The sequence below is a fragment of the Argiope bruennichi genome, chromosome X2, assembly GCF_947563725.1.
Source record: "Argiope bruennichi chromosome X2, qqArgBrue1.1, whole genome shotgun sequence".
In the NCBI taxonomy this organism is placed as follows: domain Eukaryota; kingdom Metazoa; phylum Arthropoda; class Arachnida; order Araneae; family Araneidae; genus Argiope; species Argiope bruennichi.
This window is the reverse complement of record NC_079163.1, coordinates 99,195,095-99,316,990: the sequence shown is the minus strand read 5'-3', so window position 1 is coordinate 99,316,990 and position 121,896 is coordinate 99,195,095. Positions and strand designations below refer to the sequence as shown.

Genomic DNA, 121,896 nt, shown 5'->3' with positions numbered 1-121,896 from the left:
ATGTCGGACGCGTATTCCATTACCTGTCTAACATTTCCAAACGACAGCTACAATTTATAAGTTTATTTAGAACTTTCGCTGCGTTAAGGATCACGGTGATACCAAACATTATTTCATTTGGCGCTTTCTAAAAGTTTTGGCGACTTATTTGGCAGCTTTTCATCACGCTCTCCTCTTAACGGCTATTTCCACTCGAATGCCTAAACCATAGCGCACCCTCAAATATTAGCTCCTTCCCTTCTGAAAATCACCAGCTGGGTAATGAAAAAGTTACGAAATACGCGCGTTTCTCGCAAAACATTTTAAGTATTTAAATCTGAAAATTCTGCTGCATATTTCGTGGGTGAGTTAAGAATTTTTTCTTAACATTTTTGCACGATATTATTTAATGCGAGATATTTGTTTTATATAAATAATTTACTTGCATGTGTATCATATTTAAGTAGTACACGGAAATTGATTTATTTAGTATAAACTCATACTCGGAGCGCAACGAAAAATAGGTTAGTTACCTGATTTAGTCCTTGATTTCTAGCTTGCCATCATTTTAGAAAAGATAATACGAATCTCATGATTTTTTTCTACTAATTTTAACTCATCTTTTAAGTTCTTTAGTTCAAATATCTGTTGAATTTTGAAACTTCTATTATAAATATATTCAGTAATATCCTAACTACTTATTTACGATTTGTATAAAAAAAACTTTCAGAAAAACTTTTTCCTTTTTATTATAGAAGTAATGAATGTAGATAGGATTTACAGCTTACAATAATTTTAGTAAATGAATACGAATCTCTTGACTTTTTCTACTCTCATCTTTGAAGTTTTTTAATTCAAATATGTATTGAATTTTAAAATCTCTATTAGAAATTTATTCAATAATATTCTAACTACTTATTTCCGATTTGGGTAAAAAATTCAGGAAACTTCTGCATTTTTAATCGAAATTATTAATATAGCTGAAATTTTTAAAATTGCAAGCAATAAAGATAAAATCTAACAAACAAAGCACACCATTAGATTATTTCAAAGAGATTGTAATTATGTTGAAAGAGAATACTAATATAAAGAATGAGATGAGAAGAAAAATTCGAAACAAAACCTTTTAAAAAATTAAGAAACATATAATTGAGTAATTAAACTGAATTGAAAATTGCACAACAAATAATTGAATAAACAAAAACTTTGAATACACTTCAAAATTGAAATTGTTAATAGATTAGAAGAAATTGTTAGTATATTGTATGAGATTCAATTTAACAAAGCTGTTATTTGATAGATTCGGAACGAGATTTGAAATATTTCATTAACTAAAAATTTTATCATATGAGCTTACTTTAACAATATGGTATAACGTCTTTTTAAAGATAATGAACTTAAGTCATTTTAAAGAAAAAAGAGCTTTTTTTTTATTGTTCATAGAAATAAATACCTTATTCCTAAAAGTAATTTTCTATAGGTATTTCAGTTAGAATACGGAGTCTTCTTTATATAAATTATTTTAAAAGTTTGCAAGCTTTATAATCAACCATACAATTCTAAAAAAAAATGGTACCGAAATAATTAAATTATGCTAACATTTAAAAAAAGTTCAGCTTGGAAGTTATTTATCGAGTGCAAAATTAAGAATTTTATTATATATTAATAAAACAGAAAAAACTGCGATGGATTTATTGTAGTTTCCGAAAGAGTAAATATACGATAAACAAAAATATGTATGCATTAAAAATTATAGTTAATCTTGCTTGTGTGGCAATTTGAGTTTCTGTTCATCTGACGTAATCGTTAACAATATTGATACATAAGAAGGTATTCCTTAATTTATTAGAATTTGTGTTGCACGACAACTATTTTGTATGGTAATTTCCTTTATACTTAGCAGTATTACAACTTATAGTAATGATAATGGCGTGAAACATTGCTCGTTTTTAATAAAAAGCAGAGAATCATTCTATTCATATAAATAAATAACCTTTTGCACCTATAATACACTGCTAGAATGTTTTTGCTCCTCCTCTCCAGTCTTTATTAAAGAATATCCGAATTTTGTTTATTGTTTATTAAAAAGTTACTTTATTTAATATATTTTTAAAAAATTAGGAACTTAAAATGAATTAATTCCCGAATTTTGATTCGGAAACAGTTATTAAGAAAACAGTTTAAGCATTTTCAACCATTTGAATAAGGAAATCATCAATAGAAAATTGTCAGCCATTTATGGAACATGCATTTTCATTCCAGAATCAACTACCAAATACAAAAATTTAGCACCAGAATTAAAATTCTTAGTATTTTCCATTCAGAGTTATTCGGATCTAGATAACGGAATGAAAGGATAACTTATTTTAGTTTCCTTTAATTGCTTCGCTTTTCTTTAATGAGTTCAAATGCTGCTTTCCTTATATAATTCTTTCTTGAAAATTAAAATGGCTAAATTTTAAGGACATTATGAAAAAAAACAGTAATGGTCATTAAAATGTTTGATCAGAATATTAATGTATAGTATTTTCCATTGAGATCTATTCTGGTCGAAAAATACGAAATGAAAGAACAGTCTAATTATAATTTTCTTCTTTAATTAATTTTTTATTGAGTTCTTTAAATCCTCCCATATTTATATAATTCTTTCTTAAAAATTAATATTGCTAAATTTAAAGCATATTATTGAAGAAATCAGTGATAGCCAATCAAATAATTTTGCATCAAGAAAGTAGTTTTATACTGTACAATAAGTGTTTCTACGTATTAATTGTTAGCGAGAAACTGGATCAATTTTAAGGCATTTTTTTAAATTTATAATTAAAATAATTTACTTATCATAATATTATGAAAATAACCTCATCTGTTTTATAATTACTAATTACTACAATGCAAAATATAAGCCACAGATTTGACGGACGATTAAATCAGCAGAATTCGGTTTTAACGAGCCATATTTTGTTTGTATCACAAATTAAGTTAAGAGAAAGGCATTGCTGAAGCAAAATCTTAGTCTAAAATTTTAAAAAACGTGATTGAGAATCCGTAATATGCCATGTAATGTATGAGCAAATGTATGAATCTAATATGCCATAACAGTACTATCATCATTGTTTATTCGAGTAGAAACTATGAAATAGAAACATTCATTCACAGTGAAATATCTCGTCATATCTAGTTAAAAGATTAAATTCAGCTCATAACGCAATTCACTATGTAACAGTCTTCCGATTATATAGACAAAATTTCGCTTCAATTATTTCTTTAAATTTATAGATTAATGTATTAGTATATCCTTTTATTCATATGATTTAATTCTTATCTATTGTTGTCCTTATATCATTAAGAATGGCTTTTTACTTTCAGTTCTTGTTACCAAAAAAAATTTCAACTTTTCTATAATGAAAATAAAACGACAGAAAATACAAAAAATATAGAAAAATATAAAAAATAAAAATATAAAGCATCAGAGAAAATAGACCAAATAAAAATATAAAAATTTAGAAAATGTTCAAAGCATTCATCTAAATAAATGTTCAACGTTTTAATAGGTTATTAAAAGCTACAAATTTTAAAGCAATTTAATTAGTTTAACTGTCCATTGCAAAAATTAGTCTATATTAATTTTATTTACTACAAATTGATATATCCAGTATTGCTCTGGATTAAATTCCCTTCATTTATAACATTTTTTAATGTAAAAACTATTTTTGCATAAAATATAATATACAAAATACTTTTATCATCTAAAATATTTATTATCTGGTTTTAATGAAAATTAATATATCAATTGAACTTGACGATTTTTAAAAACCACCAATAATTAATCTTCTCCATTAAGTTACTAATATTTGTAATATTAGTATTGCAAGTTTTGTTCACGAATGCTGAAGTAGGAGAGAAGTTATGTTTGCTCGAGCGTTTTATTTAAGCTTAGTTCTTTTAGCATGGTTAAATCTCTACATTAACACCAATTTATGCATTGTCATAAAATATATTAAAATAAAATATAAATTTAAAGAATAGAGACAGAATAGTTCAACATATGAAAAAGACAAACCTTGTTAATTTTTAATTAACAGAACGTTTAATTTTTGTACTTCGAAAAGTTGAACCGTATCCTTTCTCTGTTTTTATGTATTAAATGTGCAAAATTTGGTTGAATTAGATCCAGCTGTTTAGGAGATGATATGGAAAATTATATATATATATATAGCCACAATGATTTTTGTTAAGTAATTAAGCCTGTCTTAAATATTAAAACTAATTTCTGATCATAATGTCAGTTATCCTTTATTAAGTAACATGAAAAGCGTAGATCTAAAAGCAGAAGTGCATTACTGCAAGATATCCGAAGTTTTAATAAGTTCGGGATCTTTTTTTTTTTTTTTCCTTCCTTCGGTAAAAGATGGGAACTTGAATGCAGGATCGTAGAACTGGAGCATCAAATTTTCAAGAAAGGATATTAAACGCATCTCTTAGCCCACAGTAATAAAGGCCTATTTCATCCAATACTCAGTATTCTGCGAAATAAATTTCAAAACGCCATTGGTTAAGCTTTCTAATTTCAAGAATATGATCTAAAATTAGGACTTAAAAATGAAACACGGTTTACTTTCTTGTAAATTCAATTCGCCATAATAATCTGTTCTTGAGTTTGTAAATAGTTACGTTAGTTGAAAATCCCATCTTGGGTATTCTTTTATGTTTATGTGATTTGTTCATTTTCCAATCGGGAGTAATTTTAACTGTGATTGTTTTTTACGAACCGCTGATTCATTAACTCATATGAGCACGGAAATACTGAATATCTGTACACACGGTCACCAATAATAATATTCGTTTTCGTTATTTTCACTCGATTCTAGTAATATGGAATGAATTTCAAAACCACTACGCAAGACCTTTCTTTCATGGTGTATAACTTAATAAATTTATGATATACTACTCAGACAAGTAATTTATTTTTTTCAAAAAGTGATTGCGATGTAATTATTCCTTCTTGAACTCTTATTGACATACTATAGATTGTATTTCATTCCCGAATGACAAATGCTACAACAAACATCGTGTGATGTGCATCAGATTCGGAATGTATCTGGTGAACATTGCCGATTTCTTAAAATGAGAAACATGACCATTTTTGATTATAAATTTATCAAATAGTCAGGGAAAGTAGTTTGTCTTTATGGCAGTTCATATCCACACTCGCTTCAAGCAAATATATTGCACCTTATCGATTTAGTTTACATATAATAAAATCTATCTTATCTCAGGACTTCTCTTTATACATCAACAAATTTTGGTTTAAAATGCAAAGCTAGAAATATAGGCTTTTGGCTCAAATAAGATATTGATAGGTTATTTTATTCAAAATGCATACATTTTCGTTTTTTGTAGAAATTTGCGTAGGAATCTCGACTCGTGCATTTAAATTTCATTGCTTTGTTCCCCTTTAGTCATATAGAACGAGCAAACTTTTTACACGAAATATATATGTACTGAATTTTACTGTCATGAAATCGCGTTTTAGAGTTACATTGTATTGTAACGGTTGTAAATTTTTTAAAATCCATTTATCTATCTTTTTGATCACAAGGTGGTCTTTATGAAAATTTAATACTCACAATATAAGATTTCATGTTAAATTCTGGTTGTCCACTGCTAGCTATAATGTCTTGTTTTTATTCCATTTGTAATGCTCGGAAAGAATCATCCTTATTCATCTACAAATGCATGAAGCAACTTTGTTTGCCATTTTATATTTTCTTAAAATTGTGATATACTCATGCCGTAGTATAGACTACGATGGTACGATTAGTACTTGATTGTACTAATTCTGATAAACATTCGGTGGATAACGAAAAGTCATACTGGAATCATTTGTAACGTATGGTATGCTTAAAATCTAACTGATCTGGATATTTTCTTGTCCCATTCTCTAATTTGGGATTTTAATTTAGTCATTCTTACAACAATCCAACATTAAAAGAATCTAATATTAGGTGAAATTTCAAATTTACTATCGCATCATTTGTGATCAATGCATCGATAAATATTTCCTTAAATTATCCTGGTTTGAAATGTATCCAATATATTATTTTTGTTTGAATTCCTTGAATTTCACTGATTATGTTTTATTTAACAGCAATGCTTTCTCTTAAAAAACCTTAAAATGATTTTAAGTAGATGAATTTTTGAAATGAGTTGCATATTGAATGCTAATCTTAAATGCAACATTGCTTTTCAAGATTACAATTAAAAATTTCAATCATATACTAGATATATATATAAATAATAAAATAATTAAAATAAAATCAATAATCAATTCTAGTTAGTGTTAATATGCATCGTATTTATGCGTAGGTTGCAAAAGTTTCGTTCGACAATTGTTAACTCATTCCACCGTAGAAAAGTTATGGGAAACTTGGCAGTTGCTTTCATTTTAATTTCAGCTAGCCTAGAAAATGTGACACTAAAGTTGCAGTAGTTGCAAAGAATATCCTCTCAATAGAAAAGAAAACCTTAAAATTATTTTAAGTAACTGAATTTTTGAAATAAGTTGCTTATTGAATGCTAAGTTTAAATATAGCATTACTTTAAAAAATTTAAATTAATGAGTTTAAGCATATACTAGATACAGATATTAATAATAAAATTATTAAAATCAATAATAAATTCTAGTTAGTGTTAATATTTATCTCATCTGTGCGCAACTTGCAAAAGTTTTGCTCGTCAATTGTTAGCTCATTCCACCCCAGAAGAGTAATGGGAAAGTTGGCAGTTGCTTTCATTTCAATTTCAGCTAGTCTAGAAAATGTGACACTAAAGCTGCAGGAGTTGCAAAGAATATCCGCTAAGTAGCAAACTCTTTCTTGAACGAGATGATTTAATCCTTAGAGAAAGGGGAAACGATGTATTTGCAATTCAGAGCAAGACAGTTTTGACAGGAGGAGCAGAATAACGAAGAAAACTATGGCTGCTTTGTAACGCTAGTTGTTCCTGAATTCAACAAGAAAGACATGGGTAGATTGAAAAGACTTCAAAGACAATTTATTGAGTTTTACCCGATTATTTTAAACAAATTTGGTTCTTTTCCTATTTTAATGAGCATTAGTTAAGAGCTGAATTCTTTTGCTAATGGAACGTAATGGAAAAGTAATTACTTTTGAAAGATAAATATCTATATTTGTATTTTATTTTTATTAAATTATTAGTGTCAAGCGCCTATTTCTTTTTGTATCACCTTTCTTACTTATTTTCACTAAAATTCGGATTTTTTAAGATTTCATTTAAAATATAAGAATTGCTCTTACTTTAAAAAATTAAAAAAAAATAATATTTATGATGTATCGAATGGTAAGGTTTATAAGAAATTAACTATTAAAAGAATACTATTTTTTAAATTGATTAAATAATTTCAAACAATTAACTAGTTCTTCGGAGAGTTTGAATTTTCTATAAAGCGGTTTAATATTGTACGATTGACTCAAACAATTATGTTTGAATTAAAACTTACTTCTGATTTTGACTCTTGACCCTAAATTGAAAAAAACGTTGCAATTTTTTCTACCATATTAAATAAATTATTTTGGATTGTCTTTTTATTATTTGTGGTTAAATGACTGTAAAATGATAATCAGGGAAGTAAAAATCCTTAATCTAGATTTCTTTTTAAAAAGTAAAAAATATATATACGTCTGAACTTTTACTCTACATCGAAATATCATCCATGCTGTAACAGATGTAAAAATTACTTAGAATGCTCTTAATTTCAGTTACGTGTAGGTTCTTTCTAGCTTCATAGATCCTCTTTTTGGTCCTTCGGTATAACTATAATTTCATACCTTTACTAGGAAAAAAAAATAAAGTATTGATTTCCAGATACTAAATACAATGTTTTCTTATTCGAAATTCTGGACTCAATCCTGCATTTCTCTTGTACTTCTTTTTAATGCATTCAAATAAATTTCAAACTATAACTTATAATTTTCTATGGAAATAAATAAAATTTTTGCTAAAGTTTTAGTAGTACTTCATAAAAAAAGCTGCGCTCCTGTATATTTTTGCTTTAAATCTTTAAAGTATGTTAGCCGAACAATTTTTTTCTAAAAAGAATTTTAGGGTTACAGGATTAAATCGGCTAGGTGTTATCTCTGAAGAATCGTAAGATTCAATTCTTGATTCCTAGTGATTATAGGAGTATAAGGAGGTGTTTTTTTTTTTGTAAAGTTCTCATTCTTTACATAGTTAGTGCTATCGTTGAATCGAAAGAAAGAGGAATATTGCTTCTATATAAAACGTATCTAATTTATGAAAATTGCAGATTTTTTTAAAGTTTGAGTAACATCTTCAATGACTGAAAACTCAAAAAGATTTCAAAAGGACAATTAAATTTGTAAATAAATGATGTTTGTTCGAAAATCTAGCAATTCTCAAATTCTACTAAGATTTCTTTTATAATATTGTATCATTTCTTTTATTCAGCTAAATGGCTGCTAATTTTATACTGGCTAGTGCAAACAATTTTGTCTAGTGTCATAGGATTGGCGTCCAATTACGCCTTTGAGTTGTAGTTACTTTAAGGTAATAAAACACACTAGACCATTGTTAATCCATTAGTGCACATCGTTGGTTTCAAGGAATGAGCGAAAATGATTTCCTTGGAGATAAACGGTTACAAAAATATTAGCAGTACATAATATGATGACTTCAGCTGCTTAGTTGCGATCTATTAACACACATGGATATAGACGAGAAGCTTTCATGAAGCCTTACTTTAACAAATTGAACACATAATTGCAAGAATAGGAAAATATCCTACACATAAAATCAATAAGTTGCATGGAAAAAATTTACATTTTAGTTAAAAAAATAATTCTTAATATTAAGACATTGTTTATTTTGTGGTCCACTAATCAAAATGTGAAACTTTATTTTACCGTGTATATTTCAAATTTAGATGTTATGAAAATATTAAACATGACAGTTATGAAATTTTGAGACTAGTTTCTGCAAATATGCCGTAAGATGCTCAAGCTTCTGCCCGTGAAGTTCTCATTTCAAATGTATTTTAATTTCCTCTGCTTCACTTAGTACTGTGATGCTTGCATATAAACTAACTTTTCATGGCATCCTCTAAATTTATCCGCATTTATTGTAATTTTAATACAAATATTAAATTGAGGTATTAATATATTAAAATACAAGGTAAACAAGATAAATTCTGACATCCTTAAGACAATATTTATGGTATTGTTATGTATTGTAGGAAAAAATATTGAGAATAATTGTTTCAAATTTGATTCATTGTAATTTTTTCTGATTACTTTACATTAAGCTGATTAAAGAGTTCCATAAAAAATTATAAGGATGAATCATTGACCCCATGGTTATTGGTATTTTTTCATGCTTATATAGTTCACATTTGTATTATAAATTGACATATATAGAATTATGTTGATTGAAAATATGCTGACTGATCTGTCTCACAAAGCATGCTAAACAGGATTATTAGTTCCAGAAAAGCCGTAATTTATCAGTAATTCTCAATTCTACTTGATTGTATCAAATATTGATAGATTATTAATCATTAAATATCAAATAATAAATAATTATTCTACATATCAAAGAATAATTTTGATCTTTAAAAGAAATGGAGTTATTTAAGGAAAAAAAAAATCAAAATTTTGTTATTTATGTATGATGTCAATGAGACATCAACAACATATTTTGTGACCAGTAATTGTCATTTTCATAAAAAGTGTTGGACCCCGTTATTTCCATTTCAAATAATCAAAAATATGTTTATTAATAAATGATGTTATAAAAATGATTTACCTTTAATTATTTTGATTAATAAGAAAAAAGAAATAATAAAATATTGAACACTTTTCTTAGCAAAAAATTTTAAACCGTCTCTCGGCAGTCTTATTTGAATATTTCTTGATTACGGTTATATTATCTTTCTTGGAGTTTACACTTTGGGAAATTTTTAACACAATTGATTCTTATGAATCACAGGAATTTTTCACACTTCCATTTGAAACCGAGCATTCACGTGAAAGCTTATTTTTTAAAATTAAAGATAGTTGTAAATAGCTGTTTGAGATATCATTAATAATCATATTTATCCTAGAAAAAACGCTCCGTTGGAACCATACTAATAAATATTTGCATAACACACAAAACAAGAAAAACAAATATGATGATATATTTTGCTGAAAAGCAGCAAATGATCAGTGAACCATTTAAATGACTTTACTTAGTTTCAAAAGCTAATTCAAGAAACTGTGCTTCGCGAGGCCCATTTAACACGCCATAAGCAACCATGATAATGTTTCTGCAGGATTTTATATTTATTTCTAAAAGTTAAGCGTGTTGCAATGAAAAAACTTCAAATAAACATTTTTCAAAACATTTTTTTTTTCTAAAGTTACTTTTTAAAATAAGAGTTGCAGCTTATTCGCTTTATTGTTGATATTTTATATAAAATCTTTCTTAATTCTAATTCTTTTACCCGTATTGCACCAAATTACAGCCGGTTTTAACAATTAGATTTCTTATTATTTTCATTTTAGAAATATCTGCGATTTAAAAATAGTAATATAATTGAATCTCTCTTAACTGGCAGCAACGGAACTTGTCTCTTTGCTGCCAGTTAAGAGAGATTCAATAGCTGTCTCTTAAAAATCTCTTGTCAAAAAAATCTCTTATCCAACTTTGTCGACGAAGTCGGATAAGAGATTTTTTTTTTTTTTTTGGAATAATTAGACATATATTTCCAAAAATATCTGTTCTTTTTGTTCGCAAAAATATCTGTTTCATGTCATTTGTAGAAAATTTAGCATGCATAGACCGTTGGTCATCTTTTGCCTTTTATTAACGGCAATTAAATAGTATCAAAAATCGTAGAAATAATTTAAATTAAGACATATACACGTGTTTCAGAAAAAAATGTAAACAATAGTTTAAAATTACCATACATATAATTATATGAAAGTTTTGCATATCTTAGTGTAGCTTAGTGTAAATTCGAATGTCTGCCTGCTTACATTATTCAGCCGGAGATTTAAAAATTCAATGAAGTTTCGTAGAATCATGTAAAATTTTATATGACAACGAAATTTCGTAGCATCATGTGTTGACATAGCTGAATATTGTTCGGTAAACATTAAAAAAGTTTTCAATTCTTCGTCTGTTTCCGTCCATATAACTTTCTATAACTGCGTGTCGTCTTCATCCTTTCCCTCATCAACATATTTCTATTTTCCAAATACGAGCTCGATTATTTTGGTTGTCATCAAGAGAGATTAAGAGGGGAACAATAGTTTTCATCTACCAATGCCTTCAGCTTGTCTTTACTAACACGCGATAATTTTTTGACCTCACATGGCTAAATTTCAATTCGTAACTTTAAAAATACTGTTATTTTGATATTGTCGTTCATAAGAGTCCTAGTTACGAGCTAATTTACTGATAATTAATAGAAAATGTTATTATCTTCTATTTAGGAGTTGCAACTCCTAATTCCGAAATTATTCAATGTTCTATAGCATTTTTTTAATAATTCCAATAAAATTTTTCAGGAAATAAATTAAGTAAAATGAATTTTATCTTCTTCCTTAGTCTAATTCAAGGAAGAAGTAAGTAGAAATTGCTTAATTAACTCATAACTACTCATAAAGCTGAACTCTTTATATGCAGATTTCTATTTACACCAGAATAAAAAGGAGTGAATAAATTTCTATTTTCTATTATTATTCAAATTTAGCTTTAGCATTTAAGAAATTCAGAATTTAAATATTCATCTTTATAGAATTTTGTTACTTCAAATGATGTTTGTTTCGCTTGAAGTTTGAGAGTTAGATACAATAATCCCTCATAATAAGTCCCTCTCAGAAGGAACAACAAGCTACAGCAAAAAAAAAAACAAAAAAACTTTTTAATAAAAAACAATATCGATGAATAAAATTCATAATAATATTTAGAAACAATGAAAATTTAGGGTATGTGAGTGCTGTCAAACTCAAAGCAAACTTATATATGGATGTAAACACAAATTTGCATAAACAATTTCATAAAATATTTCTTCCTCCTAAGTAAAATTCCTTTTATAGGTGGCTGCGCTGAATGGTGGACAATAGACGCCACACGCTTATATATGAAAAATTAAAGCAAAGCTATTTCCGAGAGATTTTAAGGAGCAAATTCACGTGTTTGTGCTTTAAAAATGCAGAATGAAATAAAAATTTATAAGTGGGTTAACTTGTTCAGTAAAAGTTGAAATCTGATAATATTCAAACTTTATTTCAAATATTGTCATTTAAATAGATTATTACATAGAGATTTTATGTCCAAAATTATCTTTAAAAAAGTTTTAACTTAGCTAATTCTATTAAAAAATACCGTTAACTTATTGGAAAATATAATTATAGCATTTAATCCAGCGTCCATTTTTAGAAAAAATGTATGTAACTGCTGTACCGAAACGTCAAATTTTTCTATGTTTCAATTAACCTGTTAGGAGCCACGATACTCATTTGGCATTGTATATGTTAGACGAATAATTGACATACCAACATCTAGATCGAAGCATCCATATGAGGAAAGAATGTTTAAACTGTTTTCGAGAAATGGCACTATTATAGTGTCGTGCAAATTTCTGAGCATTTGAAATTGCTTAATCAGATGAAATGTATTCCAAAATGTAAGGCAAATTTCATGTTAGATGCATAAAATGTAACATAATGTGCTCTAAATATTAATTGTTTTAGAAACTTCATCACAAATAACATTTATTTTAATAAATATCATTTATTTTAATGTTCTATTTGAAAATGTATGGCAAATTTATTCGCATGTTATATCAATTTAGTTAACTCAATTAAAGATTTTGAAAGGAATTTTTTCTGTCATTTCTCTTTGAAGGATGATATTTAATTTTAAAAAAAATGCTAAAATTATTAAGAAATATCTATTAGTTTTTACTGGAATCTTAAAAAGATAAACAAAGAAAAATAGCAATTTTAATCATCTTATGAATAATAGAATAGTTTTTAATAGCATGCGCATTTTGTGAAGGATGTGACTCAAAAATTTACTATATGATCGGTAATTATTTATCAAGTCATTGAAAATTATTTATTTATTAATTTACACATTGCTAGAGATATAAAAATTTCTGTTAGCTCTATTGGACTTAAAATTAATACTGTACAGATATATAAGCATATTATTGGTAAATAATTTGGAAAAATAACTTATAAGGCTATTTCTCATATTGGACGTATTTCATGGGAAGAACAATTAAAAAGACGATTTTTCATATTGGACGTATTTCGTAAAATGAGTAGGAAACATGTTTCTAATCTAACAAAGCTACTTGTGACAAACATAACCAACGCCCTTTTCTTGTGATGGTAACATGCAAAATGCGCAATTACCGGCTGAAAATATGTAATCAAGTTAAGTAACTATGAAATGTCTCTAAAATGTCTTCTACCTTTTAAATATGCATCCGTGTTGGACAAATAATTGATTATGCGTTCTCGCTATAGAACGAATCCAAAGGAGACACTTGTTTAAATAAAAATAGATTTAGTTGAGAGCATTTTAGCTCAAAATTTATGTTAGTTCAATAATTAACATTAAATTATTTATTCGCTTCTGAAATACTGTAAATGCTTAGTATGAATTATGCTTTTTTTATTTTTTTTTTTTTCAAAATCTGGGGTTTTTTAAGGAGCAATTCCTTTTTATTTATAATTTTAGCGTAATAAAAAATTGTGTTTTTTTTTATGTGTTTTATCTTTTGTGGCGTTTAGAAAACTGCATTTTTAAATTTATTTTTTTCTTGCCATAATACGCTTACTCCCTTACATCCAAAAGCTGAGCAACAAATTAAAGAAGAGTATTAGAATGTTTTCGATTTCTTTCAAGTGTAATGAACAACAATGAAATAAAGGAACTTTGAGAAATTGAAAATTAGAAATGTACAATAAAATATAATTTTAGGAAGCAAGAAAGTTTATTGGGGCAAACTTATCAATGATCTGTATTGAAAGGCATACTCAAGTGTTTCGATTCTTCTGAAGAAAATCATACATTTTCTTTCTACAAATCTATAGCTCATGTAATTTTATGTAAGCGTCCGCAAGAAAATCTAAACGTGTATCCCAAACTTAATCCAATATAAGCATAATTTTATACATAAGTTATCTTAAGATGTGTTCAAAGAATCAGCATGTAATAAGTGTATTCTTGCAGTATGGAGTTGCAAGAATCCAATTACTACGAAGAATACTCAGATTCCAGTTAATCCAGAAAGCCAAATTCGAACAGTCCCATTTCGCATACACTTAGTAGAGTAATATTCTATGAATTTTGGCACCTCAATACATAAATCAGCTTCATCAACATACATAAAAAAAGGTCTAAGTAAAATAAAAAGGAAAAAGAAAAATATAATTATGTAGAAAATATATAATTGAATTTAACAAAATCGCGTCAGTATAACCGACAACATGTAGCATGAATGGTCCAGAACATACTGAAAAATAATTGATTTGATATTAGTTTTATGTAAATTTCGTTTTATACTATAAATTGAAGAAAAAAAATTAGCCATCACTCTATTATACCATATTTCGATTTTTAAAAAACTAAATATTTTATTTATGCAAATTTTGTCTCAAAATCTAACAAATTTCAATTGAAATTTTTTGGTAATCATTTTTGTGAATTTTAAATGCATAATGCATTCAGGGCAGAAATTGAAATTATAATGTGAATAACGATTTTATATTTCATCAGTTTTAAATTAACACTAAAGTTAACGCTCATTTAATGTATTTTATGCATTTTTTATGTTTCACAACTTAATATGTAATGTAAATTGTAATGTTTCTTTTTCTATTCTTTTTCTGTACCAGTATGCTTATTTTCTAGAGGGTTCTTTATTGTTTGCAAGGGTCCAATGTCATCAAGTGTAGTTTGTTCCTTCGTGCTAGGTAGGGTTGCTCTTCGGCGGCCCCATCAAGTTTCCCGCATGGCCTCTGGCTGGGTCGGGGTATCGCACAGTGTATATTTCAGCAGTTGTTTATCAATGATATTTACTCTCACATGGTTTTTCAGAAAAATTTTAATGTTAGAAAGATTTATATTTATACTTTTGAGTTTAAGTTTTCTCAGTTGATGGAATGAGAATACGGGGCGGAGATGTTTTATTTATGTAACACTTTTCTGTCTGGAGTTCTGAAAAAGAATATGTATGATTGATGGTTCAAAAATATAAAACTAAGCAAGATGAATAAGTTATTTCACTGAATGTCCTATTTTTTCAATTAAATTTCCGTCTTCAATTGTTATGGATTTTAAAACACAACAATAAAAACTCCAGGACAACGAGCGCGGAGATCGAATTATAATTTCTTAAGAAAAACTGGAAGGAATGAAATGAGTTCTGCTTAAAGATCAAAAAGCAATGGCTAACAAATTTTTAAAAACAGTTTCCTCTTATTATAAAGTTATTGAATCGAATATTCGTACTTTTACTTTCCGAAAGACAAACATCTAAAATTCAATCTTTCGAAAATGAAATCTGATTCCGTTGACATGATTGAATTTCATTCTCTAGGTGAAACTCATGGAGCTTGAAGCTGGAAACAGTTGTTCCTGTTAACAAACCATTCGGTTAGAGAAGAATTGATGAAGATCAGTCTTTTAATGCTCGTGATGGTATTGCTAACACAGACAATGTCAAGGTCCATTGGTCGATATCGTGCTTTTTTTTTTTTTTGAATGGGAAGTATAAACGTGATTCTTTCCTGCGTGATTCGGCTGTTTCATGGCAGGTGGAATGAAATGTTTTGTTAGTCGTGAGGTTGCCATTAGCAACCGTGGCAGGCGCTAGAAATTACTTCTTGGCGTATTAGGACAGATGAGAGTGTAATCGAAAAAAGAAACTTCTTTTCAAACCTTTATTGAGCTTTAAACGAAAGCCCATTGAAACCGAAATGGAATATTTTCGTTCAAAGGCTGCAAAAGGAAAAAAACGAATTCCATTGAAACAAATTAAGCATGACGATAGAAACCGATCAAAGGAATCTAAGCTAACTTGTTGCGTCTTTTTTTTTTTTTTTTTTTTTTTTTCGATTGCGGAAGAAATACTCTTTCTTTTGTTTTTAAAAATGTTTAAACATTTACATTTCCATCAAAGAATTTAAACATTTTCAAAGACTCAACATAATGCAATAATAACATTTACTTTGTTCTTAAAAGCAAAAAGCAAATGTTTAAAAGTAAATGGACAAGGAAATTTGAAAAAAAAAAACTATTTATTCTCCTCTCTTAAAATGATTGTTCTTAACGTTTTGATTTCTATGAGTCAATGGATTATAAGATATCCAAGAATGCATTGGCCCACCTAAGACCTCTTTTCGAATCTGCTCTTCAGATTTAAAGAAAGGATTGTTAGATGGACAGTGAGAAATTAATTTGATAATAATAAAGTAATAAGGTGTTAAAAATTATAGTTATATTAGGGCGTTGAAAATTTAAAGAAGTGTTAATTTTTTTTCCAGTATCTTTGTTTACTACGTTCAGATTTTTAATAAATTGTCAAAAATAAATTTGAATACTTTTTACAGCCTTATTGATCTTTCCCTAAAAAACACAAGCAAATTATTAAAAATGATTACTTAAAAATATTTTTAAATCAAAGAAATAATTTTCTTCAATAAAATGTTTTCTTCAATAAGTGAGATGATAGTTAAAAGAATCACATTTTCTGAAACCCATCCAGATCATCTTTGGACTTAAAAGATTTCAACTCATTTTGTATTATTTATCTTAGAGTTTCCTTTCTTTAAGGAATTTAAGCCCTAATAAAAAAATAAAAATTTTCAAACATAAGATTAACATATTAAAATCCAAATAAACATACGGATGAATCGATATCAATTCATGACTATGAAAATTCAAACAAACGAAATTAAGTTAGTAAAAATGGTTACCGCCAATGAAAAAATAAATGACCAATTTTGTTCTTTAATGAAAAATATAATAATCGGAATTTAAAGACAAGTACTTACGCTCCATTAGAATTTGGTGAAAATTTTTAAAAAAGTTTTCTTTTTATAAATAATCAAGATCTAATAACTAATAAAATAATAAATTTAGTATATCAAATTTAAAAACAATTACGGGTGTTTCTAAAGAAAGACAATTATATTTCAAACATATTTTCTTATGAATTTCGAAAGTATTTGATGATGAGGTTAATTCTGATTATTCGTAAATACTTGATTTTCATATTTTCGCGAGATTGCAGTCAAAAATTTCCTTTTTAATAATAATATTTCATTTTAGATACTAACCGGAATGTAAAATGCCAAATTACACAGAAGTTTAAAGATTAATTCTTAATTAGCAATAAAATATTAAAACTGGTGAGCTCTTATTCGTTTTGAAAGAAATACAGCTACTACTTACAGGAGTTCAAAGGATTATTTCTATTTTCCTAACAAAAAGCGTTAATTTTTTTTTCTCCGAGACTAGGGTTTGACGGTTTTCCAAACCCAGTTTTAAAAAACCGGTTTTAAGTAAATTTGTCACATTCGAAAACCGGTTTATGAAGTAAGAAAACCGGTTTTCCGGAACGACTGGATATTCCAATTTTTCAAATATATTATATATATATATATATTGGTTGGAACTAATTTGTCTAGCAGCTGGGGGCTTAAAGCGATGAGATGCGAATTTATTATCAAGTGTAGGTATATTTGAATTTCTGTTAAATGAACTAAAAAAATTGAACACTGAAATAAGTTTCAAATTATTATATGCTTTAGAAGAACGAATTCAAGAAAGTAGAATTAGCGACTCTTTTGCTGTATTCGCACACTTCTAGTTCAGCGGAGAAATCTATTGTACTTTCTTTAGTTTCAAAAACCGAAATTATTAAGTTATCTGGAAAGATATTCTCTAGATTATTTCCAAATTCTTATGTGGAAACCGATTCTGATGAAGAGCAAATCTTAGAAATTATTCGTCAGAGTAATACTTTTTTAAAAGAAGCCATGGAAAAATCAATTCATAAGTTTCTTGAAGACCCTGAAGAAAAACTTGCAAGTCCAAAGACACTGAAAGCTGAATTTTCATTATTTGAGGCAACGAATAAAAGAACAAAAATCTTAAATTTTTTATTTGATGCCATGAAAACTATAAAACCGAGCTCAGTAGTTAATGAACGAGTATTTTCAATTTCAGGCAATATTGTGTCCAAAATTAGACTCGGCTTTAAAATTTAGTCACCATCAGTCGACATTTTATGTTTTTTAAAATCCTATTTTCTTAGGAGAAATTAAAAATAGTGAAAACAATACAAATATTATTCAAAATTTTTGTTTAAGTTTGTTATTTTGTGTAAATAATATGTATATGTAATCTTTAATTTCATTGAATTTGATATTGATTTCGTTTTTTATTATTTTATATAACTTAGAGAAAATATTTTTCCATATTCTATTTTTTTGACAAAAATTCGAAAACCGGCTAAAACCGGTTTTTTTTTGGAAATATGGAATTTGAAAACCGGTTTTTCAAAAAGTCGGTTTTTGTATAAACCCTATCCGAGACATAACAGGAAAGGAATCTTATCCAGCTTGCTTTTATATTTTCAGCTAAAATAGTTTCCTTTTCTTAAAATTTTGCATTCTCCAAACTATGATTATTTTTTTTTTCGCATTTGAGATCGCAAAATGAAGCAGTAGCTTATAAATTTGATTTGTCTTTTAGAATGTTTCCAAAAAGAAATTCTTAGCTTTCAAAGAAAATCGGCTGTTCGCTCTTTCTTTCAAAAACTTACCCCTGAAGGAAAAATAAATTTAATTACGAAAGTAAAATTTAGGATGGATTGCTGCCTAATCCTCACATTGTAATAAAAGAAATTATTTGATGTAATTTAAAAAAAATCTTTTTAATTTAGCTCGGTAATGGCATTTTTAAACTACAAATTATTTTTTAAATCGAACATGTCCCATGAGCCGATTGACAAATTGTACTGATGAGACTTAATCTCAGATTTTATTTAAAATGTTAAAGTATCGTAATTCTCAATTTATTAAAGTTTTGCTTCGTAATTCCTTTTTATAAAAGACCATAGAACTTCCATTAAAAATATTATGTTTTTTTATTAATAAACAACTATTATGATGGGTTACAGTGATGCTCAAAATTAAGAGAATTTTCTGAAATACTAAATAAATTCTTAGATTCTTCTTTCTTTAATAAATTCGGGATGCACACAGGAAACTAAAGGAAATATCAAACAATATTTATGGTCCACCCATATGATCGCGTGCACAGTTATAAACGCAGAAAAGTGCAAAACGGGCTTTACAAATAAAATAATAAACATTTTAGATAATAAGGCGTAGTGTACCTTCTAGAAGTTATACACCTTTCACAATATGAATTCATGTTGGAAATTCGGGGTCCATGTAGCAGTTGCCCCCACTCCTTCAGCATCGCTGTTTTCAGGTTCAGGGTGGTTCCAGGAAGGGGAAGGCGAGTCACTTCTGCTTTCCTGGGAGTACCTTAGATATCTTTTTTGGGTTAAGATTTGAAGATCTAGTTGGCCAACTCATACGTCCAATATCCCCACTTCGTCAAAATATCGCCCAGACGAGCTTAATATGGGATAGAGTTACAGTTCATAAAAATGAATGTAGGATCGACAGCAAGCGCGAACAAAAATCTCCAAGATCTCCACCCTATATCTGACAACAGTTAAAGAGCGTTCCACTGTCACCTATTCACAAGAGAATTTATTTAGCATGATGTAAAAAACATCAACATTGACATCAATGAAAGACTATTTGATTCATTGATGTGCCCAAAATCCACCCTACTGATTCTCGACATCCATATATCTAGAGAGAAAACTAAGGATCCGCCAAGTGTTCTCTAAGATCCTAGAAAGTGACGGTGTGATAGCGAAATTTGATAATTTGATCAGACACCATGTTAAAAGAAGACATAGACCTCCATGTCTTTGACAGAAGTTGGGTGGCTGTTTTCATATATACGGATGAAATCCTGGAACATCTTTTCACCTCTGCGGTGTTGCAATTGGTCTTGATTTCATTTTTACTGGCGACACCGTTTGTCCAAATTAGGTTCATTTGTTTTGACGAATATTCTGTAAGAGAGGACTTTCGAAGTCAGATCTCTGAATACTAACCCTATAGAACATGTATGGGACGCTCTTGGGTAAGTGCTTAAACTCATCAGCAGTCCATGACCCTAAAATAACCTTGCTAATAGAGTGGGAACAAATTCCATGGAGATGCGTAAGTTGTCCGATTTGCAATATGAATAGGATGTACTATAACTGCAAAAGAGTATACATCTGTCAACTCACCTTAATAGTTCCACTTAATAAAGTCTGTTTTGTAATTTTCTGAACTGATGCCCCATAGACACAATCATATAAGTGAGCTATAATTATTTAATGATATTTCTATTTTTATTATATTAACCTAGTTATGAACCAAATTTTGCTATCTGGAACTTCAGAAAATATTCAACTAAATGCAAAAATTCCCTAAATTTTGAGCACCAGAGTATATTTATTATTTTTCAGAGCGTATTTCTGCTAAAAATCAGTTGAGCGCGAAATGTATTTTTATCAATGAAATTTAATAGCGACGTATTTTAGGGACATCATGTAAATGAGAGCTAAATAATTGGTGCCGTAGCGTAACCAATGCAAGTTTAATCTTAACCAGTATGAATCTTCCGAAATGAAACGTATAAATTTTTTATAAACTTTTCAAGAAACTCGAAAATGCCATCTGTTTATTTTAGTAGGAATAATCCACAGTCCTCAAATCTGGTTTATATTGATCTTAAAATGAGAGTCGCCGTAGTAAGTGAATATTTAATGAAAATACCCTGTCTTGTCGTATCTGTTTGAATCTTTGGAGAGAAGAAACTGCGCAAATAAAGGAATTTATTTGGGTTTAAGTATATTGTGCCATATGATTGTTTAAATCGGTTTTAAAGTAAGTTGCGCTCTAAGATGAAAAATTCTTTTAAAATTCTATAACGAAAGCTGAGGTATTTGTGCAAGACGCAATGTACATGGTAGCCAAATTTTTCACTAGCTAAATTTAATATTGTTTTCAACAAAATGAAACAGATTTAATATAAGTAAATGCATCTTTTTATAGTTTAGAATAGTATTTTTCAACTACATAATCTGCCTTGTGCTTCGTTCTTTTTAGTTCGAATCATATGAATATTAACTAATATTCCTTTATTCAATGTTATACCCTTTTTTTATATAATATTATAACTTTTAAGAGCAGTAGCGTAGAGAGGGCGACAGGCTACCGGGTCATTATATAGTAATTTTGCCAATCATTTTCAGTGCTATAAAGAGAACTACCTGGGCACGACATTATCTTTTCACCCCTTTATGATATTCCAAGAAAGAATATTAATGCACTAATATTTTGTCCTCATAAAACTGGAATTGGGGATATCTATATCATCTCTGACCCCCTCCCCCAATCGCGACACCACAGTTTAAGGGTTCAGATGGCAGGAAATTAATAAAATATACCTTTCTTTCAAGGCACTTTCCATCTTTCTTTTAAAAACATTGTAATTTATTGGTATATAGCAGAGAAGACTGCCGTGTGATTGAGACAGGGGACAGCAAAGTCTTCAGAAGAATCAAGTAACTATGCTACTATTTGACTAAATTCATAAGAGCCATTCTTCAGCCCAAATAACATGAGCAACTCTATGTATGTGGCAAAGTTTGTGATAAATGTGGACAACCATTGGACGTTTTTTGACTTGGGAATTTACCAAAATCCCTATGACAAGTCCAAACTGTGATATATTTAACAGAAGAGGCTGTTTCAATTCTTTTCTCGATATAAGTAGTATATATATGCCTGTTCTGGCGCACCTTAAAAACCATCAATAATTTAAAATAACATCAAAATTTAGAGCAAAAATAGTGTAAAAAGGGCATAATTAGCACACCTTAAAAATCCATCAAATAACCTCAAAATTTAGAGCAAAAATAGTGTAAAAAGGTCATAATTAGCACACCAAATAACATCAATAATTTAAAGTATCAAGTCAAAATTTAGAGCAAAAATAGTGCAAAAAGGTCATAATTAGCACACCAAAATAACATCAATAATTTAAAATATCAAGCCAAAACTTGGAAAAAGTTAACAAATTAACCGAAAGGCTATCGTCTTAAAATCAATATAAATTCATGCGTTGTTCACATTATTATACACATTAAAAGAAATAAAAATATAAGAATAAAAGCTTTTTCAGCTAAAAAAGAAAAAATTATTCATAAATACTGCACGCACCCCATTGAAAAAAATCTTTATGTTCTGTTAAAGGTTCGCCGTTTAATTTTATACATTGAAATCTAAAACCATATCGATCTACTTCTGTTATTTTAACAATAAAAGGTTCACCATATTTACAAATAGGTGTTACAGTTATTACAGGATGAATTCTAAAAGTTTCTGTAAAACTAACGTTTATTCGATCACTAGTACAACTACCTGTTAATATCTTTGTTTGCTTACCACCCATTTATAAAGATTAAAAAAAGAATTATTATTTATTCAAACACGTTCTTGCTATATACCATAATTTCATCCTTCTATAAAGTTTATTAAATTCTTCATCTGAAAGTTTCAGATTTCTCATAACTCTACAATCTGTTATTTTTTCAACATGTTTCATTATAAATTCAGAGGTTAAATTTTTCTGATATGAATAAATTTTATTCCAATTAACAGTTGTTTCTAGTTTTTCGATTATATTCATACTCATTTCATCTTGATACTGAGAAACTAAATCCATATCTAGTTTTCCAACATTTTCAAAAATAAATTTATCACTTAAAGTTTGATATTGTGAAATTGCAGGCCAGTGTACTTTATGATCATGCATTAAAATAAATTTTTCTGTTAATTTTTGAAATTTCGATATGATATCCCATTCAACTAAATGTTCATTTTCACTTATAAATTTTTCTGATAATTTTTGATAAGCTGATATATTTTTCCAATCAACTTTATCTTTGAACTCTAAAATGAAATTTTCTGATAATGTTTGATATCTAGAAATTAAATCCCATTTCACTTCATCTTTTAATTTTCTAATCAAACTTTCAGGCATACCACGTTCTTTTGAAACTTCATCCCAATTGACTTTTTCACTCATTTATTATAGGATGAAATTCTCTAATTAAATCTTCACTTAATTTTAGTTTTCGGGATATATAATACCAATCTACTTTATCTTGAAATTCTCTTATAAAGCTTCACTTAATTTTTGATGTTCTGATATAAGTTTCCAATCTACTTTATGTTGAAATTCTCGAATAAAATCTTCACTTAATTCTTGTTCCCATGATATACCTTCCCAATCTACTTTATCTTGAAATATTCTTATGAAATCTTCACTTAATTCTTGTTTCCATGATATATTACCCCAATCTACTTTATCTCGAAATACTATTATAAAATCTTCACTTAATTTTTGGTGATATGATATACCTTCCCAATCTACTTTATGTTGAAATTCTCGAATAAAATCTTCACTTAATTTTTGGTGATATGATATATTACCCCAATCTACTTTATTTCGAAATTCTCTTATAAAATCTTCACTTAATTTTTGATATTCTGATATAAGTTTCCAATTAACTTTATATTGAAATTCTCTTATAAAATCTTCACTTAATTTTTGATATTCTGATATAAGTTTCCAATTAAATTTATCTTGAAATTCTCTTATAAAATCTTCACTTAATTTTTGTTTTATTGGTTTTATTAGCTTTGCTGCTAATATTCGTTTTTTATAGTCGGAAAGACTATCGTCTTTAAAATAGTTAGATGAACTCATTTATTTAGAAAAATTTTATAAGTCGAAATCTAAAATAAAAAATCAAGTTTATCTTGAAATTCTCTAATGAAATCTTCACTTAATTCTTGATATTCTGATATATAATACCAATCTACTTTATCTTGAAATTCTCTTATAAAATCTTCACTTATTTTTTGGTGACATGATATACAGTCCCAATCTACTTTATCTTTAAATTCTCTAATAAAATCTTCACTTATTTTTTGATAAGCTGATATATCATACCAATATACTTGATCTTGAAATTCTCTTATAAAATCTTCACTTAATTTTTGTTTTACGGATATATAATACCAATCTACTAAATCTTTAAATTCTCTAATGAAATCTTCACTTAATTCTTGATATTCTGATATATAGCCCCAATTAACTTTATCTTGAAATTCTCTAATAAAATCTTCACTTATTTTTTGATTTCGGGATATACACTTCCAATCTACTTTATCTTTAAATTCTCTAATAAAATCTTCACTTAATTTTCGATATTTGGATATATAAAACCATTTCAAATCTAGATTTTTTGACTTTTCTGCTAATATTGGTTTTTTATAGTCGGAAAGACTATCGTCTTTAAAATAGGTAGATGAACTCATTTATTTAGAAAAAAATTATAAATCAATTTCAGCTAATTTCTCGATATAAAGGTAAGGTTTTACATAAAATATCATATCTTCTGTAGAAAATTTATGTTGTATACTTAATGTTAATTTATCATCACGTTTACCATAAGCAAACAGGACAACCATTTTACTAAGATCATCACTGTATATTATATTATCATTGAGTTGGATATATAACAAATAATTATCATTATTTACAAATCTATCAGTTTTTAAAAAGAGTGTAATTTTCATCAACATATCAGTTGTAAGTTGCAGTTCATTAGTTAATAAAGTAGAACTGAAAACATTAAATTCAATCAAAGTACCCTCATGGTCAAATTCTATCTGTTGTTCTTTATTAGTTGCTAAAAATGTTGATGTTTTAGGAACATATAATCCATCATGATCTCTCGTCAACATATTATCAGGTTTTTTATCATTTATTTTTGTTTTTTTATCAACGTATTGTTTAGTAACTGCATCATTTTTATCTTGTGGATTAGGAAGATGTTTTAAAGGAATACCTTTCAAATCAAAAAAATTGTTAGCTTTTTGTTGTCTAAAATCTTCATTCAAAATTAAAGCATTATTTTCTAAATATTGTTTATTAACAACGTTCATAACATGAATTGGATCTTTAACATTTCCTATAATTTTATCTTTCGCATCAAAATCTCCATGTTCTGAATGAATTAAACTTCTTTTTTGTAATTCAACAATATGCGATTTTAAGCCTATTTGAACTGAATCAACATAAGATTTAGTCGCTGCATCACTAATTTCAACAGGTTCATCAACACGTTTTAATTTCTTCTTTTCCATATCATAATCACCATTATCTGTTAATTTAAATCCAATTCCTGGAGGTCCTATACGTCCTTCTGTCATTTCATCATCAAAAAGTGGATAATAAGCAGCCATTTATTATAGGATGAAAAGCGACTATCACTCTGAATGATCTTTTATACTAAACGTAAATTTATTCTCACGCATATTTAAGTAACATTTATTCCTTTCCTTCAAAATAAAATAAAATATATAATCTTTTTGGGTATTATTTTCTAATTTCCAATGAAATATTAATTCTCTGGAAGATACAGAAGTAAGATTCTTATGAGCAGATAAATCTATACAGAGAAATGGATATAATTCTCCAAAATCTTTATATCCAATCATGCAACCTGTTTCTGTATTATTAGCATTATATCCTTCTTTTAAAAGAGCTGTATATGCATTATTATAATTTTTATCCGAAAAATTTACTTTATAATGATATTCAGGATAATCTTGTCCATTTACAGTAACCCAATATTCAACTATCCCTAAATTATCAAATATTAGATTATTTTTAGTATAATCTCCATTTCTATCATTATATTGGGGAATTGCATAAAATGCTGAGACTTCATCCCATTCAGTTGAAAGTTTATATGATCCATATTTTACTTTTAAGTTTATACCAGATTTTTCTATTCTATAATGATCCCAATATATATCTATATATGAATTTAAAACTTTCAATTCTGTAAATTTCAAATTTGCGGCATTTCTAAACTTTACATAAGGTAAAAATAATGATATTTTCTCAACTTTTACTTTAAAATCAGGGTTTGCATCATCTGTAATAATCATATCCTTACTAGTATTTCTCGTAAATTCCATTCTAACATGAAATCCAGTCAATACTTTTCTGTATTCATTAAAGAAATCGAATATATATTTCAAAGGAATCCATATATTAACGGTTTTACTATTTTTTGTGAAATAATACCTTTTATCAAAGCCTTTGTTATAATTCTCATTTATTTTTAACTTATTAAAAAATTCAGTTATTTTAGTTGTATCTGTTAAAGTTCCATCATATTTTAATATATTTATATCCTTCGTATCTGCTGTATCTGAGTAAAAAAACATATTTTGAGCTTCAGATTTTGAATAATCACTTGTAAAATGAATATGTCTTAAAACTTGATCTAGAATTGAACAATTTTCATTAATCGATTCGAGTGTAGTTGAGCCAATTTGCAGTTTTTTACCCTTAAAAAAACCTCCTCCATTCTCAAAAGTTGCTTTTCTATTTCCAATATTTAAATCATTTTTATCAGTAATTTTCATTTCCAGATGAATATAGGCTCCTGAATAAAATATATTATCATTTTCACCTCTAATACTAAACTTATACGTTGCATTTTCATCATAAGCATAACTTGGATTTTCACATTCTTTTTCCTGATATTCAAATTGTTCGAGATCATTATTTTGAAAATAATGAGTATCTGTCAAATCATAAATCTTTTCCATTTATTAAGGATGAAAAGTGTAAAGGTGATAACCTGTCGGTTAAAAATCTCACTTGGAATACTTTTTAAAGCCTCCTCCAATTTTATTCTTCGATAAAATTTCTTCTACTTTATCATGAAAAATTTTCTTTGTTTTATCTTCTAATACTGGTTTCACTCCTTTAATAGCTGCTAGAAACAAATCTTTAAAAAATCCTTTTCCTTGAATTTTTTTAGATGAAAAGCTATCTCTTTTACTTCTACGATATAATCTATGTTTATTCATTTATTATAGGATGAAAAGACTATCATCTTTAAAGGTGATAACCTTTCAGGTTTATCTAAGTGGATAATCTTTCATGCATCAAATTGTAAATTTTCTTTAAATAATTTCCCTCTTCTTCATCATATACAGCTACAAAATTATATTCAACTCTTCCTTTATTCAAATCTATTAGTTCATTATTTTGATTAGTAATTCTCATTCTTATTCTATATATATTCTTCTTTTCCACAGCTGAAAATATCCAATTATTAAAATCTTTAGTTATATTACCACCATGAGGAATTTTACTAACGAATGAATGAATAACATCTGAATCACAATTATTAATTAATGAACCTTTTACGATGTCACAATGAATATAAATATTATCGATTCCATGTGTAATATCTGCAATATATTCACCAAATTGATTTTCCTGATCTAATATTTTAGATTTAAAACCTAATAATTGATGAAGATTTCCTTCTGTTAAATCCATTTTAAAATTTTTCTTCAAATTAACAGAAATTAATTCTCTTTCTTCAATAATACCAAATTTAATGGGTGAATCTATTCCGAATAGTTCAATCATATAACGATTTAAACTTTTAACAGTATAACTACCATTTGGAATTTTAATGATCCTTTCATTGTTTCCTTCAATCAATTTAAACTTATTATTATTAAATTTTTCACTTATGTTATGCCAAGTCTTTTTAATAGAAAACGACTCTAAAGCTAACTTTTTAATCTTCAAAGGAGGCGAATATTCAACTGTAAAGTCTTCAGATTTTTCATAATTATCTGATGTCAATTTTAAACGACTCATTTATTATGGATGAAAGTCGACTAATTTCTCATTATAAGCACTTGGTTCTTGAGTAAATGAATATAAAACTTCAACAGGTGATTTTCCTTTATTTCTTTCAGTTATGTATTTCATGCAAAATAAACCACATTTTACAGAAGTAGGTTGTTGTAAAAAACTAGAATTATATCTGATTTCTTTCTTAGATGTTTTAAGATAATTTACAATATTTTTAGGAATATCACCTTCTTTGAATTTGATCCCTTCATATTCATATTCACCAAAAGAATCAAAATATTCAACAAATTTATATTTAGGATCATTATAATAACAGACCCAATGAGTTCCAGATCCAGTTGAAATATCAAAATTAATTATCCCATTTTCAAATTTTCTCATTATTTTGGGTAATGTATCTATTGTAAAAACTCCTCGAAATCCTTTCTCTTTTATCATATTTTCATTAATCATTGCATCGGATATTCCCTTGGTAGATATACTCCCTTTCCATTCTTTGGTTTTCGATTTTTTTTTTTAGGGTGCCAACCCTTCAGTCTAGGATTACCAGAGCCTGTTACTTTATCTAATACTTTTTTAGTGCCCCAAGCTCCTAATCCTGTTGCTGCACCAGTTAAAAGAGGAATAAGAAATTGTAAAAATCCCCCATTTTTATTCAATTGAGCTTTACTGATTGTAATTCTTTTACCTTCATTAATTCGATTAATATTTGTTTTTGTTAAATACAATTCATAATTCGGTGATTTAGATTTATCGATTTGTAAGGTAATTTCCTCATTTTTTCTATAAGCCGATTTTAATTTATCTTTCTGCCCATCACTTAAAAAGACTTTCTTTTTAATATAACTCATTTATTAAGGATGAAAAAAAGCGTAAAGATGTTAATTCCTTTTATAAGAGAAATTTATGATAATATCGTATTACTTGATCATTAGTCATAAATCCTTCTTTATGTAATCTATCTATTAATATAACAACTTGATTATATATTTTTGCAGGAATATCACTTTTAAATTGACAAATTTTATCTGTTAATTTATCTAAAAGCATCTTTTTATCTTCTAAACCTTCTCCAATATAATCTTTACCTAAGTTTATAAGACTCAGTGCTTTTATGTATTTTTTCATATTATTCATCTTTTTATCTGCATCTTGTATTTGATCTGTTTTCCTATGTTTAGACGCATTTCCTTTTGCTCGTTTATATTCATCTCGTCTATCTTTTGCTTTTTTTATTATTGTATTCAGTTCATCTGCACTTTTATTTACTAATTCTGACGGTAATTCAAAACCTTCATTTTTAATAAAAGATGTATCTAAATCTTTATTAAAATGCATCTTAAATATATCGTCAGCTCTCTCAAACATATTTGTAATATCTGACGAATAATCAGGCTCAATTTCTAAAGGAATTTTGGATGATTCATGCTGTGGAATGATTGAAAAATCACTTACAACATTTTGTATAGCTCGTATTTGCTCTTTCGTATTTATTTCTTGTTTCTGAAATTCTTCTAAAATAGGCTTATATTTTTTCTTTAAAGATTTTTGTATTCCAATTTCTTCTTCTAATTTTTCTTCATTTATTCTTCTTTTTTCTTCATCTAATTTATTTATATGTAATAAATCTCTTATTTCTGAACTTTTCTTTAAAGGGGTAATCTTTTTATTCGTTCTATTTAAAGGTTTAGATACCTTTAAGGTGATAACCTGTCGGTTTAAAGCTTCTTCATTTATTCTTCTTTTTTCTTCTTCTAATTTTATGATACGTTTTAAATCTTTCAAGTCTTTTTCATTCAAGTCTTTTTCATTCATTTATTATAGGATGAAAAGCGTAAAGGTTTGCAACGAGCAGAGCCATATTTGCAACGAGCAGAGCCATATTTGCAACGAGCAGAGCCATATTTGCAAACCTTTACGCTTTTCATCCTATAATAAATGATAAAAATCAAAAATTATAGTGAAGAAGAAGAATTTACAGATGAAAACCAAAATCCATATATACCAAAACATCCATTTCGTTTATTAATTACAGGAGCATCTGGTTCAGGAAAAACGAATTTATTATTGAATTTAATCTATGATTATTTAGATTTTGATGCTTTATACGTATGTGCTAAAGATTTATTTGAACCTAAATATTCTAAATTGCAAGAAAATTATACATTGTTTCAAGATCTTCAAAAAGAAGATATTATTAGCAATATTAAAAATCATAAAAAAAGGGAAAGGTTATTAAAATTGTACAACAAATTCAAAAAGAAAGAAGTCTTATTTTCATCTGATTTGAATGAATTTATTACAGTGGATGATTTAGATCCTGCTATTAAAAACTTGGTTATATTTGATGATTGCGTTACAGAAAAAAATCAAAAATGTATAGAAGATTTATTCATAAGAGGAAGGAAAAAAAATGCATCAATTATTTATTTATCACAATCTTATTATTCTACACCAATCAATATTAGAAAAAACTGTAATTATTTCATTTTTTTCAATCTTCAACCAAGAGAAATGAAACAAATTATTAGAGAAATAGATGGTAAATTAAACACAGAAGAATTTAAACAATTATATAATAAGTGCATTCAAAAACCATATGATTTCTTTATGCTAGATTTAGTGAATCCAAAAATGAGATACAGACAAAATTTTGACTATATTAAATGGACGAATATTTAGAAAAACGGATCTTTATTTACAGAAAGAGCTATAATTACTTTCACAAGATAAGCATTTCTTTATCTGTCAGTAAGTTTATTTTAAGTGGAACAGGCTTATCAGCATTTGTTTTTATTCCTTTAGCAGCATTAAGTTTAAGTGCTGGAATTGTTGAAATTATTGAAAAATCGTTAAATATTTTAGAAAGAAAAGAAGAATATAAGCAATTTTATAGATTTTATAAACAATTGTTAAATTTATGGAAAGCTAAAGCAATTTCTGAAGAAGAAATATATCAAAGAGAACAAGATTTTATTAATAGTTTAAACTATTTTCCTGTCGAAAAATATGTAAAAAAGACTCAATTGAATGGATATAAATATGTTAATAACGTATGATTTTTTATCCTTAATAAATGGTTTGTGATAAGAAAAAGACACCTTGCAGCTGTAAAAAATTTGTTATTGAAAAAATATCAAAAAATGGAAAATTTAAAGGATATTGTCAAAAATGTGAACAATTAGGTTCAGGTTTATTCAAACTAATAAGTAATCCGGAATCAGTTAAATATGGAAAAGGATTTATAAATTCAGCTATAAATAATTTACCATTCGAATTGCATTTACCAGGTCATAATTTTACTGGTCCTGGAACTCAATTATTATGGGGAAAACATAGATTAAATCCAGATTTATCATATAAAGATTTGAGTAAACCGATTAATAGAGTTGATAAAGCTGCTTATAATCATGATGTTTGTTATTTAAAAAATAAAGATACAAAAGTAAGAAATGAAGTATGTGATTCAAATATGTTGAAAGAATTGGATGATATTGAAAAGCCAACTATTAGAGAAAGAATTGAAAGAGCAATTGTAAAACCTATTATTAAAACTAAAAAAAGGTTTGGAATGGGAGGCGTTTTCATGATATATTGTGTAAAATGTAAAAAGGAAACAGAAACTAAAGATATGAAAGAAACTGTTACTAAAAATAATAGACCAATATTAAAAGGAATTTGTATACAATGTGGATCTAAAAAGTGTCGTTTTTTAGGGCTCAGTCTAGGGGGCAATCTAGGAAAGGAGAAAAAGCCTTAAAAGTCCTTGAAAAAACATATTATAATCCAGAAACTGGTTATTGTGGAATTAACGAGATAAAAAGAAAAACAGGGATAAAACAAAAAGAAATTGCAGATTTTTTACATTCTCAAGATGTTTATACTAGATATAAACCTGTTATAAGAAAATTTAAAAGAAGAAGAGTATATGTTTCTCATATTGATGATCAATGGCAAGCAGATTTATTATTCATAAAAAAATTTAGTAAATACAATGATGGAACTAATTATTTATTAACTGTCATTGATATTTTTAGCAAATATGCTTGGGCTATACCAATTAAAAGAAAAACAGGAGAAGAAGTTACTGAAGCATTTAAAAAGGTTTTTAAAGGCAGAATTCCTGAAAATCTTCAAACAGATAAAGGAACTGAATTTATTAATAAACATACTCAAAAGTTATTCAAAGATAATAATATTCATTGGTTTACAACAGAAAATGTTGAAATTAAATGCTCTATAGTTGAACGGTTTAATCGCACTATTAATACTAAAATAAGAAAATATTTAGCAGCTAACAATACTAAAACGTATATAAATGTATTACCGAAATTACTAAAAAATTATAACAATTCTTACCACAGATCTATAAAAATGACACCTATAGAAGCAAGTAAAGAAGAAAACGAATCATTAGTTTATAAGAATTTATACCAACAAAAAGTGATTAGAAAACCGAAATTTCAAGTAGGTGATAAAGTTAGAATATCTAAATATAAAGAAACTTTTACACGAGGTTATGATCCTACATTTACTGAAGAAATATTTCTAATCTCAAAAATATTAAAAACTGACCCAATAACATATAAAATTAAAGATTTAAATGATGAAGAAATTAAAGGAACGTATTATGAATCTGAATTGGTTAAATATAATAAAAAAGACAATGACTATAAGACTATAAAATTAAAAGAAAGGAAATAATCGAAAAGATTTAAATTATTAGAAAAAATCGCAAAATAGCCCGCCAGATTCGATGTATGGAACTTCAGTTCCCACAGCTGTTTAAGAATTCAAGGAACTGAAGCTCCATACATCGAATTCTGACCAACAGGGCCTTCTTTTAACATCACAAACATAACATAACATTTAGGACTTAGAACCACAAGTTCTATCCCACCTCTTTTCTTTTTTTTAATCGTTGAAGCATTCTTTAATGAAAGGTAAGAAAATTACCTGTGAATGTGGAAAACAATATACATATTCACATAGAAAAAGACATGAGAGTTCAAGTTATCATATTAAGCGAACGCAAAGTAAAAGTGTTTAAAAATTTTTTTCTAAATAAATGGAGCACGCCTTGAAGTCAAAGACTATCGGTGAACTTAGAAAAGCTGTAAAACAGTTAAAAATTAAACAACCTAGAGGTTGTAAGAAAGTTGAATTGATTAGATTATTAAGGAAATACATTAAAGAAACAGGTGAATATAAACCGGTTTTGGTAGATTTATTAAACTTGGATGTTACTGATTATTTGAATAAATGTAAAAAAATATTTAACAAAAAACCAGAAAAGCGTGATAAGATTAAAAAAATATTTGATTCTTTCGGTTTTAAAGTTGAAGGTTACTCCTTAAAAAATTTATATGATTTTGATAAAGGTGAAATTGAAGGTCAGTTTAATCTTGATAAGTTATTTACAGTGGAAGAAGATAGAAAATGTTATATATGTGGCAAATATTACAAAATCGAAGATATAGAGGAGCATATAAAAAAAGACTTAATGAATAAAAAATCAAAAAAGAAGAGAAAATGTATGATTTGTGGTGAATATTATAACATAGCACATTTAAGTAATCACATATCAAGTCGAAAACATCTAAAAGCATTATCAAAAATAAAAGATGGAGAAATTATAGAATATGACACTGCTTTTGAATCTAGATTAAGATCTTATAGAATTAATAATTATAATAATATTATAATCCCCTTAGAGTTTTTACAAGAGAAAAGAAAAATTGTAATTGATAAAATAAGACAAATTTTGAATGAATTTAATGGAATAAAGGTGAATTTAAAATTATTTTGTTTGTATAGGTTAGATGATGAAATTCAGGAATTTTCATTCAAAACTGAGAATCAAATTATATTAAATTCTAATGATTTACATACTTTTTATGATAATGCTATTGACAAATTAATTAATGAATCTGATGAATTTATATCAAAAGGATCTGGCTGGAGTCTTGAAGAAATTAGATTTTTGGAATTGAGAATAAATAAATATCAACCTTTGAGTGGATCAAGTTATATTGATTTACCTAAAAAAATTAAATCTAAAAAAGCTATAATAAATGTTAAAAATACAGATAATAAATGTTTTATGTGGTCTATATTATCAGCGATTCATCCTGTAAAAAAAGATCCTCAAAGAGTGTCAAAATATGAACAATTTAAAGATGAATTGAATTTTAAAGGAATTAATTTCCCTGTTTCATTAAATAATATTAAAAATTTTGAAAAACTGAATAATATATCTGTAAATGTTTATAGTTATGACAGTTCGATTTATCCACTTAGAATAACTAACAATAAATTACAAAATCATGTAAACTTGTTTTATATGAAGGATGAACAAAATGATCATTATTGTTGGATTAAAGATATAAATAAATTGGTCGGATCCCAAATTACTGTTGATCATCGAATATTTTTATGTGATAGATGTTTAAATCATTTTTATTCTGAGGAAAAATTAAAAATGCATGAAGAATACTGTAAAAAGAAAGAAGCTGTCACAATTAATATGCCAGAAAAAGGTAAAGTTATTCGATTTAAAAAATATAATCATAAAATGAGAAATCCATTTACTATATACGCAGATTTTGAGTGTCTTTTACATAAAATGGATACAAGTGAACCAGATCAAACTAAATCGTATACTATGAAATATCAGAAACATGAATCTGATAATTTTTGTTATTATATCAAATATGAAAATGAATATTTTAAACCTCCTATTCATTATAGAGGACCTGATGCAATAAAAAAGTTTATATCTATGTTAAAAGAGGATACTCTCGAAATTGAAATTTTTATAAAAGAGAAAACTGAAAAATATGAAAGTCTTAAATCAATGATAGATTTCGATAAAAATCATTACAAAAGAACTAATATTTGTCATATATGTGAAAATGAAATCTTAAAGGATTCTCCTGTTGATGGGGAAAAAAAAGTAATTGATCACTGTCATTTAACCGGAAAATATAGAGGTCCAGCTCATAATATTTGTAATTTAAATTATAAAATTCCAAAATTTATTCCAGTAAAAATCCATAATTTAACAGGTTATGATTCTCATTTATTTATAAAAGAGCTCGGATTTGATAAATCAAAAATAGATGCTATACCTAATACTGAAGAAAAATATATATCTTTCAGCAAAAAAATAGGAGGAATGAAATTGAGATTTATTGATTCATTTAAATTTATGTCATCCAGTTTAGATGAATTATCAAAAAACTTGAGAAAGATGCCTGAAAATGAGTTGAGTAAATATCCGTCAAAAATAAGAGAAATGAAATATATTAATTATTTAAAATCGAAATTTAGAGAGACATCATTACATTTTCCTGATGACAAATTAGATCTCATAACAAGAAAAGGTGTATATCCGTATGATTATATGGATTCTAAAGATAAATATGAAGAAACAAAATTACCTCCAAAAGATAAATTTTATAATAAATTGAATGAATGTCATATAACTGATGAAGAATATCAACATGCTCAACGTGTTTGGAAAGCATTTAATATAAAAAATTTGGGTGAATATACAGATTTATATGTTAAAACAGATGTATTAATTTTAACAGATGTATTTGAAAATTTTAGAGATGTTTGTTTAAAAACTTATAAATTAGATCCAGATTGGTATTTTACTGCTCCTGGTTTATCTTGGGATGCAATGTTAAAAATGACAAAAATTAAATTAGATTTATTAGATGATTATGATATGATTCTTATGTTAGAAAAAGGATTAAGAGGTGGAGTTTCGCAATGTTGTAATAGATATGGGAAAGCAAATAATAAATATATGAAAAATTATGATGAAAGCAAAGAATCCAATTTTTTAATGTATTTAGATGCTAATAACTTATATGGATGGGCAATGAGTCAATATTTACCTTATGGAGGATTTAAATGGATAAATACAAATGCAATACAAAATGCAATACAAAATATTCTTAAATGTCCTGATGATTCAGAAAAAGGATATATATTGGAAGTTGATTTAGAATATCCAAAAGAATTACATGATTATCATACAGATTTACCATTATGTCCTGAAAATAGAATTCCTGAAAATTCTAAACAAGGTAAGTTATTAACAACTTTATACGATAAAGAGAAATATGTAGTTCATTATAGAAGTTTAAAACAGTATTTGAAAATGGGTTTAAAAATTATAAAAGTACATAGAATATTGAAATTCAAACAATCGAATTGGTTGAAAAAATATATAGATTTAAACACTGAAATGAGAAAACGAGCAACTAATGATTTTGAGAAAGATTTTTATAAATTGATGAATAACTCAGTATTTGGAAAAACCATGGAAAACATAAGAAAACGAATAGATATAAGATTATGTTGTAATTATGATCAAGTTAAAAAATTAATTGCCAAACCTCATTTTAAAAGTCGAACTATTTTTTATGAAAATTTGGTTGCTGTTCATATGAAAAAGACAAAAATACTTTTTAATAAACCAATCTATGTTGGAATGAGTATATTAGATTTGTCTAAATATTTAATGTATGATTTCCATTATAATGTAATGAAGCCAAGATATAAGAATAATATTAAATTATTGTATATGGATACAGATAGTTTCATATATGATATTAAAACAGATGATTTTTATGAAGATATGAAATCTATGATTGATTATTTTGATACTTCTGATTATCAAGAAAATAATCTATATAATATGCCGAGATGTAATAAAAAAATATTGGGTAAAATGAAAGATGAAAATAGTGGTGTTATTATGGAAGAATTTGTAGGTTTAAGAAGTAAAATGTATGCAATCAGACTAGAAAAATGTGAAATTAAAAAATCGAAAGGAGTTAAAAAATCTGTAGTTAAAAATAGAATATCATTTGATGATTATAAAAAATGTTTATTTGATAAAATTCATCAATATAGAACACAGAATTTAATTCGAAGTATGAAACATGAGCTGTATTCAATTCAAATAAATAAAATAGCTTTATCAGCAAAAGATGATAAAAGATATATTTTAGAAGATGGAATTCACACTTTAGCATTGGGTCATTATAAGACGATAGATTCTTAAAGGTGAAACCTTTCGGTTTTAAAAATAACTTTAAATAAATGGAGGATCTAGAACAACTTACACAAGAACTTATGAAACTAAATTCAAAATATTTAAGATCTGACTTGCATGAATTAATAACGAAATATGTCAAAGAAATAATTAATTCATATACAAATAAAATATCTAATGCATTGGAAAATATCGATTCAAACATACAATTAATCAACTCAATTGAAGAAATAATCGATTCATAAGATGGAAGTCATTCAACTTGTAAAATTTTTTTCTAAATAAATGGAAGCTTTCAATAGACTTAAGCCACTTGTAACATATAGATTAAAAGATTTAAAGAATGGTGAATACACTCTATTATCTTTGAAAAAAATTCAATCTGCTAAATATGGATATATAGTTATTGCAAAATTACAAGTTGAAGGGCAAGAAAAAGAATATTTTCTCCCTAAACATAAATCTAATATATCTGATGAAGCAATTGATATAATTAATGAAGGCTCATATATTTTTGGTTATAGAGGTAAGGTTGATGGTAAATATGATGATTGCTATATCAAGAAAATTGAATAGTGAAAGCTTTTATTTTTATATTTTTATTCTTATATTTTTATTTCTTTTAATGTGTATAATAATGTGAACAACGCATGAATTTATATTGATTTTAAGACGATAGCCTTTCGGTTAATTTGTTAACTTTTTCCAAGTTTTGGCTTGATATTTTAAATTATTGATGTTATTTTGGTGTGCTAATTATGACCTTTTTGCACTATTTTTGCTCTAAATTTTGACTTGATACTTTAAATTATTGATGTTATTTGGTGTGCTAATTATGACCTTTTTACACTATTTTTGCTCTAAATTTTGAGGTTATTTGATGGATTTTTAAGGTGTGCTAATTATGCCCTTTTTACACTATTTTTGCTCTAAATTTTGATGTTATTTTAAATTATTGATGGTTTTTAAGGTGCGCCAGAACAGGCATATATATACTACTGATATATGGTAGGGATGTTATTGAGATTTCGATAATCTATACACGGGGCTTTTCTTTTAAGAGCTTGAATCAGAACCATAGATGAAGTATAATCGGAATATTCTACTTCAATGATTTTCGTGACAAACATTTTCTGAATTTCCTTCCGTAGGATTTCATTTTGCCTTCTCGATATCCAATAAGGATTCGACAATAATGGTTCTTCCAGCACTAGCTCTATGTCTTGAGTGACAAGATCAGTTTTTCCAGAAACACTGGAAAATCATTCTCGGTACCTCTAAATGACATTCTGCAGTTTTTTGTCACTGATTTTAGTCACGTCATAGTTTCATCAGTAAATTCTGGAATAATTTCTGACAAATCAAGAACATTTGAAATCTAATTTAACGACTCCTACTCCTTCTTCAGCCTCTAAAGAAAAGTAATTAATTTTCTCTGCCTTTATGTAGTAGGGTTTAAGCATATTAACATGATAAACTTGATCTTATCCTATCTATGAGGTATGGACACCACATAATTAGTTTCTAAGAGCTTCAAAATAGTACCAGGCTCACTCCATCGAGGACTAAACTTCTTCGCTTTACAATTAGAGAATATCAATACCAAATCCTCATGTTGAAACTCTCGTTTCACACTTTCTTGTCTTACCAAGATTTATTTCTAAGTTAAGACTTCTCTATCTCCTTACCAGAAACAAGAGTCCATCCAACTCCTTTTCAGTCTATTGGGAAGAGTTAAAACATATTCCGTCAATGACGTCTGCTCTTCTTCAGGTTGAAGGCAATTTTCATAAAATAGAATAACAAATGTTCTCATGTTCTTTCCATGAACCAATTCGGCTAGGCTAAAACCCTTTAGATTCGTGGGTCATTGTTCTTAGAGACAATAAACAGCATGGAATTCTTCTAGTCTGGACATTCTAGACACAAATCTCGAAGTATTTGTCTAAGCATGAGATGAAATTGTTCAACAGGGTTGCTTTAAGAATGGTAGGTTGAACTATTCAAAATCATAATTTCAAAGTATTCAACAAATTTCGTTGTTAATGCATTCATTAAGGAGTTCCTTTGATCATGAGAATTTCCTTTGGAAACTCCATGCCACCAAAAATTTTAAGGCACAGACTTACATCGACAACAGACACGGAGATGATATCCGACATAACTACGACATCCAAATATTTAGACGCCAAACATATCGCTATAATTAAATATTTTTTCCCAATACAGAAACCGGCAAAGGTCCTACAAAATCAATATTAATTTTTGTAAAAATTTCTTCGATTATCGGAACTAAAGCAAAACGATTTGTTAGTCGAAAACAAGACGAAAAATTATTCTTGTTTTCGTCTTATTATCCCAAACAAAAAGAAGAAAGAAAAGATAAGTAGACGATAAATACTTTCAAGAAATGTAAATAAATAATCATCTGCTGAAAAAAATATTTAACTAAGATTTCTAAGTAAGTAAGTCAGATAATGTCTATATTTATAGGGACATTTTCATTTTTTTTCATAATTTTTAAGGGGTTTTATTATTTATTTTCTAATATATTTTTTTGCAATAAAACCGAATAAATCAATTTAAAAATATTTCTGAATCATTTTTGAAAATACATGAAATGTATTTTAGCTTGGGATGTCATTTTTTTTAAATCTTTGTCTATATTTTTGGGTCAGCATGTATATTACTTAATCATATCTAGTCAAATTTAAAGCAACCAGGCCAAGTTTTGCGGCACCAAACACACCGCAAAATTAAATTTTTGCTAAAACTAAAATTATTGTTACAGTATGCATAACAACAACTTTATACAACTATGATTCAAATCGATAATGAATTATACAGAAGCAACCAGGGTAAAATCCTAGTTTAGTGTGTCCCTTAATCCGCCAAAGATGCCAACAATGTCACGTCATTAGTCAAGACAGCCGATCATATAAACAATAATGTGAGACAGTTACAGTTATCTAACATTTTCATTAAAATTATGAGATTTACTGATCACGATTGTTTTATCTAAGAATACTTCTTTCTGAACCCTTATGAGTCACAATTGCTGAATCACTTTTGAATTCTGAAAAAACGAACTTTTGTAAACCGGCTGGGAAATTTAGACAGTAAAATTCGAACACGAGATGCCTTTGGCATCTGAAAAAGGCACTCAGTAAAATATTTTAACTTAAAAAAAAGATCCTTTTTTTTTCGTATAACTCAAAAGAAGTTTAGTTAGTTTAGTTATATTAACGTCCCGTTGTAAAGCAATACTAGGGCTATTTTGGGACGGACCTCGTAATTTTGAACCGAGGTCAGATGACGATAACTGAAAAGAAATTAAATAAATCAGGCACGCGATGCCTGCGAGATCTGCATAAGTCATCGAGGATAAATTTTTGCATTAAAAAAACATTCTATGACCTTGCTAGCAGCGGGAGTGGGAACCCAGTGCTTCGCTTGCTCATTAAAATTAAGGAATCTTAAAATAACAGCTCAAGGAAAAATGAAAGCATGTGTTCCAAGTAGCTTCATTGCTAGAGACTGATGCTTTTCTGAAGAAATTTGAAGGAATAAATGTACTTACTCGGTTCAACTAATGCATTTAAACAGGGAACGATGTAGGAATTTCCATATCAAAAATGAAAAAAAAAAAGCTGAACTTTTCAGTGATGCAAACGTTGTTCTGTCTGTGTCATATATATTTCGAAATGTAGACATCAATTTCTCAAATACAATATTCCACAAATTTGTGATCATAATATTTGATTATCCCAATCATCAGACATCGGATTATTGAACATTCAGACTTATCGAATAATCACGGGAACCCATAAAAAGAACAACAAATCTAAATATTAAAATGAAAACTATGAAATAAAGACAAACAATTTCAAAAAGATAAAGCATATATATTTCTGTTCTGACAAAATTCGTATACAGACGATTTTAATTAGAGCAAAATAATTCGGTAAGAATTTCACGAGGATGCATATTATTTGTTCACAGTTCATTTTAAAAATAACACTGAATGCTTTATAAGCATTAATAATACTTTTAATTATAAAACGTAGTTTAATTAAATTCATTAAAGAATGTTCATTTGTCGGTAATTTTTAATTTTCATTTATTACCAAATTGCTGTAGTAGATATAAAATTAACTCAACAAGCGAAATATTTTTTTTTAAATAAATCAGTATTAGGGTTAATAGGAAAATTATTTGGCATTTTTTTTAATTACCATAATGGCAAAAAACTCGGGGGAATACTAAACTAGGATTTAATAACAACCAATGTAAATTATGCTACTCATTCTACACGTACATCGTACAATTGAAAAAGTATATGTTGTTGTTTCTAATGACATTTGCCATGGACAAACTTGCTGACGAAGTCAGCGATTTTAAGCCGAAGGTGCGTTTCTTGGTTTTTTAGTAGCGCCAAATAGAGCCAAGAGGACATCTTAGCTACTCACCCATCACATTCTCTTGCACAGCCCCCCCCCCTCTCTTGCACAGCCCTTCAACTAATGCATAAGGAACATTAGGGAATTATTTTACATTAGAGAACATTCACACATCTCATAGATAGAACAGCCGAAGAATAACCATACCCGAACCCAGGACGCCCAGATCACGGGGAAGACGCACTACCCCTAAGCCAGGACGCAGGCGAAAAAATACGTATATACAAGAGATAAAACAACTATTAATATTAACACACACAGAAATATTCTTACAACTGGAAAAAGCCTTCAAGAATACTTTGAAGAAATCCGAAAAAATACATACGAATACAGTGTATGATAAAATATATATATACGATACATACGAAAAAATCATAGGAATACAGAACTCGTTAATATTCTTCACTTTAGTTTTAAAGGTTAAATGATAAATCTTTAAAAGGTGTTACAGCTTCACGCCGATGGATGGCGTATCTGTCGAGTACAAAGTTCTGTTAATTCCTTTTTTGTATCAGAACGTAGAGTGTATAAGAACGATGCTAGCACTTAGACGTGGCACCCGATTGTGAGAGGTGTCCTAATCTGTAATAGTCTACATGAAGTGGCACAAAAAACGAGTCCGAAAATAAAATGGTGTTCACCAGAAAGAAATGAGTAATTATTTGTAGAGAATTACAAAAGGCATATGCAATGACACTAATAAATTCAGTAAAATTATTCAAAAGAAAAAAAAAATGAACATTTTTTTTCAAGTAAAAAAAGTTACCAGCAGCACTACATGTACTATCTATTAAATTTCCGTGTTATACAAGAACCACATAATTACATTCAATTGATTTATTTTCCGCTTATTACAATCATCACAATTATGCTATATTACTTAACAATTGTATCTACTGAAATTTAAAGCAACCAGACCAAGTTTTGCTATGCTAAATACACCGCAAAACGAAATCCTTGCTAAAACTAAAATTTTCGTTATAGTATATATATCAGCACTAAAATTTATGTACTTATGATTCAAATCGACACTGAGTTAATACAGAAGTAATCGTAGTGGATTATGCTGAAGTATTTACCATACACCGCACAATCAAAATTCCTTGCTAAATTTTTTAATATTTTTGTTATATTCTTCTTCTTATGACATTTCAAAATCAACATGATAAATAAAACGAAACAAAAACAGTTTAACATATAATTATCAATTAAAGTATTATCATTCAAAAAAGAACTTACCCTCAGACTTCTCTGAAAATTGAATAGCATAACCGGGCTGATTTGTGAATTCTGAAAGTCTGTAGGTTCGCCTTATTTGAAACAACTGCCGCCATTTTGAATGTCTGTAATATCTTGGAAACAAAACTTATTTATGTTTTAGCAAGACAACTGCAAAACATTTAGCCACGGACACAACACAAATTAGCATTAGAAAAAGAGTAAAACACATCTGGAGTTTAACATTATTAAATCAACCAAAAAACTTGTAAAATCCATAATTCTGCCGTGATGCTAATTAGACATTGCTTCCTTCTGAATCAGAAAAGTTCCAGTTACTAGTAACGTCTTGAAGCGCCATCTGTAGAATAATGGAAATAGTACAATATAAACTATTTTTAGATCATAGTCCAGCCAAAGAATAGCAGAAGTAGTGTTCGCCCGGGTGCATACCATTATTCCACTTCCACCGCATAAAATTGTGGACTTTTGGTTGAGACCGAGAATAACTCGCATGGCTTTGATGACCAAAAATTCAGATCTTTGGTGTAAATCTGGCATTTTTACTGAATTTATTGAGAAAATATGCATTTTGAGCTCCTTTTTTTGCCGACTGATCACACCAAAATTTGATACAAAACTACCGCTGCAGTTAGTCACAAGATAACACAGCGAATTTCATAAATTTAAGTCATTGCGTTTACGTGCATGCAAAAGTACATGCAGCCTTTCAACCTTTGGAAGATTTGGTTCAGTGTTTTGGTTTGATGTGTACTAATATTTTAGATGATAAACCTGTGTGCAAAATTTTATTTGCCTAACTCCTTGTGTTTTGTACTTATCGAGTTCACTTGTACTAGAACAGCCAAACAGACATATTTCCTGCAAATGGATTTCGTTCAAAATTTTTTAGAAATCAACAAATTTGGTCATAATTAAATATACTAAATTTTAGCTTCCTACCTTAAAGATTTTTTTAAAATTTGATTTTTCGAGTTCGCAGAAAGACCGACAGATATAATGCCAAAAAATGCTTTTTTTCGGACTGAGGTAAGTCCGTAACGTGGAGATTCTTCAAAATATCCACTTCGAATTTTTTGACGATTACTATACTACCTCTATACTTCGTATACCAGAAAGTAAAAATAGGAAAAAACACATTCTGACAATGTTAATCTTGCACTTAATAAAAAATAAAGTACTGATATAATCCAACAGAAATGGTCTCCCCCAAAATTTCTCGCAGACACCCTAATAAAGGTTTATTTTCCTTCCTTGTATAAAAATTGTGGATCTTGGGTAAAGTCATGACTGCTGTGAGTTCTCAGATTTTTATTTCCTGAGTAATGCATATGAGCATTTTATGTTTCATAGTATAATATTAAAAAAATCGAATAAGCATGCTGGGCTGCAATTTTTCAACCGACTGAAATTAATATTTGACTCCAAACTATAAATTTAATAGTAAAGGCACCTGCCAATTTCATTTTTCTTAGTCATTGTGTTTTTGAGGTGTCATATTTATGCGCATGCGAATGTGCATACCGACTAATGGTCAACTCATTTGACGGATTTTGTTTAAAATTTGATACAGATCTATAATTTAAATGTTAAAACTATGTATCACATTTTATTTATAAAGATCTTTTCATTTTGAAGTTTAAATTTGATGCAGATATATTATTTAAATGTTAAAATTGTAAACCAAATTTTATTTATAAAGATCTTTTCATTTTGAAGTTTAAATTTGATACAGATTTATAATTTAAATGTTAAAACTGTATACCAAATTTTATTTCTTAGGGTATTTTCATTTTATAATTATCGTGTTCTCTTCCTTTTAGGTGAACAGATTAACCTATTATAAAATATCTATTTCATAATAGGGTAATTTTCAGTGTAGAAAGCTATAATAATATGTATATAAATCTTTTATGTAAAAATTTTTATTAGTGTATTAAGGAGAAAAAAAACTGGAGTTCAAAATGAAATTCGTAAAAGCATAAGATAAGAGAGACAGGATTTAAGTAGATTGGAATCGTAATCACATTTATATTGTGTTTTAATTTTTATATAATAAATATTTGGAGCTTTTTCGTATTATTCATCGTGGTTTTAGTGCTTTCTCCTATTATTTTGTTTTTCTTACGCATTTCTTATTTTTGTTTTCAATTCTAAAATTTTGATGAAAAAAAATTATTTTCCTTTTCAATACACTAATAAAGCCTTTTTCTGATTTTTGTTTATTATTTTCTAGTTTCAAAATATTTACCAAATATAATTATTAGAATTTGTCACCTTCCTTTCTGACGTTTTATGATAACAGAAGTCGGGCTTTTGACTCTTATAAGATTCAGAGCCTAATTGCGAGTCGAGCCCGCTAGCAGTGTTATTATAATCCCTGGAGCAAATCATGCCATGCCATTGGCTGCATTCAAGTTTGCATGCATATTCTAAACGATACATAAAATTTCATTTTGAGTGTAGGAAGGGGAAGGCTGAATTACTTTCCAATATCCTTGATTTCTTAAGAATAAATATAATGATTCGTACATAGAATAAATATAATGATTCGTACATAGAATAAATATAATGATTCGTACATAATCTATATCTTTGATATTCTACAAAAATATTGAATATTCTATTTCACGTTAGTTATCTTCCTATTCTAAGAGTAAAGATTTTAATTTTTAAATGATTTTTGCATCGTTAATTTCTTTCTTTTCCTTTTTTAAAACAAAAAACTTGTATGTCAAAGCAAAATTGTGAAATCTTTTAATTTTAATAGCAATGCCTTAATTTGAACTAGAATTTTATAATGTATATGATAAAATTCATATATTAAAATATTTTTGAACTTTTAACGTAGATATGGTATTTCTTTCGCATGATTTCATTCTGTTTTAATGTATTTATATTACTAATAGATTTGGAATAAAGGTGTTTTTCTTATTTACAGCATTAATAAAAGAGTGTATTAAAAGTTTTTTATTTTTATTATTTTTTTACTTTTTAATCTTTTATATATTTCATAATTCATGATAAATAATAAAGGAATCGAAAAACTAATAAAATATTATATTTTCATCGGAAATAAAAAAATGTACAAAATTTCAGAACGATAGTAAATAAGAAAGTAAGTGAAAAGTCGATTATAAATTTCCATCTTTACATGCATGAAACATGCGAAGTTAAATTAAAGCGTTTAAAAAGTATGTCTTTTTTTCTGTTTCTTTAACTATTGTTTATAAAGTTCAAAACTATATTAATGTTTGAATTTTATATACTATGAAATTGAAATGATATTAAAATCTATTCGATAGTAAATAATAAAATATGTTAAAAAATTATATAAATTTCAATCGTTTATGATCAATAACCCATTTTTTAATTATATACCGTGATAAAAAATATTGTATTAATTGCTACTTATATGCAGTATTAAGTCAGAATAAAAATCAATCCAGTTTTGAAATCAATGTTGAAAGAATAAATAAACGCACTCTTTTTTTTCTTTGGTATTTAACAATACTAGACACACAAGTGACTTGATTAAAAATGAAAACAAAATTTGATCTGTGATGAAACGTTTTTAAATAATTACATTTAGAAAAATGTTCAAAAAATTGTTAAAATTGTGACAATATTTGCACAACATCCTAAACGTTATCAATAGAACGGAAATTTTCTGAAATTTTGAAATTTTATTCATTTTTATGCACTGATTAATACTACCTCCAAAAAATTCAAAATGTTAGATAATTTTTAATTAATTAAAGAGTAATTAATTAAAATTGCTCCAATGTAAACATTCCACCTGAATGTTTATGTCGAATATTTATACCGAAATTAGTAGCTGTAGTTCCAACTATCTACCAGTAGAAAGCCAACAAACATACATTCGATTTTATTATTATTAAAGATTATGGTGTATGCAATGTGAGTAAAATCTTAAATGAGAGTATTTCAAACATGATGTTCATGAGTATTGTTTGTCTTTTTCCATTCTATTTGTTCCCAATATATTTTACTCATCACAAATTTTCACAATAATAGTTTTCAAGTTTCTGTTAGACTAATAATTTGTACCAATCTGAAAAGTCGCCCCTCCTTCAAAAGGAATGACAGTATTTCATCGAATACTTCAAAATTAAATGGTAGTTTTCAGTTAGATGGCAACCCCTTTAAATTTGTATAAAAACTGCGCTCTTGAAGATTCAAAGCCGAATGTTAGGTTCCGAGTTCTTAAAAAACTTATAATAATAGAAAAAAGAGAAGGTTTCGAGGTTAGCATGTGGCTACAAGATGTTCGGTCAGGAAATAAGAATGTCTTAAAATAGAGGTTATTACCCTTCGACACTAGCATTACTTTAGACACGATAATTTATAAATCAAAAACTTTGTGTACTGATGTGTTGTAAATCGTTTGATTTATGGGTGCTAGTAAAAAATGAAATTAAAAATTGGCAACGGAATACATGCATTGTGAAGTAAAATTCGACAGCTAAACTATGAGTTATATGAACATTCTAAATTAAACAGTTCGAATTATTTAGTAATTAATTATTTTTCTTTGTGTAATCACTAGAATAAGGTATTGAAATTCTCTAGGATATATAATAATGCACTTTCAAAAAGGATTTTTTAATGACAATTATAAACGGCTGACCAGAAAAATTAATAAATTAATTATCCATTAATACCCATGAGTTAAAATTACCTAGAAAAAGCTTTTATTCTTCATCTATGTGCCTTCTCAGTGCGTTATTCAACTACTAAAAGAATAACTCTATGAAAATATAATAAAAGATCATGATCTGTATAATACAAATTTCATATGTGGAGGGATAAATATGAGTGAAAAGATATGCAAGGTTATATAAAATTAAATTAGATTTCTTTTTCTGGTTCGAAATTTTCTTCAAGAATATTTTTAAGATTGCAGGCATTTAAGAATTTTTATTCCTTTTTAACGGATTGAATTGTTTCAAAAATCTGAGATAATAATGCATAAATTTTTCAGAATTCTTTTTAGGTTTACGGATCTTATTTCATGAAACGGTTTTATACTTTGCTTGCATTTTCAGTTTCTTTTCTTTTATATTCGGTGGTGAACAGACAAGAAAGGTACGTGAGTTAATAAAAGTTACTTAAAAGTAACATCTGAAATTAAAGGGACCTTTTTTGTAAAACAATCTCTCAAGAAGTAGTGCTGAGAAATATAAGAATTGAATAACACATTTATAAATAAACTATTGTCTAGTTAAAATTGCTTCAGTGGCTTTTATAGCTTGTTTAAAAAATCTGAGATAATAATGCATAAATTCTTCAGAATTCTTTTTAGGTTTACGGATCTTATTTTATGAAGCGGTTTTATACTTAGCTTGCATTTTCCGTTTCATTTCTTTTATATTCGGTGGTGAATAGACAAAAAAATGTACGTGAGTTAATAAAAGTTACTTAAAAGTAACATCTGAAATTAAATGGAACTTTTTTATAAAACAATCTCTCAAGAAGTAGTGCTGAGAAATATAAAAATCGAATAACACATTTATAAATATACCATTGTCTAGTTAAAATTGCTTCAGTGGCTTTTATAGCTTGCAATTTCAGTCGATTCAATTTACGCTCATGTAATATATGTCAAATGCGTCGCTCCACTTTACATTTGGAGTCAGCCACGCATTAGTAGGATAAAGAAAGTGGTTTTACATCACACTGTAAGATGACGTGCAATTATAAGTGAGATGAATATGCAGTTGTACTCACGGTGTGTTTCTTATGTTAAGCCAACTAATTGTATTAAAAGCATAGTGACCACAACAATCAAAATAAATATTACCGAAGAATCTCAAATAATTTTCTTTTAGTTTTTATTATATTAAATATTTCTTGGATTCAAGAAATCTCTTACGAATATATATATATATATATATATATATATATATATATATATATATATATATATATATACATACATACATGGGTTATTCTGACCCAGGTGTATCCCTTGTCCCCAAGGAAAAAAACCGTCTCAAAAATAAGAATTTAAAGCTGATTGGTCCAAGTTTGAATTGCATAAATTGAGAAACCATTTCCAAAAACTTTAAAGTATTCTCAATATTGACGTTTGATTTCCAAGAAATGGAAATTGTTTCTGAACTTTTGAAGACCTATACAAATATCATGTTTAGATATTTATGTGAAACTTCTAATGAGGCTGATTTTGTTTAGTCTTTTCTCTTTATTGATTAAAAAAATTACAAAAAAAATGACAATGCAAATAAAGAATAAATGAAATTTGTTTTTTGTATTGATGTGAGAATACTTTTCCTCCAAAACCATACATACGAACATAGGTTATATAACCATATACGTTACATAGTTTGAAGCATGTTTAAGAGTGTTTTAAGAGAGGAATATTTGATTGTGGGACATGTTTGATTAAATTTATATTCAATTTTAGCCTTAACCCCCACCCAGCCTCCCCTCAAATATCATAATGTGTTTTAAAAAGTGGATTTTTTATCGTTTGCAGAAATAGTTGAATAAAAATTGTATTGAAAGTTCAGTATTTATTATTCAATTTTTTTCTGGCTTAAGATTAAATAAAAAATTTATAAATGCGAATCAGAGTAGCTCATATTTCCGATATTATTTTTGGTAACACTAGCATGTCTATTTCATTTCATCTATATCGTATTATAAAATTAATGGAATAAAATGCATTTAAATACATATTGCGTAATTTATCATATTTCTGTTCCGAAAGCAACTGAAAGAAAAGTTTAAACTACCTAAAAATTGTCTTACCATTCAGTATCTATTATTTGTTATTTTCCAACAAAATATAAAGTAAATAGCGATAACTTAAAATAAGTATAACTTTTAGTGAATCCACGTGTTTCTTTCCATTTCACTTATACTTAAGAAATTAAAGGAATAAAAGCAGTTAACGAAATATTGCGTAGTTTTAAGGCTCATATTTTCGTTTCGAAAACAACATTCGTTCAGAAGTAAAGTCATCGCTGTCGTACAGCACCTTTTCTTTTGTATAGGAGAATAATTTATTAGGCTTTACCCACAAGACCGCCTCAAAAATGTAAGGAGCTATCTGATGGCTAAACTTCTCCCTTAAATGGAATTCTTGGCCGCAATGACCATTATTTTTGTCCGTCATAAAACAGGGGTTATGAGAGCGGCCTTTAACAGGTACACGCCGTAAATTTAGATAAAAGAAATAACCGGATGTATATTAACCCATAATGTAAGTAACATCAATAAAAATGATTATGGAGCAGAGCTCAAGTGGCTAAGTATATGGGGTTTTTTTTAACACTTAGTTTGAAGACAAAGGATTACTCCTTCCAGAGCGACTTTTTATTCATATTTATTAAGGAAGCAGGCTTAGAAACATAAATAAGAAATAATTAAGAAGCAGAGAGAAGAAAAGAAAGAAGTTATTGAAAGGTTAAATGTCAGCTTACTAAATGATTATATCAAAAATAATTTTGAAATCGGGTTCTGCTTTTCATTGAAGCTGTATAATAATAAAAGAAGTATTGTTTATATTTAAATTATTCATAGCCATATATATATTCGTTGCTGTGTATATATTGCCATATATATATATATTCATATTGCTGAATTTATATTTTGTTATTATTAAATTATTATATTTTGTTACTGTTAAATTATTATATTTTGTTACTGTTAAATTATTATATTTTGTTACTTGCTTTATTGCATTATTAACACTATATTTTTTCACATGCAAAAATCTATGCATGTATATAGCAATCTCGTGTATTGTTATTGCATTTTGTTATAAATGCTAATTATCTCATAAACTATTAGTTTGGTCATAAATGAATTTTTTCTTAAAGATTTATATTTCTTATGTCGTCTCTGACTCAACAATCCAGATTGTATACAAACTTTTTCAACGAGTTTATTTCATTTTAACTTTTTCTCAGCGATAATTCTCTAATTAATCTAATAATATTAAAATTCTTATTATCACAGTCAACTCGTCTAATTTCAGGAATTACCACTGTTTTTGCAAGAAAGATCTTTTTAGTGGTGCATTCAGCTTGCATGTGTACAACCTAACTTATTCATCTCAACCTTTGTGGTTGGTTTATTGAAATTATAAGTATCAATAACCTTAAAATACTTTTCTTATCGGAGTAACGATAAAGGGATCATCCCTGCCTTGCCTTAGTATCTGGGGTAAACTAAATGATTCATATTTCTACCTTCACGCAGAATCCGTGATCGAAGTAAATGAGACCCGATCCCGTATTAATTATCACCCGGCAGGAAAGAAAGAGGCAACCATTATATCGGAAGCTTCTTCTCGCTATACCTAAGATCCCCCAATGGATTCCCCCTTATTTAGGTATAGAAGTATAAATCCGTTCCAGGTCTATAGATTATACAGTTAAAGTTCAAAAACCCTCTGTCGAACATCCTGAATTCGAATATTACTTATCTTGAAAAATGAATCACATTGAAACGTGTTACAAGTAGCTCACATGTTATCTTGTAGTATGATCTCTCATCAAGGTTAGACATTAACCATGTCTCTGTAACGATGCCACAGCTTGACTAGGAACCCAAAAATGATTCGTTGACTTTTAATCCTCGTTTTCGAGATGTTCCTTCTTCGGATCCCTTAAAAAATAATCTTCGCACATTAACTTTCTAGAAGTAAATTAATAAATACTGCATGCCGAATTTTATCTAATTATATCATTGTGTTTGTCTGTTTTAGTTTTCATATACATGCCAAAGAACAAACGTATATCAACTTTTTCTTGTTTCTTGCTGAGGCCTAAATTATGGATATACATCAAAATCTCGATTTCTAATTTTTAGAGTTTCTTCTCTATGCGTATTTTCTACACAAAAACGTGTGCTTAACCAAAAATCGGTATACAGAAATAATTGTAAGCGATATCATTTCCCTGCTATAAAATATCTGTTATTGATATTGATAAGTAAAAAGCAGCAATAAGTATGAAACCTTTAAATCTATTATAAATCAACTATTTTAGTGGGATTTAGAAAGTATTTGATTGCAGAGGTCTATGTTTAGATCAACATAACATTTTTTTATGTAAATATATGTTCAAAATGAAACTTTTTTGTAGAAGATTTAGTCTAAAAATTAAATAAAATAAATTTTTGTAACCTATCCAAACTACTGGCAATATAACAAACTGAATTGAAATTTGAATTGGCATGAATAAAATTTGCTATTTTCTTATGGTAAATAATGTTTTTTTTTTCAAGTTATATTCTTCTTACAAAGAATTTCTTCAAATGAAGAATAATTCAGTTATTTTTTATAACAATTCAAAAAAGGCTATTTTGAAAAATACGTAAATGCTTTATATTTTTAAACAATAGTTTCAGTAAATATAGATACTAAAAATATTCACATCACAAAAGAAATATTTGCACTGAAAGAGTAATTAATATGTTTCTAAGACGGAGACCACTAGTTTATAATTTAATAAAAACTTTTAATATTCAGAATTTTTAGATTTAGAGACTCATAAATAAAAAAAACAGACTTCTAAAATCAAAAACATTAAAAATATTTATAGAATTTGTATATATATTATCGGCAATGTATAAAGCACCGACATTCTGTAGAATGCCTGTCGTTTTTAGGTATAGTGTTAAATATGAGAATTATTACATATTTTCTCTAGGCATTGTATATAAAATCCAGACACTCTACAGAGCGACAAATGTTATTTAGGGAAAGTATGAAAACACGGTCGTAAGCCTATTATTTAAAAGACGTTCATTCCTTCAAATTAGAATGTAGTTTTAAAAAAATAATAATGAAATGTCCTTAAAATACTTTTATTCAAAATATTTTTTTTAATTGTCAGTTACCCAAAAATAATTATTCCTTTCTTATTAAAGAAAATCAAATAAAATAAGAATCTACTTGCTGCACCAAGAAAGGAAATAATTTCATTTTGAATTCCTCTTAATTTTATTTTTTATTATCCGCCTTTGACGATCAACCGGTTCGCCGGGCTTAATGGTCCCTAAAATTTTCAATTAAATACATTATAAAATTTGGTCTTATTAATTTCTTCCGCAAAATATCTTTACGCTCCAAATTTTGATAGTCATATTAGCTAAAAATATTAAAGAAGCCCTGTACCGCTTTGTTCATTGTACTTTATGCACCTCTAATTTTTCGTCAGTACCCGTCTATTTTGAGCTTTAACTTAAAGCGGAAATGATAAAAATTCAATTAGAACAAAAACTTGTTCGCTGAAAACAAGCATTTAAAAAATATGAATACGGGATCGTTCAGTAATAAAATCTTATGAGCACTACAGATTATCATGACTTAAATAATTCTAAATAATCAAAATAATAAATATATTATTTTAATTCAGTCAATATTTTTTTTTAATTTTATATATTCCTTTGATCCTAAGAAATCATATTCAGTAAAATATTTTTGGCGTTTCAATTTTTAAATAAAAAAAGTTTCAATTTTCTGCTACCAAATCTGATCGAGTTATATAGCTTTAAATATTTTTTGGACAATCAACGCTTTCATTATTTTAAGCCAATCAGCCTTGGAAAAGCATAAGGTTCTGATAGGTGCATTTTCATAACTCAAGTCAATTTTTTTCGCAAAATAAGTGAAATTTCTTTTTGTTAGGGTCTCAAGAGCGCTTTATTAAATAAATCTCATAAAACCATAGGTCTGTATATAAATTTAAAATTCTGTAATTTATTAGAACATTTATTGAGACAAATTACATAAGATATAATTATTTACTTCATTTACACATTAGTTTTCTCATTATATGTACATGTATAAGACTAACAGTTTAGTAGTAAGTTATTGGGCTTAATTAGAGTGGATGTTCTATATATTTTGAACCATGCTCGTCTAAAATACGTAAAATCACTGAATTAATATACTTTAAAAGTTACAGAAACCATTTCGTGTATTTATTTTTCTAGAAAATACCATGTTCCATGTTTATTTTATTTCGTATAGACAAGTGTTATAAATTATACTTTTTGAGATTTAATTTTTATAAACTTAATATTTTAATTTGTTCTATTTTATCAGCTTAATGGCAACATATTGATAAAAGTTTTTTTTTCATTCAAGTATAATAAGGTCGTGCATGTTAAATTTTATTTTTATTTTGTGTGAAACATATTGTTGGAAAATATATTTTAAACTGTTAAATGAAAAAAAAAAAATTTAAGTGCAAGTAAAGAAATTTCTTTGGAAAGATAATTTTTTTAATTCAAATATGATATAAAAGTCATTTTGGTGCAGTTAATATTTTTGAAAGTTAACGCAGAAAATTGCAAAAGAGTCTCTTAATTTCGATGAATGAAAATTTAAAAAAATCACCTCGAGTTGCGACGTTTTATAGCTTTAGTTAAACGATCTAACCCATAGAACGCCAACACACATACATTCATCTTTATTTTAAGTAGCAATAAAGAATAAAACATAAGTCATCAGAGATGTATTTATACTTTGCCGGCCAGTTTTCGGTATTCTATAGAATACAGGATTTCAACTTTGTCGTTAACATAGATATACTTTAACAAAATCTCGCATAAAATAGAATCGATATATGCTAAAAAGGTCCACATCATTGCAAATTCCGCAAACTCCAAGCTTCTTAAGAGATAAGATAAATGCAGGTTGGTGGTTGTAAACAAATAGTTTATCTGTTTATCAGGTTTTCTTTGAAAGTCAAAGATTTCGAGTTATTCCTTATAATGTTTTTCTTGAGTAACAGTGGAATTCTTGAAGGAAAATACCGAGGAATTTTCTATATATGTGTGTGCGTTTGTAATGATATCTCTTAATATAATTTAAATCCTAATTAATTTCCTATTTTTGATCATAAATTGGCTCATGTTACTTTATTCTAAAATTTTCTCTTATTTCCTTATTCAAATCCCACTTTTTCATTTAATTATTTGTAACATGCGCTCTAAAAAATTGCTGAGTCTGTAACTCTCACGCTGCAAGCGAAGGGAAAAAAATACTGAACTCCCAGGGTATAACTCCAAACTATCTAAAATGCTCTTTCCTAAATCGACATGTGTCAAAAAATCCTTATAAGAATGTCTTAGTAAAAGCATACTATGGGAAAAATGTTCACACATTTTGCTCTTGCTCTATATAAACAGACGCGTATCATCGATCCTCCCAATGTACAAACCATGTCCTTCCGTGGAAAAATAAATTGGAATTAATTTCAAATCTGTATTCTTTTCGGCCACACATCTACAAAATTATGTTATGTGTATATGTACATGGTACTATTAAATGCTAAATGATTCTTCTGAAATTGCATTCTAATCAATTTTCTCTTCATGTAAATTTAATTTAAAGTTTTCATTCTAAGTAATTGTTTTGATTTATTATGAGTTTTCGATTTTGCTGCCTCAGACATTTATTTCTATTTAATGGCGATTATCAATCGCCAAGTGAATTATCCATATTTTGTTATTTTCTTTCTTCACATTTGACTATGAAATTTTGTTCCTGCATCTTTAATTGCATAATGTAATGAATCTGTAATTTTACTTCTGTATTTTAAAGTGATAATGCTACAAGAATTAATAATTAGTTCTTTGACACAAGCTTTGTCTCCTGAGTTTATTCAGGACTTATATATTTTTGTGTTTGCATTTGTACATTCAGTACTGATTTAGCGCTTTTTTGTCTTTGTTTTTTAATTCTTCTTCACTCAAATTCTCCAATGTTCTCTTTAGCGTTATACATCTTATAGATAGATAATGTCGGTGTGGGCAAATAAATAAAATACTCTTACTTCTATAACAGCTAAAACAAAAATTGGATGGATGGAGTCGGAAAGGATTGAATTAAAACGGACCCCTTAAAAAAATTAATGTTTATTTTTGATTTCTTCTCTGAAGAGGAACTTTGGGATAGCGCAGCATAAATATTCTTCTCTCCGCTGACAGAGTAGAATGTGATCGAATATTGGTGATACTATGTACATGAATTTCTACTTGAAAAAGATTATTTCTTACATTTTGTCACTTGGCGGCACTACAGTAAATAGGAGAGTTTACATGATGACATAATAAACTTCATTAATTTTGATATGCATTCATTAAAATCATCAAAATTTATTTTAATACGAGAAAATATTTCATTTGGAATTAAATTTTTATTCGCATTGTGTGAATTATGAGCATTGATCATTCTTTCTATTCAGGTATAAAGGATGTTACTTTTTTATTAAGAAAAAAAAAGAAAAGTTTATGCTTTTGAGTAGATTAGCCTTTGAATAACGTCAGTATAAGCTTAGTAGCTTTCATTCAACTGTTTCAGAAAAAAAAAATCGTGAATTTGATCATTTTGCTGAAAAAAGTCATTTATATTAGCCATCAAAAACTGATTCATAACAATAAGACAACCATGAAATGGCTCTCTTAAAAAAATCTTGAGATTACACCAATACAGATTGCACGAAAAACTAATTTCTCAGATTTAATTCTTGAGTATTAGAGTGGAGTCAGCACATTTTCTCGGGAAACTCGGTCCGTCGAATTAATTTTACACATTCTACAGTTGAGCAGCACAAAATGAGACAACTTGCAGCTAGATGTTTGATGACGTAAGCAGTTACCTTTTTATGCAAAAATGCTGCCATTTGAATTGGACCATTTCTCGAGCATCTGCGAAATAAAAACATTATACATGCAACAAGTCAGTCGATAGCTTATAAAAAATAATAAGATACCAGTTCTTGAAAGTGTTTAATGATATCTTATAAATGATTTAATATCATAATTAAACATATATCATGATCCAATGCTATATGTTTAATGATATATATTCGGAATAAGAATCAAGTATTAAACTGTACACTGAAAATTACTTTTGATTATTCTTTGAGTTTCTTTTCAATTTCATTTCGAATAGAATTATTTAACTCTATAATTCTCTCCGTAATGGTCGTTTTCTTTTTCAAGTAAATGTTTTTTATCGACGTTTTTGTGTTTTTTATTTATAAACCATTTGTCCTTTTTATTTATGAGATGTTTTTATATTATCGTCTCTATATTTATGAAAGAAGACATGAAAAACATTTCATGCTTTGTTATTTATGAGTTGTACCTCCGTTTTCGATCTCATTATGGAATAAATCAGAGTATAATTGAATGCATATATTGTGGCAGGTTTCTGCACGCATAACAAGGAAAAAACAGTAAATAACCCAACGTTCTTTCTTTCTTGTTTTTGATGGGTTTGTGTGTGAACCAATGTTTTTCGGTGAAAGGGAGATCTCAATAAATGGATAGAATGAATTTTCTCTGGCAGTTGGTAGCAAATTCATTATTCTTCTCAATTCTTTTAAAAAGATTCCTCGATTATTGATATCTAAAGCAAGCTTACGCGTTTTCGGTGTCACAAAAGATTTATCAATATTTCTAATATTTCAAATCGTCTCGGAAGTACTCTATTTGATTGCTATTTCAATTTTCATTTCTATAAAAGTAATTTTTTTTTTACTTCTTTAAAGTTTTAATATAAAATGAAAAAAAAATATTCAGCTAACTATTGAAAGATTTCGATAAAAACTGAAATATAACTTGAAATGAGCAATTTTTGTATATATATAAATTTATTTTGTGTATCTCGGAAACGGATCTAACGATTTGGATGAAATTTTAGATTAAATAAGGTTTTGCATTTTAAGTTTATCTATATAGGTGTCTTGACTGTAAAAACGTGATTTTATATGAAAAAAAATTATAACTAATTGTTAGAATAAGTATATTTATCTTCCCACTTTCTAAGTGTTGGCAGTACAGTGTAGTGGTCAGAACAACTTGAATGACGAGTGAGTGGCAGGTCCTTATTTCGAGTTGCGTTTTTTGCTTTATTTTTTTACTTATGTATTCATATTTAATATTTTTGCTTTTTAATTTTATCTTTTTTGGTGTCTTTTCTGAAAAAATGGGATTTTACACACAAAAAATTATTGTTTTTATAACTACCTTTCAGAACCTTTTTCTATCTGCTCTCATGCTGACAATGTCATATATCACCATCTCGGACCCGATTTCAGCATGGTAAAACTAAGTGTAAGTTCAAAAATATAAGTAATGATAGATAAACTGTAAAATAAATATTGTAATATTGCAGATTGTTTCGAATAATATGTTAAACTAAACGCATTCATGATTTTTTTTTTTATTTTAATGACCAGTTCATCGTAGGTCCAATCAGTATGTGATTAATATCTAAATAATTTTTTTCCAAAAAACACAATTTAAAAAAGCAACAACTGCCGAGCTAAACTTGGTTCTCCAGATATTCTTATTTTAAGTTTGAGTTATATGAACTCAGATATTTGACTCTACATTGTTGGTTGTTTCGCCAAACAAAGAAAAATATTTGTTTTTTAATACACCCCTTTAAATTTTTAAATGAATAAGTCTCCAATGACATGACAAATTATGTCATAAAATAGGTCTCAGATGCTTTCTTGTTAAATTTATGCAAACGATGTTCATTAAGGTTAATTCATGTGACTTGCCTGTCATATGACAAAAGAAATGAAGTAGATATTAACGGTGAGCATGAAGAATTTCTATTTTAATGCAGTAATGAGAATATTATAATGAAATATTTGAGGCAAGATAAATTTGATATAACTACTTCTCTTGTTAATATTGAAATATCTGAAGGCTGTAAATCCCTCCACAACTGCACTATTTTAAAACGATAGCTCCGATTTGGATTGCAACCCATCATTTTAGAAGCCCTGATGTGGGATAAAATATTGTAAATTAAATATAAAAAATAGAGGAGTGCCCCGTTTATCATTTTTAATTGCAACTTGTTCAACTTCAAATCTCCCCTCGTTCTGTAAAATTGCCTTCAAACTGTTGAAAAAGTTCTCCAAATAGGATTAAACTAGAGAAACGGGATGCCCTGCCATATGCCTATTCCCATTCATTCGGATTTCTTTTAAAAAATTTTATTTCAGTGTGTCGTGACTTGAAATTCCTTGCTGCAAACCATCGAATGAGAAAAACGTGACATACCTTGATTAAGGTTTTCATATGTCGAGCCACCTTTCCTTGCTTTTGAAATTTTCATCGATTAATAATCAAGGAATGGCGAATTCTAGAAGTACTTCATTTTCAAATCTCTCGTAACATGAAGCTGAAATTCATTTCGGTTTAAGGAATATTCACAAATTTTTTCACTAATAAAGCTGCCCCTACATTGCCATTTTTTTTTATTTTTCAACACTGATTAGATCATTTTTTATTAGTAAAAACATATGAAATAAGGAAATAGTCTTAGATAATAATTACTTTCTCGTATATGAAAGAAAATATTATAATCGCCAAAAAATTCAAACTCAAGATTTTGATAAATTTTCCCGTTTTAGACCTACGCGAGTCCATAAAAAGCTCCTTTTAGGAATTATTTCTGCCTGACATTCTGAGAACATAATAACTCAAAAGAGTTTTGAGCTAGATGGATGATATTTGATCATCACACCAAAATTGTAGATTTCTATCAAATTCTGTAAGAAATCCATTCATCGAACAACTGTCTGTCCTCCTGTCTGAATATAAATTAACTCAATAACTACAAAACGAAGAGAGTCGGATGAAAAATATTTAGCACACAGATTTAACATCTAAAGTGTAGATATGTATCAAATTTAGAACTAAATCCTTTAAAGGGCTGGCCATCCGTCGCTCTCTGCTTTTGAATACCTATAAACACGATAATAATCAAAGATGCAACAACTTAGGTAAATGAAATGTTCACTGTTATAGCATCTAAAATGTTGATTTTTATCAAATTTTGAACCAGATCTGTCAAACATTGAACCATTTGTTGCTCTGCACTTTCATAAGCATGTAAAAACGCTAACTAAATACCTTAAATATATGAAATCTAGTATAAGATTTTGTGCCTGCAAATTTGGTTTTTACAATTTTGGTGCAAATTTGTGACAAATTTCGGTTTCAATCAGTAGGCGTCTAATATACACATTTGGTTTTCTGGTACTTACAGATTAAACGCATCACAGCAATTAATAGTCAAAAAATTGTATAAGATCAAATTCTAATAGGCTCTTTCGTAGCTATTATTTGCCAATGGCATACAATTAAAAATACACAAGCATCTTCATTAAAGAATATGCGAGAAAGTTTAGGAGAGATAATTCGGTGTATGCGTGCTCCCCTCAACTTTTTCGTATATGTGCACAACAAAGAGCGTTTATGCAAAGCATCCTAATACAGTGAAAAGAATCACATAAATATTTGGAATAAGTGGCATGTTTCTATATGCCACATACCGAATTTCATTTATCTACCCTCTTGTTTTTTTTTTTGTTTTTTGTTTTTTTTTTTAGTTTGGATGATTCAGTTTCAAATTATTGTCAAATTTCAGCCAAGTTGCGTGTTAATCTTTCACTTGTCTCATGCTTGTGAATCATTCTTTTTCTTTCCTCCTGATACAGGGCCATAATTGCTTAGGAGTAACGTTACGTGTTCTGGGTCAAAGGGCTTCAGGTTTGAAACTCGATTCAACTCCGTAAGTGGGACGCGCTAATGAAGTCCGACATCGGGGATCAAAATGTTTCAGTTCAAAAAGAAATAAGTTTTCAAGCATTTCATGCGACAGTAATCTTATAACTTATGCAGTTTTAGATGAAAACAAAATATGAATATATATCCGACAAAACGGTAAAAGATTTTTGGTTTTTCAGTGCTTTGTGAAATTGGATTTTCAGCCATGCTATTCAATAAAAATAAATATTGGACCCGAATATAACTTGTATCTGATTTAACTTGAAATTAATGAATATAATTCCCGAATATCGAAATCGGTTTCAATGAAACACATTCAGTCGTCACATTAATCCTCATCTTTAATAAATCTTAATATTTGCGATTGTGAATTATTACTCACTATTTATGACAAAATATAATACATTTATATCTTATTATAATATAAAAGATCTAATTATCAATATAATGGAACAATGTCTGTCTATAAGATTTTATTTTTCGAATGTAAATTCTTCATTCAGGAAAATACTTTTAATACTTAAATTTATTTAGGAAATACTTTTTAATAAAAATAAAATGTATTCCTATAATTTTATTCATATTTATATGATATAAAATTTAAATTGTGTGAGAACTCATGCATTACATTATATAGCCAACGAATATCAAGTCACCAATACCAAAATGCAAAATGTCTTTAAAGTAAACAATACAGTGAAGCATTCATGGTTAAAATTAATTGCCTAGAGTTTAAAAGAACATTTATTTTGATCACAGAATTCATAAATTTCTTTTTTTTATTTTTGAATCTTCAAAACTGTTTTTGTTTTTTGTATTTTTAAATATCGTAGCCTTTCATCTTGATTTTTGGAATTGCTGTTTGGGATTCATTGGCGATATAAATGTGGAACGACAAATAGATTTCAACTGAATAGAATTTTTAATAAACGACAGTTTGTGAGCAACGACATGTGAGTTTCGCATTACAACTTCAAAGAACATTCACGGAAAAGACATTCTTCAACGAATTTTAGACGAATTCAATGAATATTTAATCAATTTAATTTTACTGCTGAAATAGCTGGTACTAGTAATCATGATGAAGAAGGTAATCGAGCCGTTTGAAATTGAAACAGTTAAAATTTTGCAAAAATATTTCGTATCAAAGTATGTGGGAAATGTAAAGCAATAAATAAAATGCGAAAAAAGTCTCTTCGTTATTAGAGAAAAATAATATAAAATATTTTCCTTTTATAGCTTTGTCAAGCTGCCTGTATATGTTAAAGTGAATTCGCTGAACTACCACAATGAAGTAACTTCACGTGGCGTCAGGATTGCATGACAAACGAAGCTGTGCATGTTACTTAACTTGTGTTGAAATGTCCCACTTCTTTTCCTCCCGTAACATGCGTATCAGTTTCCAAAATTCAAATTAAATGACACATTTGATATATCATGAGAGCATTAACTAACTTTAGTGCATCAGCAATTCAACATAGAGGGAAGTATTAATTGTTGCAACACAAAGATGGATCACAGAAAACCAAATCGTTTCAAATATATCAATAATTATTGAATTTACTTTATATTGGGTAACAGATCATTTGATATATCATGTGAGCGTTTATTGACTTCATTACATCAGTCTTCATTGTAAAGTGATACACCGATTATTGGAACTGAAGGAATGATCTCTGCAAATCAGATTTCTTTTTAGCTGTATCAATGATGTCTGTTTTTCTGAAATGTTCTTTAATTAATTTTTACTAAAATTACTTTTTTTCTTAAAGTGTTTGGGTTGATTATATTATTTTTAAATTTATAAAACTATTTTTCCTTCATAAATTTGTTAACATTGCCACTGAAACTGAATTGTGCTATAAAATTTCCGGCAGCAAGTATTCATTATTTAATGTTTATCATCATTATTTTACTTTTATTTTGATTATTATATCACTTTAATAGTATTGTTTAGTTCAAAAACACATCATAATAAACCCATCTGTTATAAAAACACATCGTAATCATATCTGGCACAGTCAATGTTTTTTTTTTTTTTTTTTCAAATGTCAGGGATGACTGCTATTAAAAAATTCTACTTTTCCGCAGAAAAATGTGAATGTAAGGATATTGAAAATCCTTCCTTTGAATTTCAGATTTTCTAACATAATGACAATACAGACACTTCAGACTTCATTCTCCATATTTGAACTTTAAGTATGCAACTTTTTTCCGTATGTCAGCAACTAATACTTTATTTTCCACGATATTTTGGTGAAGCAGAAAAATATCCAATACAACCACTGGAAAGAAAAGATCTCTTTTCCTAACGCATAAAAATTTAAAACGTAGATGCTTATCACTCAGGTCTTCCCATTCACTTTCATATTTGTTTTTTAAGAATATGCTTATGAATGAATTACTGTAAAGAGTAAACTAAAAATAAATAACTCTTAAATACCTTATATTATTTTTATTAGCATGTATTAAAAAATAATTTATTTACATTATTTTTTTGTTTTTCTTTAAAATGTAGTTAATTTATAACTCATATTTCTATAGAGATATTTACAAAATATAATACTCTTATATCACGATTCGTTAAAACTATGAGTTTAATTTCATTTCTTCTACATAAATTATAAAAAATGTATACATACAAAAAGAATTCCCTTTTTCATAAGTTAATTACTTTTCATCCTATTAGGAAAATTGCAACATTTGAATTTCTTTTTATTTCACACTGCAAATGCATTATCAAAATAATTACAAAAATCATTTTGCTTTTAAAACTATTAGTATTTTTTAAATTTCTTAACTCTTAGGAATTAGTGCTTTTAATTTTATTTATGGTATATCTATACATTAAAAATGAAGGATCTTAGCAAAAACTTTTACAGATTAAAAAAATGATTTTTTTCAATGTTCTGCTTATCATCAGGTTGTAGATTATACTTTAATTCCAAAGCATCTTTATTTTCGCCTGCATTCCTCATTTAAATGAATGTATTCAACTTTCATTAAAAAATAATTAAAAAATCGGTCATTAAGCATTAAAACTATTAAAAAATTGTGTTTATAGTTATAATAGTTATAGTTAGTTTTATAGTTTAAATTCACCTTACATGTTTGCAAAGAATACATTCAAAACCCAAAAAGAAAAAGAAAAAACAATTAACGATCTAAGATCCAAAGTAAATGAATCGATATACAGAACTTGGAATGCTTTGAGTGAAATAGGAAAGTTATATATATATGTATATCTATATGTTCACTTAAATTCAAACCCCCCTTTAATATTAACTACTGAGTTATGCGCGGATTTCCTACGTTTCTCAGACTCACACTCATCTAAATCAAGAAATTTCTTTAGCTAAATTTTGAGTAATCCTCGTTTGAAACTATATAAGTTTTGAATGCCTTCTCATGATCTTTCTCCTGCTTTTAACCTTGCTCTTTCTAAAAATTCCCAAATGGCGATCATGCATTTGACAAAGAACTTTTTAAAACATCTATAAAAAAATAAGTACAAGTAGTTTTTTCGAAGTCATGAAGAAAACAAAGATGTCACAATATTACAGTTTAAGAGGTTGAAGAAATACAACTAATGCTGCAAAAAAAATCAGTCATACATTGAAAATTCCGCTGATCAATGTTGAGTAAACCAAAGAACGCTGTATCTAATACTGCTGATATAAGAATTCTGGGAATGACATGATGGGGTGGAATAAAAAAAGATGAAGATATAAATAACATAGAAGAAGATCTTCTTAGATCTTAAGAAGAACGATTCAGCCTCACTTGTAGGCATCACTAGAGAACAAGTTTCGCCGATAAACTTCTGTTTCAGATTAATAAAGTCTTTCTTTGGTACCAATGTTAATTAAAATGCTAAGCCTATGTTCGGCTTATCTTAGTCAAATTTTGCTTTTAGGCCATGGATCCCAATAAACATACAGAATTGCTAATAAAAATAATTAAAAAATTTATATAAAAATATTTGAAATCTCTAGCACATCATAGCTTCTAAATTCAGTGCTGGGCAAATCTTGGTTATAAGATTAAGAAGAAGAAGAAGAAATGAGATATAAAAATATTTAGATATTCTCTAAAAATATCTTGGTTATTTGATATAGTTGCTGCATCCCATTTAAACACATTTTTAGGTGCTATCCACAGATGCTAAAATCGCTTAGTTAAAAAATAAAAATGTTGGTGACAATCAACTCTAACAAAGCAACGTCAGAGAATAAGAATGATATCGATTTCTTAATATGCATGACAAGGTCAAAATAAATAGAACCCTTTTTAGAAGTGAAGAAGAAAGTCGAATTTGTGTGTTAGAATTTTTTAAAACATTCTTGACATCCTTTTGGCATAATGAATCTTCTCCTTTGACAGAAAAATTAAAGTTCATTCTTATTCCTGTATGGAACTAAAAAAGCAGATCTATAAGACATAAAATAAAGAATAATATCTTTCAAACACAAAAAGGGGGAATTTGTAGAATTTTTCTGAACATGTAAATATAATAAGGAATCGTCTCATACATTTATGCCAAGAGATAATAGTAAGTTCAGTTTTACAAATATAATATGCAGCGTCATTTCTTTTCCAGGTTTGAAGCATGTTCTTCGTGCAAGCATAAAATAATTCATGGAAATGCTCAGTAATTCATTTGTTTCTTTCTGCAAATTGTTCACAAACCAATCACTCATGGTATATTGCTAAATATACCATGAGTATGAATGAGTATTGTTATATATACCATGAGTATACCATGTATGAATTAAATTGTTTTATGCAAAATACTGCATCAGAGTATGTCATCTATGAGAAGCATAAAATTATATATGGGAAAGTAAGACAAGGTTTCGCTACGATAGGGAGGTAAGCAATGTGTACTATCTTCAATCGCTATGAATTTAAAACACTTTTTGTAGTAAAAATTAGGATGGAAAACATTTGGAAGATTAGCAGAAAGACGAAATCAGTCAGCAGTGGTCCGATGGTACCATGCATGCGCAAACAAGATGAACCAAAATCTACTGACTAAAATATTTTTTTTTTTCAAATCACCTTTCTTCTTTTTCTCTGAGTTATATACATTATCTCAGTTTCATTGAAATTAACGTAAAGCCTTTTTGATTTATCGATATCTTATTCATTCTTTTTATTTTATGAAAAAAAGGGTATTTCAAGAGATAATATTTTGTGATTTTGATTGAAATCATCTGGACTTAAAATGTTATTTGTATATTTTTCTCTATTGAGTGATAGCTGCTTAGAAAATCGTACATCTGAGGCAAAGGGGAGAAATCCTTCTTTATTCTGCAAATGAAATTAATCAAAGTTTCCATGGATAAATTTCGGAAAAGAATTTCGTTGAATATTCCATTAATCATTTGATGTGGCAAGGAAGAAAATCCAGGCAAGATAAAAGTTTCAGATTAATTCCAGCATGAATTTCAACCTACTCTACCCAACCATTAGAAAGGAATCTGTTAATTCGTTCTCTGAAACCAATAAACAACTCCATATATTAATTCCAAGAAACGTTGAATACCCCTTAAATTACAGCTGGAATCAGCTATTTGAAGAATGCTAAATATTTCTTGAGTATGAAACCTATGTTTTCACCTTTTAAGGTTAATAGCACAATAATAAACCCTGAAACGTGTGAAATATGAGTCAAATGAATCTCATAGTTCTCTAAGGATGATAAGTTAATGTCGTAATTTAGTGGGAGTAATATCAGAGATAAGGCGTCTCTTTTTAAATAAGGAGGATTTAACAATTCATTAAGATAAGTTTTTATATTAAGTTATCTTGATTTTATAGTTAAATTCACATTTAAAAATTGAAATATTTTAACAATAATCATCATTTAACTAATAATCTTAGTAGTAATGTGATTATAATAGTAAAAGAGATATATCAATAAACAAAACTACTTTTTCAGTATCTAACCAGTTACAAAAGGAAATCGAATACGATTCTAATTTCAAAACCAAATTCAGTATATCTGGAGTACCTGAATTTCATAAATAATTGTCTGAGAGATTCAAGACCTTCAATAAAATGTGAAGTAATAATTACTGTAAATTTTGATCCATACCATTAAAATATACTTTTTATCATACCTTTATGCCTTACTTTTGTAATCCACACAACAATTGTATATATAAAGGTATTAGAATCATGTCCTTATACACTTTGATAAAATGTTTCAAAGATTATCACCACCCAAAGCAGAGGTGTAGAATAAAAGACCTATTTTACTACTAGCAATCAAAGCAAAGACGTAAAAACGTTGAAGACTAAGATCGGTCAATGGCTAGAAGTGAATTATTAACAATCCATTAACATTATTTAACAATCCATCTTTGGATAATGTATGCAAATCTTCATTCCAATGCTTAATTGGAGTTAAAAATTTTATTTAAGAGTATTTTTAGTGGTTTCTATAAATTAAACAATTAAGTCTTACATTTTAGTTGCAATAATTAAGTTTTTCTTTATAAATTAAATTTAAATCTGGGCAGATATTTGCATATTTCAGTGATTTATTATTTATTGTGTAATGAAATGGCTTAAAACAGAAAGAACAAAACCAGCCGATTCAATAGGAAGAAAACAATTTATTTTCAAAATGTGCATTCTTAATTTGTGAAATGTAAATATGAAATCAAACAAAATATAATTGTAGAAATAGCAATTTAAATATAAATTAATAAGTAACGAGCTGAAAAACTGATAGATTTACTGAAAGTAAAAAAAAAAATTAAATACATTCCATACATAAAATATATTTCTTTTCAATCAAAAATTGTTAATTATTTAAATACAATATAAAATCCCATCAAATATCCTAATAGTAAAAATCTATAAGTAACAAAAATTGAAATTCTCACAAATAAAATTTGATATTAAAATACGTTCTAGATATAGCAACTACCCTCGTTTTTTTTAAAGTTAAGAGTATATTCGTTTATATTTCTGATTTCTCATATCATATATTTTTGACAGATTTGACTGGTAGGCGGAAGAATGTTTTACTCTTTTTGTGAATACATAAAAAGGAAGAAATTACTTCCAGAGATCGATTGAGGAAGTAATCTGAAACGTGCCCTCATAACCGACCTTAATTGCCCAGGCACTGTGTCATAAAATCTAACTTTCAATCAATTTCGGAACATGGGATATGTCATAAAACTCATCCATCCAACCTTTCATCTGCTATCACGAATTATTGATACTGCCAAGGAAGATTTCAAAATTATCTCTATAATTTATAATGTACTTCATGTGCATGGATCAAACCTGCCAAAAAGGTATGGCGACAGCTCATTTTGGATAGTATCCAAAATGTCTTCATAATGAATGTATTCCGATTGAGTTGAAATAAGCACGTTTGAATAATAGGAAAAAAAAGTTATTTTTCCCCATTAGAAAAAAATGTAATGTTCTTAACAAAATATTTAAAATTTAGTTTTTGCATCTTTAAAAAAATATTGACATACATTTAGCTGTAATTCAGCATTTTTTTTTTTTTTTTTAAGATTTCATTTCAAATTAATTAATACAATGGATATTAATTTCAACAATTCACTTGCCATAGTTATTAGTTTTACAAAATTTAATGCTGCTGCTTTTTCATCTCGAGTACTTTTTATATCTGTTTTGTCTATAAATGTAGTTCATTTTTGTACCGTCTGTTTTTATCTATAACTACAACTCATTATTGTGCCCCATTATCCATTAATTTCAACTATAATGTATATATCTTTAAAGACAAATTCTACATATTATATAATTTATCTCGTAGTATTATTTATTTACGTGATGGTACGGTGTTGAGTAGGTATCGATTGTCTTTTCCGTCTTACGTTCATTTAAGCTCTGTGTTTAACCATAGTGGTTACAGGTGCAGGGAGGCGTCATATCATGTCACTAAGTAGGCTTTTAGTAAAATGGTCGTTATATCAAAATTTAATGAAACTACAAAAGCAAGAATTTCATTCTATGACCTTCTGTAAAATAAGTTATTCCATTATTTTTTATGAAATGATTCCACTACAACGCTTTTGACGTAGTTCATAAATCCGTAGCTACTAAACTCATATCTATATGATTTTGAATAGGAAAAATTGGTAAGAATAAATTTTTCATGAGGCCCACGATGGCGTGGTAATGAAGACTTTGTTGCGAGGACGAAGGACTCCTGTCTCGAAATCTTGTTTCACCGAAGAACTACCAAGTCATCTGGTCTGCTGCGCTCACCCACTCGAGCCAAACACCCACTCGCCGGCATGGCGTAGAGGTTTCAAGCGGCGAAGTCAGCCTAGGTATCATCGCCCTTGCCAAAGTACAAAATTGTGACGTTCGTCCTCATGCTAGCAAATTGTGCAGGTCAATGTTAAATTTTTAATCTGAACCATTTTTTTTTAATTAAAAATTTGTAATAGTCCTCGTGTCGATTCAAATTATGACCTAAATATCAATAAACTGATCTGAAAATCATATTTCCAGTTATCCATAATATTTTAATTATATAAACATTCTTCAATGAATTTTTGAAAAAAACTATATTGCTTTACCCTTTTCTCGTAGTATTTAAGCAATAAGACATATTTACGTTGATTTTTGCGTATGACGTATACCATATTTAAGTCTCTTCCCTCGGACAACATTCATTTCGTTGTAAAAGCATTTAGAAAAAGTGTCACATACAAGTAAGGATTAAAAATAATATCAATAAATTAGTGATTTAAATCTTTTATATAGAAAAATAAAAAACAGTCCACAGTTGAAGGGCTAATTTTTCATTTCTGTTTTTAAAATGCATAGAAATGGCATAATTTAAAATGAAATAATAACTAGAGAAGCACTGCATCTACTTTTTCATATGTGTGGTTTGTCTTTGTATAAATTCATCTGGATAAATAAAGTTTAGTTCAAAATTTTAATTGAGTACGGTCATCAAAATTTCGTTTCTAATTAGCTTCTTTTAATAGATAAATGAAGATATTTATTAAAAGCTGCAAAGTATAAAGCAATTTTCATTTTTAAAACTAGAATTTTTTTTAAAAAAATATTTGATCCGAAAATATTAATATTTATTAAGCAAATATAAAGGCAAAAAGAATATTCTGCTTTTTGAAGTTTAAGCAAGTGACTATTATTAGTATTACTTTCTTCAGTTTCTCTAATTAAATTCTCGAAATTCTCTTAAAATTCTAAAAACTATTACCATCACTTTTTATTTTTAGCGAATTCTTACTAAATCTTCTTGAATTAAACGATTGTATTTGTTTATCGATAGTAACTTATTACAGAAAGGAATTTAAATAAGAAGAGTATACACTCTAATCGCGGTTCAATATTAAATTTTTTATAGCGAGGTATATACCTCCAATATGGAAAATGCTGTGAAAAAAAATATTTTATACATTGCTTTGCCAATAAATGTACTACTAAAACACTTACAATGCCTACAATTTTATATAGTTCTTTGGTGCTAATAGGGATATTAGCACTATTAGTAAAATATTAGCACCATTTAGTAAAATATTCTTGACATTCTGATATTTTAAACAAAGAAAGTTCCATCCTTTTGCGAACAAATCTGAACGATTTATGAAGCTATACAGTTCATTATTTTAATTCGATGGCGTGAGTTAATTCACGGATCGCTCTCAAACAGCCATTGAAATTGCCTGAAATCACCTAAAAATTGACTATTATAAACTCGTCGATCAGTTTTAGTTGCAAAAGTTAAACTGAACGAATGTGAAATACTTTTGCTTAAAATATTGATATATGGGTAATATTTAACTAAATATCACTTATAGGACCAATGATTTTTATAAAAATTTGGATTGCATAATTTTTCAAAGCTACATTTACTGATTCAAACAACATAAAATATATTTTTCCCCATTATTTAGTGCATTTGTCTTACTGGAAATATATGCCTCTCTGTAAAGTTTAAAAGTAATCTATTCGGCTACAATTATAGTGGACACCTTGTATAGTCCAAGTTTGAAGCTCATCCTGGTTTCTTTTTATTTGTTTATATAGTTCTGTTTTGCTTAAATGAAGAAATACGCAAATTTTATATAAGAGCTTTTTTTCTTATTTATTAAATGCCAATTATCAAAGATTTGATGAAATATTTAGTATTTTTTTTAAACAAAGAAGGTTCTTTTTTCGGTCAAGGACAAATTTACATATTTTATATTTCAAATAATTTGAACTTAGTAGCGAACAAAAGATTTTGTGTTAAATTTTGTTGCCTAACTTCACTATCCAATTAAATTATCTACAAATTTTGACCATGGTACAAAAAAAATTTCTGATAATTTAACTTAGTTAACTCCTATGATTAAATAATTAGCTATTCTTTGCAGGAACCTTGATAAATTTTTTGAGATATCTTCTTTGTATCGATGCAACAGAAACGAGCTAATAGAAACAATATGCTAATATATTGTTACCATCAATATATGAAAACGGCAATCTATAGAATATCTAGGCATCTTACAAAATACCGAAAATTCACCGGCAATATATGATATTAATTAAGCATTTTATACATTTACTAAACATTCTATAGAATGCCAAATGTTAATCCAGCAAAGTATGAAACACATCTCTGAATCACGAAACAGAGCCTGTTTCAATAAATATGGATGAGATTATGACCGATGGTGATTTAAACTAACATGATGATGAAAATGTTTACCGAAGAGATTTCCTGTGCATATTTAAAGGAAACTAGTAATGCACGTGCTTACACAAAGTGTCTTAAAAAATTCATCCTTTTGGGGCTAGTAAAGATGATGAAAATGATATCCTGTGCATTCACTTTTTCTATCTAAATGAGAAATTTAAATAATAGCGATATCATGACCTTTACTTTATACTTTTCCTAAAGAGCATTTGTTATTCTATAGAATATGTAGGTATTACATACAATGCCTACTGAACTTTTTTGGCATTACATTTGTCTGTTCATCCATCTGTCTGTCCATCCATCAGTCTTTGAACATAATAACTCAAAACACTTCGAGCCAGACGGATGAAATTTGGTATATGGGCTTTAGATCAAATTTTTAGATTTCTATCAAATTTTGAACAAACTTAATTCGCAGGAAATCTACCTGCCTGGCTGCTTAAATAAAGAAAACTCGATAACTTTAAAAAGTAAAAAGATAAAATGTAATTCAATTCAAACGGAAAGAGATAGATAAAATTTGATATATAGGTTTAACCTCTAAAATAAAGATTCTTGTCAAATTTTGAATCAAATCTGTCAAAGGATTGACAATCTTTCCATTTTTCTGCACTTTCGTATACATGTATACACGATGACTTAAATCAATCAGATTCAGTATGTGATCATATGACAATTGCAGTTCCATGTTAAATTTTTTTTTACAATCGACTTGGGAAAAAGTTAATCAAAATTAATTCTTGCACTATTTATAAAAAATAAATTTACGTCAAAGTTCAATATTTTGTAACCGTTGTTTAACAATATTATCAAACGCATTCCCACCTCTATCCACGGTCCACAATTTTATGAAAAGGAAGAAAAACCATTATTGGAGAGAATGCGAGAAAATTTCGGGAAACCATTCTCGCTGGTTGAGTTTTATTTCTGTTATAAGCATCGAAGTAACGTAAAGAAATCTTTCCAATAAATATTTATAAAGCTATCGAATGTACCTTTCCAAAATCTTCTTTATATTCTTTCGAATTTCCTTTACTGTACTTTTCTCTCTTACTAAATAGAATAATGTATAAAACGTAAAGCAAAAATAATACTTTTAAAAATACGCTAAAAAATGAAATAGACAATGTATTGACCTTTTGTTGTAAATGGCAAAATTTATAATGAATTTGTTATTTAAAATGCAATCATTATTGAAAATTCAAGCTCAGGGCTTCGTCGTCACCTATAAGAAAGAAGCCCTGAAATTGAAATATTTTGTAGCATTGGGCTTAAAAGGACGTTAGTGTTTTTCCATAAAAAATATTTTAAACGATAAAATGAATCACAATTTTTTTTTTTAAATCTTTAACGTCCTGAGATAAATATGTGATTGAAGAAACTCAATTTGATGGAAAAGCTTCAAATAAAAATCAATTTCTTTATTTATTTATTTTCTCTGCCTTCATAGATAGCAACAAAATTAAAGAAAATAAGGTAAGTTAAACCTTAATAGCACCATTGCGTGTTTGCTTTCGACATCTAAAAAATTTTCATTGATCTTTTCCATCCCACTAGAATTTCTTTAAAAGATAATGAAAGATTCTCAGATGTCTGAGCATTCTTAAATAATAGATTATATTTTTTCACCTGCTGCCTCGAGGATATGTGATCTTTTATTAAAAAAAAATATTGAATGAGTTTAGAAAGGTGAGGTTGCAATACGTCACAACGTTGAACTTTGACCGACATGTGGAATACGAAGGTGATTCCTCAATCCTGCTTGACTGGTAAACAATCTCTGGTGTTTCTTTAACCAGTAATTGCTGCAGATTTTCGTATAATTTTTTTTTTTATAAATCGAAAACAAACAAATTTGTCCCACATAGATTCCAACCATTTTACACGCCAATTAATGGATAATAAATTCAAAGAAAGATGACGCTTTAAATTTGTGACAAGATGACGTGATTATATGAAAGGATTAGGAATGAAACTCGGTGAAACTTGTTTAATTCGAAATTGAGTGTGTCATGATAAAAATTCGAAGAAAGGAAAACAGAGTCTGAAAAGGAGTGCAGCAAAAATAAACAACAATTTTAAAACTAAAAATGATACTATAAATATATTTTTACTGTTTCATAGTTTTAATATATAATGCATAAATAATAAATTAACTGAAAGCGATTTTTTATTAATAAAATAATAATTATTGTTCTTAAAATATTTAATAAAAATATTAATTATGCTTAAAAATATTTCATAATTCTTATAAAAAATGAAGTTTGAAATATTTAGTAATTTAAAAAATAATAATAGTACATAAATGTTTTGATAATTTTTAAAACAATAATTATACTTAAAAATATTCAATAATTAAAAATAAATTTTAATAAGTAAGCTCTATATTGCAGCTTCAATAATTTACTATTTACAATAAAACAAACAATAAATGTACTTTAAAACTTCAGAATAAATACTTTAATTCATATCAAAAAATATTTTTAAGGTGCAATTTTTATCGAATACATTATATAGCCCTACACTCCTCTATTATGGGCTTTAAAAAGCGCGATCACTTGCGATCAATAAGGACACAAAATGCGAATGCATTAAGCTAAGAAAAGAAATTCTGAAATAAAACTGTTTTCTTTTTTCTTTAGATTTTCTTAAAAATTTTGATTTGGCTATAACCAGAATAAATTCGAATTATAGATTATGTTTTTAACATTACAACGAATAATAATGTTAATAGGGATTTCAAGGGACCGGTGAAAATTTCTAATTATAGATGATTTCAAATTAAAAAATTTGAATTGACCTAGCTCCACTATACGAAAGAGAAATTTTGACATATCTGCTTGAGTACATACGTTTCTTTACCCATTAATCATTATAGAAATTCATACCTCTTTTTCTTTGATAGATAACAAAGAGGCTTGTATTTTATAGATTAAGCACGTCATTGAATATATAATGAATTCAAAGAAAGACAGAGCTTGAAAGACGTGATAAATTAACGCAAGGTATGAAATGTATTTTAAACTAATTCAGAAATAAAATTATTTTACCTATTTTAATTGGGATTTTTATTTAACCAAAATGAATTCAAATTACAGATAATATTTCAATGTTATGAAAATAGAACATTCAAAGGTCGATGGAAAATTTCGAATTGCAGACGAATTCGAATTAAAACGTTTTGAGTTGGCCTGGTTTTGTTGTATTGGGAAATGAATCAAAGGGGAAACTGATTCTGGGAGATGTCTCTTCCTATACAACAGTATTATGACTTGTTTGACTTTCTGTCAAAATATACGCCAGATAACTTACGACAGCATTTGATACTTTCCTTAGATAAAAAAAAATCTATTAACTCGCACTGAAAGGAATGCTCTGTTATTTTTAAAAACTTAGGTTTCAAGTTCTAGAACTAATAGTTTATTTCACATTTAACGAATGTTCCTTTTTTTGATGATAGTGGCTGATGCAAAAAAAAAAAAAAAAAATGTTGAAAATATTCAATTATAGAGTAAATATTTTTTATTTGTTTTTAAGCTAACTTTTATTTTCTTTGAAGAAAGTTTTAGTAATAGAATTTTAGAAAGAAAAATTAGGGAATGAGTTATAAAATTATTTTCTGCCTACTTAAATATGACTTAAAAAAGCATTTTAATATCTGATTTTGCGCGATTTTTCCATGCCTCTCGGGATGTGATAGCTGTAACTTTGCTGTAATTTTTGGTTTGGATTCAATCCCAAAATGAGAAACCCCCTTTTCAAGTTGTTAAAAGGTTGCCATTTCCTCAGTTTGCTTTGAAATTCCTATCTACAAAGCTTCGTTTCGTTTCTCTCCATTGGTCATGGCTCTAACTATAACGTCTCTCTCTATATATATAGTATATTTGTGGCATTTACGTGGCCAAAAGGAAGAGACTTTTTGAATCAACTTCAATTTAGTTTACCACGGAAGACATAATTTTTACACAAGAACAAAGGCTTGCGTTCGCATTCGTTCTTAGAAGACAAGAGCGAAAGAGACAGAATTTTTCTCTTTAGTGGTTTTATTACTGGATTCCGGTAAGATTTAAAAAAATCTGAAATTACTTAGACTTTGCATTAAATTAAGATATATGTTTATATTTATAATCGGAAAATATTGTTTGCATTATCTTCGTGAAGGAAATATTGAAATAATATACTCAGGGAAAGACATAAATTAGTTTATTTTAAAACTTAAAGCAAAGTTTCATACTGGCTTAACGATGAAACAAATTTATGCGGGATCGAACTTGGATTCTTTGAGAGAAACGCAGCGTTTAAGTTTCACCGGTGAAAACTAAGTACTGAAGAAAAGAGAAAGAGAAAGTTCGCAATTTTAACAACTCAAAAGAGAAATTCCCCGTTTCGGAAGTGAAACTGAAACTAAAACAAAGAATTTCTTATCTTTTAATTTTAAGAATGCCTGTAATTTAATCTATTACATATATGTGTAGCAATTTTTTTTCTCCTCAAATTTTATAGAAGAATTACAATAACTGTCACCTTCTCAACAAAATTGTGAAGTATATTAAACTCAAAAAATTTATGATATCTATCTCCTATTCACTTGTAATAAAGATGTACTACTCACTTTAGAAGAAGCTTGCTTTTTTTTTCTTTATTACACGTCTTATAAAATAATTTCATTTTTTTTTTTTTTTTTTTTTTTTTTTTTTAGTTTTTCAGGTAATTTGTTGAAGATGAACCTGAAAGAGGACTCTGCTTGTCCTCAATTGATATCTTCCATCTACAAACGCAGCTGTTTATACTTGGTTCTTACGATTATGATACTGAACTTCAAAGGTAAATGAAATTAAAGATTGTTTTTTTTAATTTATGTATTAAAATTAAAAATATATTCACATAAACTTTAAATCTTTCATGACTTCATGCTTTGAAAATATTATATTTCACCTAATATATAAAAGCATGAATTTCGATAGGATAAAAATTTACTCTGGCGAACGATTTTCTTCAACATATTACATAAATATTTCAGAAAAAAATGCATATTTTTAAGTCATTTACCAATTCACTTTTCGGTAATATTTGATATATATGAAAAGAAACTAAGTGTATAAGAAATAAGCAAGATATGTAATTGTATTTCTTTCATTATTCATAAAAAAGCATTATGTCCATTTTTAATATTTCTCATTACATTTTCATCAATATTATTCTTAATTTTAACAGCTTTATATATACAAGAGGATTTAATCTCGTTTAAAAGGAATATTTTATTTATTAAAATGTTATCTATCTTTAATGTTTCAAATGTCTTGTTTGATTTTAGATGTGACTATTTATTAAACATCAGTAACCGTTTAATTTTGCTTCATTTTCCTCATAAGTCAGATAATGCGAATAAATTAAATCTGACTAGTTAATTCGCCAGTCGCTTGATTTTCGAGAGGTAAATGAGATCTATTATTTTTATGGTAATATTTTAATATGCGTTAGCACGACGTTTTGTTTTCATTCCATTTTTTTGTTCTCATTCTATTTTTTGTTTGTTTTAATTCCATGTTTCATCTTCTTTATTTTTCATCTCCTTTTCGGCGCATGCATCATATTTTCAATAGTCCACTGTGGGCTGTTTTAATATTATTGAATATATTTATTGAAATTAAGGGAATCCTTATTTTAGAAAACAGAACACTTGGAACTTTTTTCACTTTCTCATACATAGAGAAAATATGGTAATACTCTATACTGTTTCTGTTAACTTCTATTGTTTTTTCTATAGAGAAAATATTGCAATCGTCAAGGAATTGGAATTCATGATTTTGTCTTATCTCCATGTTTTATACCTCTCTGAGTTCGAAAAACACATTATTGGCATTATGTATGTCTATCTGTCTGTCTGTGAACATGATAACTCAAAAACGCTGTGAGCCAGACGGATACAATTAAGTATATGGCTTTTAAACTAAATTTGTAGATTTCTTTCAAATTTTGAGCAAAATTCATTCAGAGGAAGTCTGTCTGTCTGGCTGTTTAAGTGAACCGGATAACTATAAACATTGATAACATTTGGTTAACTAAACAGGTTAATAATAACCGGTTAACTAAATTGATAACATTTGGTTTAGAATCTGAAATGTGGATTCAGATCAAATTTTCAATCAAGTCTGTAAGTAATTTCATATGCATTCGAACACAATGATTTAAATCGATTTCGGGGAGACCATTTCCCTTGGTTTTCTACACTATTGTAGGCATGCTCAAAAAAAATTTCAGAGTTAAACTTATAAGAAATATTGAATTTTATAGTTAACTAAAAAAAGTTTACGTTCCTTTGACTCCTAATTGAAAACATGATACAAGTAACAAACCGGTAACAATGCGAAATATTTCATTTAATGAATAGTCATAAAGGATAGTTAGAATTGTTTGCTCAATCCATCCATGAAGCGTTTCCTCATTTCGATACCATTAATTTGGAAGAATTAAACAGGCTTAATAATTGATCATATTGGCTTACATGGATTTTAACTTGGGCTTTTTTGTTCGAAATGAATTTACATCCCCAAAGAAAGATCATTTAGGCATTATTGGACAAAGATAAATATCGTATATAGATTTCACCGTAAAGTGCTGGGACTTGCTTCACTTCTAATAATTGCTCTTTTGTGATAGTAATTACCAATAAAGCCGATTCTTGCTATTCGTGATAATTGCCTTATATGTCAGTTTCCTGCTGTTTCATCAGTTGCTTATTGTTTTGCTGGCAAGACTATTGATTAACCAACAAAAAATGACTAAAATCTTTGCAAAATTCTTTTTAGATAGCTTATCTCTTATATTCCACTAATTATTTTGTTACCTTTGCCATCCAGTACAAAAAAATCACATTTTTTCTTTTCATTTGCGCACAGTTTATGACAAAGAGACTTTTGTTTGTCATCCTAAGTATAACATCCAACTTTTTACTACGGGAATTTTCATTTTTCCACCGCGACTGTATAAATCTTTATGAATAAGCGTAAGGAATATATAGAAAATAATTTATTTATTTAAATCTAAATTAAATTTAACTAATTAAAATCATTATTATTTACTTCAATAATTTAAAATATTCTACATTTTGACTAAAAACGTAATAATTAAGCTACTTTATTAATTAAACATAAAACTATTCAAAACTAATTCTTTAGAGGTTTTTGAGATGCAAGTGTACATGTAACATTGCATAGCATTAAATTTTGATAATTTCTATTAATTATTAGATTTTCTTACAGTTTCTTTTTAATATTTTTATTCAAATGAATTCAAATAAATAAAACATTAATTACTGCAATTATTATCATTTCACATAACGATATTCAGTATTTTTTTTAATTTAAAAACAATTTGTGTATTACTTTCAGAAAATACAAAAACCCTTTGTACAGGGGGAAAAAATGCTCATTTTCATGCAATGTATGTATTTTTGTATATGGTAGCCATAAGATAATTTCTTCTATCATCTGTAGCTTTCTTTCAAGTCATCTGTAGCTAACACTAATGAACAGAATAAAACCTGATATTTATGTACAGACTGCCGAAAGCAAAAAAAAAAAAAAAAAAAAAAGTATTCGGGGGAAAAAAAAAATTGCAGAGAAAAGGAAATATTCACAACGACCATCGATGAGTGAGATTTCGTTACTGTCAGAATGAAAACTCTAAAGTAAATAGTTATAGCAGCACTCGGAAAATGGATTATGCATAATTGCATTAATATTCTAGTGATAAGAAAATGAACATACAGAAATAAATGATATACAGTATGAAATTCGCAGAAAATATTCTTTTATAAATAAAAATCAGGGTTATATTTTCAACACACTAATTTTACCTTTATATTTAAAATACTGCAGTTAAAACTTTATTTTCTGAAATTCATCATCCCATGCATTCCACAATCTGTCTGCCTATTAAATTTAGTTTCATTCCGTTCATTAATTTTAGCTGCAGACCCATACAACCAGGGAAAGTTGTTTTATTGTCATCTTGCATACTTTGCATCGTATATGCGTATGCAGTCGATATGCGATGCATTATATTTCTGCAGGCGTTCTATGTATAGATCACAGACACAATAGTTTTATTTTTTTAAAATGCTATTGCTTCAGATTTGTGGGTAATACTTGCAGTATATATAACATTAGTCTATAATGATATAATAAAAATAATATATTGTTAGAAACCTGTAATGTTGCTTCCCAGCACGAATAGTTTCATTGTTAGAAAGACAGTTTTACGATCAGCTCTGTTGGGTGCTGATCGGGTGCTGCGTCAGTGATTTCAGAGCTTAGCGACCATTTGGTGACGAATTCGGTGACAAAATAGAATGCTGAAAACTTCGAGAATTTTAACAATCCAGCAAATAGGAACTGAGATACAACCAGAACCTTCTCGGCCAGCCTCCCGAGAGCAATAAAAGGTAGGCAGTTTTCGAGAGGATAGCTAAGCAACGGCGGAGTACCATCGTTGTGTGGAGCCCAAGCTATTGCTGAGCTAAGCTGTGTGCCGAGTCCTCTTGTCTACTGTGGAAGCAGCACCGTGCATTGTGTGGTGTAGCCAGTTGTTTAGTAGTGAGTAGGCAGTTGGAAACAGCTAAAGCGAGAAGGCAGTTCAGCATTTTGGAGAAACCGTAGAGCTAAGCTCTGAGGATCCCCTCTTCTGCTGGATTTTGTCTGGCCGCTTTGTGTGCTGTGTTCGATTACTACTTGTGGGCTACTGTTTGCTGTCCTGTGTGTTCGTCTCGGCTGTGCATATTTATGATATGTGTCTTTTGTCTTAAAAACGTCTTTGTTGTTTTCTACTAAAGAACTGTTTATTTCTGCATCGACCATCACATTTTGAAAAGAATACCTGCGACGAACGGAAGTAATAAATTCATAACAATATGAAACAAAAAAAATTTAATGCATAAAATACTTAGTTGAATTTTTTTGTTTACCTACTTTTGATTTGATAGATTATCTTTTCTAATTCCATTGAAAACAAAAATCTCAAATTTGAAAATAAAAATTGAAATTCAGAGTTTGAATTGTTTTATCAAGTTTTTTCCTCTGTTAAAATTTTAAATTGTTTTATTGCTTAGGTCAAAGAAATAAACAAACAAATTTGGAGAAGACAAAGTGGAAGGCCTCCTTTCAAGTTTTTCAAAATGTATTTCTTTTATTTGACACTTACTAGAAGCGTTTCCTTTATAAAAAGAAGTATCGTTTCTTCATTAAGAAAGTGGACTTTTTATGAAAACTAGAATTTTTATTTTCTATCTAAAAAATCTTTATACCTCCGAGCGTTTTTGCACATGAAATGATTACCATTTAAATAACCCCACATTATTAAACTTTTTAACAACTTGTGGGATTTTATATTCAACAACAATTTTAATGTATTTACCAGAGTTTTGGTGATAGAACATATAAGAGCATAGCAGATGTTTAAAAATTAAAATATGAATCGCTTTTAATGCATGGAAAATGATTTGCATATAAATTTCCTAAACGTCAAGATTCCTGAAATGGAGGTTTATTAAATATCTATTTCTCTACCTTTCCGCAACTTTTAATCATTTGCATATTGAACTGTTGCTTATTAATCTGACGGTTTTAGCAATAGAATTAAAAATGAAAGTTTCATTATTGATAACGATATTTTCAAGTAGTATTTTCTTTTTAGTATTTCTTTTTTTTTTTCCTAATTATTTACATAAATTACCTTTCTTTTATACGTGAATAAACTAATGGTAGCTTTGATAGAAAAATTTAAACTGAGTTAGAATTTTTTTTCCCAAGATATTATTCAATTTATATTAATGCGAAAAATTTGTTTAAGTATTTTGAATATATTTCTCTAATTTTCCCAAGATTAAACACGGCAGGGATTACTAAAGTTGGAATATAACCATCATCCCAGAATTTTATTCCTCAAGACAAAAATGGTCTGGTTTATGAAATGTAAAATGAAGTTATTCTCAAATCTTGTTTTAAATAAGAAGTTTCATTTAAAGGTGACACAAATTTAAAACTTTGGGGCTTTACAAGCTATCTACTGTCCACTCTAATCGTGATTCAGTAATTAATTTCTAAGCCATTAGAGATAGAAAAATTCTTTCGATATCAAAAAGGCTTAAAAAATTTCATTTTATATTGTTTCAGACTATAAATAGAATGTTAAAAAATTACGAAGCCTATACTTTTATATAGCCTTCTATCTATTATTCTATTTTATATATTTATTAAAATAATCTTAAAAGTCTAATATTTGAAACAATAAAGTTTGTTTCTTCTGCAACTAAAACTGACCGACTTATGAAGCTACCAGTTTCACATTTTTAAACCAATCAACGGTAGCCTCGTCTAAGTACTCTGCGTTGATAGGTAGTCATATCACTGACTCTCCAACCCGCCCGAAGGCACACAGATAATAAATACTGAATGACCGGACCGCCGCAACAGCAACATTGGCGGAAACTGTGGTTGAGTCCAAAGGGTCATCACCAGCCACGGTACAACCGGAAGTACGTCCCAGCATCGATGAGAGGAGCCAGACCCTCACATATTAATGTACCCTCCAGGGTGGCGAGATCCAATCACCATGCCGGAAGCATCTCATCCTCCTTTCGAGGTGCCCCCTCGGGGAATGCGTTGATAGGTAGATCTTCGAAACAATCATTGAATTAGTCTAAAATAGTGAGATTCAAAGCTTCTTAGTCGGTTAATTTTAATTGTAAAAGTGCGGATTTTTTTAGTTTTAGTGTGTCAAGAATATTTTACTAAATATGATTAAAAGGTTTGGAAAACTGCATAAAAATTTAGATTTCGTAGTTTTCCAGCAGTATACTTATTGTTTCAAGCAACATAAAATAGAATTTGTTACGATATTTACAGCATTTTTTTACCTGGAAGTACATGCTTATCTCGAACGAATTAGAAATCAGATACTAAGCTACGATTCGAGTGGGACCCTATATAGTAAGTTACAAGAAAGAGGTCGAACTTCTTATTATATTATCCACAATAAGTAAAAATACATGTTGTGTTTTTGTTTCAGAAAATCCCTCTCACAGTATATTGGTAGAGACTTCAGGAATAATTTGTTCAATAACCGGATAACTCACCAAAAGACTTTACAATTAATAAACCATCTTCTTTCTGTTACCAAGTCCTAAATTCTGTCACCAATTAGTAGATCACATACTTTAGATTCCTATCTAATACTAAGAAAATAATATTAGTAATTATTGCAATGCCTTGAAATCAAACACTATAATTATTTCGAAGTGATAAAGAGCAACGCAGATGCTTTTAAGCCTTTCAAAAATTTTAAAAAAATTGTTCAAAAAATATGGGTTTATGCTCGAAAATATACGTATCTCACAAATACTTTGATTAGCATGGGTTTTTATTGTATGAGAGTTTTCCGGAATGGAGTCACAATTTCATCTGGTGATTTATTAAATCAAGGTCACCTTCGTGACATGTAAATTCTTTTAAACGGTCCTTGACGTAACAGTAGTGTTGTTTAGAGACGAAAACTCTGAATTCCAACTCTGGTCTCCCCAGCACTTTCTCGCGTATGCTCTAAAAAAGGTGTTATCACACCCCCGAATAAAATTGTGAACTGAATGAAGCCATGAATGTCTCGCTCAGCAATGGCGAACAATATTTACGAAATATTAATCTTTGACGTAAATCTAGTACTTTTACTGAATCTATAGTGTATTGTTTGGCAATATTTTTTGGCAATTAATACCTTGTAGGATAATATCGAATATATATTTTTGATGCTTTTGTTCCAGGCCGATTAAAACCAAAATTTGACTTTAAACTACTATTGTATTTATGTTACATTACATTACACTACCTATCTTCCCAGTTTTAGAGTCAACAGGCTCCCTTTCGGTATAGATGGATGCAGATGAATTTGAATTTTTAAATGAAATGAAGGACAACGAAGAAAAATCATAAAATAAAGATATATAGACAAAACACATAAAAGCAAATAAAAGACACATTTATGTGCCTTTTATTTGTTTTTATGTGATTTTTGCTTTTGCAAAAATTATATTCTCGAGATCGCAAACCTTGTTTCATTAATTTAAGTCATTGCATTTATATGCATGTAAAGGTACCGGACGACAGATGGTATTGCCTTTAACAAATTTGATTCAAAATTTGATTAGAATCTACCTTTTAGATGTTAAACCTGTGCACCAAATTGTATTCATCTATCTCTTTATGTTTTGTAATTATTGTGTTCACTTGTACGCAAACAACCCGGTAACAGACTTCCTCTGAATGAATATTATTTAAAATTTGATAGAAATCTATAGATAGGGTATAAAAACAATATACCAAATTTTTTGTGTCCAGCTCAAAACATTTTTGAATAATCATGTTCATAGACAGATACATATAATTCCAAAAATTTGTTTTATCAAATCAGAAAGATCTGAAAAGAGAAAGTACACTACTTTCTCTTAGTATTCTTCATGTATGAGAAAATAAAAAATTTTGAATGAAAAACACTTAACAAGAAAATTCCATTGCTATAAAATTGTAACAAATAAACAAATATTTCTCGTTCTTTCAAATTTAATTTGATTTAAGTTTTCACTGTTTTAATACTGCATTCATCGACAGAAATTAATACTGAACTTTTCGTTTGCTTTCATTTGATATGAAAAAGAAATTTGATATCAGAGAAACAAACGGCTAAGAAGCCGTATTTATTTGAGCTTATCAACCTTCGAACCTTGATCTTTATCCATTCAATCACACTCACATAGAAATAAAAGGAAGCCAATATTCGGTCTCCATAATTGATTTGGTCTAAGAAACGGTTAACACTGTGGATATAACGGAAATACGTCTGTATTTCTTTACCTTTGTTTCTTATAAAATCTCTAGGGACGTAATTGAATTTCACAAATTGGATTTCATCTTACGATCCAAATTGTTTCATTTCCTTAACTGCAACATTTTAATTATAATTCGAATTGTTATTACAATTTAACACAAAAGTTAACGGTAGAATTTCAAAGAAAAGCATCCATAATTTTTTTTAAAAACCTAATTGTTTCGATAATTTATAATTTTAAACATTTCCCACTATAAGAATTAAAATTAAATTTTAAAATGGAACACAAACATTGGATGAATTCCTACAATACCATAAATGGGAGATAAAAATGGAACAGATAGAAGGACAATTTACGAGGATATTTCCTCAGAAGCACATTTTATGAGTTTTCGACTCTTTTAGGCTTTTTTATTTAACTTATTTCAGATTTTTAAGATGGAATTTTGGCAATTAATTTTTTACTCACTTTCTGATGTGCTAAAGATGCCAAATTTTGTGTACATTTGTGCTCTCGAACACAATATACTATATCCATATTTTCAGAAACAAATTGTCCTTCTTATCGGTTTTTGTCATGTTATGTGTTTTAAAGAAAATTATCTAAGTTTGAAAGATAGAAAAATATGTTATTACGATCCGTGTTTGCTTTTTCTAATCTTCAAGAAAGTTTGATGAAAATTGTGCTAAAATCTGACTAATTATGAATAGATTAACTATATGTGTCTCTTCAACGATAGTAGACATGTATTTTTTAAAATATAAACAAAAAGCATACAAAAATACACTAGATAAAATAAATGGAACGATTTTTATTTTTATTTTCGTTTACAATAACAATTATACCTATCGGGTTTTCTATTTGAATTTAGTGTACCCGTTGAAATTTAAATTAAATTCAAAGCACTTTTAAATTTCATTCGAAGGTTAAAGTTATAATCTCCATTCTGTTTTATAATTTCCCATGCTTTCTACTTATTTCTGTGTAAAAAATTAAAATAATTAATAATTAGTAAAAAAGTCAAATAAATAATTATAGGAAATCAAAAATTACCATTAAAAGATTAAACTAAAACGAAATTAGCATAATTAAACGATAGGAAAAGAGCGCGCTAAATTTAATCAAATGTTCAAATGGAACAAACGACTGTAAACAGTTGATTAAGAGAAAAATAAATTAAATACAGAAATAAAACAGAAACATTGCAAATCAAGCGGTTACAGGATAATAAAATAAATTCTTCGAAGAAGAAAAAGTGATATAAACTAAAACTAATTCAATAAAATGGTCGGCGTGAAATAATGATTAAAATGAAATTCCAATTTAACTGTAAAATTTAATTTTTTTTCTCTTTTCAGCCTCGGATTAAAAGTACTCAAGTATTATTTAGTCGTTTAGTTAGATTTGTGTTGCTTTGAAAGATTAATTGCATTTGCTTTTCTTTGATCTTTCAGTTGATATCTTTTTATTTTTCTTTAATTATGTATAATAAGTTCTGCGCTAACTTTTAATTGTTTCCTTGAATAATTATGAAATTGAAACTCTAAGCCATAAAAAGAAAACAAAACAAATTCAGTTATGCAATTAAAGGAGCATAAAAATAAATTACAAGGAAATAATAATATAAAATTTTTATATCAAAGAGGAATAATATAAACCCAGTTAAGTCAGTCGTTGTATATGAACTGCTAATCAAATTCAGGATTTAATATGTTTCTATACTAAAATAACAAGAAATTTCGTGTCAAAATTTAATAATTGCAATTGCAATTAATAGAAAAAGCAGAAATAACTACATTCTACAATTATTTCTGCCTTTTATGCGACGAAGAAATTTTAAATTTTAAAAGTACGAAGTATTATAATTTTAATATCTTTAACCTAAATTTCTTTGCCTCCACTTACAAAATTAATATCAATATGCAGTAAATCTATTGCCCTGCCATTCTATTCAGTGTTTAAATTAAATTCGCTTCTAATTCCACCTTTGTTTAACTTTCTCAAACTGTTTACTTGGTTCGATCACCATCGTAAATCCCTTCGGAATGTTTAGTCGACAAAATAGATACAATATTTCATTCCATTCGAGAGGGAATTTCCCTTTCTCTTGGCTCTTTCTTTTAATCTAAGCATTTATCCGCATACTTTTATTTTTGGCTTTACTTTTACAATAATCAGTGTTAAATCTTCAAATTACCTTTGATGGATATAATACAAAGGTGCAAATTATACGATTAAAACAATTTCAAACTTGGAAACATATTCATGATGATTTTAAATTCTAGACTTTTAGTCGACTGAAAAATCACTATTACAAATACATAAAATTACAGATGGATGTACTCTGCATTGTTCGGGATTAAGATCCTTTCATGTACCATTTTTTATTGTAAAAACAATTTTGTATAAAATATTATAATATACAAATCCCGTTTATCATCTAAAATCTTTATCATCTGCTTTTAATTAAAAGTAGAATTCGTTTGAACTAGGTGATTTTTAAAATTCACCGACAGATCCCCCTCCCTAAAATCAACTATTGTTATTAGCTATTGTTTAATTATTAAAATTTGTAATATCATATTAATTCTACAAATTTTGTTCTCAAAAATTCAAGATTAAGGACGGTTGTCTTAGCTTGATCCATTGCCTTTAGTTTATCCGTGATTAAATCACCTCTTTAAGACCAATAAGAACAATGGTGAAACACTTAATAAAATGAAAGTTAAATTTTAAAAATGGTGGTAGAGTAGCTCAAAGTGTAAACAAGACAAATTTTTGTTAATTTCTGATTAATTTTTTTTTTTTTTTTGCTTTGAAATGTTCACAGAGTTCTTTCTCATATTTTATAAAATTATTATACAAATTTTGGTTGAATACGGCCTAGTTATTTAAAAAAATATGTAGAACATATATGCATACATAGATATAATGACTTTTATTTATGTTAAGATACAAGTTTAAATAATAATATTTTAATTATGCATTATAGAACGAAGTTTCTTGTTTTATTTAATCATCATACACGGAATAATATAAAATTATGAACGAATATATTTTATCTTTAATCGTAAATAACTAAAATCCATATTACTCTGTAACTTATCATTCAACTCATAGATTACGAATTAAAAACAACTGTATTGTGATATTTCCTTTATTTATTTTAAACAGATTAGCATAACTTAAGAAATTATTATAATATTTCAATTAAAATGAAAAATAGAATATTTATTGAAACAAATTCAAATTAATAACTTTGTTGCAGTAATTGCATATGTGCTTCACCATTCTTTGTTTCTTAGATGGACAGATAGTACAAATTCTACACAAGTAAAAACTACAAAGCATTGTTTGCCGCAATTTTAACCGGCTTTTCAAAATTTCAATATTTATTATGCAAGAGAAACGTAAATATACTCATAGAAAACGATTATGATATTAACTCACACTTCTGCACATTATCAAACAAATAACCTATTGGATGGCAATTAAAGCAAATCTCGAAAAATAATAAGTGCACAGCTATGCTTATCACTTTCGGATAACTCATTTTAACTAATTTTGAAAGTACTGTGTGTGAAGTGGTGTGAGAGCAACGGGGACATCTCGAACTTACAAAATTGGAAGAGGTCTGTAGTCTAATAGAAAAATGTTTAGTTATCTAAGATTAGTGTCCTGAGCTGACGACACAAGACACAATTTAAATACAATTGAATGAAATAAATGAATAACAAATGTTAGTTCATGTGTAATTTGACAATAATGACTTTTTTCAGGGAGCCACAGTTTAGACTGTTTCAAGTGCGTGTCAGTCGGTGGCGATAACCAACCGTGTGAGGATCCTTTCCACAACAACTATACGAAAGATATCCTAGAGGCACCCTGCTGGGCCGGGAGGAAACAAAGAGATGGAGTTTTTCCGGCAACGGCTTGCATCAAGCTTTCCGGAATTTATGGTATGATCGATAGGATAATCCAATGAGATGCGTGATAAACTGAGATGCCATTTAATGAAGTACCACTAATGAAATGGTAAAAATTGCGCTGCTCCTTTAATGTTCTTAAAAGATGCGTCGGGGAATGCGATTAAAAGATACGCCGTTCCTTTAAGCTTTTAAGATAATATACAGACAAACAGGACAAACTATAACCATTTAGGTTTAAAATTGTTTGACAAGTTGCATTCATTTCGGTGAAGTTAATTCTAATGTTACATAATTGATTGCTGCTATCGGAAAAGTCTTTTTCAATGTAGTCACGATATATATCAAATAAATTAAACGAACAGGAGATTTGATGTGAAACGAAAGGGAGATTTAATGTGATATTTGTTCAATTCAATTTGTTGTTACTATTTTTCTATAAAAATAACGTAATGTCCTGAATGAAGTGCAAGATCCAAATGTTATAGTTTACATATAAACTTTTAATTGATTTTATAATTAATCTTTTGTTTCAAATCAATTCTTATGTGTAATAAATTGTTATTATTATTATTGTTCAAAAATATCATGATAAATGAACTCTTTCTTTAGAAAGGTTCATGTTTGGAATTCTTCATTCAACTTTCAATGATTAAATAATAGAACAACTAAATTGCATATTAATTATATTTTTGACTAGAAGAAGAAATATTTTCAGAAAAGAATATTTTAATTAATATTTAACAAATTAAATAATTAATATTTTATTTGAATTAGTATTATTTTTGATTAACTGATTTGCGATAAAAATTCAAAAATTAAATTTTTAATTTATTTTTCCTTTATTTTTATATTAACATTAGTTTTACATAATTTTTATAGATAAGTACAGAAGCTGAGTAATATTTTTTAAAAAGAAGTTTAGATAATTTTTTGTGCGAAATGTAAATATCGCATATATATGTAACAAATTGCATATACGATCCGAATTCATTTTCAAAGATTTTTTTTCAAGAAGGATTTCTTGTTCGAAGAAATCGTTACAGTTAGTATTCAATACATATCTAATAATAACCATTAATCAAAATCAATATAAAAGAAAATTCATCAAAAAATATAATTAACATTCTTAACTGGGGCTTCCATTTAAATATGAGCAGATTTTTTTTCCTTTGTTATATTTTCGTTTCATAGGATTTTCAGCTTTTTTTTTGGACAGAAATCAGCTTCAAACGGATCAAAAACCATGTTTAATTTTTTTTACATCTATTACTATATAGAAACAATCACAAAACATAAGTATTAAATTTTACTTAAAAAAAGCCATTTTGTCAGATATACCTTTGGGATGATTCATCTATACATCGATAAAAAGAAGTCAATTGAGTCACTAAAATTACATTATCTTAAATTAGGTTACAGTATTTTCCTCTAAATATAATTTTTTTAGATTTTAAAAATTAGTTTATAAATATTTAGATTCTTTCTTAGACTGCATTCACATTTTTATGTATTTTATTACAAATCAGCTGCTAGGGTGTACTAAAGGCAGGTGTTGAACAGGAAAAAAAGCATTCTAGAAACTTTATTTCGAAAGAAGAGAGGCTTTCTTTAGAGATAAGAAACACTTTTCGGTAGAAGACGTCTATGATAGATCGTTATTATGTTTCCGAAGTACTTTATTTTCAGTGAAACTCTGCTTTCTTTGGAATATTACGAAAAACTCTGAAAGAGAAACTTGCTGCGTTGGCAAGCAAATAAATAATGACAGGCATATTCGCTGACAAACAGAGTATTTTAAGCTATTGAGAAAAACAAACTTCAAACTTCGAGGATTAGACGTGTTTATTTCGGTTGAAAAAATGTATAATGTTAGGATGCACCCAATATAAATCTTTCTGTTTTTATTGTAATATTCCAGGAGAAAAGTTCAAGAAATTTGCTTTCTCATGTGATAACTTTATAATTTATAAGCAAATTATATATCCTTTCGCAAGATCTGGTATTACACAGCTGATATGTGAATTCTGTATTCTTAACAAACGATTTTAGGAATTTGCGAACATGAATTATTGTACTTTTACACTTTTCAAGAAACCAGAAAAACAGTAGTGTAAATTGGTGGGAGAATGCAAATTGAAATTTAATCTGAATGACCAATGAAAAGTGTCTTAAACGACAAGAATATATTAAAGACAAAAATGTAAAAGTGGGGCAATTCTACGTATGTCGAAATTCATACAATTCATTTTTTTTCACTCGTTGCATTTTGTTTATATATCTTATTCGTAAAATCATATAAAAATATTCCTGTCTTTATAAAGTTTAATGTAGCAATTAATAAACTTTTTCAATAATAATTAAAATAATAAATTATTATTTTCATTTCATTAGTGACGGTGAACTTAGTATATAGATATTAATGTCTCTTCAGAAATCGCTATTAATTTGAATAGAAATCGGATGGCTTCTTTTACATATTTATTATGATATTGTATGAAATCGCATATTCGTATCTTCTTAGTATAAATTATTTCGCTTCACGGTTTGATTTACATTGTTTTTATCTGATGCTTATCTATAACAACTCTTTTATAGTTGTTATAGATAAGCTGAAGTTCACCTACTGGTTGTAACTTCATTGTTTTCACAGTACAAACAGATTAATTTGAGTCAAAATTGCTTTGTATTATATTAAGATAACTAAGCCTGTTTACAGACTTGCTGCTGATACTAAATTTCTAAAACTCAAGGGTAAGATTATATTGAACTGAAAACAGTTTTTCATAAATTAGATATTTTTATATTTTTTTTTATTTTTATTTAAAATTTCACAATCATGAAATAATACTATAACTAAAAATTACTTGTTAGCAAATAAAAAAGAAAGTTAATCAGCAATATTATTTAGCATCATAAAGTTACAAATTTATTATTAGAAAGTTAATTAGTAAAAAAACATTAACAAGATTAAATAATGATATTATAGCTAATATTGTAGCATATTTTTTATATCTTTTCAGGTTCATTGTTTTATGAGATTTTAAAAAAAAATATTTTCTTTTTGAAGTAAATGCTAACCAAAAATTAATATTCATTTATCCATTTGTTAGATGGAGTTTCGAAATATTAAATTTTGTATAAACAGTTTCTTTTTTTGTTTTCAGAGGATTCTGGTGAGACAATGATTGTTCGCGGCTGTGCTTTAGATAGTGGAACCCTTACCATTGACACCGAAATTGTTCGAATGAGTCATTGCGGAGGATTCTATTTCGACAACCGTTACGTTAGCGGCTGTCTTCAAAGTTGCTCTGAAGACGCATGCAATGGAACCTCTTCAAAGTATTCCTGGAGCTGGATATATATTTTGATATTCCTTATACTCATGATACAAGCTCAGTGATTCAAATGAATATAAGATTCTTAATGATCTTCCTGAAGAATTAGTATTGCCAGTGTCGATATATCGTCTTTTTGAATGATTATGATTAGACGATGAAAAATCATCTGCATGAAAGGATATTTCATTCTAGGCGAAATTATATATAATCTGAGTAAGGGAATTTAGAACAGAACTGAATTCTGAACCATTTAGGTTCATGTGAAATTAATGAGAGGATCAAGTTGATATGGATTTTCAAATAAGAAGAAAATTATTTTCAATCTGCAAAAGAAATGCAGAGAAATTGATTTAAATGCATTATATTTATGACATTATATTTTAATGTATATTATCCATACAAAAATATATTTGCATAAATGGAAAATTATAAATTATAGTCCAACAATAGCTGAATAACAATAACAGTGAGCATGAAATCTAAATTTCTAATATATTTCTGTATTTGTTCCATGTGATCAAAGCTGAGCTTTTTTTTATATTTAAAAAAAGACATTGTGCATTTTTCTTGATAAATTAGGATATATATTAAAATCGCATAGTTTTGAGCAATTTCTATGATGCCTGTAAAATAAAAGTTGGTCATCACCTGAGAAGAAAATTAAATAAACTTTTCTTGCTCGAAGTTCATAAACAAAATGTGAAGAAACTTTTCATGAAATGAAGATTAAATTTGCCTATTTGTTAATTCTTAAAACTTCAAATATCTGGAATTCATTAAGCCTTTCGAGCTTCATAGTATATTAAAACTTCATGATTTTAATAATCTTTATTGTCATGTTGAGAAGAAATTAAATAGTGACGTCTGTCGTGTATGGTATATGAATCTTAAAAATTGGAATAAAATGTAACATAACACAATATTAAAGTTGGATTCATCATGGTGAAATGCATATTTACGTAAATGCTAAAAATATTCCCTTTTTGACTCATAGATAAGGCTCAGCGTTGTTTTCATTATACAAGAAAGACACGGAAACTAATGTTATGGAGATATAGATTTCATATAATTCATGCTTTTGACGTATTATTCTGATTTGTGTATTATAAACACTATCATAAACCTTCATTGTAATGAACTTTTAATGAACGAAAAGCGTCAGAAACTAGTAGAACAAGCAAAGAATGTAATAATTATTTCATATTTATGTACAGATTCTATCTTCTCATGATTTAAATGTATAAATTATAAAAAATTAATTTGTTTCAATTGCACAAATGATCGAACAAAAGAAGCTTGGAAATATAGATTTCTAGTTGTTAACTACTTAAAGATTTGGTAAATATATTGGTGATATAAAACTAAGCACCAACTACTTAACAGCAATGTGTTTGTTTATTTATGTTTTCTGACTCTCTAGTTCTGAGAATAAGACAGAGAAAAAAAATCTCTCTTTTTAAAGTTTTTGAAATGATCTGAATTGAAATATAATCTTTATGACTTAGCAACAATGAATAGAATAGTAGCTGTATATGTTAGTTTAGTATTTCCAGTTGTAGATTTCTTTAGATTTCAATAAAAATACTTCCATACAGAAGGTTTAAATTTAAAACAGTTCTGAAATTTTAGTACGAAAATGTACTGCGTGATTCCATAAATAATCTGCTTTTATCTTCTCTAATTTTTCGAAGTTAATATGAATAAGGCTCCTTTTTTTTATCTAAATTATATTTCCCTTCCAATTTTTGCAATGCTCCTTCATCTTTATGTGTTCATGCATCTTCTGGTTTCACCCTCTCCTCCTTCTACTTTTAGCTGAGATAATTGAAAAAACCCTCCTTGTTTATGGAATGAACCAATAAAGTCATCATAAATGAAAACCTTTTTGATTTTATTTAGCAGAAAATCATTGTTATTATTTTATCTGTTAAAATTAATAAATTATTAAAAATACACTTTAAACATGCTATTGTAAAACAATGGGCGCATAGTGAATCTTAAGAAATCTTTAACATTTGGTAATAAGTTTATTTATGTTATCAATTTGTAAATCTTTATATAAACTCCTCTGTGTATATGCTGCATTACATAAATATAACGCAAATGTTCAATAAATATAACTCCAATATGAAACAATATTCAGTTTGCTTATTTTGATGCTTATTAAATTATTCACCAATATTTTTTGAATAAATATTTATTTAACTATTTATATAATGTAAATAATTTGGATCTAGAAATGAAGATTTGGAACAACCATGATAAATTAGAAGGAAACCATCAATACTGAATTTTTTATTGCATGAAAGCATATTTAAAATGTTTTTTTGTGCTGTTAGAAATAAAAATGTACAAGATTTCATGTACATTTCTTAAACTGTAAAATAAAAATTTAATATGTTAGAACTCTATTCTAAAGAGCTTCGGTAAAAAGATGATTAAATTCAAATTCATCATAAAAATTTCCATTACATATTTTAATAAATATGCAAAAGTTTTTGGTTAAATGCTTAAATGTGATTAAAAGATTTAATTAAACAGTTAAATGAAGACGTAATTAATAATAACTAATATCTGGACAAATAAATTTGAATTCACGAAATTATTAAAATTAAATTATAATCTTAAAAATGATATTTTGCAATATTTTGATTAAAATATTTTTTTTAAGTTTTATCATTTTCCTATATACGAAGCAAAACGAATCAGTCTAAAAAAATTCTAGAAGAAAAACTGCAGGACATACCTGATGCTACAGCACCAATTATTGAATTTAGCACCAAGAAGGCACTGAAGAATCAGTCATCGTATTTGTCCAAAATGATATCAGTATACTCTCATCTGCCAAGCCATCCATATAAGTCGTTAGTTGGTCTATTAGACTTCATAAAGCCATTGTTAGAGAATTTTAAGTATCAACTTCAATTTAAGAACAGTTCCATCTCTAATAAAAATAATTTAAGATAAAACATATTACAAAAAGAGCACTTTCCTTGTTCTCAAATGTTTAACAAATAGAAAAGTGTCATACGAATGCAAAAGAAAGAGTTTAAAAATATCTCCGCCGATGAGAAAGATCAACTTCTGTTTTGGCGTCTAGCAACTCAGACTAATTTGTTTATTTTATATGTGCGAATAAAGCTGAGCATGAAAAAAATTAGTTATGTTATCATAAACTTCACGTTTTATTTACATTTTTATTTTAGATTCTACAAAGATCAATGATTCATTACATTCTCTTCTCACGGGACAGTTCTATTTTCTTTCAGCATTTTTTATTTTGTACTTGGCAATGCCATTTTTTGTTAGTGGATTACTACTTGTTTCAATCAGTTTTAATAATTAATTTTGATTTGATTACTTTTGAGGCTTTTCAGTTCATAGAATTCCGAACCTTTATTGTTTACTTTTAATATTACAATGTATTTTCATCTAAAATGGGCTACAAATTATAATTTTTTTTTATTTTTAAGCACACTGCCAATAAGCATGAGTTTTAAGATATTATTAAGATAATAATTCGTTTAAAGGGACACGTCTTCTAGTTTTTGTATAATAACGAAGAGCAGAAAAAAAAACAGAAACAGAATAAATTCAATACCACTTATCTGTAGGTAATTAATCACAATGTCACAACTGCACGATAAATGTACCAGTGTAAGTTATCTTACATCCATTACACATTGTCTTTTACACTAGACTGTGACGTAACGTCCTTTTTGTCCGCCTAAATATACAACAGATTATCTTACATCAGTTACAAAATATTTTATATTGTGCTGCGACATCATTCTTTTTTTCCGGCTAGATGTAGAATGGATTCCAAAATTATACTGGCACAACATACTGTAAGGTTTAATTATTCTTTTATTTATCAATAATTTTTATAAAGCTTTGCAATATTATAATTGCAGCAAGGAAAGTTCTATTTTTTAAATGAACAAAATTGAAAAGTAAGGACAAAAAGCTTTTTTTTAAAAAAGAAAAATTTGTTTTCATTACTTGATTAAAGTTTGTCATTTCATGATAATAAAGCATAGTTAAAATTAAATAAACAACGACATGCTACTTAGATTTGAGAAGCATCACGTGTATATTAATTGTCATTATTTTAAAAAAAACTTGAAATTTAATTAATCTATGAATAAAAGTTGAAGCAAGTAATAATTAAATATTTTATACATATTTTACAGTACTTCCTATAAAGAACCGCAAATAAATTTACTCATACCTTTAGACAAAACTCATTTGAATTTTGAAATTCTTCCTCAAGCAATGTACTTTTGATGAATAAAAATCAAAAATGAATTAAAAATTAACTGAATGCATAGTAAAAAATTTGAAAGCTAAGGATATAAAAAAAGTTTCATAATTTCTTTTCTTTTTCAGAAAAATAACTGAAATGAAACTCGGTTTTAATTTTAAGCTTATTAAAAATTCTTCCTTCATATTCATAAACGTAAATCCGTTTTTTTTCTTTTATATATTATTTTATGTCAAACTTTTTGCATATATATTTAAAGCACAATTTACACTATTCATATATAATTTATCATCAAGGAAATTAAAATATTTGTTAAACACTGGTAAAAATATCTCTCATTTTCATCAAAACAATTCTGAATGAAACAATTTATATCGTACATAACGCTTCAGCTCTTGTGTCAAAATGGACATAACACATTGAATGTCCTTATAATTTCATGCAAAAGGAATCTAAAATCGCAATTTTAAAAAAGATAATTTAAAATGATTTTGTGTAAAAATAAAAAATAAAAAGATATTTGTGAAAATAAATGGATTTTAAAGTTCTTTCAACTTGATGATGTATAAACTTAATAACCTTTCTATGATCTATAAACTTAATAAATGAAAAATAGACTAAACTTGAGAGATGATGTCGAAAAGAATTAAATTCCCAAAGCATCAACCATTAATTGTTTAAGATATCTTAGTCATTAAAAAGAAAGTTAAGGAAACATTTCAGTTTCTGAAAGGAACATTTCAGTTTTGCATTCTTTTCCTGACTTGAAAAATGTCCCGATTGTTCAGCTTTTGTCCTTTTTACTATATAACTCATATTTTTTAGAAAATATTTACTATATTTAATTTTAAAACTGCAGATTAACTGGAGAATCTTCTTCTCTACTATTAATATTCAGAGAAAACAGTAGCCCAAATTGAGATCCTTGCACATTTTAAAACGAATCAATATGTGCTTATTCTGATTTTAGTTGACAAAAGCAGAATGTTTTAGTGAACTAGAGATTAATATATGAAATAAATACATTTTATCCACACCATAGAAAAGCTAATTACTCTACATTCATTTTTTCAGTTTAGTCGACTGAATCCAATTAGCTTCGCAAACCACTTCAAAATACAGCAATTTCTTATATATTGCATTCCTTATTATGTTCGCCGTTTCGAAGTTATTCAAAGTTTGGCCTCCGTTTTGGACACAACATGTGAAAACTGGTTAAGGAATGAAACCATCTAAATATTTTCTGAAAAACTTTTAAATAAGTTCTTTTTAATTTTATGCATCCAATGAAAACTGCAGTAAAAGATTTCTAATAATATTTTGAACGATTGCAATTTTTATTGAAAAAATTGACAACGCCCATTATTTTTCATGCACCTATTGAAAAAGTCAGATGAATAAATAATATTCCGATCAAATGAAAAAAAAATCTGCTAAATATGAAAATATTTAAGGCGTCATCAATAATGATTACTTATTTTCATTTTATTTTGCCCAAATTGTTATTATTTAGCTAGAGTGAAAAAAAAGACGTTATCGATATTGATGTTTAATAGAAAGTAAAAATTACTTCTTTTTTTTCTCACTGTTCTGAAGATATCTATTGCGACTGGGTTAGTAGCTATTGAAATGCTGTTTCCGAGAATATTTTATAATAATGGGAGTGAAGACAAATTTGTTTTTCAAATTATAAAAACGTTTTTCATATTAAAGTTGACTTTTTTATTTCTCTTGAGGAGATACCTAATATTTTAATTGGGGTAAAACCTACCAAACTCAAAAATTATTTTTAAAATGGAATAAAATATAATGAAGGAAAATTTCACTTGTTTCTGAAATAAGTGATAGACTGTTATATATTTTTAACTTCAATGAACAAATTCTACTTCAGTTCTTATACCATTCAATTGTACGTATAAAAATAGCATTTTGATATACAAGTTAAATTTCTTCATCTCTTCTTGCAACGTTTTAGGAAACTTCTTTATATAATTTTTTTTCTTCGCTTTCGAAAGAAAAAAGTATCTTTCTCTTCCGTTTTCTATAATACCAAGAAGCCAAACAAATAAATTATCTTTATTAGTAGCGGCTTATTAAAACAGAGCAAGCTGGAATTCGTCATTCTAAGATAAAGATAGTGAAACTATAATTGATATTTTGAGCAGAAACCACGGGCATGTTTTCCTGTTGCGATAGCAACAGAAGGAAAGCCCCGTCGAAATCCGTCATTGTCTCGGCCGCATTCCGTAAACATCTCCATAGTGATATCACGTAGCCTCATAATAATGGTCACTTCTAGAGAAGCTTTCTATTATTGTAAACAGAAACTGTATATTTGTGTGCTTTCAGAATTTAAACAAGACAGAGTTCCAATTCTTAATATGGTTCTGACACTTCTTTGCAATGGCGAATATTGTGGCCTTAGGCAAGGAGCATTATGAGGTCCCTATTTTAATGAACTGGTCAATTAATTTCATATTTCAGCACATTTTAACATGTTAAAGGTTTTTATAGATTAATCGTTTTAATTTTATTAACTTACTAAATATATTTCTTTTATCTATTAGGGCTCTAGAATATTTGGCATCAACGTTTGTTTACGATATAATTTAAGTATACGTTCGTTGCTTATAAATATTTTAATAATAAAATGAAGTAATGAAACGTATCAGAACCTATCAGTTTTAAACGGTCTTTTTGTGTGTACGTGTACTAAATGTTTGATTTTTGCCACCATATTTTAGAAAAAACATTAACATTTCCAGGTTTGCAACATGTCTATAATATTTTGTAAAACATCAAACAGCAATTAAATTTTCTGCAGATTCCTTTATATTAATAATATTTTATGATTTTATGATAGAAAATAAACTTTTAATTCCCAAGCAAAATAAATTTGATACCGGACTTCAAGAATAGAATTAGAAGTAATAGAGAGAAAGCTAAAAAACAAAATAATTGTGGAAGGGGGAAATGAGAAGCTCATTGCTATTTTCATAAAAAGAAATCAAGAAAATATCACGTTTTTGTCACGTTGTCACGTTGCACGTTGAAAATGTCACGTTGCACGAAATTAAATAGTTTTATTTTACTTGATGCTTACTGTTCTCTTTTCTGGATATGCAAGTGGAGATTTTAGTTTGTTTTAAGAAAATAATTTTCTCCTCGAAAGAATCATAAGCTTTATTCTTATTTATTAAGGGATAGGGAGATATTTATTCCTACATTAAAAAGCTTGATTTAAGTAGGCTATTTTATAAAGAATGATCATAAATTAATAAAAAAAATAATTGCGAATACTTACCCTCTAAATTTTTATGGCTTTTCTCAAATTACTCCACATTAAATGCAATGAATTTATCAAACCTTTTTCCCAGTGCTCAAACATGTACTGGAAGCCATTTTTGTCATCTTGTTACTTTAAAGCCTTCGTTGTCAGCTGACCTCTTCAATGGAATTTGAAACCGAAAATATGCAATAAAACATATCCCTTTTTAATTTCAATTTCTTTTGATTCGACATGCAAGTTACTAAAAAAATTACATTCTCAGCTCAATAACTCTCATTTAATAGCATGAATTGTGCTGTTTTGTATTGGTTAAAATGCTTTAAAAAAGAACAGCGAATAAAATAAATAATCCTGAACATAATTCCTTATTACATACTTTACTTTTTTTTACATGATTTGAGTCACACTTACAAATCTGAATTTTTTAATTACTATTTGATGTAATATAGTTTTTGAAATATTTTACTTTCACGGATTCTCAATAACATTGCATTTTTTTTAATATTTTTTATCTTATCAGTCATTTATTTGAATAATGTGATTAAATTTTTGATTTCGTATCCGTGATGCGCTCTCTTAGTGTCTAAGAAATTAATGAATACAAAAATACACGATATTTGTAATACTGACTTATAAGTAGAAGACAAAAACGTCGAAAATAATTAAAATTAATGAATTTCTATTTTTAATATAATAATGAATGTCTTTTTAATTATTTATTTTTATCACCAATATATTTCCACATTTTCAGAATTGAAAATCTCTCTCTCTCTATCTATCTATCTATCTCTCTATCTCTTTTTATTTTTTATTTTTTTGCTTCATTAATGATTTAGTGAGTAAGAAAAAACAGTTCTTATAGAAATAAAGTGGTATCTTCCAGTATTGTCTGCAGACTTCTATTTCTATCTAATTGCACTTTATTATGCATGTCACCTATCTTTTATGAATTCTCTAGCCGCCTTTGGCGACCAGCCGGTCCGCCAATCTTAATGTTCGTTAAAATTTTAATAATTAAATATTTTATGCAATTCCTACTTTAATAGCTTCTTCATCAGAATATTTTAAAATTTCAAATTTTGATTGTCATATAATTCACTCATAATATTATAAAAGCCTTCAATCATAACGTAATATGTATCTCTCTAATATTCTGTTAGCTGCCGTAGAATTTATGCTTTAAATTAAAGTGGAAAGGATTAATCTGCAATTAATATAATAATATTTTTTACTGAAACAAAGCATTTTTTTATAATATGATTATTGAAAACAGAGTCACTGAGCGTTTAAACTTTATGGGCTCGAAAGAATATCTTTCTTAATTTATGTAATATCTCAAGAATTTGTCAACAAAATTTTCTCAGATTCATCATGAGCAGATCGATTAATTAACAATTTTTAATTTTAAATGCATCAGACACTAAGAAAATAAACAAAATCGTTTAAAATAATAGATCGAAAAATGTTAAGCCTAGCCTTATTAGCGTGGGGGAAAAAATTGAAGCCTTACTTATTTGGCGATGGGGAAAATGAAAAGATTTTTTTGGCAGGAAAGTTAGTTTTTAATTAATAATTAAAATTCTAATTAAAAATTCAAAAAAAGGGACCCCAGGGGCAAATTCCCGATCTCCAAGGTATAGCTGTAGGTCAAACGGTTTAGCCTGTAGAGCGCCAGCACACACACATTGAGCTTTATATAAGTATAGATTAAAGGAATTCTGCTGTTCTTTACCAATTTGCAATAAACTGGCACTTCTAAAAAAAGATCTTAGCGTTTAATTTTCTTTACAAAATTGCGATAAAATAAATCATTATCCTTTTATATCCTGAATTGCATTTATAATTATTGTTTATTTGGAAATAATTTTTTTTAATTACAAAGATGAAAACATTCACGACATTGACCACTTTTACAATAATTATAAATAATAAATTATCAGAAACTGTCGCAGATGACTACTATTAATTAAGTAAAAATAAATACTGGAACCTAGAAAAGCTTTCTGTTCGGTTATTTCAAATCAGTTATTCTCTGAAGTGATGAGAGCTTTTTCTTAATAGCAAATCCATTGTTTTAATTCTTTCCTAACAAATTTTAAAAGTAATTCAACAAAACGTTTGACGTCATATGTAAGATAATTTCCGGTAAGGACTTTTTGACAGTTCTATTTAAAGTGCAATGTGTTTCCGACTTCAGTATCTGCTCAGTCAGCTAGACACAAAACTTGTCAAAGTTTTGTGGATAAGTTGCTCATTTTTCCTTTCCTTTGGTAATTCTGTGTAAAAATGGATTACTAAACTTCTAAAACTGAATTAGTAGATTCAAATATATGGAAAAAGATTATTAATTTTCTGCGAAATGAATCTGAAAGTAAATTTACACATCAAACATAAAATCAGAGTATCAAGAAAAAATCTAAGATACCACGTTTATTTCCTATTTTTATCAGGAAATATACTCTAAGAATATATCTGAGAAAAGTAATTATATGTACCAGGAAGTGTATAAAATTACTTCTGGCTTCTGGTGTTGAATAATTCCATGATCAAAGGTATGCTTGCTATAGAAATGCAAACCACTGGTAATTGCTTTTAAAAAATTGGATGATTTTTTTTATCATAAAACTGTCATTTTCTTTCCTTGATGGCTGTTAAATAAATGCCCAATGTATTAGAAAGTATCGAAACAAATTATGGAAATTTTTCAAGTAAACCGTGTTTAATTTTAGTTCCTTGAATTTTACTGTGCAAGATATTTATTTGCATATGCTGCATCAAACCTAGGTTGCAAAAATTATCAAAATTATTAAAAACATGATTACTAAACTTTGAAATTATTGAGTTAATAAAAGTTCGGTTTTTGTAATTTATAAATATATTATATATCTACAAAGAATGCATTTGACACACACATACGAGCGGAAAAGACTGATATCGTCCTTTGGATACAAATTTAATATATCGATACAAGAGACGTAGAATTTTTTGAATGAGACAAGGTTATTTCCTTTTCCATTTATGCATGTTATACTTGATAAACACGTCAAAAAAGTTATGGAAAACTCTGGAATGTCGTACAAAAATAATGAAATAAAATTAAAATAAAAAATATGAATCATCCGAATTGGAAACAAATCAGCTAGGTTAACAAAATTTTAGAAATACAAAATCTTATTCTATATAAAGGAAGACTATAATGTAAACTGTATTCTAGATGTAAAAAAGAGGGAAAAGATAAGAAAATTTAAAAGCAAGAAAGATAGAAAATTCCTTTATTACTCGGAAATGGGGTAATCCATTTAAATAAGACAATATTTTTATAGAAAACTTGTAGAAGTCTTGACCACATCAGCATCGAATTAGAAAAAGGTACAATCTATGTATTCTTTTTTTTTATCAATGTTAATGCTTTGTATTGATTAGTTTTAGAAGGAACATTAATTTGAGAAAGTTTTACTAAAATCTATGCATTTTATGAATACAAAAATTTGCTTTTAAATGCATTTAGATAAAACTAGTGGTACTTTTTAATGGAGTTCATAGAGGCTGAATAGCAAAAAGAGACAAACAAACTTGGAGACATTTTCAAATATGCGAAAACAAATAATTGGCGTGCGTCAGAAAGCAAATCCAAATCTTTAAATTGCCTTGGTTAAATAAACTTTTAAATAAATTTTAAAATGCAATCGGAAAAAATTTAAAAATTAAGGGCTTTTTATCGATTGACTGTTTGCCAGGATTATTGATTGCGATTAATATCAATTAAATCTTTCATTCATAACTTGATGTTTATGATTGCCTCAACAAATTATATTAAGTATTAAATTATTACAATCATTAAGATCGCCTTATTTTAAAAGTCTAACATATGTTATGTTTAATGCACATTTCAAAGTAGTTGAGTCGCATAAAAATCATCGTGTCATCAAAAACATCTCTGAGTAATCTGTTTCAAATTGTAGGTTGCTTTTTACGATAAAACAAGTCCAGTTTTAAATTTCGCATTAAAGCTGTGTAGATACCAAGAAAAATATTTCTTCTTTCACTTTCAACACTGCAAGAAAATCACACGAATAAAAATAGATGAAACCATGAAAATGGTTTGAATTCCATTGCAATTTTAAATTCAGTAAAAAGATTGCACGACAGTTAAAAAGGTATCGTTAAAAAGACATTTTTTTTCTAAAACGAATTAAATACTATTTTCGTTAATTATCACGAATAAACTCCAAAATCTCTCTCAACTTTTAATTACTCAAAATTTTAATTAAAATTTCGAAAAAACTCCCTCTGAAGTGCATATCTCCACCTTCCAAAATATATCTGTGTAAAATTTGATAGCTCTAGAGCAGACCATATGCCCTACAGAGCTTCAACACACACGCATTCTACCTTTTAATTAATTGAGATAATATTATTCTGAAGTGTTTCTTATTAGCAAAAACTTAACCTTAATTTTTGTTCTCGGAAAAAAAATTAAATTCTTTAGAAAGCATATTAAGCTTTTTAATCTCAAAAGTTTGCTGATCCTTGATGCAGACAAACAAAATTCTTAATATTCTTTCGTATTACTTTAATAATTTTAAAATCTTTGGACTTCACTATTCCGTAGTCCTTCTGAATGCTTGAAGATTGACGTATGTAATGGAAGACTGTTGTGATTAATTCACACGAGACCTGAAATTTCACCAACCTGTCACTCCTATCAAAATTTCGCATTGTATGCTTTGATGCGCCTAACATCTGGAAGATCCCGTTAGAACTGTCTTTAATCTGTCAACGGCTCTGCATTTTCCAGATAAATGCTGCAGAGCAGAGCCTGACCTTTTCCCGATCTTCAGCCCATTTTGGCTCTATAAAGTTTTCGATGAACGAAAATCCTCACGTACTCATTTAAGCAAAAAAATAGAAAGGGCTATTATGATATTCATGAACATTAAGCAAGAAAGACTTATTTAATAAATTCATATATTAGTTGTAGTATGTAGACATTTTTGAAGATGCCAAATAAGTGGTAGGAATTTTTGTTATTAGGAATGAATCAAAATAATTAGAACTCACCTATTTTATTGGTAGAATCATTAGATTGCTTAAAAGCATAAACTTTTATTGCTGCCAACGTGCAAAATTTAAATTGTGTTTCTTAAATAATATAAAGAGTAGGATTTTGTTAGCTCAAACTGTTCAGTATCATGTCTACTTAGAATGATATTTTAATTCGGATCATTAACCAATTGATCTGAATCGGCACATCATTCAAGAAGATGAAGATTTTTTTTTCTTGGTACTTTCATGTAAGGTAATGCTCGTTAGTTAGTAATAATATTTTAAAAATAAGAGATAGGGTGAGGAAAGAGTAAGTGTGTTGTTGATAAGTGTATAACTCTATAAGGAAGTGTGTTAAGTCCTTCGTTGAATATTATTGTGCAAGATCTCATTATAATAGAAAGGTCTTATTACAAACGCGTATGTTGCTACATTATCGCTCTAATAGGCTCTTTCTATTTATTTCTGTATAATGATGATACAAGTGGGCTCGTTAGATATTAAGCTAAGCCCAACAAATTTAATCAAATTATATGTCTACGAATAAAATCATAAAAAGTACCTGAATAAAATAATTACAAAAAAAGGAAAATTTTACTGTTTCTTTTACCATTTTATTTAAAATTATTATTGAATTTCCTGTATTTTTAATAATTTCATATCTTTATAGCTTACTTAACATTTATACTGTGGGATAGAAAGATCTTTAGAAAGAGGTAGAGGTTTTAGAACTATCTATGGAGCTCCTCCCCAGATAACACAATGGAGTCGATTCAAGCTCATGAACCCTAAATATGCTGTACCATTTTAATTTTGGAAGCAACTGCAAGTTCCCGTCAGGATCTTATGAGATCCTAAACGATTATTTCCGTTTCCCTTTTCATTAAGAAGAATTGTTCATTGTAAATGGGAATTAAAAATAAAAAAAGATATTAGAATAACATATTAAATCGCATTTTTTGTTTTAAAAAATCACATAATAATGTCACGAAAAATCAAGTCCTAGAAATGTTCATTTCAATATCGAAATAACCACAGTATAAAATTGTATTATTTGAAATAAAATAGATTGAAAATACAAGATAATATGGATAAAGTTGAAAATGAAAAGGAATAGATTAGAAACAAGAGGGATATAATTTGCTTTTTTAAATTTTTCTCTACTTTGTTGGAAAATTGGAAATTATATTGGAAAACAAGATGATAATCATTGATTAACCAATATAAATTAACCGCTCTGAGGTCAATTAGGCAACATGATCTGAAATGTCAGGGTCAACATATCCGCCATTCAGAAACACTAAGAGCCATTGCAGCTTGAAGATACCGCTATAACACAGATTAGTTGAGTTCCTGAAATTAGAACGATGAAAATGACTGTTCCCGAAACGAAACCTTCCGGAAGGATCTTATCGACTAGAAAGGGAAATTAGCCATCTTAGAGTACGACCTGAAAAGACATTAGATTAAAATATAAAGTTGTTCATTATCTGGTCTAAATTTCTCATTATAATAAAGTTGTCATAAACTACCATGAATATTCTGGATAATTAATTCTCTTTCGTATTTGTAAGCTTAATAAACAATGCTTATTAAACAAATAACATCGTGCAATTTTATATGTAAATATTTATCTGGGTTTGTTGTAAATTATATGTTCTATAAAGTTTTAAATTGTTGCTTTCTTCTACTGTGGACCTTTCAGTTTGTGAATTAGAAGATTAATGATATATTAATGATACAAAGCTTAATGGGGAGGGAGAATTCGAAAAATATTTTGTAAAACTTGAATCCTGCTTGTCAAATCTGACAATTAAAATTAAGATCTCAAAATTACAAATGTCGTTTTATTGCTTCGATTAATAAAGAAATTCTAAATAGTTTTTCATAAATTTCGAAGTAAATGTTACGAATTCTCAAGCTTCAAATATAAAGATTGAAAGACGAATATTTATTAGAAGTAGTTAATTGGTAGTTGAAAGTGAATGAATATCTTCTGCGACCTGTTGTAATGTTTTGAATGCTTTGTCTGCATTTCTTCACAGAAATTTATTCATTTAATTATGTCGTGTTTAAATTTATGTAACGTTTGCACGAACCAAAGTGGTTTGAACTTCCGTCCTTGCACGGTAAAATCAATAGCGTAGAGACTATAAGTATTTAGGATTTGAAATTTTTATATTTGAGGAAACCGGAAGATAAGAATTCTTCCTTAAATTTTACAGTTATTATTTGGAGGCTTTTTTTTATTAAATATTATATTGCGCATTGAAAATCGTTTCCAAATTTCAACAAAATGCAATAACAACATAATTTATGATGTTGAACTTTTGAAAATCCATAATTTTTGAAAATTTATAGCCCAATAAAGTTCCAGAAATTACTTAGTTACTTGGTTAAAACTATTGACGTTCTTGTCTAGCTTCTGATATATATACATTTGCTCATTTAATATTATTATTTGTGGATATTGTCCGAAATTTCTATAAATGTAACATCGGAACTAGCCAACATGTTCTAAAAATTCTCGCCAGTTATAAAAACAATTTAAGGAAAGGAATTTCTAAAATTTCAAGACAGGCTATTAAAAAAGATAATATGCCACTAAGTTCCTAAAATTTTAGTTTAATCATTTTTGAAAGACACTTTTTTCATTACTTTTCATCTCTGTGCATTTCAGAAATCTTCTAAAATTAATTGTTTTTATACAGATATTTGCAGTCGATTTTTTTTTCACTTTCTCTTTCGTAGTTTCTTCTATCTTTCAATTTAAATTTAGTTAACAAACATATAGTCTCAAAAAATTGTCTTTAGTCTATATATAATAATTCTCGTCCGCAATGCAACAATAAATTCTCGTTTTGGAATTCAATCATTTATTAGTAAAATATTAATAAAGAAAAAAAATGGATGGTAAAATTTAGTAAAAACAAAGAAAAAATTACGTTTTTAATGTAATTTATTAATGAGCATTTGCTGGCAAATGTATATAAAAAAACTGGCATTTGGCAATCTTTGTTTTTGAATAGAAATTACAAGTTTGCCATTAAAACTTATCAAAATGTACCTGACAAAACTTCACAGTTTAAAATTAAACTAAATTATAAATATATAAGCAATACATGTAAGCATCTGGGGTTTGTTTCAGTATGTCTCGATTTGAATTGAACAAATTGTTTTGAAGACAGCTTCCTCACTAACCTTACACAAGCGAACAAAAATCTTATGAACTGAAAATTTCAGTTGTTATGGCGTGAATTATATCACCCATTTTCTGATAGTTACAATCATTCACATTTAATCAATCATTTAGAATAAAATTATGATAATAAAATTTTGATTTTAATCACTAAAGCTTGACTTTTGCACCGTTAATTTTACCATTCAAACCGCTATAACCGTTCTCGTTTGCCTTTTTTAATTAATTTCTATTGCCTTTTCCTAAAACGGACTTCTTAATGTAATTCAATTCTATTGCAAACCATCAGTTAGTGGAACATTTTGCATCAAAAAAATTAAATAAAATCTGTAATACCTTAAATTATTTGATTGCCCTTCTTTTGCAAACGTCTATATTTTTCAATCTGCATAGAAAGCCTAAGTCTAATTCGAATTCATAGTAAGAATAATAATATCAGATTAAAAGAATATCCGCAACATTGTTTTTCAGGAGTGGAAATTCTTTCGTCTAAATCGTGACGGAAATTGGTAATTGTAATTTTTTTTTATTATTATTGGTACCATACGACTTGATTATATACAATTGAAATTTAATCCATCCTCGTTTATAAAAAAAATTATAATTTTCTTGTCACCAATTCATAAAAGGAAACTTCAGCACTAAATATTGAACTTAAAGTATAAAGAAATATTGCATATCGTATTTCAGAAGAAACAAGGAAAGTTTAATAAGTCATATTTTTATTTCGAATCAAATAATATTTTATAATAAAGCGGCAAGAAACTACGAAGCTGTTATTACTATTAACATGTTTTTATCAATTTACTTTCTTGTCTGTCTGTTTGTCTGTTCGGTACAAATTTTGCAATCGATCAGAAACTTTCATTACAGATAGCTGGCGTCATACTAAGCAGTTAGCTCATTGTGAAATTAGTTAAAAAATTAATTGTAATTTTATACACATAAAATTAAAAAGCAGGAAATAATTATTTAAATAAAAAATTAATATACAACGTTTTTAAAGCGGACTAAAAGGTATGAAATAATTTATCCTAGCCCCATACAGACTTATAACCCCATTCATATTACCCTCAAAATTTGAAATTGTGAATCGTACAAATTCACAATTCAGGAATTTCAAAAATTCACAAATGGAGTTATAAATCTGTGTGAGACTAGGATAAAATTTTTTTATGCATTTTAGTTCATTTTTAAAAAGTGGTATTTTACTATTTTTTATTTAAATAATTGCTTATATTATCGCAGTACAAAGTATATGGCATTTAAATATATAATATCCTAATTTCAGCTTTACTTGATCTAAAAGAAAGAAAATTATAACATTATTTAAAATTATATTTCAAAATTTCGATGATTGTTTCAATTTATCTCGATTTTCACGCTTTAAATTTTAATCTAAGCTCAGTTTCAGTCGAAATTTTAAAGAAATTCCACGAACTGCTGATATTAAAATTCCTTTATTTCTATTTTAAAGGAAATACTAAACAAAACAGGTTTTTTCTTCTCTTTTTGCAATTTTTAATTAGGGCAGAAAAATTGTCTTTTGTTGTAAAAACATGCCAAAAATAAAAATTTGATGGTTATCAGAATATGTTTTGTGATGCCTCGAGGGCGATGAAGTTTCATGAATTTGAAATATTTTTCTCTATTTCAACCTTTTTCGAAAATTTCTTATTTGCTTTATAAAAGCTCAAATAAAAAAGTTTATACTTTGTATGCATTATGCATATGTAGTACAAGAATTTTTTGGTGAGAATTAAATCTATGGTGTAGATACAAAATATTAATTATAAATAAAAAATATGGGAAAATTTGATTAAGGGAGACAGAAATATATTATTTTTTAATCTGGAATTATCGATCGGTTGTATTTTTAACTTACGAGGAAGGTTTACAAGTGCTCACTTTCGTGTCAATACAGGATGAGTCATGCGCAAATAATATGACGTCATATGAAATGGAGGGAGACTTAGTGGGAGGGAGGAAACAGTTGAATAGCGGGGGAAGAATTTCATTTTTTTTGACAGACTCCTGAATGAGTTCAGAGGCTCTTAGTATCCGATTAGATTGTGAAAGTGCTTTTCAGTGAAAAATTCTAATATTATCTTTTGAACTAAAAATAAAACCCCCAGCTTTTAGAATCTAAACCAGTCTAAAAAACAACAGTTTTTAATAATACATGAAAGACAAAAACGAAACTGGAAATATTGATATTTTAAACCGGAAGTGAATGATTTATTCTATTTTTAACGAACAATTTTTCAAAAATAATATGTAAAATGTTTATATTTTCAATCAAATGCCGAGAACTTCTTGATCATGTCATGAATTTAAATGGCTTACATTTTTTTATTCTTATAAAATCAAATATGTTGCATACATGTATGAGATAATAACCATTTACTTTATTTCATTTTATTTTATTTAAATTATTATAACATATCCTTAAAAAAGCGTTATCAATTAGTAAAAAATTATTCCAAAAAATTGTCTTGCAAATACTTTTTATTGTGTATAATATTTAGAATTGAATGTTTGAATGTTTTATTGAAGACTTTGATATTATTGATTACATTATTTGTCAATAGATCTGTCCAAAACATTAAAAAAGATATTTATGCAGCCAAATTTTAAAATTTTATTAATTTTTAAAAATTGCCAAATATTTAGCATCTATGCGGCAATAGTTGTAATAGAGCAATGAAATTTTAAAATCTTTTTTTAGAATCGAAGAGACAACTTTTGAGTGCTATTAGAAATCCCAAATTGAGAAAAAGAAGAAAAATTGGTGTCTATTTTCGTTCCACCCTACTATATAACTGAAAATTATTATTCAACATTTTGATTATTATTTAGAATTTTCGTATCATCTTTATTTTTTATCCTCAATTTACTTATACTTTTCATTTATTCTTTTTACAGTTAGTAGTTTACCAATTTTTGCACGGACTTTCAATTTGAAACTATAAACAAACAGAATTAAGAATTAATCGTAAGAAATGATCATGTCAGCTCAGTCAACCGGTGTCTTTGTAACATTGTCACCAATGAGTTTTCCATAATTAACTCTCACCCTGAGTATTAATTTTCTCAGAAAAAGAAATTTCATTTTATTTTTAGAGTTTTTCTTCTAACGATATAATTTAATAATTTTTTTTATATAAAATGCTGCATTTATTTCCGAAAAGCAGTGCAGACCTTATGTTTTAAAAACAACAACAAGATGCTAAACCAAACTAGTCATGTTTCCTGTTTTTTTTTCCAAGCATATTTTTTATTTTATTTTTATTCCAAACTCACGTAATAAGATATCACCTTTAAGAGATATTCCAGTTCCTATTTAAAATCCTAATTGGTTATGTAATTGTTTATTCAAAACTTTGTACCAATAATATCATATCAAAAGAACAATTTTTCATGAGGTGTTGAAATTAATAATGGTTGTTCCAGCAAACTAGTTTTCGTTGAATGAAATAGGCTAGTTGAAGGTTACACCATCGAAGTTCTACTTAACTTCACAGGTTTTTTTTTTTTTTCTTTTTTCCCTTACTAGCTCATCAAAAACCAGTACCCGACACCAAGGCTGCGTGAATTTTAGAATCCACTTTTTTTTTTTTTTTTCTAATTGAAAATGCGACCAAACCTTGACAGTTGTTTAGACTTCCTCTAAAATATTTGTCTCCCGACTTCATGTTTACACGAAGTCAGAATGAATTAATTTCTCAAAGCGTCGCTTAACTTTATCATTATTATTGGTTTTATTAATATGTAATATTTCATTTATTCTGATTTTTATGTCTCCTTGATCAGACTAAACAATTCGTCATACGTTGAATCTTATTAGGGTGAATATCTTTGGACTTGCTGAAAAATTTACAGTATAGATTTAAAAATAATATACATGTTTAGATTTTTTTTTAAAAAAAAGATAGCATATTTTTTTATTGGTTTTTCAAATGATATCAAGAAAAGTAGCTAAATCGTCAAATTTCATCATACAGACTCAATTTAATAGTAAATTTCAAATGATCTTTATAATTCTGCCTTTGTTAAACGCTCACGCATGCTTGATTAAAAAAGTTTTTATTATTATTATTTTCAGAGACTTATAAACTTAGAAATCTTAAAATCGCCAGTGAACGAGGTTAAAAAATGTATTGTTTGTAAATTCCTCAGTGATTTGTGATGAAAAAAATTGTTGCTGCCCCATGCATTTTGCAACATCTAAAACAGAGCGTAATAGCATACCTTTAACGAGTTGGCGGCTGATTTTCAACTTGAGGCAGAATGCATTTGTGAGAAGAATAACGGGTTTGTAATAAGTATGATTTTTTGAATTTCCAGCGGGATTTTTTCGTATTCACTACTGATATATCTTTAACTGCGCTTTGTGAAGAATGAAACAAAAACCAGATATAACAACAAAAAAAAATCTGCTGATGTTGTGCTTAAATTTTTTATATGGTTTGATCCGCACGTGGAGGCAACTTGATTCGTAAAATTTGAAAATCTACTACTAAATAGGATCCATCCTGCAAAGGTCTTGTTTTCAACTGCCTATCTATATATAGCACAGCTAGGAAGAAAGAGGTTTTCTTTTTTTTTTTTTGTAAGTAGATCTAATGTAGAGTAGGAGATGAATTCATCATGGCTCCACATTTCAATTCTTACAATTTCATGATAGTACTTTGATTTTATATCCTGTATTTAACAAATTTTTATTTAGGCTTTTAACTGAAAGGGAAAACTCACTTCTCTGATTATACCAACCTTAATTTAAAAATTGCTATGATAGTTTCTACAGATGCCCTCAAAGGAGATTAATACTCAAAGGTTTGAAGAAATATTCAATAAAACTTCTAATCAATAACGGAGTGAGTATATCCATTTTCATGGAATGAAAATCTGACTATTTACATTTGGAATAAGGCTTCTTTTCATGATATAGTTTCATTGGTGTGATTTAATTCCCCGCAAAAGAAAAGGATAAATTTTCTCAAAAGATTGAAGATTCTGAGATACATTATCTGTCATGAAATGCAGAAATCGCATGACAGTTACGACAGACAATTCTGCGATTTGTAATAGAAACATTCATATGAATTGCATTGTTATTATTTTATGTTCAAAACACTCCTCCCTTCTTTGCAAAAAACTCATTTTGCAAACCTTATATCTATTCAAAAGTGTTATATGGCTGTGTATAGCCGAACATTCAATAATTAATGTTATAAGTTTTTGAAATATTTTTTGAAATGTATTAGAGAATTATATCTAATAAAAAACCACAATGTTGCGATGTCAAACATATTTTGAAGTCAAATATGTGTTAAATGGAACCGACAATAAAATTAATATACTTCATTTTAGTAAAGAAATTTTTAATTAAATCTCAATACTTGGCAGGTAAAAAGAAATTCCAGAATCAATTTATTTTCATTACTTTTCATAGCAAAAGAGAGAAAAATTGGTTGAATTTCCATTTTGCCAATCTAATATTTTCTTATTATGTAAAATTCTTATTAATTTAGAAAAGGACTTTTAAATGTAAAAAATAATCAAAATGTGAGCCTATTACTTTTAAGAGATTTGTTTTGTATTATTTTACAATGTTTTTTTTTTTAGCTTTGAGTGTTTCAATATCCGTTTTATCATTCAGAGAAAGTAGAATGTTTTCTTTTCTTTTATTAAATGATGCAACACCATAAAAAATAATGCAAAAAGTTATAAGCAGCAACTTGCATTTCATTAAAATATAGCCCATAAAAACTTTTTTTCATTAATTTCTTTGCTCACTATTGATTTTCATATTTGCAAATTTTATACACAAAATATTCTATCAGTTACAATATTTTCAAAGAATTCGAATTTAAGTAGCAATTTAAATGTCTGATAGATTCGAGGAGTTCCAAAGTTCAACTCTTAAACTGATTTATTCCGTTTATGGATTAAAGTCACACGATTGAAATTTATCCATCTTTATTTTTCAATATAATTACTTCACAAAATTGTAGAGTGTCGCAGTCAAATAATATATCAATGAAAGATAATATCATATAAAAATTACAGCTAAGAAAAGCTCAATCTTTTTTCCATTAAGCATAAAAAAATGTAAATTTAATATCCAAAACCTTTTAATGCCATTAAAGAAAAGTATAAACAATAGCAGAGCTTTTAAATAACAATCAAAACGCATTTAAGAAACTTATCCATAATGCGATAGGTATTGTTTTTATTGTATTCACTCAGTTTGAAAAATGTTCTGAAGAAAACATTCTTCTTATTTTATATTTCACAAGATGTTATTCATAAATGTCAAAAAAGGGAGAAAGAAAAAATATGAGAAAATCGAAACCTCGTGAAGTAACTGACAATGGACAAATAAATAAGAAATATCAGGACAAAAATGTCATCAAATGCTTCAACAGGAATTATTTTCACAAAAGTATTTCAAATTTTCAAGGCGTAGATGAACCAGCAATTTTTTCTAGCAAGCTAAATTCATTATCCTACATAAATGAGTAAATCTTACTATACTTAAACTGATTTAGAATTGGAGTTGAAAATAAAAACCGTAGCTGGTATTAGTTCTTTGCTTATTCTATTCTGTTTTCATTCTGTTCAGTTATTAGATAGAAACAATCGTTTGTTAATAAAGTTTATATTTAGATTTCTCGCGTTATTAAGTACGCGTTATTATCATCATTACGTACCGAAAAAAAAATGGACTTTAATGAAAGAAGTTGAAACAATCAAATTCCCGCATGAAATTTTCGTATGTATATATATATATATATATATATATATATATATATATTCGTATGTAATATATATTTCGTAAAGTTGTATATATATCTAAACATACGTATAAATCTGTATATATATGTATATTGCAGGAATCTATTATTTTATTTAAGTCAATGTTATTGTGAGATGATTCCCCATCATTTTTGCGAAAAAAATGATAATAATTTTTTGAAATATTAAGACATTTTAACATATTCGTTCAATTATATTAACGAATTTAATTAGAATAAATTAGCTAATGAGGTCCAGAGTTTCTTTGTCAAAAATTTATTTTCTCTAAGAGAAATTTCTTTTGAATCCAGAATTCCGTCTGGGTAATTATTAATCATTTTATTAGTAATTATGTAATTGTTTGTGCTTACGCTATTCAGTTTATTTCATATACATTATCTATTAGATTAGCTTTTATTTTTTCCCAAGCTAGTTAAAAAAATTATGTATGTCAGTGCATTGGCTAGTATTATTAAAATTTGACCTAAAAGAGCATAGTACCCACTATGGTGTAGGTTTAGAAAATTCTCTCTAAATTTTCGCAATTCGCTCTTCAAATTTATTTAATTATATTTACGTTTCGTTCTGAAACAACTCGAGGGTTCTTTTGGACAAACCTGCAAATTTGAAACGTGTGCAGAGAACAACGACGAAACCTGTGCTGACACCTATCCTCAAAATCTCATGTTATACCAGCGGTAGAAAATTTGATACTGAATGCACAACGGTTTTTTGATGAAATCGGGCTTTGAATCTGAAACCCTCCAGCCCGAAGTCGAGACCTTACTGTCTAGCCACCATGTTCCCATTCCTTTTTGAGAGATAATGAAGTTAAATGGCGCCGAAAGTATAACATGTATTTTTCGTCCTCTCTGCTCCAATTATTTATCTTTATAAATGTAATATACTCCATCTTACTATCTTTATAAATGTAAAATACTCCACCAAATATTGCTTTCCCGGAGCCCCCATGTCTGGCATCGTGGCTCACATTTTAGTATAACTTTGTTGCTTTTTTCCTGTATGATCAAAATACAGAATCAAATTAATGCTCTAGGCCATCAAACATTTCAAATTTTGGCCTTAATGACTCAGCATTATTTCCTGCTATGCGATGTGTATTTCTCAGTTGCTTATAAAAATCATTTTTCTAATATGTCATGATAATCTCTAATATGCCTAATAAACATTTTTATTACGTTTGGTTAAATCATCTAATCCTACATGATTAACAGCAAGTAATAAATCAAATTATACACCGAGAATTGATTTTGGATGGCCCACTAATTTCTATTATTATGAAGTTTCTACTTGATCATTACAAAACTTAGGTATAATAATAACTTTTTTTAATTTCTAATCGAAATTAATAAACGTATTTCTGTTAATTATTTTGTTTAGCATGAACTTATATATATTGAAAATGGTTTGAATTTTACAAGCTTATTTGGATCAGAGAAAAATGTGCTCTTGAGCTTTCTGGGACTAACGGAACATTGAAAACGCATCACGATTCCCGAATTTTTCAAATCCATTGTTTCTTACTCTTTTAGGAGCTGCCACGTTTTCTTTGGAAAGTCCTTGTGACGACACATTACTGAACCAGTCAGGGATGACAAATACCCTGATTGGTTGGTTGAAAGGATAGGGATTAAACAAAGAACTAGTAGTAAACAAAGAACTTCAAACATAAAAAAGATTTACAGAAGGTTATAAACAGAGAGATTGGTGAAGAATTAACTTCTCGAATAACTGGACATAGATCTACTACGTGAATATGTTATACGAACTGGTTGGATAGTGACTTGATGTGCATCGAACGCATCAAAGTTACTACTAGTGAATGCGCATTGGTCACAAGCTAAATAATATTTGGTTATATTTACTTTGTATCCATGATTAATAGGAAAATATTTTAAATGGTAAAACTGAATATAAAAAAAAATTATTGGTCGCAATAAATTCTCTAGGAAATAATCCGATTTTCATTTTTAATTAATATTTCTCTTGTAAAACATAATTACTTCGATATATTTTTATTGCTATTGTTTTTTTCTCTCAATATTTTTATTTTATAACTATAATACTAGGAAATGATAGAGTGGGTTTTAATAAAAGATGTTTATATTAATTAATTGTGAACAATTAATCAAACCACAATACATTCATTAAATAAATCCATCTTAGTTAATTGGATCAAATGTGTGTGCGTCTCTATGTAGCAAGGACAGTAGCAACTCATCTGCTCTAATCTTCCATGTCACATAAACATGAGATCGTTTGAGCCTTTGCAGATGTAATAAATATCTGCCTGGCTCATAAAATGGTTATTTGATGAATTTTCTTTCACTTACATTTCGTAATGAAATTACCACAGCCATCTGAACACTATTCCGTTAAATGCATGTAGAGAATTTCTGTGCTATAAGTCTTTCCCCAAATTATTAATATCTGTATCGTTAAACTCTCATAATCTCATAATTTTCCTTTAAAAAGCGGTCACGAATCTTAAACCTCAAGGCTGACCGAAAGACAATCAATTCCTTGATGGGGTTTGTTCAAAATGTTATACGTCTACAATTTTGGCAATAAAATTATGTACCGAATGACTAATTTCGTCCAAAATTTCTCAGAAATCTGCAGTGTTTCACTAAAAGTCGCATTCTAAATGTCATCCATTTAGCTCTTTCCGTTTTTGAGTTTTCGTATTCACAGAGTGATATAAATCCAAAAGAATTTGTATACACTTTCTTTCGCAGTTCCAATTTGAAATTAATCTTATGTTTCTCGATTAGAGTATTTAAGGACAAGGATTTCAAAACAAAACACTCTTTCGTAATAGATTCAACTCACATGGCAAACACAAATGCGCGTGTCATCTAACAGTTAACTTCAAAAATGTCTCAGAGTGTGTTATGACAATGCGTAAATTTTCCACCTGCATATAAGACAATGAATTCCATAATTAAATTAGTCCGATGAATTGGACGCATTTCACGTGAGTATCAATTGATTTCATCAGCCAGATAAACTTCATGAGGTCTTATATATCGATTTTCCTGTTTAACTGTTAAAGTATCAATTTCATCCACACTACTTCATAAAATATAGTTTCCTCAGGATTGCATCAAAACTGTATATAGTTCCACTTACAGGAAGTCTGCACGTTTCCATTAATCCTATAATATGGAGTGAAAACGAGTCTTCGTGTTTTACTTCTTAGAGATTAGAGAAATGTAAAAGATCAATCTAGTATATTATGGAAAAATTCTTATGCGATTTCATATGTCGTTGTTTTATGGAAAAACTTAACAAGAAGTGTCTTCATGGTAGAGATTTTCAAGATAACGCGTGTTTGAACATACGAGTTAAACATACGAGTCATACGAGTTACGCATCATACGAACTCTGAACAAATAAATCATTGCTCTCAATCTCGGCGCGCTTAATAGAACCACTTGGTACCTTTGTACTTATTTTAACATTCCATTTCTGATTTACGTGGCTGATCCTATACGGTGTACAATAAGATCTTGAAGTATTTTAAAATAGCTTTTGAAACTGATATATTGCTAAAAAAGCGTGTGATTGCACTAACCCCCACCCCCTCAAATAATAACATTTAATTCCGAATTCATTTGAATATCGCTACTGCTCACAAAACGTAAAAATAAATTTTAAGAAAATAGAGGCCGTTACTTATTTATATGCTTTATTTATATACGAGATTCATGGGATTTTCAGATTAAGCACAAATTACGCATGCAACTAAATCACTTCCACAATCAAAGCAACGGACTTATGGATTGACTAGGAATACACTGGATTTAATAGGATATAATTCAGGCTACGATAAAGGCATAAATTAAAATGGGGCAGTAGATTAATGCTTAGTAATTCCTTGTTCAGAAACGAATTCTCCGAAATTGCATATCTTGAATTTTTATGCTGTTTTTAAAATACAGATACAGAAAATATGATCTTTTTTTATACGCAAAAAATAATTTTGAAAAATGAGGTTAATTTTAATGCAAATTTTCCACTTCTACTCCAATTAATGGATTTTTTACTCTATTTTAAAGTGTCTCAAGGACTTTTATATATTCAAATACTTGCTAAGAATTCATTTTTTTTTTAACTGGAGAATCATCAAAAATTAATCTTTGAAAAACGAGCACAATGTCTATGCTTCAACGCTACACTGAATATTGACAATGACACACATCTTTTTATGGTTATCCTCCTCAGACCTGAGGAAGCCTATGAGGGAAACCAAACAATTTCAAAATTCTACTTTATTACAGTATATGTCAAAATGTCTCCTTGAAAGGGCATTGATTTTCTTCCCAAAACTGTTTTGGCATTTTGTTTAATATTTGTTGAGGTAGTCAGAACCCATTATCGCAACGAAATTTTAATTTCAAGGATGGTCCCAAAACTGAGAAGGTTGTATTCATAGTTCGTTCCATATTTCTTGATATTGGGGACTTGGTAATAGTTTCACTTCGCCGGATTTTGAAGATGCTCATTCAAGACCGGATTTCATTGATCATGAAAGCTTTCAATAAAGAAGATGCGAAGAATTGTGCCCACCCACAAGAATTAACCATTAGGCCCTGATAATAAACCAATCAGGGCCAAACACCCACTTTCTAGAATGGTATGGATATTAGGAGAGCATAGTTTCGATGAGACTTGTCATCCTATTGCAGATAGACCTGACGAAATTCATTCTAAAACAACCCTCATTTAGATTCAATGCAAGGAATTAACCTAATTGAAGCTTAGAAAAATAACCCATCATAACTTCATCACCAAACAAGCTATTGACGTAATTGAAAGTTTTCGATGAACAAGATGCGTGGAAGGTAGGTTAAGTTGTATATTAATCACTACTCACTATATTGTTCACAGTACAAAAAATTATCACGATCAGTAACAGAAAAATTATCTTTTGGCCAATGCAGAACTTAAATAGCTAATTTACAATTAAGTTACATATACTTCATATGAAAAGAGTCAATAAACCCCAAACCTATTTTGAAATTATCCATTTAATGAAATAAATGACCAATTAAAAAGGATAATTCTTTCAAAAACAATGTTATTAATCAAAAATTTTCATTAATTAGTCATTTATTTATCACCTTAAATTTTTAAGAAAACAATTTTTAAATGCTTATACGTCAAAGTTATTGTCATAAAATTTTGAGGTAGCAAAACTGTTTTTTTATTTTGTTAATTAAATATGCTAATAAACAATAGTGCTTTAGCTTATTCACCATAACTGCAATTATCATTAAAAAATTAATCGAATAGATGAAAGAAAAAAAATAAATCGATAAATTATGGGTTTTATAGTATGTATTTTTATGGATAAAATCAATTACATATTTTTATAGACGGTGTAAATAATATTTTTTGACGAAGCATAAAAATCTCGAATTTCTTTTTCAAACAGGATTTTGGATAATTTCATATCAATTACTTCTCTACAGATTTGATGTGTATTCTGGCCTCAGATTATATTTTAATATTTTAGTAATCTGCATTTATTTTGATTCAACACTGTTGTGTGGTTGTTATCTTAATGAAAATTATATATATTAAATTAAGAAGTCATCCTCCCCAGATTAGTGAGGATTTTGCTTCTTTGTCCATATTAAATAAATGTACCTGTTTTAAATACAATATGAAAATAGTAATTAGATTTCCCTAAAAATAGCTTTTGAAAACGTTTCCTTCCCAACTTTTACGTAAATAGAATATGATCTTAATGCATAAAGGTAATTCATTGACTTGATTTCTTTGAATACTATTTATATCTATAATATGAAAGCTCCAGTAATCCTTAGTACATTTAGTAAAGATACTATACACCCCCTATTAATTCTTCTCCAACATATATATAGAATAACGGTCAATGAATACGCATCACTACAGGATTTTTCATATTTTGTGCACGAGATTGAGGCTATAACAAGAAGATGACGCAAAAGTAATAACGATGACGCAGCTTTAATTTTCGTTGCAAACCAAGCAATGTAGTTTTCTTTTCAAAAATGTTATTTGCCCAATTTAAATTCATAACGCTATCTTCATAAAAAAAAGTAAGAGTTACCTTTTCATTTCCTAGTGTTGTAGACTGACTTGGATTGAAAGTCAGAAAATGAATCACTTCTTATTCAGAGGCGGCGATAGCAGGGGGCCAATTGCCCCCCTGCAGCGTCTTGCCCCCCGTCGGCGAGAAATTCAGAGTTTCGTCAGTAAAAGTGTTTACCACTTCAGGATGACTGTAGAGAGATGCGTATTATCGAATATGATTATTTAAAAACAGCCTTGAAGTTAATATATTGTAAACAGTCGAAATATCCAAATAACGATTAGGGTGTCTTGTCGTTCATGAAGCTTTTAATTTTCACTACTTTTGGCAATATAACCGACAAGGTGGTATGTGAATAAGACATAAAATGTATCATATTTTACAAAAATGGTATGGATGTCGACGATGTTAAATCCAAATTCTCAGTCATCTGATTTAAATATTATAATGTTCATTCAGCATATACTTTATATTATATTTAGCAGAATAATCAATAAGCTGGCAAGTGAATAAGACGTCACATTTTTCTCGACTAATCTTTTTCCCTCCGGCTAAGATTTTATCATAGATTATGGAAAAAAAATTATTTTCATCGAGCACTTCGATTACCTACCAGTGGAATTATTAGAGAAATTGAAACTTTTATATTATTCATGAATAGGACGATAGAGTCGTTTTCCATAATTGATCATTCAAATTCAAGTTCTAAAATTAATCGTCGTCTTATTCATCTAAATGTTATTTCCTCGGTAACAAATTGGTAAATTTATTTTATTTATTTCACTATAAGAATTGCCTGACTAAAATCTAGTTAATGATTAAATTAAATTTAATCAAATACTCTTTTTTTGACACGGTTGTGCATATGCATGCTAAAAAAAGTTACTTTACTGTAGCGAAATTATGTGGCTTCGTTATAAATTACTGTAGTAAGTAAATTGTACAATTGCAAATTAAGTTTATTTACAGTAAAATATTTGTTTTCTTTCACAATCTAATTTAGCAAGCTAAAATTATTACACTAAAGAGGTATTATCGACTATAACTGACGGAAAAAAAATTATTTGTGGTATGGTAGCTTTTTAACTACACTAAAAGAGTTTAACCAAGTATGCACTAAATTTGTTAAATAAATTACTTCATAAATTATTCAAACTGCATTCAATATTATGACAATGTAATCGGGGAACGTATATTTTCATTTTGTTTCTTTCAATTACTATTCGCAGCAAAAACTATATGATTTCAGATATTTCTAAATTTTTAATAAACTTTATATAAAGATGCCTTGATAAAAAGATGATTAAAATTGTTATTCATAGAATATTCATATATAACATATAAACCCCTTGACATAAGAATTTAATTAACGTCCTAATTAGATGGCAGATCTTACTTGGGATAATTATTGTTATTTTAATCCCTAGAATAATATAAGGGCATTTGAGGTAATGATGCGTTTTCAAGTGATTTTTAATTACTTAATACTTTCCCTTAATTGCAGATTTAAAGTTAAAAATTTAGTAATTCCATAGCGAATCAGACTCGTCATTGTATGCAAAGGGGTTAAAGAAAAACCAATGCATGCAATAGAGGGGATAAAACTCACTTTTTTGGAGGAAAATATTAGCTTGCAATAACTTTGAATTAAAAAAGTAAACCATAAGAACGCATGCCTAACAATGAAGATAGGAGAATTCATATTCAAGATCTAATTGCTTCTTAATAAAATTCACTGGTTTTTTAAGCCTGAATATACATTGAAAAATAAATACATGGGGGATCCTAATGTTTAAGTAGAACATTTTCCGAGAGAATATTTTTCATATCTTACATAAAATAGTAAGTTTGTACATATATTTACAAAATATTTTCCCCAATATTCTTAATAAAAGACATCACTGTATCTTTTTCACATTCTATATTGATCGTGTTAGAACTATAATAAATTTTTTGTTGTATTAAATGTAATTTGTTGTATTTTTGTTGTGCACTAAAATCCTCAGATTCGAAACATATCTGAA

At 27.9% G+C, this 121,896-nt stretch overlaps 1 protein-coding gene across 1 annotated transcript; it reads left to right on the top strand.

Moving 5' to 3' along the window:
* The first annotated feature begins 205 nt into the window (after nucleotides 1-205).
* On the top strand, nucleotides 206-93,259 carry LOC129960835 (uncharacterized). The gene is made up of 4 exons (XM_056074504.1): nucleotides 206-343; nucleotides 75,726-75,850; nucleotides 87,683-87,862; nucleotides 90,997-93,259. Exons 2-4 carry the CDS (start codon nucleotides 75,748-75,750, stop codon nucleotides 91,230-91,232), a joined length of 519 nt encoding a protein of 172 aa, XP_055930479.1. The 5' UTR covers nucleotides 206-343; nucleotides 75,726-75,747; the 3' UTR covers nucleotides 91,233-93,259.
* Nucleotides 93,260-121,896: the final 28,637 nt, after the last annotated feature.

Bases quoted from the DNA above. Each gene is read 5' to 3' on its own strand.
- LOC129960835 (XM_056074504.1), top strand. From the start codon at position 75,748: ATGAACCTGAAAGAGGACTCTGCTTGTCCTCAATTGATATCTTCCATC. The intron at 75,851-87,682 runs GTAAATGAAATT...GACTTTTTTCAG, and splicing joins TATGATACTGAACTTCAAAG to GGAGCCACAGTTTAGACTGT. The intron at 87,863-90,996 runs GTATGATCGATA...TTTTGTTTTCAG, and splicing joins CAAGCTTTCCGGAATTTATG to AGGATTCTGGTGAGACAATG.